We start from the raw sequence: 106,213 nt of genomic DNA, 5'->3' as shown, positions 1-106,213 counted from the left end.
CTCCCTCTGCCCTTCCTCCCTGCTTGTGCTCTCTCTCTCTCACAAATAAATAAATAAAAATTTTTTAAAAAATTCATACAGGGGCACCTGGGTGGCTAAGTCATTGAGCATCTGCCTTTGGCTCAGGTCATGATCCTAGGGTCCTGGAATTGAACCCCACATTGGGCTCCTTGCCCAGTAGGAAGCCTGCTTCTCCCTCTCCCTTTCCCCCTGCTTGTGTTCCTGCTCTTATTGTCTCCCTCTCTCTCTCTGTCAAGTAAAAAAATTAAAATCTTTTTAAAAGGGGCACCTGGGTGGCTCAGTGGGTTAAAGCCTCTGTGTTTGGCTCAGGTCGTAATTCCAGGGTAACTGGGATCAAGCCCCACATCGGGCTTTCTGCTCAGCAGGGAGCCTGCTTCCCTTCCTCTCTGCCTGCCTCTCTGTCTACTTGTAATCTCTGTCAAATAAATAAATAAATAAAATCTTTAAAAAAATAAAATAAAAATTCATACAAACCAATAAAAAAGATACTAGGATTCCAACAGATAAGTAGAAATGGACATGAATGGATAATACTCAGAAAAGAATATACAAAATATTTAATACCTAAGAGAATCATCAACATCAGTGAAAGTAAAAAAAAAATCAGTGAATATTTTTACAACATATATCACAGACAAAATATTATTATCCAGCACAAGCAGGGAGGAAGGGCAGAGGGAGAGAGAGAAGACTTCCTACTGAAGCCTGATGGGGTCTGGATTCTAGGAACCCAAGATCATGATCACTTCTAAAAATTGATAATTAGTCAATGGTTAAATATCTGGTAAAAGATACTTACTAGAAACTCACAGAAAAGGAAGTCCCAGTGGATATAAACAAAGGAAGTCAAGTTCAATCTCATTAATCATCTGGAAATGCAAATAATACACCACATTTTCATACATTGTTAAAGAAAAACCCATTCTGAGACCTGTTAAAACAGGAAGGAAGACCATTCAGGAAGCCTATTGTAACAGGGGTATGTCATTAGGGTGAGAGATCGGGCTGAACCCTGAATACAACAAAGACAGCTGGGGATTTATAGCTAAAGAGCAACTGAGGTGGTCAGCAGATGTAAGATTACTAACACTAGACATCAGAGAAGGGGGATTCTTGCTAAACTGTCCTAACGGGGTTATCAGAGCTGCGGGCTGAAGAACTTGACTAGATTCCAAAGGTGGGGGGGTGCTCCCTGAACTGATTTAATAGATTTATTTTTGTTGTTGTTGTTGTTAAAGATTTTATTTATTTATTTGACCAAGACAGTCACAGTGAGAGAGGGAACGAACAAGCAGAAAGAGAAGCAGGCTCCCTACAGAGTAGAGAGCCCAGGATCATGACCTGAGCTGAAGGCAGATGCTTAACGACTGAGACGCCAAAGCACCCCTAGAAATCTTTGTTAAGACTGAACTAGACAGTGGGGCGCCTGGGTGGCTCAGTGGGTTAAGCCACTGCCTTCGGCTCAGGTCATGATCTCAGAGTCCTGGGATCGAGTCCCACATCGGGCTCTCTGCTCAGCGGGGAGCCTGCTTCCTCCTCTCTCTCTCTGCCTGCCTCTCTGCCTACTTGTGATCTCTCTCTGTCAAATAAAAGAAAAAAAAAAGAAAGAAAAAAAAAAGACTGAACTAGACAGTGAGGCGCTGTACACACAGCCCTGATGAGAAGACAAATCGGAACAGCTAATTTGGGGCATACAGTGTTTTCAAAATTTATCTGCAAATTCTTTGACTCTCCTCCCTTTAGAAGGTAAAGAAAGGCCAATCCTCCTCCCCTTGAATGTGGAATGGGCTTAGTGACTGGGCCTTCTAAGGAATAGAATGTGGCAGAAGAAAAAGCCTGTGCTTTTGAAGGCCAGGTCATAAACGGTGTTGCAGCTTCTGTCTTGCTCAGTCTGTAGGAAGTGAGCCACCATGTCACAGAAGCAGCCCTAAGGAGAGACCTCCATGGAACTGAGACCAGGCCAGAACCGACTTGCCAGCCAGGCATGAGCTGCATGGGAGGCAGATCCTTCAGTCTTAGCTAGGCCATAGTCTTCTGAAGTCCCAATCTGCCTGGAACCTCGAGAGACATTGAGCCAAGATCTGGCTAAACCTCTGCTGAATTCCTGACCCATAAAAAACAGTGAAAGATAACAAATGTTGATTAGTGTCTTTTTAAGCTGCTTGGCTGTGGAGTCATTTGCTATGCAACATCATTAGATAACTAATACCCTAAAACAACTGGCAGTAGCTATTAACACTTATTTATTTTCTACATAAGATAGAAAATAAAGCCCCAATGATTTTATTTTATTTTTTCCCCCAATGATTTTATTTATTTATTTATTTAAAGCCCAATCTCCTGCAGAGCAGGAAGACCAATGTGGGGCTCCATCCCAGGACCCTGCTATCAGGACATGAGCTGAAAGCACATGCTTAACAGCCGAGCCAGCCAGGTGCCCCTACAATTTTCTTAATAACATTTTCTTTTCCCTAGCCTACTTTGTTATAAAAATAATGTATATAATAAGTATAACATGCAAAATATGTTTATTGACTGATTGCGTTATTGGTAAGAGCCCCAGTCCACCCTAGGCTGTCAGTAGTTACTCAAAAATTATATGTGGATTTTCAATAGTGTAGGAGTTGGCACCTCTGCCCCCTGAGTTGTTCAAGGGTGCACTGAATAAACATCCTGCCTTTGACCTCCTCAATTCCATTCTCATACACACATAATCAACAATAATTTCTTAATATCACCAAGTAGTCAAGTGATCATGTTTCCCAATTATCCTACACATGTCCTTCTTTGTTGCTTCTTTGGGTGTTTGTTTTTTAATTTCTAATATATTTTTTTAAGTAGGTTCCACATCCAGCATCTAGCCCAACATGGGGCTTTAACTCACAACCCTGAGATCAAGACCTGAGCTGAGATCAAGAGTTGGATGCTTAAATGCCCACAATAGCCAAACTATGGAAAGAACCTAGATGTCCATCAACGGATGGATAAAGAAGACGTGGTATATATGTACAATGGAATACTATGCAGCCATCATAAGAAATGAAATCTTGCCATTTGTAATGATGTGGATGGAACTTAGAGGGTATTATGCTGAGCGAAATAAGTCAATCAGTGAAAGACAATTATCATATGATCTCCTGATACGAGGAATTTGAGAGGCAATGTGGGGGGTTTAGGGGGTAGGGAAGGAAAAAATGAAACAAGATGGGATCAGGAGGGAGACAAACTATAAAGGACCCTTAATCTTACGAAACAAACTGAGGGATGCCGTGGGGAGAGGGCTAGGGAGAGGGTGGTTGGGTTATGGACTTTGGGGAGGGTATGTGCTATGGTGAGTGCTGTGCAGTGTGTAAGCCTGACGATTCACAGACCTGTACCCTGGGCTAATAATACATTATATGTTAATTAAAAAAAAAGAGTCGGATGCTTAACCAACTGAGCCACCCAGGTACCCCTTAGCTTTTGTTCTAGTTTTTGTTTTGTTGTTGTTGCTTTAAAGTTTATTTGAATCAAGATCCAAACAAGGACCTCACACTGCATACAGTTGGGATACCTTGAAAGTCTCTTTCAATCGCTGGGTTCCCTTCCATCTCGTATTTTCCTTCTTGTTGAAGAAACCAATTCCTTTGATCTGTAGATTCATCCAGACTGAGTTATGTAGTCTATAATGTGATTATCGCTGGTGGGTATGTAAGGTACTCCCTTCTTAGAAAAAAGGTAAAAAATTGTAAAAAATGATGAGATGGGCCCTTAAGGAAAATTTCATACTTCAAGGGGGTACTATGCATTGATTAGAATACACTCTTCTCATCTATCAGATTCCAGTCTTTCCTTGCCCTCGCTGATTTACAACTGTACAATGTAGATAATAGCAATGCAAAATAATTCTTGTCTGTAGACATGCAAATCATGCTGGAGGGAGATTGGACTGATTTCCCTCCCCCACTGTAGGAGAGGCCAGTTTTGTCTCATTTACATATTCATTATAATATTCCCCAATACTAAAAGCTGGTAAGATATTACCAGCTTGCTTGCTTGCTTTTAAGCTTTATTTATTTATTTGAGTGGGAGAGAGAGAGCATGAGCAGGAAAAGCAAAGGGAGAGGGAGAGAGAATCTCAAGCAGACTCTGCAGAGCATGGAGCCCGAAATGGGATTTGATCTCATGACCCTGAGGTTAGAGCCCTGAGATCACAACCTGAGCCAAAACCAAGAGTCAGACACTTAACAAATTGCACTACCCAGGCACCCTGTTTCCAGCTTTCTAACCAGTGAGTTAGTATCTGCATGAAAGCTATGATTATACCTATTTTTATTTTATTTTCTAAAGATTTTATTTATTTATTTGACAGAGAGAGAGAGAGAGAGAGCGCGCGTGCGCACAGGCAGGGGGAGTGGCAGGCAGAGGGAGAAGCTGGCTCCCCACTGAGCAAGTAGCTGGATGTGGGGCTCGATCCCAGGACCTAGGATCATGACCCGAGCCGAAGGCAGAGGCTTTAACCCACTGAGCCACCCAAGCACCCCATACTCTTTTTTTTTTCAAAAAAGATTTTATTTATCCATTTGACACACAGAGAGAGAACTCAGAAGTAGGCAGGGAGACAGGCCGAAAGAAGGCGGAAGCAGGCTCTCCACTGAGCAGAGAGCCTGATGCGGGGCTCTATCCCCGGACACCAGGATCATGACCTGAGCCAAAGGCGGAGGCCCAACCCACTGAGCCACCCAGGCACTCCTGATTATACCCATTTAAAAAAATATTTTACTTATTTATTTGAGATAAAGAGAGAGAGCACGTGTGTGTGTGCTTGGGAGTTGAGAGGAGCAGCATAGGGAGAGGGACAAGCCGACTACACTGAGCACTGAGCTAGTTGTTGGGCTCGATCTCACAACCCTGAGATCATGACCTGAGGTGAAACCAAGAATCAGCTGCCTAACTGGTGGTTAGGTGATCCAATTCTACCTATTAAGGAAAAACCCTTTAATCTGTATAATGGGTGGAATTCTATCAAATGTCTGAGCTTTCAAAAGTATGTCCCTGGGACCCAGGACCCAGGACCCATGGCTAATGCCTAGGCTGAAGAAATCTTCTGCAACACTAGCAGAAATCTGTGCACAAACATGTTTGTTACACCTTATCTGTAACAAGAAATCAAACATTCAGAATATAAATGTCTAAGAACAAGGGAATGCATAAGATAAGACAGATTTCATAGATCAGTATATAATACTTTATTAAAAGTGTATTTTAGGGGCCCCTGGGTAGCTCAGTTGCTTAAGTGTCTGACCCTCGATTTTTGGCTCAGGTTATGATCTCAGGGTCTTGAAATCAAGTCAGACTCTGCACCCAGCATAGAGTCTACTTAAGATTCTTTCTCTCTCCTTCTGCCTCTGCCTCCATACCCTGCTTGGGCTCTCTCCATCTCTCTTAATAAATAATTTTTTTAAAAAATTGTATTTTACACAGGTTGCAATTGGTCCTATATAGATTTGTCCATGGTTTTATAATCTAAATTATAATTAAAATTCCCATTGCTAAAGGGTTCTCAGTACTTGGGGATATGCTTATGCTATGATGTTAGGTTTACAGTACAGGATCAAATGGCATCTACACCATAACTTGTATTTTTTAAACTAAGGGGAGTAAGGAGAAAAGGATAATTTATTAAAATATAAACAATGGATGCCTCTGAATGATGGGATTTATAATGTTTGTCCTTTCTCAAGTTTCCATGTATTACTTTTATTTTTTTTTTTTTTTTTTTTTTTTATTTTTTTTTTTTTTTAAAGATTTTATTTATTTATTTGACAGAGAGAAATCACAAGTAGATGGAGAGGCAGGCAGAGAGAGAGAGAGGGGCTCCCTGCTGAGCAGAGAGCCCGATGCGGGACTCGATCCCAGGACCCTGAGATCATGACCTGAGCTGAAGGCAGCGGCTTAACCCACTGAGCCACCCAGGCGCCCTTACTTTTAAACTTTTTAAGGATTTTATTTATTTATTTGAGACAGAGAGATACAGAGAGAGAGAGAGAGCATGTGCACATGAGCAGGGGGAGAAGCAGAGGAAGAGGGAGAAGCAGACTCCCTGATGAGCCAGAAACCTGATGTGGGGCTCGATTCCAGGATGCTGGGTTCATGACCTGAGCCCAGGGCAGATGCTTAACAATCTGAGCCACCCAGTCGCCCCCATGTATTGCTTTTAGAAGAAATAATCACTGCTGCTGCCCATGCCTCCATCCACACTCAGAAACAATTGCACACTCTAGGCTAAACACAGTCGAAGGGTTACATTGGGCAGGTGCTAGGGTGGAAAGATGGGCAGGTAAGCACCATGCCTGGAGTGAGTACCAAAGCAAGGAGGGGAATTGGAGGGGACTTCAAGTACAACTGAAGGGAGACAGAGGCTTAAAGAGCATGTGCAAGGCTCCCTAGAGGGAAGGAAGTTTCATCTGCTTCAGAAGCTTCCAGTTCCCAGCTCCCAACTCCTGCAGAGCTCAGGATGGTATTCACAAAGTGTGACTAGTGACAGGATCCAGCAATGACAAGGTACTGTGCAGGAACCAGGAGGGCAGAAACTTAACCATCCTCAAGTGATATGGGATACGGGTCAAGCTTGGGCATAGCTTCAGCATCCTTCATCATTCTCCCTCAGAGTCTAAACCTACCCACTTTCACACTGGGGGTCCCAGGAGGGTCTGCAGGGTTTGAGAGAGTGCAGATCCATTTCAGGACCCACCCCGTTGGACTTCTTGTTTCCGGGAGGTTAGGAGGTCTGTGGCTATCTCTACATCCTCTCCTTCCCTCGTCACCCATCCAGATTCTAACTGAAGACCTTTGCCCTGGGAGTCACCACTTCTGGGCCAAAAACAAAGGGACAAGTAGAGATAGAGCTCTGGAAACAAATATAAAAGGGATATCCCTTAATTTTATCGCAATGACAAATTCTTGACAGTCAGTCTCCTGGCCTCTGTCTATCTATGAATCTGTGTGTTTATGGCTCTATCAGCTTTCCAAAACCAGAGTGCAGATGGGGAAGAGATGTCCTGGGGACTCTATTCACATGCTCAGTGGGTTGGACATGATACAAAGTCCACCTTTTTCTTCCAGAGCCTCAGGGAATCTCATTTGCCCGAGAGTGTGACAACGAGGACTGGTTTTGCCGATGAGGTTGTGGGACCAATATTTTCCTAAATTGATGAGCAGAATGTGTAGGGCCAAGGATCTAAATAATAAAATGCATCTGAAGCCGATATACAATATAGGATACACTATAGTCACAGCATTGGAAAGGTACTTAGAAAAGTATTTAGATGTCAACCTAAAAATAGGCAAGCTGGCTCAGTCGGTGGACCATGTGACTCTTGTTCTCATGGTCATGAGTTCAAGCTGTATGTTGGGTGTGCAGTCTGTAAAGTTTTTTCCGGCGAGATAAACACAACACCAGGCAAAGTGGGTGCAAGGCAAGATTTATTAAAAACGCTCTCCGGCGAAGTTTCAGGGCTCAGGAGAAGGGGAGCCAGGAAAGTTGCGCCGGGAGGAGGTGGGCACCCTCGGGCGAGGTTCCGCCACTCTGGAAAGCAGAGTGGCGGAAGTCGCACCCAAGGCAGGGAGGAGGGGGCTTTTAAGGGGTCTCGTAGGAAGCTCAGGGGTCTTTTGGAAGTTTCCCTTATTTGGATATCCCGCCTGCTCACGGGATCCCATTGGTCCACAGGAGCCCGGGGCGGGGGTCTCAGATTCCTGCTTGGGCCTTTGTTCTCCTGTCCGAGCTCAGGTCTTGTGGCGGGAACTTTCGCCATCTTTGGTAGCCCCCTTCCTGCCAGCCCAACATTCCGACCTTTTGCTTAATATAATGGTGTCAGGGGCGTCGACTCGGTTCTGGCTACTTCCTGCTGACAGGGGGCGTCGTTGTAGGGGTAGTTGGAAGTGGGCAGGCGAGAGTAGGGCTGGAGGAGGAGTTGATTGACAGATACTCAGGCAAGTTCTTGTAGGCGACCCTGCAAGTACCGGAAAAGACAGGGAGCAACTGAGATTAGGAGGAGGATTATGCTTACAGGTCCCGCCAGAGGGAGCAGCCAGGTTACCCAGTTGTAGGGGTCCAGGCCCCAGGAGGATGTGTCTCACCACTGTGCTTGGATCCGATCCCTGAGTTCTTTGATCCTGGAGGTAACTATATGATTGGTTAACAAAGTAACAACATTCTTCATTTAATAATAGGCAGGTCCCCCCTTTTTCGGTGGTCAGAAGGTCTAAGGCCCGTCGGTTCTGTAGAGCTAAGGCTGCCAGGCTGGTGACTTGCATCTGTAGGGCTGTGAGGGAGTCAGCAACCCGTTCCGTGTCATCATTCAGGGCTTGGGAGAGTTTGTAAGAAAAAGTCTATGGAGGTTCCTATCCCCGCTGTTCCAGTTGCCACCCCTGTGGCTATTCCTGCCCCTGTTATGAATGGGAGGTGGGCAGCCCTTCCTCCATGGTGTTGGGGAAATAGGATGGACAGCAGCTGGGATTCAGAGTAGATGGTGGTAGGAGATAGTAGAATGAATATACAGCCCAGGGAGTCATTAGTGGTCAGGCAGCGATAGATTCCCTGAGGGCACAAGAGAAATATTCCCGAGGGAGTACAGTACAGGAGGGAGGAATTAGTGATATGGCAGCTGCGGTGGTAAGGGAGGACACATTAATAATAGGTATGTTTCCCCCGATGGGGCCCATATGGACCGTATTATTTGTGGCCCTGAAGTTGGGGAGTGGCCAGTCAATAGGGTGGGGTATCCCTACGACAAGGAGTGAGGTAAGGTAGATAGGATAAAAGAGGTGGGGAAATGGCTGGAGGGCTGTGATTTCTAAGAAAGGGGGCCGGACGTATAGTAATTCAAATGGGCTTAAGCCTGAAGACCCGCGGGGCGTAGCCAGGAGTCTGGTGAGAGCCATAGGCAGAAGTGTAGGCCAGGAAAGACGGGTTTCTAGAGTAGGTTTGGGGAGTTGGGCTTTGAGCAGCCCATTGGCCTTTTCTACCTTACCAATGACTGTGGGTGGTATGGGATGTGAAGTTTCCAGGTTATGTTGAGGCTCTCAGCTACCTGTTGGGTTACACTGGAGATGAAGGCAGGTCCGTTGTCCGACTGGAGGGTCTGGGGCAATCCGAACCTCGGGATGATGCGCTCAATGAGTATTGTAGCCACTACGTCTGCTGTTTCCTGGGCGATGAGGTATGCTTCGATCCAGCCTGTGAATGAATTTTATGGCAAGGCATGGGAGTGAAGTCCAGGTGTCAGTCTTCCCCCGGCTGATGACCTCGGAGCTGTTGGTTAGGCCCTGGTCTGCAGATTCCTCCTTGTGAATTCACGGCAGAACAGGTTTTGCAAGCCCTGTGGACAACTTCGATTACCTTAGATAAGGAAGGATGATAGAACAATGGCTGAAGAAATTAGTGGAGAGCCTATGGGCCACGATGGAGGGATTGGTGGATGTCAGTAATCAAGGTGTGCACCAGATTGCCTGGCAGGGCAATCCTGTCCTGGATCCACCCCTTATCTGGCAAGGGTTTAGGCAGTAAAGTTGCAGGGTTTAAGCGGGGGGAGGTAGAGAGAGAGAGATGCGGGTTCTCTAGGAATAGCAGATGGAATAGCTGGAGACGGGAGTCAGATGGGCCAGGGATCCGTGGCTAAGGAGCTCTGTGAGTCAGCAGGAGAGTAGACTATGATGGGCTGCCCTAAGGTCATGTTGAGGGCCTTAGAGGGGGGTACTTGATATCCCTTGGCCCCCAGAAAGCTAAGTAGGGTGGAGGTGTCGTCTTGGGAGACCGAGAGGGAGGGGCTACAGAGGAGGAGGTCATCCACATATGTAGTAGAGTCCTGGCCTTAAGGACGCACTGCTGTTAAGTCTGTAGGCCTGGCCGAAAATGTGAGGGCTGTCCCTGAACCCCTGGGGTAGAACAGTCCAAGTTAATTGTCCAGAAGCATGCATGTCAGGATCCTCCCAGGTGAAGGCAAAAAGAAAAGAGGAATCAGGGTGCAAGGGGACAGTGAAAAAAGCGTCCTTTAGTTCCAGTACAGTAAAGTCATAGGTGTTTGGGGGAACGCGAGACAGTAGGGTTAGGAACGACTGGGTGGAGGGGGACCACGACCTCGTTGATAAGCCTAAGGTCTTGTACCAGTCGATAAGCCCCTGAGGGCTTGCGTACTGGGAGGATGGGGTGTTACAGAGGGAAATGATGGGGATCAGGAGTCCCTGATGTTAAAGCCGTTCTATGATAGTTTTCAGGCCCTGGCGGTGGGCTAAGGAAATAGGCAACTGAGCTTGAGGGAAACTTAGAGTTATCCTTAAGCTGTACTTGAACCGGGGTAAGGTGGGAAGCAATGATGGGTTCTGAGGTGTCCCACACCTGAGGGTCTATAGTAGGTAGGTCATCTGGAGCGGGGGTCGAGGGAGTGGAGAGGTGTAGGATGAGACGGGTTGAGGTGGATAGAGGGGAGGAAGGGGAGAGGCAGATAGTTGCCCTTAGTTTCTGGAGAATGTCCCTACCCAGTAGAGGGACCAGGCAGGAAGGAATCATAGGAACGAGTGGGGGAAGGGAAACCCATCCAGGCTACAGGTAAGGGGAAGGGTCACCCTAGGATTGGAGGAGGTCCCATCGATCCCCATAACAGTAATTGGTGAGGTTCGAGTAAGTCCCGAGTAGGAAGGCAGAACAGAGTAGGTAGCCCCCGTGTCCAGCAAAAAAGAGATGGACTTACCCACTACCTGGAGCATAACCCTGGGCTTGGCCTGGGTGAGAGGGGTGGCTGAGTCTGGGCTTCGTCAGTCGTCCTCCAATCCAAGCAGTTGAAAGGCCAGACTTACTATCTCGGGGGGTCCCCCACGTTGAGGCGTCGAAGATACCCCGAGGTTAGGGCAGTCGGATTTCCAGTGGCCCATCAAATGGCATTGAGGGCAAGGCCGAGTTGGCGGCTTTGGATTGGGGCACTGGCGAGCCCAATGTCCCTCGGCCCTGCATTTGAAACAGGCCCCCCGACGGGGTGCGATTGGTTTCCCCTCTCTGCTGGCTCCCAGAGCCGGCCGGCCGCAGGGCTGCTACCAAGGCTTGGGTCTGCAACTGAACCTTTTGCTGGAGTCTGGCTTGTCGTTTAAGCTCAGCCGCCTCCTCACGGGAATTAAAGACCTTAAATGCCATTTTCACCAAGTCAGAAATGGGGGTCTGAGGGTCCTCCTCAGCCTTCTTTAACTTTCTCTGTATATCCAGTGCCGATTGAGAGATAAAATGAGTAGCCAGTACCGTGGCCCCCGCAGGAGAGGCAGGGTCCAAGCGAGTGTACTGGGTTAAAAGTTAGGTCAACTGGTTAAGAAACATGGTGGGGGTGTCGTAGGGGCCTGGACAATATCCCTAATCTTGTCGTAATTAACGGCCTTATTAGAGGCTGCCCTCATGCCGGCTATGAGACACTGGACCATGCGGTCGCGGTGCCAGTGGCCATCTTGGCCATCCTGATAATCCCAACCTGGTTCTATAGCTGGGACCGCCCCGGGCTCCAGCATCAGTGAGCTGGACCTGATCCGCGTGCTCCTGGGCAGCAGCCTGGATGCGTTCCCTCTCCTCTATGGTGAGGGTGGTGGTCTGGACCACATGTAAATCATGCCAGGTGAGGTCATAGGCTTGGGCCAGATACTGGAATTCTTTAATGTAGTTATCAGAACTGGCCGAAAAGGAGACCAAACGTTTCTCAATTTGGGAAAGGTCCTGTAGAGAGAAGGGCGCATGAACTCAAACTTCCTCAGCTCCAGCAACCTCCCTTGGGGGTCAGACTAACTCAGCGGGGGGCTTTCGAGCCCTAGTGCGGCTGGAGCCACACAGACACATTCACGCAGTCAGGCACTCTTCAGATTCAAACAGATTGGACACCCTCCCCTTTGGGTATCCCTGGCTAATGGGAGGTGATCAGTCTCCCCTTCCATTCTTTACGAAAGCATCTAGCTCAAACAGTAGCCCTGCGGCTGTTACAACAGAATTCAATTAAGCACAAAAGGTGTTTACCAACAGATTTCAAAAGCATAAACCTAGTTCTTTATCCCATTCTGTTAAAGGTTACCAAAGACTTTCAATGCTACCTTAAGAAGGACCCATTAAAACTCTGAGACACAAGTAACCAGCAGTTCTAGTCATCTCTTTGCTAGCAGATTTTAACAAATAACAAGAGCCTATTTGACCTTCAGTAAGCTTTGATTGGAGTTTCCCGTTTACTGCGGATAAATTTGTCAGGAGTTCGGATAGGAGTGGGAGGGGGAGAAGGAGGGGTAGACGAGAGCGCTGGTTCAGAAATCCTGAATTTAAGGGACCTTGGGGTGAAGGATCGCGGTAAAGAGGAGGAGGAGGAGGAACCAGAGGCCCTCTTGTCAGTGGATGGGTGAAGCTCTCCGGGGGTTCAGAGAGAGGAGACGGGGAGGAGAGGTCCGAGTCTTTGGGAGCAGTGGGTGGCAGGGTAGGGGGAGGGGAGCGGGCCAAGAGGACCTGTGAGGTGGAGCAGTGAGAGCAGAGGAAGGGGCGAGAGTGCAGAGTCCAGAAAAAGCTGGACATAAGGGACCTTGGCCCATCTGCCTTGGTGCCTGCCGAGGTTATTTAGGTCCATGAAAGTCTGATAGTTAAACGTGCCTTCCGGAGGCCATTGGGACTGATTGTCTAATCGGTATTGTGGCCAAGCGACAGTACAGTAACGTCGTTTTCGCAGGTCCTGGTCCAGTTCCAGGGTTTTAAGATTGGCCAGCAGGCCTAAAACACCCCCGGGATGTTTTAGGGTCGAATTTGGATTGGGAGGTCCCCACGATTCGTTGCCGGGCAACCCGAGGGCTGGAGGAAGGCGTCCCCTCGTCCACCACTGGGTTGCGGAAAAACTGTGTCGACTGCCGTAGAGGTTAGGACGTCTCCCAGCCTCTCGGAGTCACGGAGGTCACCTGGTGACCGGCGGGGTCCACCCTGACGCGGCCGCGATTAGGGCAGGGCTTTCCGGAAGGAGGCGCGGAATCGGGGAAACTCACCACAGCTTCGGAAGTGGCGTTCGGAAAGGCAGATCCGGTTCAGCCAGGGAAAGGAGAGAGCCTCCCCACTGTGTGGGGGCTCAATCTCCTTCCCGGGTCTCGGCACCAAATGTAAAGTTTTTTCCGGCGAGATAAACACAACACCAGGCAAAGTGGGTGCAAGGCAAGATTTATTAAAAACGCTCTCCGGCGAAGTTTCAGGGCTCAGGAGAAGGGGAGCCAGGAAAGTTGCGCCGGGAGGAGGTGGGCACCCTCGGGCGAGGTTCCGCCACTCTGGAAAGCAGAGTGGCGGAAGTCGCACCCAAGGCAGGGAGGAGGGGGCTTTTAAGGGGTCTCGGAGGAAGCTCAGGGGTCTTTTGGAAGTTTCCCTTATTTGGATATCCCGCCTGCTCACGGGATCCCATTGGTCCACAGGAGCCCGGGGCGGGGGTCTCAGATTCCTGCTTGGGCCTTTGTTCTCCTGTCCGAGCTCAGGTCTTGTGGCGGGAACTTTCGCCATCTTTGGTAGCCCCCTTCCTGCCAGCCCAACACAGTCCACTTAAAAAAAAAGTTAAAAATGTGCAAGAGAGTGGTTATGGTTGTACAATCTTATGAATATATTAATAATACTAAGTAACAAACAGTAAATTGTTTACTGTAAAAAGGTGAATTATATCTCAGGTTTGTTTTTTTTTTTTTAACATGCAAGAGGGATATAGATAGGGTGATCAATCATGTCAGTTGGCCTGGGATTCCAGGGGATTGCAGGGATGCAGGACTTCCAGAGCTAAAACCCAGAGAGTCCCATGGAAACCAGAACAAGTGGATCATCCAAAATACAGAGTTTTAAAAAATTATTTTTAGGAGCTTGAACAGAAAAGTTTGAAGATGTGAAAAGCTCTTCTAGCAACACAAGACCTGAAACGCTGTGGGCAAGAGGGGCCCCTCTGGGAAACCTGCTCACATTCTCTCTCCCTGTACTCCAACCCGCCCCACCCCAAGCTCCTGTCTGGGATACTGAGCCACTGGGTGTTCACAGCCTACCCTGGGCTTGGCACTTACAGGCATCAGTAGATGCCAGTTCACACTGAGCCCATGTTGGCGATTGCCTACATAGCACTTATGTACCATTGGTGCTTAGGATTTTTGCCACCTACCCCTCACCCCAAACCAGACAAGGCCACATAGATTCCATCCAGCAGAACTCTTATCCTCCTAAAATTATCCTCAGGCCCCCCCTACCCCTTTGCATCCCACCTCCAGTTCACTTGCCTCCACCCAACAAGTTTGTGTGCCGTCTGGCCTCCATTGAGGACCTGGACTTTGTTCAAACAGGACATGGCTTTTGGGCCAAGCAAGACTGCCTGGAATTTAATAAATGTGGCTTAGGCTTCTTATATCACCACACCCTACAAAATACAGTGGGATATGAGATTCCAAAAGTCTAGTGGAGAGAAGCAGTGAAAAAAGTCTATCTGGTCACGTTTTGGATGTGACGCTGTAAGGTAGTGGCGGGAAAGTGGAGCCTGGATCATGTTGGCACAGTACTTGGCCCACAGTAGGTGCTGAGAAATAGTTAATATATAAACAATCTCTCCATGGCATCCGCTGAAGATTGCTAGCAGCTTGGCCGAAGGGTGCAGATCTCGTGGAGTTGGTAAGGCTAGCACACAATAGGGTCACACGAAATTCGGGTGGCCAGCGTGGGCCTGCTATAGGCAGTATCAGGAATACTACGAAGCCATGGCTCTCCCACACCCGTTCTGGTCAGCCCCGAGTCCCCATCCCCCGCGGCATGAGCGCTGGGAGAAGGGCCAGGGCTCGGGATACTCCCTAGGGGGCCACCGAAAAGTCTCCTCGTGGGGCCCGGAAACTCCATATCCCACGGGCCAGTGCGCAGGACGCCATTTCCCACAATTCCTGCTCGGCTTCCGGCGCGGCGGCGGAGCCTCCGACGGCTTCCGGGTTTGGGCCTGGCGCTGCGGTAGAGGCGGCGGCGGCGGCAGAACGGGACGCGGGCGGAGCGGAGCGACCGGCATGGACGTTTCGGGCCAGGAGACCGACTGGCGGAGCGCCGCCTTCCGGCAGAAGTTGGTCAGTCAAATGTAAGTAGGGGCCGGGCTAGAGGGCAAAATCTCTGGACCTTCCCCCCTCAACCCTTCCGCGCGCGGAGGGCGAGGCCGGGGTCGGACCCGCGGGAGACCTAGGGCGATCGGACCCACTAGGGCCTGGGGGCGCCGAGAGGCCGAAGGCTCCCGGGACTCTTGTGAGTCCCAGGGCGCCGCTGAGCCCTTGGCTGTCCCTTCCGTTCCTGGCTGATACAGACTGTTCGTTAGCTTTCCCGGGGCCGAACTCTGCAAACCAGCGAACCCTGGCTTATGAGTCATCGTCCTGAGCGTTCTCATTCGTCATTTGTGTGCTTTGGTTGCAGACTTTCCCCTGCTTTGAATCACACTGAATTCGAAAAAGGAAAGGGGCAGCCCGTGGCGGCTTTAGCAGATGTGGATGTTTTGTGATTCGTCTTTGGGAAAAGCGCATCAGCGTGAGAAAAAGAGATTGCAGGGGGATGGATGGAAGATGAGGTTGGTAGGCTAGGTACTTGGGACTGTGGGCGGTGGGGGATGGAGAATCAACGGGTATCCTGCCTCCCCCGCCCCCCAGTCCAGCCCCAGAGTGGATTTTGCGAAGGGTGGCAGGAAGAGGCTGTCAGGAAGCGACCGTCCGTTGGGAGGAGGGAGTGAAAAGCTGGTGTTAATACCTCTTCCCCGCAGTTTAAGCTGCTGAACCCCTCAATGCAGGGGGTGCCGGTGCGCTCTAAGCTTCACCTCGTTGAACTCCAGCTCCTCGCCACCCACTGCTTGTTTCATTTAGCAGTCTTTTACTGAGCGCTAGCCACCAATTTTGAGAGAGTCTCTGCCCTCAGGAACCGCACTACCATAAAGAAGCAGTTACAGTATAGTCTTTCTCCAAGAAAAAACTGACAGTTTTCTTGAGCAGGGCAGAAGGAGCCTTCTGGAGTAGTAGGTGGCTAATAGGTTGAGCCTTAAAAAGACAAGTAGGAGTGTGAGAGGCCATCATTCCAAGCTGAGTAGTAGGGAAGTTTGAGCTCTCATTGCACTGGAGGACATTGCTACAGGCTGAATTCTGGGGATTGAGGAAAAAGGAGGTTCAGGAGATGGTAATGGAATGAGGGTGAGCAGGTGCTGACTTGTTAGTGGTGGGAGTGCTGTGCTGAGGATTTGGCATGTTGCCTGCCTTGAGGTAGTGAAATGCCAGAGTTGGGAAGATTCCCGGAGTCCTTGGAGATGGATCAAGAACAGGAGAGAGGCCAGTTAGGCCATTGTGAATTTTGAACTCTTGGGGTTTCATTTTTCATCCCTGTGTTCCTACTGCTAGTTCACTGCCTGTTGCATTGGTCCATAAAATGGTTGTGGAATGACCTAGTCGGCAAGAGATTATAAAGGCCTGCACTAGACAGTGGTGGAAACTGAAAGAGGAAGACCACTCCAGAGAAAGGGGAGAGCAAGCATAGAGAGTCCTTGATGACTAAACTAGATGCCGGGGGTGGAGTGCAGCAGCGTGGAAGGAAGGAAGTGGGATGGAATGCTGGGAAGCTTCTTAGTACAGTGGAAGGCGTGGGGACTGTAGAGTTGGTGGCTCTGGGCACTGATGTGGAATAGTCTGGGGACAATTCTGCAGATATTGCAGAATCAGTGAACATTGCGTTTGGGTTTTTTCGGAGGGGGGTTTGATCCCCTGGAATTGTCTATAGATGAAATCTTTTTTTTTTTTTAAGGTTTTATTTATTTATTTGAGAGAGTAAGAGAGTGAGCACAAGCAGGTAAAGGGGCAGAAGGAGAGGGAGAAGCAGGATCCCAGCTGAGCAGCAAGCTTGACTCAGAGCTTGATCCCAGGACCCCGGGATCATGACCTGAGCCAAAGGCACATACCCAACCAGCTGATACACCCACCCATGTGCCTCCATAGATGAAATCTTGAGGTATAGCCCATTTCAGGGCTCCCCAAGAAAAGCCTTCAGGGCAAAGATTCTTCTTTGGGTTTGGGGAGACCAAAGAACCAGAAGAATAAGTTGCCATCAGAGGAAATTGGGGAGGGGGGAATTCAGAGGGCAGGAGGGCAATTGAAGAGTCTCTGGGTGTCAAGGACTGACTGGATACTTCATAATTCAGCTTCTCTCTGCTTTGGGGCAAGCTAGATTCTTTCCTTTATTTGCCAGATTGCTGCTTGTGTATTAGTTTTTCTCTTGCTGCCTTAACAAATGACCACAAATATAGTAGCTTAAAGCAACACAGGTTTCTGTAGATGCAGGGTCTAGGTAGACTCAGCTGAGTCTTCTACTTAGGGTCTTAGAGGACTGAAATCAAGATGTTGGTTAGGTGTACATTTCTTTCTAGAGGCTCTGTAGTAGAATTTGCTTTCAAGCCTGTGCAGGTTGTTGGCCAAATTCAGTCCATGCGGTTGTAGGACTGAAGTGTTTTTGTACCTTACTAACTCTTTGTCAACCAGTGCCCCGTCTTTGTTCCTAGAGACAGCCTGCATTTGGTCTCACACTTTCTATGTGGCCCCCTCCATCAGGATGGGTTCTTTGGCTATATCTTTCTGACATCAGCCAAGAAAATTCTCTAGTAAAGACTCAGGTTAGATTGGGTCCACTCAGATAATCCAGGATGATTTTCCTGTTTTAAAGTCTGTAACTTTTATTCTATCTGAAAAGTCCCTTCTGCCATATAATGTAGCATGTGCCTGGGTTCGTGGGATTAGGGCATGGACATCTTTGGGGAGACCTTCTGCTACCCCTGCTGGGATAAGCAGTTTCAGAGATTGTCTGCCTGACATGATGTGGTGTTCTCAGTTCTCAGATTTGTCTGTTTTCTCTCCAGGGTTCACTTTGAAAGTCTTGATTCTTGGTGCTTTGATTTGTTTTGTGCACAGGTTTAATTCTAACTTCCCTGATATTTATGTTGTTGTTTGAAGGTGGGGTCTTGGGAAATGTTTTGAACCCAAGTAATTTGTATAGATAAGGGAGTAAAGAAAGCATAGTGAAGCACTGGAGAGTTTCAACAAAAGGAGAAGCATCTGATAGCTGGTTCACTGTCTCCACCTGGCTCTTGAGTATCTATCAAGAGAGAACAGTGCTTGGGATTGCAGGCCCAATCCTCTAGCCTCTTGGCTACCATGAGAAAAAGCAGTTTTTTATTTGGAGCTGGTTAGGAGAGACCTCGAGGGGACTCTGTATAGCCTCCTTCTTAGCCCTCCTCTACCTGCCCCTCATCTGGACCCATCCTGGACTGCTGCCTCCCCCTCGCTCACTGCTGCCCTGCTGAAAGCCTGCTGGTGGCTTCTCTTAGCATTAGAACAAGACTCCAGATGGCCTACCTTCCCAGTCCCTCACCGTGGCCTGGCCTAGCCACCTCTTCTCAAACCCCCAGTTTGCTCCTGGTCTTTCAGCTTCTTGAACGTTCCAAATTTGTTTGTTTGTTTGTTCTTTCTTCCCCCCTGCCTTTTCTTTACGCAAGTTATCGTCAAGTATTTAGGGTTCTCAACAATGGGTAGACTTCCCTCCACTACATTTATCACCAGTTTCTCTTCCTTTGCTTTAGATGTCTGCTTAAATAACAAATACTCCAGATCCTTCTCAGCCTACCTTAACTAAAGTGGGTCACCCCCTCTGATATGTTAGATCTCAGCCCCTTGTAGTTTCCCGTAGGACCCTAGTCCCAGGAAGTGTGTCACCATGCATATGAAACACTTGTCAAAGTGTGTAAGAGGAAGTCTTTTCCTGAGGGCTGTATGTGCCACCTCTTGTGCTACAGTGGTCTTCTTTATTTGTGCCAGCGTGCATTGTGAAGCTCTGGAAACCCCATTTTCTCCCCTTGTTAGCCAAGTGACCGTGGGCAGGACGCCTAACCTTTCTGGATCATCTTCGTCATCTGTGAAATGGCTGGAGTCCAGCTCACATGGGAAGGTGTCACAGGGAAGGGGTGTGTGTGTGTATGTGTGTGTGTGCGCACGCGTGCATGAGAGAGAGAGATGAAAAGATCTTCACCTGAGCCCTAGCAAATACCTCCTTCTTAAATTCTTGTAGGAGTAGGAGCCTTGGAAGGTGAAGGCGATATCCCCAAGCCTGGTTAGAGGACTTGATGACACTTGAAGGAGCCTGTGGGGAGGGTAGTTGTGACAGTGTTGGTGAGTTCAGACCATCTCTTCATTGACCATCCATTCTCCCCGCAGTACTGCAGGAGAAGCCCCCCGTTGGGCCTTCCTGGGGGGGATTGTTGGGTTAGTGTTGAACACGTGTCTGGTCTATAGGATCCTGGAGAGCAAGCGTGTATCTGTAGTAGCTGGCACTGCACCTGACATAGAGTGGGAAAGCAGTGAATGAATGAAAGGACTTCGTCAATCCATTCTTCCCATTCTTTTATATTTTTCTGCCATCTTATTCTTGAGACTTTTATGCCTCCCACCTCTCAGTACAGCAGATTGCACATATAGACTTGAAATAAATAAATGTCTGTTGGGCTGAACAGATTGCAAGGGGGAGGATATCCGGGGGATGGAGGGTGGAAGGGCAGTGTGGATCAAGACTCTACCAAGTTCCAGGAGATCAGGAAGCATGGAGCAGAGTCAGGGCAGGCAGGTTAGCCACCCCTTCTGGTGAAGCCCGCAAAGATGTGAGCTCCAGGTTGGGACCTAGGAGATGCCGAGCTCTCTGCCTGGACTATAAGGAGAAGATTGAGTGCCTTTATCTAGAAACATAATGAAACAAAGCAAAAAACAACAACAACAAAAACCCATAAGGAAAAAGAACAGGTAACTGAACAGCAACTTCCAAGGGCCAGGAGAGGCCTTAGGACAGAGGGGAGCCTGAAACTTGCATGTCTAGATTCTGCCTGTGGGTTATGTTCTTTTTTTTTTTTTTTAAGATTTTATTTATTTGAGAGAGAGACAGAGCACAAGCAGGGGGAGGAGCAGAGGGGGAGGGAGACTTGGACTCCCTTCTGAGCAGGGATCCTGACATGGGATCCATCTTGGGACCCAGGATCATGACCTGAGCCCAAAGCAGACACTTAACCGACTGAGCCACACAGGTACCCTGTGTGGGTTATGTTCTGTCCTCCAAGCAGATGTGAGGGAGTCTTGGCTGAGCCTTTTCTGTGGCTTATTCCACTCAGGCCTCCCAATGGCCCTGTGCCCTGCTAGTGTGATTCTGGCCCTTGTTTTCCAGTGCGGACTCCTGAGCCGCACTGCTTGCTTCATAGCCTGATTGGTAATTAAACAACTGGGCTGGCTTGCAGCCTTCTGTGTATAATCCACCCCTATACATCCATTCCCTGAGGCCAGGGGCCCATCTCTCTGACCACCTTCAAGCCTTAGTGCCCCTGATGGCAATCAGGAAGTGATTGTGGAGCCGTTGACTTTAGAGTCCTGAACCTCGGCCCTACTGCCTCTTGACCAGAAGTGACAGTGACCTGAGGGGATGTGGGCCCTCATCTGCTCAGGGGTCAGAACTTTCTCCACAGCAGCAACGACAGCAGCTGACATGAACCCCCGCCGCAGACGCTGACCTGTGTTATGTGTTAGCTCATTGACTTCCCATTTGCGCTGTCACTCAATGTATTTGTTACTCCCATTTTTAAGATGAAGAAACTGAGGTGTAGAGGAGAGGTCACTGTTACTATAGTCATACCCTGCTTGTTAGAAATGAATGCATGCTGAACCCCAGCAGGACAAGAGAGGCAAACTGCCTTTTAATTTTAGAAAGAGAGGTAGTACCTTTTAGAAGTAGAGGGAAATGGCAGCTGGACATTAACCCAGGCCAAATGCCAGTGGGCATCCTTCTGGCAATTTGAGCAACTCCGTGTGGGTGAGGGGGACCCACACAGTGGCAGAAGAGCCAGCCAGCAAGCCTCCGATGATCTTTGGCTTCCGCACAGCCGATAGAGAGCCTCCTGACCTCACCAGCTCCCTTTTGTAAGAGACCCCACCCACCTACCACACCTTCAGCCGTTATAGCATTCCTCACCGGAAGTCTTCCAACTCTTACTGCCGCTTGTAACAGGGTGGCTGTGGTTAGTCCAGGCTCTGTGTGGGGCATTCCCTGGTGGTCACATAATCATCTCCCTGTCATTGTCACTTTAAAGCATTCCTCAGGGCAATAATGTTGATTACATACCAGAGGGTACATTTTTTAAGGAATGTAATGCATTTTAAAAAAATTCAAAATGGAAAATTTGAATCCTAAAACCAAGTAGAGTAGTTGTTTTTTTTTTTTTTTTAAAGATTTTATTTATTTATTTGACAGACAGATCACAAGTAGGCAGAGAAGCTGGCAGAGAGAGAGGAGGAAGCAGGCTCCCCGCTGAGCAGAGAGCCAGATGCAGGGCTTGATCCCAGGAACCTGGGATCATGACCTGAGCTGAAGGCAGAGGCTTTAACCCACTGAGCCACCCAGGTGCCCCCCCAAGTAGAGTAGTTTAAAGACTCCATGCCCATGTATCCACATTCAGCTTCAAGCTATCAATTCTTGCTTCACGGACTCCACCTCCTGCCCCCAATTATGTTTTTGCTGGGAATGTTTGAGTGGCCGCCCACCGCCTGTGGGTTCCACTCTGAGCCTGATTCCTTCCTCCAGGGTCTGCAGCCCCTTGTACTAGCTGCGTGTGGATCCTCAGAAGAGCCCAGCTCTTCTTTGCCCTGGCTGTTCTGCATCCTGTTTGTTTCCTCGCCTGAGAGACCCATCCCTCCCATGGCTCAGCATTGCAGTCCCATCCCACTCACCTTTCCTGGACGCGAGGCCACCCGCCACCTCCCTCCTCTTCACACACATTCTGTGAAGAGTTACCATTTTGCACTTGAATTGTTTGAACACTCATTTTCCCCAGTCTGAATCCCTTGTGGGGAATCCCGCGTCGCAAGGAATGCTGTGGCAAGTGGATTCCCGAGCAGCTCCAGAGGCCTGTTCAGTCCCTGTGGTGATACTGGTTTAACCTAATGGGTGTTCACTTCAGAGTTGGAGAAAGTCTTTTTTTTTTTTTTTTTTTTTAAGAGTTTTTTTCCTGGGCACCTGGGTGGCTCAGTGGGTTAGGCCTCTGCCTTCGGCTCAGGTCATGATCTCAGGGTCCTGGGATTGAATCCCGCATTGGGCTCTCTGCTCAGCAGGGAGCCTGCTTCTTCCTCTTTCTCTCTCTGCCTGCCTGTCTGTTTGTGATCTCTCTCTCTGTGCCAAATAAATAAAATCGTTTTTTAAAAAAGGAATTTTTTTCCTTTTATTTTAATAAGGTTTTTTTTTTTTTTAAAGATTTTATTTATTTGACAGACAGCAATCACAAGTAGGCAGAGAGGTAGGCAGAGAGGGGCAGGGAAGCAGGCTCCTCGCTGAGCAGAGAGCCTGTTGCAAGTCTCCATCCCAGGATCCTGGGATCATGATCTGAGCCGAAGGCAGAGACTTTAACCCACTGAGCCACCCAGGTGCCCCTATTTTAATAAGTTTTATTAATTTAAGTCATCTCTACACCCAACGTGGGGCTCAAACTTATGACCCTGAGGTCAAGAGTCCCATGCTCTTTTGACTGAGCCAGCTAAGCACCCTAAGATTTTATTTATTTATTCATTCATTTTGTGGAGCCCAGTGTGGAGCTTGAATTCACGACTCTGAGATCAAGACCTGAGCTGAGAGCAAGAGTCGGATGGACACTCAACCAGCTCAGCACCCAGGTGCCCCTTAGTTTTAAGTAATCTCTACGCACAATGTGGGGCTCGAACTTACAACCCCAAGATCAAGAGTTGCATGCTTTTCTGCCTGATCCAGCCAGTTGGCCCCCCAAGTTGGAGAAAGTCTTAACACCATGGGAAGACACAGGCAAAATGACTCACAAGCTGCTGCAGGAGGCACGAAAATGAAGCCATTTTTCTGGAAGGCCATTTGGCAATACTGTTTATTCCAGTAAGCTTAAAATGTCTACTTCCTTAGGCATTTCCTCCAAGGCAACACTCAGAAGAGTGTTCAGAGCCTGTTGCAGTGAGGATGCTCATATTCACATCACGTCAGGAGTGGGACAGGGGGGCATAAGCCAGCAATGGAGCTCGATTAGATTTGTTGTGGGAGCTGGAGAGGGCAGGTTCAGTACTGCGGTTAAAAATGACATGGGAGGGGGCGCCTGGGTGGCTCAGTGGGTTAAGCCGCTGCCTTCGGCTCAGGTCATGATCTCAGGGTCCTGGGATCGAGTCCCACATCGGGCTCTCTGCTCAGCAGGGAGCTTGCTTCCTCCTCTCTCTCTCTCTGCCTGCCTCTCTGCCTACTTGTGATCTCTCTCTGTCAAATAGATAAAAAAAAAAATGACATGGGAGGGGCACCTGGGTGGCTCAGTGGGTTAAAGCCTCTGCCTTCAGCTCGGGTCATGATTCCAGGGTCCCAGGATCGAGCCCCACGTCTGGCTCTCTGCTCTGCGGGGGAGCCTGCTTCCTCCTCTCTTTCTGCCTGCCTCTCTGCCTACCTGTGATCTCTGTCTGTCCAATAAATAAATAAAATCTTTAAAAAAAAAAAATGACATGGGAGAGGGGTGCCTGGGTGGCTCAGTCAGTTAAGCTTCCGACTCTTGATTTTGGCCCAGGTCATTATCTCAGGGTCCTGAGATTGAGCACCGTGTCAGGCTCCCTGCTTGGTGGGGAGTCCGCTTGAGTTTCTCTCTCTCTGGCCCTCCCCCTGCCCTTGCTCACGCATGCACTCTCTCTCTCTCTAAAATAAATAAATTAGTGTCTTCCAAAAACCAAAAAATGACATGGGAGGGACACCTAGCTGGCTCAGTTGGTGGAGTGTGCGACTCTTGAACTCAGGGTTGTAAATTTGAGCCCCACTTTGGGTGTAGTGATTACTTAAAAATAAAATCTTAAAAAAAAAATGACATGGGAGATGTTCTATAACCCGTCAGTGTTGAGAAGAGCAGGTTAGCAAGCAGAACACATGGTCCAGAGTGAGGTGTTTGTTTGTTTGTTTGTTTTTTAAGAGAGAGAGACTGTGAGAGAGAACATGAGAGGGAAGAAGGCCAGAGGGAGAAGCAGACTCCCCATGGAGCAGGGAGCCGGATGCGGGACTCGATCCTAGAACTCCGGGATCGTGACCTGAGCCAAAGGCAGTTGCTTAACCAACTGAGCCACCCAGGTGCCCTGAGTTTTTTCTTTAAATTAAAGATTGTATTTATTTGAGAGAGAGAGTGCACAGACAAGTGGGTGGAAGAGCAGGGGAAGAGGGAGAAACAGACCGCCTGCTGAGCAGGGAGCCCAACTTGGGGTTCGATCCCAGGATCCTGGCATTATGACCTCAGCCAAAAGTAGATGCTTGACCAACTGAGCCACCCAGGTGCCCCTGGAATGAATTTTGTTAAATAGACACTGTTAGCTGGTTATCTGAATAATTTTCATTTTTTGGTAACTTTCAGTACATGTGTATTTTTGTTAACAATAAACATACGTTCCTTTTGTAGTCAGAAGTCTTGAAGAAGAGGTGGGCCCTGTTTGCACATGAGGAGGAGGGAGCTGTGGCCACAGATAGCTACCATAAGGTGGAAAATCACATGTGCTTTGCCTTCAGGGTGGGTGTCCTCCCTCAACAGGACCCTGAGTGCCATCACAGCCTTCCTAAGATGATTCTTTTCTTTTTGCCCCTGCTTGGAAGCATTCTCCTTTCAGTCTGAAACTGTCCTTCCAGATGGCCTTCCTTGCATGCTGGTATGAGAGCCCCAGCCAGATGCTCCTTCCTCCATGTCAGGCCCTCTGGTTTCACTCTTTTCTGTTCTTTCTCTTCCCCGTTGGAGGTTTGGCCTTGGCCTCATCTTCTCCTGGACCCTGATGGCTCAGCTCGTGGCAGTTTTTTGCTGTTTTTACACTCTTATTTATTTATTTATTTGCCTTGCCAACAATATTATAAATTCCTTGAGTGTAGGACCTGATCTTACACTTCTGTATCTCGTTGAGCTCCTGGCATGGTGCCTTGGCTTGGATAAGAGATGCATCACAATCACAGGTAGGGTGGTGGAAAACAGTGCTGGCTTCTTTTCTGATGGCCTTCCAGGGCTTTCTCTCATCAGTGCTCCTCCACATTGAACCACTTCTCATTCAGAGCCTTTTTTTTTTTTTAATTGGAGACATTTATTTGAAGATTTGAAGACAGGGAGTCCACAGTGGTTATGAGGTGGTTCTCTTTAACAGGTAAATAAATGAATACCCAGTCCTGGAGAACAAAGAGGCTACACTAGAAGCCCAGGTGTAACTAATCTTGAACCCCGCCCTGAGAGGGAGATGATCCCTTCCACTTTAACAATGACTCTCTTGCTAACCTGGTGGGGGTTAATAAAGATCGCTGATCAAATGGATTAAGTATCTTTAGGGTTGAGTAGCTGTTACTTAGGTCAGTGAGTCCTTGGAGAAGACGTTTGACCTCTGGAAGTCCCCGTTATCCTTACTTTGAGCTTTTTATTTTGCGACTGTTCCAAACATGCAGAGTCATAAGGATGGTATAGAGTACTAAATCCCTCTTATTTACCCGTACTCTCATACACGTCTTGGTGCTCATACTTGGCGAATAGCAGCCGAGTTCTGTCTTGCTCCCTCCTCCGTCTGGACCCTGTTTCCTCTTAGCGCTTGGCTACACAGGCTTCTCTGCCTGGGACTCTGCTGGAGGTGTGGGGAACAGGAGTGACCCAGCTCCTGGTTAGCCTTTGACCTGAGCCACTTGCGTCCAGTCCAGGGAGGGAAGTCTGGAGGTGTGGAAGGGGTGCTTGTTGGTTAAGAGGTGGCTCTTGTGCCTCCTCACAGTCCTCCTTTCTGCTCCCCACCCCTTTCCAACTTTGCTTCAGTCCTGGGGCACCTGCTGGCTCGGTCAGTCGGCTGTCTGTCTTGGGCTCAGGTCATGATCTCGGGGTCCTGAGATCAGCCTCCGTAGGGCTCCCTGCTCAGCAGGGAGTCTGCTTCTCCCTCTCCCTTTGCCTCTCCCCCTGCTTGTGCACAGGCTCTCTCTCAAATAAATAAATTAAAAATCTTAAAAAAAAAAAAAGCCAGAAAAAACTTTGCTTCAGTCCTCATCAGAGGTGGTGTTTGAGGAGCCACTCTGTGTGGGACAGAGCTCCTGTTGTAAGGTAGAAAGAATGCCAGGTTTGCCTTGAGAAGCTGTCTATGATGGATAACCCTGGGCCCTTCAGAAGCTACAGGTCTGCTTTGATTCAGGCTGGGGAGGATTCACACCTATGAAAGTGCAGAGGAAATCACCTCCAGGTGCTTTTTACTCATAGTTCAGGCACAAGGCCATTCCAGCCCAAACCCAGGGATGGAGTGGGCTTAGGAGCTCTGGTTGTCTCACATGAGACTTTTTTAAAAAAAATTAATTATTTATTTAGTTTAGAGAGTGTTTCTGCGTGCACGTGCATGAGCTAGAGCACAAGCCAGGGAGGGGCGGAGGAAGAGAGGGAGAGGGAGAGAAGCAGATTCCACTCTGAGCCTGGAGCCTGATGTGAGGCCGGACCTTAAGACCCTGAGATCATGACCTGAGCTGAAATCAAGAGGTGAAGGCTTAATTGACTGAGCCACCCAGGAGCCTGGTGCTTCTTTATATTAAAGTAGTATAAGAAACCCACCTCAGTGAATGACACAGGACTCATCTTCAGCATGGTGCCACCAGATGAATGTTTACTCATGTAGATGCCCCATAGCAATAGCCCAGGCCTGTGTCTGGAACAGGCCTGGAACTGTGCAGGCTCCTCCTTGTGCTTCAGCCGGTACAGATTCTGCTCCACTCTCCTGGCTTCTGGGCCGTGGATACATGTGTTCTTAAATTTCCTGTCATTGGAGTCACAGCGTGTCTGGCTTCTTGCGTTCAGCATCATGTCTGTTCAGTGGTTCCTGTTTATGCCATGTGTTGTCTGGACATGACTCCACCGGGTTCCTTTCCTTTTCTATCCCTGATGGACATTGGGGTTAATGCTAGTTGTTGGTTATGGGAAGTCAGTGCCAGGGGTGTTTGGGGGTCATGTCTTCTGGTGGTATATGCACTTACTCCCTGGGCCGAACATTGAGGCTGGGTTGAGGGGTGTGGCCTGAATTCAGCATGGCTGTAGTCCGCCTAACAGTTTTCCCAAGTGGTAGGTACCCATTTACATTCCTACCAACTATGTGGGGGAGTTCCTCTTGTCAGCCATCCTGGCCAACATCTGGCATTGTCAAGGGACCTGCCTTTAATAACAAGCACCCTTGTTGGTTTTGAAAGCACCCTCCAGTTTGAGACCTACTGGGTGCCATGGCAGTGGGAACAGAGAGGGTGATTGAGGAGGGAGAGAGCCTGTACAGAAAGCAGCTTTGGAATTTGGTGACTGTGTGTGTGTGTGTGTGTGTGTGTACATGCAGGAGAAAGGGAGGAGAGAACCACAGGTATGCACCCTGAGGGAGATGGACTGTGATCCTTTGCTGCTACCAGGTGATGGTTTGTGGAGTGTGTAGGGGTGTCAGCCCTTCCAAGGAGAGAGGCCAGCAGCCGGGGATGGTGCAAGGAGCAAACCTGCAAGGGCAGTCAGCTGCAGGAGTGACGTGGGTGTGGGTGGCAGAGGAGGCTGAGCTGAAGGCCCTGGTGGCGGCTGTGGTGGGCACAGCAGATGTGTGGAGAGACTGGGGTAAGACAGTGTGGGCACAGGAAGCCAGTCCCAGCAGCTTGGGCCTGCCTCTGTCGTCGGTTCCAGTCCCTGTGTTCAGGACTAATGGATGCAGCATTTAATTGCTTTTCAGATGACATTGTAGAGGATTTCAAAACAGGAAGATATTTTCGGTGGTAGTTGTGCCAGAGATAGCCATTGGTTACAATTTGATTTTTGCCTTCCAGTCCTGTTTCAGTGGATAGGTACCTTGATATGTATGTATTTTAAATATGTAAGTGCATGCATATACCAGTATTTTTGAAGTGGAGTTAGATTCGAGTTCAGTTTGAGTTTTGGCTTTTTCACAGCACAGATTGCATTTGTCTCCTGGGGTGTGACTGGCTGGGACCTGTGTGCTTATGTCCCTGGTTCGTGCACAGCATGGTCACAGCTGGGCTTCTGGCCAATGGGACTCTACCCATAGTTGGGCTCTATCTCGGTAGTGAGGGACTGGACTGGCCTCTGCTGCGAGAGCAGATTTCTTGACTTTTATTGGGTTGCTGCCCTCCAGAGAACCAAGTTTCTTCAGGCTGGGGAGAACTCTGCAGACGGGGGGACTCAGGGGTGCATGGTCACTCCCTGTGTGACAGCCACGACGGCCTCACAGTGGGGCACTCTTAGGGGTAAGCCCCCTTCAGGCTACTCTGAACAGTCATCCCGCATACTTGAGAGGAGCATTTTATTTACTATCTTGTTAATAACAAGTTCCATTATGGCCTTTTCCAAACATTCACAGAGGTGGAAATATAAGAATGATCTCTCAGGTACTTGGGAGAGTTAGCAGCATATGTCCAGTTTCAGCCATCCTTCTCCTCCCCCTCCTGGACTATTTTCAATCATATTCCAGACACCATATGATTTCAGCTGCCAGTCCTTGAGTGCAGATCTGTAGAAGATAGGGCTTTTCTCTCCACCAGATACCACAAAATCATGTGAGATAAGCATTTTAATAAATTCTTGGGCTGGCAGAGAGTGTCCTCACTGCATGGTTGCCTGGTAGTGAGTGAGATGTGCTGGGGGCTGGAACTGGGGTTGCCAGTGTGGTCTCAGCCCTGGAGCCCAGAGGCCAGCACCTAAACAGGGATCTTAGGGCCTCTCGGCTCCTGGTCCTGTGGAGGGCAAACCAGCAGATTGGAGTAAATGACAAAGCTTGTGTCATCTTCTGAACCAGCTCAAATAACATGCCCTTCTAAGGGCAATGGTATTCTCTTTAGTAGTTCTTGCATTGATCTGGTTCTTTGGGGATTGAGAAATCTTAAGAGAAGAATTTGGAGAGCTTGATCAAACCAAGAGGAATGCGAAAAGAAAGTGCTCTCAGTCTCTTGTGTTTGTATGATTAAGAAATTTCTTTCTGCAGGACTAAAATACTCTTTCCTACATGTAGGTGGCTGGTTCAATTCTGAAATACATATTTTTATCTGGTTAGAAAACACTTTATGTTTCTTCAAAAAGTCAGAGAACCAGAATGCAGAAGGGTGCTGACAAAGACGAAAAAGCAGTCGCAGTCTGGGATACGGTTTGGCAGACATGCTCACGGCTGCCTGTGAGGTCAACAAGGCCCACTCCCTTTGAGGCCAGGTGTTTACATTGGTTGCTCTTGGGGATTGAACAATTGGTGTCTGTTCATTTCCTGCCTCTGAGATGAAAGCACGTGGGGTGCTGGGGCAGTAAACCGCTGCTGGGGAACCGAGAGAAGGGGACACCAATGGAGACTCGGAGGCTGCTCTGGAGCTTTCTAAGGACTCTATGAAGGGAAGACCCACCGAAGAGTCCTTTGGCCAAGGGCCCACTGGGACAGTGGTGGAATGTGTGGTAGACTTTTCAGGATGCTCCAGCGGTCAGAATTGCCAATGAGGTATGAGCATTCTGTCTCCAGGTTGCCTAAGTCTGGAAGGTTTAGAAAGGTGAAGGAGGGGCACTCGGGTGGCCCAGTGGGTTAAAGCCTCTGCCTTCAGCTCAGGTCATGATCCCAGGGTCCTGGGATTGAGCCCCCACATCGGGCTCTCTGCTCAGCAGGGAGCCTGCTTCCCCCTTTCTCTCTGCATGCCTCTCTGCCTACTTGTGGTCTTAAAAAAAAAAAAAAAAAAAAAAAGAAAAGCGAGAAAGGTGAAGGAGACCTTTTTTTTAAAGCAGTCTCTAGGCTCCAGATGGGGCTTGGGCTCCTGACCCTGAGATCAAGTGTGGATGGTCCTCTGCCCACTGAGCCAGCCCTGCACCTCTAGGAGGCCTTTGTTAACATACAGCACTCACTGAGTATTTCTCTATGGCACACTTTTTATATGCATTTTGTCATTTAACTTTTAATTCTTATTTTATCAAAGTAATATATAGACACATAAAAGTCAAGTAGTGGTTTAAAAAAAAAAAAAGCCTGGGTACCTGGGTGGCTCAGTTGGTTAGGCCTCCAGCTCTTGATTTTGGCTTAGGTCATGATCTCAGGGTCTTGAAATCGGCCTTATGTTGGGCTCTGTACCCAGTGGAGAGTCTACTTGAGATTCTCTCCCTCTGGCCCTCCCCTAGTTCGTGTGCTTGCTCTCTCTCTTCTCTCTTTCTAAAATAAATAAAATCTTCAAAAGCAAAGAAGAAAAAAAACCCCAAGAAACTGTGGTGGGTCTCCACTCGCCCAGTCCTCCCCTATGACTCTGCTCTTTCTTCTGGCCTATGCCTGTGATTCTGAGTAATGTGCACATGCTGCTGTCTTGGGTCATCACATTGGTGAGTTTCATGAATTATGTATTGACCTTTTCTGTAGCTCCCTCTACATAGCCATTATCTCTGCTGCTTCCTGTTCTACCGGTATTTTACCTCCTGGGTAAATCTGTAAGGAATACTTATGTTTTATGCCTACCCAAATGTTACTCTACAGACGACCTTTGTAGCATGCTAGTAGTGACAAGGTTTTTGTTTGTTGGTTGGTTTCTTTTCTCGAGAATAAAATGGCCTTCTTAAAAATGTGCCCAGTTTTCTGTCCTTGTGGCTGACTTTTCCTGTACCTTCCAGGCTTGTATTAGCTATTCTCTGTGCTGAGTGCTGCCAGGCTGCCTGTCAGCTCTGGTTCTTTCCCTGGGCCTCCCTGCTGGAGCTCTCAGGGCACAGGCCAGTGGCTGCCTTAGTCTCTCAAGATGCACGGCTCTGGGGCTAGGTTTCTTGTTTTCTGTATTTCATGGTATCTTAATTTTGGTTCTCTCCTTCATGCCACTAGCTTCTTCTTCTTTTTTTTTTTTTTTTAAAGATTTTTTAATTTATCTATTTGACAGAGAGAGATCACAAGCAGGCAGAGAGGCAGGCAGAGAGAGAGGAGGATGCAGGCTCCCTGCTGAGCAAAGAGCCCGATGTGGGGCTCGATCTGAGGACCCTGAGATCATGACCCGAGCCGAAGGCAATGGCTTAACCCACTGAGCCACCCAGGCGCCCCATGCCACTAGCTTCTTACTCAGTTTCTGGAGACCATGTCCATTTGGGTGCATGGGAGCTTTTGGGTCGGAAATACTTCATCAAGGATTGAGGAGTGTGTCCCGCTGCTTTTTTGGTTCTGGTGCTGCCGCTGAGCAGGCCCAGCGCTTTTCCCAGTGAGCTGCGGCATCGCTTGCCTCACTCCCAGAGCTCCTGTCCAGTGCTGCAGGGAAAGTTCCTGCGAATCAGGTCACAGGGAGCCGTGTTTCCTCTGCTCCCTGTGTTTCCTCTGCCCACTGTGTCTGAATGTTGACCCCTCAGTCTTCTTCTAATTTATCTTTATCTCCTGTATCCATCTCTGTTTTGTTTTTTTTTTTACTGGACTCTCTGGGAGATTTCTTTAGTGCTATCTCTGGCCTTTTGCCGCTGACATGCTTTTACTTCTAAGAACTCTTTCTTTGCTTTCTTTTTTTTTTTTCCTTTCTCTCTTTTTATTTTTGTAATCTGACTTTCTGTTTTATAGAATCCTGTTAAATGGATGCAGTGTCTTATCTCTTTGGAAAATAAAGATTGTTTTTGGCATTTTTTCATGTGGGGTCTTCATCTGCCATGAGAGGGTGTCTGGGAGCCCTTGGTTGGCAGCTCACTCTAAGAGAGGGGCATGGGGAAGACAGGTGGACACTCTGAACACGAGGGGCTTGTCCACCGCCAGCTTCCCCAGAGGCTCACATAGCTTCAGTTTCTGAGTCTTTCCTCCAGAACATGGTCTTCCAGACACTGGGCTGTAGGGTGAAGGCTTGGGTGCCACACTGGAAGAGGCCACAGGTGGACAGAAGGGCAGGAGGGTGGCCCTCAGGAGTTAGTGTGGGTCTAGACACTCAGTGGCCACATAGTCTGCTTCTTTCGTTAGCCTCCTGTGCCTTCTCAGCTGGGTGGGTTGAGCCCCTCTAAGTCGAATGATTCTCCATTTTATGCTTTTCCAGAGAATAAATCTCTGGTGTCTGCTGGTGTGGAAATAGTTACCCAGCAGTGTGAAGTGGAGGAGGGGATGCCGGGGGAAGGCTTTCACCCAGGAATCTTTCTGTTTACCCTTGGTCCCTGAGTGCCTGGCACGCTCGAGCCTTGCGATGATCTAGGGCTATCACTAGATTGGCTCTCAGCCCTCCTTACTGTCACTTACTTAGGACTGTGCTTTCTTGGTTGGCTTGCCCTATCACCACTGGACCATCAGCATTCCAGATTCTGAAATGCTGTTGTTGGAGCCATCACTCCAAGTCCTTCCTGGCTTTGTGAGTTTGTGTTAAAGAAAAACCCAAAATCCTCCCTTTTCTGTAGTTTTAGTGAGGTTTTGAGTTGCATCAAAATAAGACGTGCAGGTTCAGTTCCTTATGCCAAACTGGAGGTTCCTATCTCATTTAAATTTATTTTTAAATGAAATTATTGTAGGGAACATATTTATTTAGACTGTGGCTTAGGCTAATTTAAGTCAAAGCTGTGTTTCCTGCTCCGGGCCAGTGTAGTGATTTGCTTTCCTTCTGGTCTGTCTTCACTTCCTGGCCCTTCTCCTGGTGGCAGGCTCACGGGCTTCCTTGGCACTGGGGGAAAGCAGAAGCTTCGGGCTAGGCCTCAACCATGGCAATGCTTGGACCTAGCTGGTGTTTAGAGAGGGCAGAACGGTTCTCTTTTGTGCTGGCCTGAGCTCTGCTTTACCAGATATGGCGTGTTCCTAGGCTGTGCCACAAGTGCTGAGAGCTTACTCAGAAACATACAGGGCCATTGCACAGGCATGGGGTGCGGGGGTGAGTGGTGGGTGCTGCCATGAGCACCTGATTGGGAAGCAAGGACCTTGTCTCTCAGGACATCAGGGGTGGGCTTGAGTTGCGGAGGGCCTGGGGTATCAGGGCACGTTCTCCTTATCTCTTTGGTAGATGTTTGGTTAAAAATGTGGCAGGAATCTTTTTGAACTTGGCAAGGTCTTTTTTCCTCTCTAGTATCTACTTTTGATAGTGTGCTCAGGAAAGCCTTCCTCAGCCTGGTATTATATAACTCTTTTCCTGTTTTTGTCTGGTACTTTTATGATTGGGGCTTTTATACACCCTGGGCGAAGTGTCACCTAGGCTCCGAGGTCCTGTCCCAGGTGGGTGAACAGACTCTTTGCACACCCAGGTGCCACTTCATCTGGAAGTTTCTCTTGTAGGGTGGGGTGAGGCAGAGCTGGCAAAACTCCTGCCCCATGAGAGGTCAGCTGGTAGATGAATGTGTGATTCTCAAAAGAGGAGAGGCTCCCTCAGGGCAAAACAAAAACCTCACACAGATGAGTGGTCATCCTATCCACCTAAGGCAGGAGGGTGAGTCTGTGACGCAGAGAGGAAAGAACCTTCCTGGTTTAGACTGCAGCAGGAGACCAACCAGATGGCCTTGCTCTCCTGTGAATGCAAGCACATGTTCAGCAATGGAAAAGGAGGTTGAACCTGGAGAAGGGGCGGTGTTGAGAAGAGTGCAGTCGGGAGAGGTGGGAAGGCCCCTGGGTGTGAACCCCGGCCCTTTGGAGTGGAGCACAAAGGGAGGTGGAGCGCAAAGGGAGGGTAGGGCAGCTGGAGGGCAGGGAAGGCCGCTGGATACTTCCCATCAGCATACTTGTGCACAGGCCCTTTCTGAGAAGTGTTTTGGCGGCTGGGCACCTTGAAGGCATGCTTCCACGTGGCTCAGCTTCAGGGGGACAGCAGCTCTGCCTGAGGGAGCCGCCTGCACTTGCTGCTGTCATCTGCTAGGAAGGGGGCGACACCAGCGTCATTGAATGTTGGAGGTATTTTGGGATGCAGTCTTACTGCGCAGTTAGGCAGACTGTGCTCTGATTTCTGTAACGCACCCTACTGCTTCCTGTGTGCCAAGTGCCTGACGTCGTTAACTACTATAATCCTCAGACCAACCCTACTTATCAGAGTCACCAGCTTGGGGGTGGAGTGGTGAGGGGCAGGCTGGAGCATTAGTGGACTTGGAGCTTACACCCATGCATGCCTTCCTGGAACACACAGTTTGCTAGTTCTTTGGCTTTATGCTGCCCAGATTCAGATTACAAAGACTGGGAACCAACTCCAGGTGTTGAATTGAGGTTCCCAATCAGGGGATAGGGTAGAGGTGAGGCAGGAGAGCAGGCCAGATACTGGACAGGAGTGCTGCAGCCTGGACCCAGGCTAGGCTTGGCCTCACACCCTGGCCTCTCCTGTGCATCTCCCTTCATCCTGGCCACAGCCCTTCCAGAGAGCTCCTTTATGAGGAACATGTGTGGGGGGGGGTGGAGCGCCTCTCCCAAGACCCAGAGCTGGCGAGTGGCCAGGTTGGAATTTGAGCCTTGGTCTGTGTGAGGTCTGTGTGATTCTGGAGCCCAGGCCCTTCTTCCTCTGTCTGCTTCCTGCAGATCCAGTGCCCAGCACTTGGCCCACCCCAGCACATACCTTTCCCATCACCCTGGCCTCTGCTGCCTGGACGGACTCATTTGAGTCCCGGTTTCCCCTCTACCTGTCACGCTGATTCTTGGTTCTGCACATCAAAATGCATGGCATTACCACCCCTTGTGTTAAATATAACCAGTTATTTGTCGGGTGCTGATTACTGCTGTTGCATACCAGTCCCTGCTCTCAAGATGTTCGTGGGATGGCAGGGCCGACCGACACTGAGCCAGCAATTCCTGCAGGAGGTGCCGCAGGTGTGGCCAGGGTGACCACAAGGTTACTGTGAGGCAGAAAGTTGGGTTCCTGGGTAGGAGCACGATTAGAGGGCCTAACAGGCTGGTGCAGTGATTGGGCATCAGCATGCTTAGCAGCAGGACCCTGGAAGGGGGAGGGAGTGGGCTTCATGACTGTCTGCATTGCTAGTAAGGAGCAAGGCCCTTTAGGCAGGCAGGGACATAGCCTGGGCCACTTCCCACTCTCACTGTCCTGTGGCTTAGGGCACTGGCGGAGGTGGTGGAGGTGGAGACAGAGGCCCATGAGGAAGGACCACCACAGGTACAGTGAGAGATGGGGTGAGGGTTTAAACTTCAAGGAACAGAAGTCAGAATTGGGAAGTGAAGAGGGGCTTCCCAGGTTTCCAGTGTGGGCAGTTTGTGGACCTCCTCCGACAGGGCCTGTGGGATGGGTCAGGTCCTCCCTCCGAGACTCAGGTCTAAACCAGATACCAGTTGAACCCCGACCAGGCAGACCGGTGTAGCCGTGGTGACCAGGAAGAAGCTGGAGCTGGGGAGTTGGGGAGCCCGGCTTGAAGCAAGGGGCCACGTACTTTGAGCCAGTGTCAGTCCTTCATCCATCTTAGCAGAGGGTCGGGCACGTCCAGGCAGAGGCCAGCAGACAGGCCCTCTGTTATGGTGCTGGCGCCTTCCTGGCAGCCTCAGGTTTGGGGACAATGGACTTGGTATTGGTAGGATGTGTCAGGATAGCCCCAGTTAGGGTCCACCCTTGTGAGCTGACCCTGGTTTTGCTCCCTGATCTCCCCTGACTTGGCAGGCCCTTGTATTCCTGGCACTGATCTCAGGCTTGCTTGTGTGGGCAGAGCTCACTAGGACTTGCTGGTTCTTCTAAGCTGTTTCTCTGAGGCTGTGACCACCACTCTGTCTTTAGGGCTGTCTTTTCGTGTGCTAGTTTGCATTTGTTTAGTGTCGGTTGCTGGAAGGGGTTTGTTTTTTGAGGCTGAGGAATGGCCATCAAGATCCAGCTCTTCCTGTAGGCATCCTGGGGACAAAGCAGAGCAGGGAGAGCGGCTGGTCCTGCATCCGTCTGGGGCCTGCCCTAAATGTGGGGCTGGGACCCACGACAGGCTCATGCAGTAGGCATGTTGGTCCTTGGTGTGGAAGGAGGGAGGGACACCACCCCTAAGCACTGATGCAGGAAGCTCTTCTGTGTGCATTTAGAACCACATAATGAATGGGAGCCTCTGACAAGATGCTGAGTTAGCTGAAAAGGAAAAGGACAGGGCCTCCTTGGGGGAAGATGTGGGAATGGTCACAGGGAGCAGAGCTGTCTGGTTTCATTTTTGCCTCATCTTCTGTTTCGTGGAGCATTACCTGTAGACTAGAAACAGGAGCAAAAACATTCTGTAAAATATGGTTTGCAGAACTAAAAACTGTACTCAGAGTGCCTGTTCATTCTTCAGCAAACAAACATGCAGGGCCTCTTTGGTCAGGTATTGTGTGCAGCAGTAGAAGGGACACGTGTGGGAAATGAGCACAGTGCTGTCTCGCAAAGTCCTGGTGCCTGGCCTAAGAGCAGCCTTCCTCCTTGGCCCCATAGCTGTGTAGCCCCTTCGAAGACATTTAACCCAGGTCTGTTTCCACTTGCTCAAGTGTGTATTCTGCCTCGTCAGGATCGGCCCTCTTCTGGCCTCCTGTCCTGACAATGTTCCTCAGGCTCTTTCAGTCATGTAATAACCAGTGCCCCTGCTCTCTGTGGACCTGGATGGGAAAGGGCTCCTTCTCCAGCACACCCCCTGGCATCTGTGCCTTAGGGCCTCAAAGCTCTTAAGCTGGTGTTTGTTTCTTGTCTTTGGGGACTGTGCCAGGTGTCTTTACTGCAGTCAGGGTTCACAGAGTTTGTGTGGGGCTTGTGAGTCTAAGGACTCCATAAAAGTGCCCAGCCGGGAGCCTGCCTAAGCCATGGGGGATTGCTCGTCTTGGGCACAGAGCCCGTCTGCATAACTGAGTACTGTCTCAGAGCCCTCAGCCCCGTTCTCTCCCTTTTTGTGTTCACACCTGGGTCCTGGCTCCACCTTCTACCCATGGCCTCTCCACTTGTCCTCAGCCAGCCTTCAGCATGTCCTACGGGCTAGCAGGTGCCCTCTTGGCTGTGTCTGCTGCTTTCTCCTCCATTGGTCTGTAGCTCTGTGGCCCTCAGCCCTGGCAAGCCTCTGGGGCAGGGTTTGCCTCCCACTGCTCTGGGAAGGTGGGGAAGGGAACAGGTATGGCCCTGGGAGACACAGGTGAGGCGCCATTCTGAAAGCGGGTTTGCTCTATCACTTCTCTTGTTGGAGATGCTCCGTGACTTAGAGCCTGACCAAGTGATGACTCTCGATCTCTGTATGTGGACGCTTGCCTTAACGCTGGCTAGGTCCTCTGAGCCTGGCTGCCTCGCATCCCCACGGGTTGGATTCCACATTGTCCTCCTGCATTGTTCCTTTTGCTCTGCTCTTGTGGCCCTGATCACATTGCCCCTCGTGTGTGTGTCTGCTGCATCTTGGCTGCCTCGCCAACAGGAACTTGCTGCTGCTTTGCCTCTCTGCAGCTTGAGGAAGCAGACGGGGTAGAGACTATGCACTCATGTGTTTAATGAGTTATCCAGCAGTGTGGTGGGGCAGGGTCTTTTTATGTTTCTTTACATATTAATACAGATTTGTCCAAGTGATCCTTTCTTTAAGGATCACAAACAACCATGCAAGCATCCCCATGTGCACACTGATGAGTATCCTGGGTTTGGTGGGTTGGTTGGTTTGCTTGTTGGTTTGTTAGAATAGTCCGAAGGCTGTCTAGCGCCAGCTGGACTGGGCTTGTCTGATCCTCTTGGGGTGAGGCAACAGAGCCCTGACATGCTCGTTGGTTCATTCGTTCGTCAGCATGCCCAGCTCTACAAAGAAGGGAGGCTGCAGATGGGCCAGGCCCTGAGACCCAAGCCTGACATGCCCCTTCCTTTCTAACAGATGCACACATGTTCTTATCTTTGTGTGTGTTCGGCAGGGTGTGTGCTGCCATTCCCAGGGAGCTCAAGCTCAGCTGCTGTGCGTGGCTGCATCCTAGCAGAGCATCAGCTACAGACAGCGTGATAGCCTTCTGTCTCTGACTGGACAGGTTTTGGCAAATGTGTGTTTTTTAGGTTTTTAAGATTTTATTTATTTATTTATTTATTTAGAACATGAGTGGGAGAGGAGCGGAGGGAGAGGGAGAGCATCTCAAGCATACTCTGCACAGAGGGTGGAGCCGGACCTCAAAACCCTGAGGCCATGACCCAAGCCAAAATCAAGGGTCAGGCTGTAACTGACTGAGTCACCCACGTGCCTGTTGGCGATGTGTTTTTAAGTCCTTTCCAGATTTGTGAGGTTTATCTCCTTGGTCCCACTTGGAGAACCTGCACGTCCCACATACGGACCTTTACTATGGGGCGCCTGGGGGACTCAGTTGGTTAAGCATCTGTGTTTGGCTCAGGACATGATCCTGGGATCCAGTCCTGAAATGGGTCTCCCTGCTTAGCAGGGAGCCTGCTTCTCCCTCTGCCTTCCACTCCCCCTGCTTGTGTGCACATTCTCTCTCCCCCACCTCGTGACAAATAAATAAGTAAAATCTTTGGGGGAAAAAAAAGGACCTTTGGCTTGGGAGGGGACTATGAGTTGACATTGCATGGCCCCTACTTTTACAGAGGAGGAGACTGGAGCTGGTGTCCCACTGTTCTTAATGCCAGCCTTGGGTGGTAGTGGGGACACCCAAGCCACTCAGAGGGTAGGAAATAGAAGGTGCTGGCTGCTCAGCTATCTGTGTACACCTGATTTTGTTCTGGTTATGAGCAACTCCTAGGGCCTAGCTCCTCTCATCCTTCCTGCCGGGGTAACTGCTTTGCTTTGTGGTGTCTGCCTTTCTTGTTTCTTCCTTCTCATAGCTCTTCCCCCTTACCTTGCTCAGCCCACCTTTTATTGCTCTGCTGAGCAATAAATGCTCCATTATATGCCTCTCCTGGACCTTAGCAAGGCTGCTATGCTGGGGGACAGCGTCTCTTCCCCCCAGGGGCAGCTGCTGAGCAGGGCCTGTTGGCCAGGAACCCTATAGGAGCAGACTAACAGGTATGTGTGAACATCTCTTTTTATTCTGTATTACAGTGAGGATGCCATGAGAAAAGCTGGTGTGGCCCACAGTAAATCCAGCAAGGATATGGAGAGCCATGTGTTCCTGAAGGCCAAGACCCGGGTAAGGCCCTGGTGGGTGGAGCCCCGGGTAGAAAGCTCAGGGGCTCAGGAAGGGGAGGGTGCAAGGCAGGCTCTGGAAGCTCTCTCCCTACAGAGTGAGGGAGGGATGGCCACTCACTGACTGACCTTGGCACTGTGGGCTTTATTGCAGCATGCTGTGGGTTTTCCCATGGGTCCATGGTGTAGTTATAGGGAGGGTACTCTGGGGGACATGCAGGATGCAGGCCCAGCCTTGACCACAACACTGTTGCCAACACCCTCCATTCATGGTCAGCTCCCAGGAATCTTGTAGGATGCTCATGGAGGTCCCAGCTGCTCCTCTGAATAAGAGTGCTCCCCGCGGGATCCTCACTAAAGGCCCACAGGGCCCTGACACGTGCGCCCAAAGGTGTTCCTGTCGTGTTTTGTTAAGTGCTAAAGGCGATGCTTGTGGGTGTTGAGGCCTTGAGCCTAGGAGTGTCACAGGTGGAGTAATGGGGAAGGATTTCCGCCTTGTGAGCTCTCATCCTGAGCCGGGTGCCATGGGCTTCACATGAGCACCTCCTTTCATTGGAGTGTTCTCCCCAGGGCAGAGCTGTTTTAGTAGAAGTGGAGCAGAATGGGCACAAGGAAGCCAGCGGCTTGTGTAGAGTAACCCAGCCTGTGCAAGGGGGTGTGTGGCTGATGCCCGGGACTTTTCCTCTTCACGGCACCCGTCCTGCCTCCCTCACACATCCTGACAGTGCAGGCTCTGGCTGCACTGGGTCTGCCCTAAGCCACGGCACCCGTCCTGCCTCCCTCACACATCCTGACAGTGCAGGCTCTGGCTGCACTGGGTCTTCCCTAAGCACTATGTGCCTGAGTGTGGTGTTGGGAGTTCTAGGACATCCTTGCGTGTCAGGAATTCAAAGCAGATCCTATTTATGGCCCTTGAGGGGATACTGGTTTGGATAAACCAACTGTCAAGACATAGAGGTCAATACAGGAAATTAGGGCATGGTCTGAGTGTTTAGAGGAGGTGGACATTTTTCAAAATGGAAATAACAGAGTCACCAAATTGCTGGAGAAAGCAGTTTCCAGAAGAGAAACCGCCTGCATGATCTGGTCTTAGAGGTTAGAGCACACAAGTGTGTGTTTGTGACCACATGGAAGTATAAGAAAGAGCTCTGAGCACTGAGGCGTGGGGGGGTCTGCACTCTGGGTATATATGATAAACATCTTCCTTTGTTTTAATAACTTTATTGAGACCTATTTCATATACTGCACAAACCGCCCACTCCCCATTTTCCCGTCCGTAGGCCACCGCTTCCTGATTTCTGTTGCTATGGATTTGCCTTTTCTGAACTTTTCATATAAATGCAGCCATACAGAAAATGTTGTGACTGGCTTCTTTCACTTGGGATAGTATTTTCAAGTTTCATCCATGGACCGTTTTGTTGCATATAGTTTATTCCATTTTATTGTTGAATAATATTCTGTTGTACGGATAGACTGTCTTACTTATCTGTTCATCAGTTGATGGTCATTTGGGTTGCTTCCGCTTTTTGGCTGTTATCAGTAATGCTGCTGTGAGGGTGCCTGGGTGGCTCTGGGTTAAATGTTTGCCTTCAGCTCAGGTCATGATCCCAGGGTCCTTGGATGGGATCTAGTCCCATGTTGGGCTCCCTGCTCAGCAAGGAGTCTGGTTCTCCTTCTCCCTCTGCCCCTCCCCCTGCTCATACACACACACACTCTCTCTCTCAAATAAGTAAGTAAATAAATAAATAAAAACAATGCTGCTGTGAACATTTGTGTGCAAGGGGCACCTGGCTGGCTCAATCATAGCAGCATGTGACTCTTGATCTCAGGGTTGTGAGTTTGAGCGCCACGCTGGGCATAGAGATTACGTAAAATTTTTTTTTTTTAAAAAAGCAAAACAAAACCAACAACATGTGTAGAAGCTTTCCTCTGGCCCTAACATTTTCATTTCTCTTGGGTAGATACCTAGGAGTGGAGTTGTTGAATCCTATGGTAACAGAACACTGCCATACTGTTTTGAAAGCAGCTGTATCATTTTACGTTCCCGCAAACAGGATATGAGATTCCAGTTTCTCCATGTCCTTACCAATATTTGTATTGTTTGTCTTTTTTATTTTAGCCATCAAAGTGAGTGTGAAGTAGTATTTCACAAAAATTATGGTTTTGCTTTGCATTTCCCTGGCGACTAATGATATTGAGTGTCTCCATGTACTTGCTGGTCACTTATATATTTTCTTTGGAGAAATGTTTATTCAGATCCTTTGCCCATTTTAAAATTGAGCCTTTTTTTTTTTTTTTTTAATTGACCAGAAGGGTTTTTAACGCGTTTTGGATATAAGTCTCCTATTAGGTAATGAATTTGCAAATATGTGTGTGTGGGGGGGGGGGATGGGATGCTATGACTGGTTTTGTTTGTATTTGCTTAGAATTAAAAGGACTTTGATGAGGGCTTATTTCAACTTTTGAAATGCAAAACTTGTTGGTTCTGCATGTTATCTATTGTTTGACAAGGAACTACCCTAAAACTTAATGACATGAAGCAATAAATTATTTCTCCTGATTCTGTGGGTCAGCAGCTGGGGCAATGGGAGTCACCTGGCTGACCCTTCTGCTGGTCTCGGTGCGAGCTCCCATGCAGCTATATTCAGCAGGCGGCCTGGCTGACCTGGAAGGTCCGTAAAGGCTTCCCTCCTGTATCTGCACATCAGTTTTCCCGGCGGTGGCCTCCATGTGGTGTCTCCAGCAGTAAAGTGTGCACTTCCTTATTACTATCTGGCAGCTGGCTTCTGAAGAGGAGGGAGCAGAAAGCTACCAGTCCTCAGAAGTCCTAGACCATAACTCTGATACAGCAGGTCCTAAGGGCAGTGGGAATTGCCACCTTTTTTTTTTTTTTTTTTTTTAAGGTTTTATTTTTAAGGGGGCGCCTGGGTGGCTCAGTGGGTTAAGCCTCTGCCTTCGGCTCAGGTCATGATCCCAGGGGCCTGGGATTGAGTCCCGCATAGGGCTCTCTGCTCAGCAGGGAGCCTGCTTCTCCTCATCTCTCTCTCTGTCTGTCTCTCTGCCTATTTGTGATCTCTCTTTCTGTCAAATAAATAAATAAAATCTTTAAAAAAAAAAAAGATTTTATTTTTAAGCAATCTCTACATCCAGTGCGGGACTGGATGTAGAGATCCTGCCGTACTGCCCTGAGATCAAGAGTCACACATGCCCCCAACTAAGCCAGGTGCCCTTCACCTCTTTCTTTTGATGTGAGCTGTGGGGTGTTTATACAGAGAGGCCAGTGATTATTGGTGGCCCTCTTGAAGATTGGCTATCATAGACCCTGTCCTATCATCTGGGGTGCCTTCCATCCCAAAGAGAACATCGAGCAGCACAACAGCTCCCTAACCATCTCAGCCTTTGCCTTGCTGTAGCCCACACTCTGAACCTTAATGATGGCAGTCCCATTTCCTTTGATCAAGCTGGTTCTAAATCCCTAACTCCAAAGAGAGGCCCCAACTATTTGGAAGAGAAGTATTTTTAACAGGTGTTGGAAATTTCCTGTCTTTTTTTTTTTTTAAACAGAGACAGACCTACTGCTTGGGCACTAGCACTGTCTGATTGTCTGCTGCCTAGCTTTTTACCGCTGCTTAGGCTCCTCATAGAGCTGGGTGCCAGTCAGTGCAGTGAGGCCCTTCTGTGAGGACTGGTCGGACGGCAGCCCAGGCACTCTTGTTGGCCTGCCCTTCCCATCTGAGACTCATCAGAACAACTGTGAAAGAATTGAAGAGGTGGGACCGTTGAGCAGGGAGAAGGACAGGGAAGAGTAATTTCTCTGTTTCTGGATTCTGGGAGGGGCTGGGAAGTGTAAGAGGCCGCAGGGAAGGGGCTGACCTTCCTGGGGAATCCTGGCAAGCTGGCAGGTCCAGAGGTGTCCACCCTGAAGGAAACTGGGGTGCTAATGGATACCTCAGGCTGCCTAGTGTATACCCCAAGGCCCTGTTCGGTATGCTTCATGTGTGAGCTCATGTGATCCCACATCAGCTCTGTGAAGCAAATATGGTACCACTGTCCCCAATTTCAGAGAAGGAGGCTCTGGCGTACAGAGACTAGTTAACTTAACCAGGAGGTCACAGATCTGGGTGGAGCTAGAGCCGGGAATGGAACCCAGATGGTCTGGTGTCACCACACTCAACCACTTCTTTTACTCCCTCTCATCTCTCAAAGCAAAAGATACCCAAACAGCCACTTTAATTCCTTAACACCTTTAATTCCTACAGATTGGACTACTCCCTGCCTAAGGGAGGCTGATGGAAGCAAAAATAATTGTGCCTGGGAATGGTGGGTTGTTGTGAGAGTGACAGCTCCACAAAAACTTGAACCAGCCTCTGAAGGTTCGGGAAGATGTGGCATCCCCTAGATGAGAGCACAGTCAGAGGTCCCGGAAGCTCTGTGGCGGTGCCCACAATGGTAGTGTGTAGTGATGCTTACTAAAGCTGGGTGCATTTCTGAACATTTGCTCATTACTTGATTGTTTTTACCTTAAGCCTGTAAGTTAAACACTCATCTGCTCTTTTGCATTTAATATAGTGTTATGCCAGAGTAAACCATTACTGGTTTGCAGTGTGGAAAGGACCGGTATAGAACTAAACCGCGCGACTTGGGAAACCAGAGTGAAACATGGGAACCAGGGAGGTGAGCATCGGATGTAGGAAGCCACCTTAGGATCTATCAAATTGGAGGGCCTGAGCTGAATATCAGCCCCTGGAATAAATAAGGACAAGCACAGGGTGGGAAATAGGATCAGGCACAGCCGTGCGTCCGGCAAGGGAAGAAGAGGATGTATATCTGATGAAAGGAGGTGTTTTCCTTCCTTCATCCTTTTTAAGGGACCTCACAAGTCTGGAGTCTGGCTTTGACTGAATTTGAACATACCTTCTAGTATCCCTGTTTAATCAAGAGCAGCTATTGGACCACCCAAGAATTCAGGCATTAGAAGCCCTGCATCTTAGAGCTGAGAAAAGCACAACTGTGTGCACTAAAAAATGTGAACACATGAAAAGACTGGCATTTTCTTTCCTTTTTTCTTTTAAAGTACGCCTGAGCTTACGACCCTGAGGTCAAGAGTCACTCCACCAACTGAGGTAGCCAGTGCCTCAGGACTACCATTTTCTTAACAGTTGCTAAGATCTGCTAGGAAAGCCTGGCTTGGTGTAGCTGGTTCATGAGGAAGGTCCAGTAGGCATTGCTCCTTCCCTCCGTTCTGTCTAAATGTGTGACAGTCAGGACTCCTGCATCATCCTTAGTAAACATACTCTTTCTGCAGTTCACTGTCTGTTGACAGTCTGTTGCTTGGTTTTCACCAGCTGTGTTTGCTGAAGCATGTATTGAGGCTGAGAGAAGTACACACTTTGACTAGCCCTTGTGACATTTTCTCCTGTTTACTGGTGAAGAAACAGACGTAGGGCATGTCACTGGTAGCATGGGGAGCTAGCTAGCTTGTTTACTTGCTTTTTTTTCCCTGTTATTTTTATTTTTATTTATTTTTTGTTTTGGGTTTTTGTTGTTCCTTTTTTTTTTCTCTTTTCAATTTTAAGTAGCCTGCATGCCCAGTGTGTGGCTTGAACTCATGATCCTGAGATCAGGAGTCACATGTTCTACCGACAGCCAGACAGTTGCCCCTCTGTCTTATTTTTATAAATGTAAGCTGGGTAAGGAGACCACAGGCATTTGTTTTATTACTCATTTTTTGTATGTCTAAAATACTTCAGAATATATAAGAATAAAATGTTAAAATATATGACTTCCAATCCAATACTTAATGAAGGCCTTTGGTTGCCAAAAACACCGGCTTTGGAGTACCTGCTCTAGGATTTGATACATTTTTCAACATGTGAGGAAAACTTTCAAACAGACTTTGTAGAAACTAACAAACTGATCCTAAGGAAATTCAAGGGATCCAGAATACTCAAAACAATCTTAGAAAAGAAAATAGTCTGAAGACTCCTACTTGTGAATTTTTAAATGTCCTGCAAAGCTACAGTAATCAAAACCATGTCAAACTAGCATAAGGATGTACATACAAATCAGTGGAGTAGAATTGAGAATCTACAAATAAATCTTTGTGTCTATGGTTAATAGATTTTTTTAACATGAGTGCTGAAAGAGTTCAGTGGGGAAAAACAGTCTTTACAACAAATGGTGCTGGGAAAACTGGATTACCATATATAAAATACTGAGGTTGGATCCCATCTTCACACCATATACAAAAATTAACTCAGAATGGATGGAAGGCCTAAGCTGAAGAGGTAAAACTATAAAGCTCTTAGAAAAAGTTGTAGGCATAAATCTTTGGTGACCTTGGATTGGGCAACAGTTTCTGACATACGACACCAAAAGAACAAACAGCAAAAGAAAACCTAGGTTAGTTTGACCCATCAAAATTAAAAACTTAAAAAAAATTAAAGACTATTGTGCATCAAAGGACATCATCAAGAGAGTGAAAAGACAAATCATGGAATGGGAAAAAATATTTGCAGATCATTTATCTGTTAAGGAACTGGTATCAGCATATATAAAGAAGTTCTCCAACTCAACAATAACAACAAAAAGTGTAATTCAAAAAATAGCATGAAGGACTCTATCAGATATATCTTCAAAGAAGACATACAAATGGCCAAGAAGTACATGAAAAGCTGCTCAGCATCACCAGTCATTAGGGAAATGCCAATCAAAACCACAGTGAGACACCACTTCATACTCATGATGCCTGAAGACCTTGGAACCTCCTATGTTGCTGCAAGGAATGTAAAATGGTATAGACGCTGTGGAAAACTGTGATGATTCCTCAAAAAATTGAACAGCTACCAGAAGTCCACATAAACTGGCCCACAGATACTTATAGCATCATTCATAATAGTCAAAAAGTGGAAATAACCCAAATGTTTATGAGCTGATGAATGGATAAACAGAAGGAGGTATATCCAGACGATGGAATGTATGGCCATATAATGAGTAAAATGATTTGGCCATATAAAGGAGTAAAATACTAATACATGCTATAACATGGATGAATCTTGAAAACATCATACTGAGTGTAATAAAATAGTCATAATGGTCCATATTATGCAACATGATTGCATTTGTGTCAAATGCCCAGAATAGGCAAATCTTTAGGGACAGTGTATTAGTTTCCTATAGCTGCTATAACTAATTACCAGACTTTGGAGACTCTAGTGTCTGGACTCATGGCTTTGGCCTCTGGGCCTGAAGCTCTGCCCTTGTAGTCATCTTTCCTTTTCTTGAGGAGTAATGCATGTTTGCAGAGTCATTTTATCAGCCTTTTTCCTGCCTATAGCATTTTGGGAATCTGACACTGACACCCTTCTTTGATTTTAACCAGTCTCTCTCCTTTTCAGGCCAATCTGTCAGTGTTTCTGCTGGTGTAATACTCACAAGCCTTTGTGGGTCTCCCATGCATGTGATGGGATCCATGCCATTAGACAAGGGGTTTCTCCACCGATCTTTTCTGTGTGATTTCATCCCTGCCTTTGGCTTCTGTGAGATGATTCCCAATTGAGGGGTTTGTGAATTCTGTGTCTACTCTTTTTGGCACTAATAAAATTTATGTCCGGCCACACCTTGGCCTTTTCTCCAGGAGCACATCTTTTTTTTTTTTTTTTTTTTTTTTTAAAGATTTTATTTATTTATTTGACAGAGAGAGATCACAAATAGGCAGAGAGGCAGGCAGAGAGAGAGGAGGAAGCAGGCTCCCTGCTGAGCAGAGAGCCTGATGCGGGACTTGATCCCAGGACCCTGAGATCATGACCTGAGCCGAAGGCAGCGGCTTAACCCACTGAGCCACTCAGGCGCCCCAGGAGCACATCTTCATAACAGTGAATCTCCTCAGTTTAGCTTGATTTTTTGCCCCCCCAATTAAGATAGCCTAGGAGTTTTCCAAACCCATCAAGTCCAGGTTCCTTTTTGCTTACTAGTTCTTCTCTCAGTCTCTCTGTCTGGTCTCACATTTTACTCTGAGCATCAAGAAGCTAGGCCATACCTACAACATTTTTCGTGCAAGTCTACTCCCCCAGCTCTCCAGATTCATTGCTTTCAAGGTCAGTTTTTGCCTTCCACACAACTAGGATACAATTCAGCCAAACTTCTGCCACTAGATAATGAAGCTTCTCTGTGCTTCAGTTTCCAATGACATGTTCCTCATTTCCTCTGAGCCCTCCCCAGAAACACCTGTAACATCTTTCCACCAGCGTTCTGGTTTTGATGATACACATGTGTTCTCAAAGATGATGTGGGGCTTTCTCTGCCAGGTTCCTCAGTTCCCTGTGAATCCCAGGTAGCAGAGTCTTTGGCATGCATGTTTCTACCAACAGTGCCCCCTGTTGCCTGACTTCCTCTTTTCTACCCCTTAATTCTTGAGAACTAGGTGTTAGATGGGAAGAGCCCAGGGTTGCCGTGGTGTCATGAACAAGAATATGTCTGAGGTGGGGCTCTGTGTTCATAGTTTGCCGCAACACCACAGTTTGCCGGGAGTTCAGAGTGACAGCCTGACTCTTCTCCTAAAAAGTTCCCCCATACACTTGTCATCTGATGGTACCACCATTTAATTGGGTGTCGCAAAGTGGTCATTTTTCTGAGTAATTTTCTGGGTTTCCTTACACTTTTATTAGAAGGAATTTTTCTGCAAAGAAGGGTTTTCTTTCATCAACCAAGACTCCTTGGTTGCTTGAAACAGCCTCTTCTGGATGACCAGGAATGCTTTCCCTGTCCATTGTCCCTTTGGTGCCCAAGGACTTGCTACCCTTGGTTACCCCCAGGGGTGATCAGAAGAGCTTGGGTTCTGTTCTGTGAGTATTATGAGCCTGGGGGCTTTCCATCATGTGTGTTTCAGTCCATTGCATTGGTTCATTTCGATGCTTCTATGGTCCTTTCCTCACCCAGGGGCAGCCCCCAAGCACCCCCTGTCCCCCTTAGGGCCCCTTATCATGACTCCTTTCGTCTTTTGCAGCTTACTTGCGTCTTGGTCCCGGAATGGGCCGTTCTCTATGGAGCCCTGGTTCCTTTATGAGGGTGAAATGGTATTTTGAGCATGCGGTGTGGGCACTGGTGCTAATGGCTTCTGCACCTAATTGTGAACAGAGCTAAGAAGTAATACGTTTTGGTGGCAACAAGCAACAACTTCAAAAACCCCATAATTTCACACTGATATTTCCTGTTCCAATTTAACTTTATAGGGTTTTACTTTCGTTTTAAATGTGTATCTTTTCTCTTAATGTGAATATCTTTGCTTCTAATATCATTAGCATAATTACTTGCTCTACTCTAAAATACTTTTGGGGAACGCCTGGCTGACCTCAGTCAGAGGAGCATGCAGCTCTTGATCTCGGGGTTGTGAGTTCGAGCCCCACAATGGTTGTAGAGATTACTAAAAACAGTAGATAAACTTAAAAACATAAAATACTTTTGAAATGAACGGACTAATATTACCACTAATACTGGTAACAAATAATAACAAAATGTGGAATGAAGGATTTCTTTGCAGCTCTGTTAGTCAGTAAAGTGTATCCCTTCCACTAAGAACATCCAGTTTGTTTTGTTTGCTTTTCTATTTTTTAAAATGGTCACTGACAAGGGTTCTTTTCCCTCTGTGATTCTGATACCAACTTGATAGTTAGCTCATACATTTCAGTTTATTTTGAATTTTTAGGAATTTTTTTTCTTTTGATTTAGTTCTGTGTTGTTTGATTAAAAAAATGTACATGCTTCCAATGTGAAAACCATATAACAAAGTGTGAAATCTCATTTTCAGCCCCATCCCTGATACCTCTGGGGGTAACTTTATCTCCGATTTTCCCTTCCAACTTTGTTTTGCAGATACAAGCGCATATATATATTCAGATTCCCCATGTCTTAGACAAAAGGTAGTGTACAGCGTGTAGTGTGTGGTGCCTAGAATTTTCTATGGATCCTGTGTGTGTGTGCCTGCTCCTGCTCCTCTCCACATCCATGTGGAGAGGCATCCTTCACTCTTGTTGTTGGGCCTTCATGCTAGTCTTGCACAGGTTAGGCAAGAGTTTAAACTATAAAGCTTTTCCCCACATGTTTCTGTCTTCTCATTTGCATCTGCCTCAGTAGGTGGTTGGAAGAATTGAATGCATTGATACATGTAAAGGTTTAGAGCTGTGCCCAGCACCGTGTCAAGTGCCAGAGTGTTGACTGTTACTACCTTGATCTGGTGACACCCATCCTCGTGTTGTAGCTGTGACACAGATTTTTGATGTTGAGTGGGGGAGATGGTCAAGACTGACTGAAGGTAAGGGATGGGGCAGTCCCAGAGAGGTGGGTTGCCTTGGAGCAAAAGAGGGTAGCAGACCCTGGGAATTCTCACGTGGGGGCAACTCAATCAGGACTTCTCAGTTAGGGGCCAGGGAAGTCAAGCAGCCCACTCTGGGGGACATGAGAGGGGCAGTCTCGAACTCTGGGGCCTTCCGAGGAGGAACACTGGTGCAGATATGCAGCACTCAGCTCCCAATGGTTCTTGGGTGGCCTGGCCTCTGCAGGAATCTTGGAGATTCATCTAACCTGTAAGAAAACCTCTTGGAGGCCTTGGGACTAACTGCTTCCTGTGCCCATGTCTCCTGTTGCTGGTCACGTCCCTCCCTCCACCCCCCACCCCCAGACCTCATCATGCTGGCTTGTTCTGGTCCCTAGAGCTTCCACTCTCTCCATCTGGCAGCGGTTGGCCCCAGCTAGGAACAGACCATGCTGACCCTCCAGGTCTGGGCTCAGGACTAGAGTGGGGCTCTGAGCACCCCATCCTGGTTCTGTAGTAAAGGCCTTGGGGACATGTTCCAAAGCTCCATTTTTACTGTATCTTGTGTCTGCATGAAAGTATCTGGTTGCTTTTCAACCTGTTTCCTCATTTTATCTTTTGTGGAGGTATAGAAAACTCTACAAATTATTTTAAGGTATACCCAGTGTAACTGATGGCCTATGGCCTTAACAAGACAGCAGAAATTGACCTGCCAGTCACCCAATCGTCACTCCCTCGTACTTGGCCACCTCATTTCCTCAATTTCCTTCAGGCCTTCCACCTTTCTTGCTCCTTGCTCATCACACCGCTGTCCTTTAAGGACCAGCCTCAGCAGGTGACTCACAAGCTGGAACCCCAACTCCAGGGAGCTTCCTTCACCCCTAGCCCATTGTCTTTCCTATTAGAAATTGGGGGTGGGCAGTTGGATGTTGGGAGTGTTGACATACCTGCTAAGTGTCCCTTTACTCCAGCAGAGGCTCACTGTCCCTCTTCCTATACCTACCCCCTTTGCATGTGCTTAGCATCCCGGCTTTGCCTTCCCCTCCCCTCATGTTTGGGTCTGCTGATTCCCCTGGCCAAAATAGAGTGGTCGGGTGAAGTTTGGAGGTAGATGAGGAGTAATGAAGATTTACAAGGTGTGCTTATATTTTTGTATTCACCTGAGACCACTTTTCCTGAAGGAAAAGTAAACCCAGTAGGTTTACTGTCTGTGCTGGCCTGTGTCCCCGGGGTAGTAACACTGCAGGTGGCACGGTTTGGTCCTGGGTTGTGGGCGGTGTCGTCCCTCAGTCTGCTGCCGAGTAGACTCTCTCTCGGTGTTGCAGTGACTTAGGAAGGAGGGTTGTGGGAGCAGGGCAGAGAGCAAAGGCTTTGCCCGTGCAGGGATGCCTTGCTGGAAGGATGGGCTTTTCAAGCGGGGGGAAGGATGGTGCAGCTTCTCTGAAATAAGATTTTAACTCACACATGCCTTACTTCGTTGGCCACAGGACAGACTCACAGTGGTGATCTCCCCAAAACCCCTGGGAGCGGGTGTCCTTGGTTACAGAGAGGACAAGCGGTAGAAGGCAGGTCCTGTGGTGCAGTTCCAGAAACCCAGCAGCTGGAAGAAGAGGGCCCTCGCCAGTGGCTTTCACCTGCCACCCTTGGATGGCCCTGTGTCCTCTTCCTTGCCTGTGCAGTAAATTCAGATTCACGCATATCTCGGAAAAGCTCAGCCAGGGGCGCACATCCAGATTTGCATGCAGGCACGTCAGCAGTGAGAGAGCAACAGGCCAGCCGGGTATTAAAAGCGAAAGTACTTGGATACAAATAGTGCAAAGACAAAAGCGGCCCGCCCATGCCTACTGCTGATGTGCCTTGTGACCTCAGGCTGGCCCCTCATCTCCTCTGTGAAAGGAGGGCTGCCTGAGCTGGCTGGAGACCCTCTTGGTTGAACGTTTTCCCCAGGCTGGAAGGAGCAGCAATTTGATGCCTCTCGGTATCCGATACCCTTGGCTTTTTGTTGCTTTGTGCTTTTTGTTGGCCTGCTGTAGCTGAGCACTGACGGCTCTTCTCTGAGAGATGGATTCCAGAGGAGGCCGAGCCAGGCTGGCCGGCAGCCTTTCAGGAAGAACCCTGTGCTTGGGGACACTGCCGTGCATAGGAGGATGGGAAGGGGCATCGCAGGGCTTCACTTCTTCATCTGGGATTAAATTGCTTCCTGTTTTTACTTTTAGGATGAATACCTTTCTCTCGTGGCCAGGCTCATTATCCATTTTCGTGACATTCGTAAGTAAAAATTTACATTTCTGGGTCGTTTTGATGGCCAGGAGGGGCTGGCCCTTTCTTGGGACAGTGGGGGCTTTCTTGGCCACAGTGCCTGTGGCAGAATATCTGTTTAAAAAGCTCCTCCTTTCTGGGAAGTTCGACATTGCTTTGCATTTGATTCTATTTCCCATCCACTCAGAGCCTCAACCTCAAAAATGCTGATTTTGGCAAAATTGAAATGCTACCCTCCAAGTGGTCTGGACTGCTATTTTTGCTTGTCCATGAACATCTCCTTTTTTAAAATACTGTTGCTTTTGTCTCTAGGCAGTTCTTAAATAAGCCAGGTTTACCCTGGAAAAGAAACTTCCTTCCCTAGGAGTTGGTTTTATTGACCCGTGGGGGTCTGACCTGTCAGGCTGAAACTTCCTGAGTCTTGCCTCTGGCGCCTGCTGCATTCCACCCCCTCTGATTCACAGGGTCCTACTGGCATCGCTGGGGTGCTGTGAGCCCAGCCTGGCAGCAGCAGTGGCTCTTGAGAAGTACATGTCCTTGCAGACTAGGCTCAGGGGTCATGGTGGTCTTTTGTGTGTTAAAACGTAAGCATGGAGATCTCGGAGTATTCCTGGATGGGTGGTCACAGTCTCTAAGGGAAACCAGGTTGACAGGGCCCATTGAGGTTTCAGCCAACAGCGCCTCCTGCCTGCCTGCCTGCAGTTCTCTGACTGCAGGCGGTGGGTGGGGGGTGCTGTGGACACCGCCGATCTGTGGAATACGCACTTGGCATGTCCAGTGGTTTCTACCCATGCTTGTAGAGGTGGCAACAGCTTAAGTCAATAATTTCAGACAAGAGGTGACGTTGCAAACCCCAGAGTCCCTGTGTGACCCATAGGTTTTGCTTCTTCCCATACTGGTTTTTTATGAGAGTGGCCAGCCAGGTGAACTTTGCTTGATTCTACCTTCTTGGCATGTTTGGTAAGGTCCTATGGTGTTTAGAACAAATTATTAGAACTAGAAGCCTGGGAAATGAGCAGCCTGGATGAGATGCTTTGGCTGGTCCTGCCAAGGGGCTCTACTTGTTGGGGCTGGGCTGTCCTGGTCTGTTTGGGAGGCGGCTCTGGCATAGTAGCGCACAGCCCTGGGGGCCAGGAATGACCCCTGCCCACTCACCAGCTACAGCTCATCGCCAGTCTGGGGAGGAAGGCCCTGTTGCAGTGCTTGCCCCCCAGGTGTCTAGGGGCAGCTGTAGCTCCGGCTTCTGGCCAGCCTTGGACGGACTCACTTTCCTCATGGAGAAAGTAGGGATGCTGCCTCATCAGGGCAGGCTCAGAAAGGTGTTGTGGAAGTCTCGACACCATTCTGAACCCATCATGGATCCCTGTAGCTCTCGTGTTTGTTGCTCAGGGCCCCACTGAGAGCCTGCACCCAGGAAGGAGAGCCAGAGTAGGCTCACAGCAGGCTTCTGCCTGGGGGGGGGGCAGTTTTCCAGGGCTCTGGGTTGACCTTGGGTGGTTCTGTACCCTCTTCCCTCATACCCCTTTGAGTGTCAGCTCTGCCAGGAGTGGACACGCATGCGTGCACGCATACACACTCAAGATATCTTTTACCTTGTGTTTAGTTTTGGCAAATGACCTCTAGGCAAATGCCTACAAAGCTGACTTACCCAGGAAATATGTGGTTATGTAAAACTTTGTTTACTCTGTGTTTTGTTTTTGTTTTCTTAAATACAGATAACAAAAAATCTCAAGCTTCAGTCAGTGGTAAGAGTTTTTCCTGTTTGAATTAAAGTTGTATCCCAACCTTGGGCTTGGGGTGGCAAGAATGTGATTATGGATGCTGCATGTGCCTGGGTTAAGCCGTTTTTAGAGGATAAAGTGCACACAAAGAAGAGCTCTGGCTGGCGGTGAGAACTGTGAGCCACGCCCAACCCTCCAAACTTCCTCTTCCTGGCCTGCTGCAGTCAGAGAAGACCTCCCCATCCCATGTCACTCAAATACTGTTTTTGTCTGGCAAAAAGATGATTTAAAAAATTACAGTCATGGAGACGTTATCCAAAATTTTGAGCTCCCTGGAGGAGAATTATCATGGTCTGTTCACTATAATAATCTGTAGTAGTATTTTTTTAGAGAGTAGCTGTGAGATCACTTCCTCAAGTTACAAAGTTTATTTTTAAGTTAAGAATTACTTTTTTTTTTTTTTTTTTTTTTTAACTTCAAGACTATCACACGGGAACTGTGTTGATTCAGCCCTGGTCTTGCTGATTAGGCTGCCAGCAAAGGGGTTTTTTGAATCCACAATGGCCAGCTGAGCTCTGATCTGTCAGGAAGAGAGCCAGTCTGGCACACTGTTTCTCTTACCACAGGCAGCCCAGCTATAAATGCCGGGTGTCCAGGCTGGCCTCAGCCGAGCTGGCAGCCCTTGTGTGTGGACCCCCATGTCTCTGCTGGGCTCTCCCGGGCATGTGCAGGGATTGTCAGCCAGGCAGGGCTGGGTGGGATAAAGAGCACACGACCAGGAAACTGTCTGTGTTCTTGGCCTTGAAGTGTAGGTTCCTTTGGCACCTGGTTGTGCACAGGGCACTCTACACTGGCTGGGCCATACCTTTTTGTAGGAAGCATTTACCATGACTTGACATTGTTTTGTCAAGAGTCTTGGGCTCCTTGTTCCAGGTCATAGCATCGCTTGGTGAGTGGAGTCCACTGCTTCCTGGCAAGCATCACTGTGCCTCATCTCGTGGCACTCTGTGGACCCTTCCCCCATCCCTCCTGCACACCTTAGCTTGTTTCAGTGTGGTGTCCTGAGAACTCCTTAGTGGGGTCCTGCACAGACTTACCAGATGCGGGCGGCTGGAGTGCAATGAGGCTTGTAACTTCCCTGAAAGAACATCTGTCTGTGCCACTTCAGTTCTCTGGCCTACAGGGTTTTTCTTACCATGAAGAGGGACCTGCTGTCCTTTGTTGTCCCTGGGGTTACCAGCTGTGTCTTCCCCAGCAGGAGGTGTGTACAGTCAGGATGGGTGGGGGCTGTTACATGCCTTCACGGGCTTATTTGTCCCTCAGCATTAGGACCTGGCACAGGCCAGGCTACGGTTTGAGATGTGTTCCCTGCCCAGGAAGGCTCACGATCCAGGAGCAAAGACATTCATGTTGGCATTTGGGCTCCTGGGGTGTGATGGGCAACTGTGGGCCCAGAGGCTCCTGGGACAATGGCCTTTTACCGCTCGGGGCTTTGAGGGAGTCGTGCCTGGAGATGGGGGGAAATGTGTGCTCTGTGAGGCCTGATAGTCTTCGGAGCATCACGGTTCAGCAGGCACTGAACTGAGATGCTGAGTATGGCTGAGATGCTGTGCCCTTGTGTTCCCACAGACCCTATGAATGCGCTGCAGAGCCTGACTGGTGGGCCCGCTGCAGGAGCAGCTGGAATCGGCATGCCTTCGCGGGGCCCAGGACAGTCACTGGGCGGGATGGGTGGCCTTGGCACCATGGGGCAGCCAATGCCCCTCTCAGGGCAGCCACCCCCCGGCCCCTCAGGGATGGCCCCCCACGGCATGGCTGTTGTATCTACAGCAGCGCCACAGAGTGAGTACCGTGCTTTGCACAGAGCCTGCCAGTTTGTTTGCAGGTGATGTGCATTTTATTCCTTTGCTTAGGATGGTATTGAGACAAGCTTGAAGAAACTCCCAGGTAGCTCTTTTTATCTTTGCTGTGTATGGAGAGAAAAAGTTCCAAACCTTCTTCAGGCTGTCAGAGGGTTAAGTAACATTGAGGCCCTCCTCCTACCCCTGAGCAGGAGTGGAGGCCTCAGAGGAGGTTGGAGTAGTCTGGGATTCCATCCAAGGGGCTGTGTTTTGCAGCTGAAATAGTCACAGTCATGTCTCAGGCTGTTGTCACCCACAAAGCAGTGCTGTCAGCACCCCACAGTGCCCAGAAGGCCCCCATCTCAGGAGCCATTCCTCCAGTGCTGCCCTTGCCCGTTGGCCAGGCTTCCCTTCCCTGAAGGCAGTGCCATGCCCTCCTTGTGCTGCTTTGCAGGACCCAGTGCCTTGGCCCCTCCATCCAGCTACCCCAGCTGGGAGTGAGTTATGTGGCGCAGGTCTCCCTTCCCTCTTCATTCCTGGGCCTGTCTTATTGGCTCTTTGATTTTCATAAACGGCCATTCAGTGCTCGGATTGTACTTCAGTACTGCGAAGTGCTTTGGTACTTTTCTCCCCTTTGTATTTATTTTTATGTATGTATTTTTTGAAATAGTTTAAGAGTCACAGGAAGTTGCAGAACGGCATAGAGAGTGCCCATGTGCCCCTTTGCTCAACTTCCCCAACACTAACCTCTTAGTAACACATTGTCACAACTGAGAAATGAACGTTGCGATGATGCTGCCAACTCAGGTGGCCTTTTTTCAGATGTTGCTGGTTTTTACATGCTTTCTTGCGTGCGAGCTGACGTGCAAGGTCACGTGTGGCATCACCACCACAGTCAGCATGCAGAACTGTTCCATCCCTGGTAGCAAGCTGTTGTGTTCTCTCTTAATAATCCCACCCTCGGGCACCTGGGTGGCTCAGTGGGTTAAGCCACTGCCTTTGGCTCAGGTCATGATCTCAGGATCCTGGGATCGAGTCCCGCATTGGGCTCTCTGCTCAGCAGGGAGCCTGCTTCCTCCTCTCTCTCTGCCTGCCTCTCTGCCTACTTGTGATCTCTCTCTGTCAAATAAATAAATAAAATCTTAAAAAAAAATAAAATAAAATAATCCCACCCTCCCTCCAATTTCGAGCCCTGGCAACTGCTGATCTATTCCCCATCGCTCTATGTGACTTCACAAATGTTATATCAATGGAATCACACAATGTTTGCCATTTGGAGACTGACTTTTTTTCGCTCAGTGTAATGCCTTTGAGGTTCTCCAAGTTGCATCAGTAAATCATTCCCTGTTCATTGTTGAAATGTATTCCATGGTCGGGGGTATACCACAGTTTCCTTATCCATTCACCCTTGAAGGATGTTGGGTTGTTTCCAGGTTTGAGCTGTTACAAATAAAGCTGCTGTGACCATGATTCACATACAGGTTGTGACGTTTTGATGTATTTTTCTGACGCATCGGTCATAGTAACCCTCTGAAGAGGGCAGTGTCTCTGTGTCTGCTTTGCCTGCTAGAGCTTGTAGGGGAGCCCAGGCTGCCTGACCTGAACACCCCCGTTCTTTGTTGGCATTCCCGGTGGGAGTGTCACTTTGCTCTTCACAGAGGTCATGTGCAACCTCATTCCCATCCACTCCTACACTGGAAGCCTCCCTTCTCGGATCATCATTCTCTTCTCCTTACTGACGTCTTGCCATCTGACGCTCATCTCTTTGGTTGAGTGTTCATCTCCAGCTCTCATGTCCCCTCTTCTCTAGTAGCGTACCCAACACACAGGCGGGGGTGGCTCATGGAAGGGTGCCCAGGAGAAGTACCGGTTTTGGCTCTTCTTTTATGTTATGCTCTGGTTGAACTGTCTTTTTTTTATCACAGACTTAGATTTTATAATGAAAAATAGTTTTAAAGTGTATGAGTTTAGAATGCTACTGTTATTTGCCTTGTGGTCTCCCTCCAAAGACTGCGTCAGTGCCATGGCAGAGCTTGGGCATCCTGCCCACACCCTCCCCAATCTAATCTTGGCCCACATCCTGTTTTCAGCTTCTGAGGGACCTGGTCTTCTGTGTAGGTGGATGTGGGTTCTCTACTTCCATGTCCCACTGCTGCCTTTCAGAGTCGCTTCCTCTCTGCCTTGGACCTCTTGCCTGCCCGAAATAGGTGTCATGTCCCTATGGGCATTTGTTACTCCCTTCCGACAGTTTCTCCATATGCCACTGTGTGATTGAGAAAGCGTCAGGGGAGGGCTTGGGTCAGAGGTTTTGCTGAGATTCTAAAAGGATAGTCCAGGGCACGCTGTGATAGTCTCCAGGTGACCTGGATCAGTCATGGAAACCACTGCTATAGGTGAGGCTGGGGGCTTGGCTACAGCATTAGAAGGGAGACTTATTTGTCACTCTACATTTCTGTTCCTCAGTGACTTTTATATCATGTGCCTGTAAAACCAACTTTGAAAATAAGGCCTATTTCTGGCTGTTTGACAGACTGGATGCTGAGCAACCATCCTCCTTCTAGACAATTAGATCCTAACTGCATTTTGGATTGTTGGGCCAGCGGAAGGTAGGGGGGTTTGCCTGCTATGCATTGGCCCGCTGCAAGATTGGGAAAAAGTAAGTCTGGCATTTTTCATTCCTCTCTCTAGTGGGATTGGTGCTGGGGCCTTTGGCATCGCTAGCTCCCCCAGAAGCAAGGGCACATTGGAGGACAGTGCCCCCAGTTTAGGCCTGTGGGCATTGCAGATTAAGATCAAGCAGTGAGCACACAATCAAAGACCAGGAGGCCTGAAAGAAAGCAGAGACATCATGAGGAGGAATGGAAACAATAAACAGATGTGGAGAAGCCCAGAGACCATACACATAACCATTGTTAGGTATGGGTTTAGCCTGATTAAATAAATAAAGGATGGACTTCCAAATGAACAGGCACTGTGATGCCTGGTGGAGTGACCAAGGAGCTTTGAGAAGGAACCAGATAGAGCCTTGTAGAAAGGAGAAATAAAAATTATTGAAACTAGAAAGTAGAGATGAATGAACAACAGATGAGATACAACTGAAGTAAGAATTTATGAACTGGAGGTAACATTGGAAGAAATTATCTGAAATGGAGCCCAGAGAAGGGGACATGGAAAAATAGGAGGGTAGGAGATGCAGAGGATAAGGTGCATCTGGCTGGCTCAGGTCATGATCTCAGGGTCAAAAAATCGAGCCCCATTCTCAGCAACCCCCCCCCCCCAAAAGAAATGCAGAGGATAAAATCAGGAAATCAGGTTCTAGCAACTAATAGAAGGACCAAATGGAGAAGACAGAAGCACACCAGCATGTGAGGAGATGGTGGCTGGAAAAGCACCATGGGCCTGTGTAGGATAAATAAGGCATGCATGCCTTAACCTGTTTTGGGGAAACCACAGAACACCAAAGGCCAGAGGAATAGCTTAGAAATAGCCAGTTGCTAGAAAGGAGCAAGAAGTAGACTCAGTGGACTTGGTAATGGTGTCAAGAAGAGAGCAGGAGGTTGTTAGAGCCCTGGGGATAGAGCTGCCAACCACAGTTGTGTGCCAGCAAAACTCAAAAGGACTAGGGAAGCAGACATTTTTGATGAACAAAGCCCGAGAGACCTTCACTCATAAGGTTTTTTATTTGCTCACCATTTCCTCTTCCCTCTCAGAAAGTCCTTCCTGTGATGCCAGGTGTAAAAATGGGAGAAGAAATGGTTTTTGTGTAAGGTAGCAAGCGTGTATGAATCTAAACCAGCGATTCTCGCCTGTTTTGTACGCTGGGAGATATTTGTCGATGTTCGGAGACATTTTGGATGTCACAGCTGTGGGGGTGCTCCTGGCATCTAAACTAGAGGTCAGAGATGCTCCTGAACCTCTTAAGTGCACAGGATGGCCTCCCACAACACAGAATTGTCTAGCCCAAATTGTTGGTTGGCACAGGGTTGAGACTCCTTCGTGGTTTCTAAACAAAAATTACCTCTATGAGATAATAGTGCTCCCAGCTAACTACACGGATGTGCTGCATCCCAGGCGCTATTTTGAGTGCTTTATCTGTAACAGGTTTCTAATTCTTAGTGTGTGTAGGTACGTAAATTATCAACTCTTTTTCCACAGCTGAGGAGACTGAGGCGCAGATCAGTGACAGAGCTGGGATTTGAATGCAGGTGGTCTGGGTCAGAGGCTGTACCCCAGCCATTATTTTGTGCTGCTGCACAAAAATTTTTTAAATTATTTATTTATTTTTATTATTTTAAATTTTTTCTTATTTATTAAAGGATTTTATTTATTTATTTGACAGAGAGAGAGAGCACAAGCAGGGGGAGAGGCAGAGGGAGAGGCAGGCTTCTAGAGCAGGGAGCCCAATGTGGGACTTGATTCCCCAGACCCTGGGATTGTGACCTGAGCGGAAGGCAGACAGCCAACTGACTGAGCCATGCAGTCACCCCAATTTATTTTTTTTATTTTTTAAAGATTTTATTTATTTATTTGACACAGAGAGAGGTCACAAGTAGGCAGAGAGGCAGGCAGAGAGAGATAGGGAAGCAGGCTTCCTGCTGAGCAGAGAGCCTGATGTGGGGCTTGATTCCAGGACCCTGGGATCAGGACCTGAGCAGAAGGCAGAGGATTAACCCACTGAGCCACCCAGGCGCCTCTCAATTTATTTTTTTAAATATTTTATTTATTTATTTGAGGAGGAAGAGCATGAGTGGGGGCAGAGACGGGGAGGAAGAAGCAGGCTCCCCGCTAAGAGCAGGGAGCCCAATGCAGAGCTCGATCCCAGGACCTTGAGTTCATGCATGACCTGAGCTGAGGGCAGACACTTAACAGACTGGGCCACCCAGATGCCCCACTTTTCTGCCTCTTAATGTATGTGTGCTTGGGGGTGTTAGAAGATAAACAGGGTCCAAACTAAGTGGAAGTCAGGAAGTGTATCCAAGGTTGGACACCAGGTCTGTCATGTGCATGTGGAACCTACTTTAAAAAACAGTGTTCTGAGGTTCTTGTATTTGCGAAAGATGTTAAAATATGGGTATATTTTATACTTTGGTAAGTTAAATATGCATGATGGAATTGAAAAAATAATTGTTTTAAAAATAGGAAAAAGTAACTGCCAAAGCAATAGAAATAGTTTATAAATCCTAAACAGATAGGAAAAAATGGAGTAAGAAAAAATAAAAAATCCAAATGACATGCAGAATTCAGCTCAACCATCCAACAAAAATATAATCCAGAGGGCACCCGGCTGGTTGTTGGTGGAGTGTATAACTCTTAATCTCAAGGTTATGGGTTTGAGCTCTGTGTGGCAGTACAGATTACTTAAAAATAAAATCTCTCTCTCTCTCTCTCTCTCTCTCTCTATATATATATATATATATATATGGTCAGAAAAGGAGGAAAAAATTTGTCAGTTATACCTCAGTAAAGCTGGAAAACAAAAAAATGGAGGGAAAGAAGCTTAGAAAAGGGAAGACATACAAGCTAAATTGAGAAATACCAACAATCGCAGTATATGTGAGTGGACAGAATCTTCCTGATACAGGATAGGAAGTGTGAGATTGGGTATAAATGAAAGACAACAGCACCGCTGTATTATCTTTAGAAGAAACCCACCTAGAATTTAAGATACGAAAGATTTTAAGATGGAAGGTGTATTGGGCAGCTCCTCCTCTCAGTTATAGATAGTTAAGCAGACAGCATGCATTTAGCAAAAATTGCAACAGCATCGTCATCTAGGCATGTGGATGGAACAGATATACTTGCAAAAGTAAACCACAAAGCAAGTCTCAATGCTCTGAGTAGCTCTGCGATACACACAGCATATCCTCTCTGTCAAAAAGAAGTCTGGGGGGGGCGCCTGGGTGACTCAGTGGTGAGGCGTCGTGATTTGGCTCGGGTCGTGATTCCAAGGTCCTGGGTTCAAGCTCTGCATCAGGCTGCCTGCTCGGTGGGAGTCCTGCTTCTCCCTCTCTCACTCCCCCTGGATGTGTTCCCTCTCTCACTGTATCTCTTTGTCAAATAAATAAAATCTTTTTTTAAAAAAAGTCTGTAAGGAAGAGATAAATTTAAAAATTCATACACCAGCAGAATGGCCAAAATAACACTCCCAAATGCTGGCAAGCATGAGAAGAAACTGGATCACTCATACATTGCTGGTTGGAATGTAAATGGTTCAACTTCTTTAAAAATTAAACATACACCTCTGCAGTCGTGCTCTTGGGCGTCTATCCCAGAGGCGTGAAAACTTACATTCCCACAAAAACCTGTACATGAATGTTCGTGGCAGCCTTATGATAGCCTGAATCTGCGATCACTTCCAAATGTCCTTTATGGCATGAATGATTGAACAGAGATACCCGTACCATGGAATACAACTTGGCAGTGAAAAGGAAAGAAGAGCTACTGATACTCATTAATTCCTGGATGATCTTCAGGGAATCATGCTAAATGAAAAAGCTGGTCATCTTCTAGAGCTGCCACTCACATATTTTTGAAGTGACAAAATGTTAGAGGACAACTTAGTGGTTGCCTGGGGTGACCAAGGGGGTAACACTGGGTGATGCTGGGGGAATCCCTGTGGTGTTGGAACTGTTCACTATCTTGACTCCTATATGGCTGAATCTGCCCAGGTGAGGAAACTATAGAGCTTCATATACACACCCACACAAATGAGCATACATTCTGATTGTGTGGTGATGTTACAATTTTTTAAAATGGTACTTTCAGGGAAACTGGATGAAATGTACAAAGGATCTCTCTGGAGTAGTTATTTTATTTTTTATTTAAAGATTTTTATTTATTTATTTGACAGACAGCGATCACAAGTAGGCAGAGAGAGAGGCAGGCAGAGAGAGGAAGGGAAGCAGTCTCCCTGCTGAGCAGAGAGGCTGATGCAGGGCTCCATCCCAGGACCCAGAGATCATGACCTGAGCCGAAGGCAGAGGCTTTAACCCACTGAGCCACCCAGGCACCCCTTTTTCTTTATTTTAAATAACAAGTTTATTGAACTGTAATTCACATTCTTGTGGCTCACGCATTTAAAGTGCAACATTCAGTGATTTTTTTTTTTTTAAGATTTTATTTATTTGAGAGAGAGCAAGTATGCAAGCACACAAGCTGGGGGAGTGGCAGGCAGAGGGAGAAGGAGAAGCAGGCTCCCCGCGGAGAAGGAGAAGCAGGCTCCCCGCGGAGCAGGGAATCCCACGTGGGGCTCAATCCCAGTACCCTGGGATCATGGTCTGAACCAGAGGCAGATGCTTAACTGACAGCCACCCAGGCGCCCCAAGTTGTGATTTTTAAGCATATTCACAGAGTTGTGCAAGATTTAAACACCACAGTCAATTTTAGAACATTTTCATCACCCCAAAAGAAACTGCACCACAGAAAATCTTGTAAATGTTTTTTCATATCAGTATGATGCATAACCACCAAATGGTGGAAACAGTCCAGATACCCATCAACTGATGGGTGGATAAACGAAATGTATCCATATTGTGGAATACTATTAGGCAATAAAGAGAAATGAAACTCCTGTGCAACCCTGGTGGACCTTGTAAATATTTTGTGCAACCCTGGTGAACTTTGTAAATATTACTCTCAACAAAGGAAGCAAGTCACAAAGACCGCACACATACTGTGAGATTCCATTGATAAGAAATGTCCAGAGCAGGCAACTCCATAGAGACAGAAAGTAGCTCAGTGGTTGCCAGACACTGGGCCTCTTGGCCGTTTGAAAGGCTTCGTTGGCCCTTTTCTCCTGTCAGTCGGAGTGAAATTCAGAATAATAAGGCCCATAATCAACGCAGACGCCGCCCCCCGCGCCTTGGGCGGTCTCTCCCGAGCGGATCATTGGGCTCGGGCGCCTGTGGGCCCCCCCCACCCCCGGGGGCCGTGTGCCCGCCCTCCCCGGGCGCGCGCTCCGCCTGACTCGCCGCTCTGCCTCCAGCCCAGCTGCAGCTCCAGCAGGTGGCGCTGCAGCAGCAGCAGCAGCAGTTCCAGCAGCAGCAGGTGGCGCTGCAGCAGCAGCAGCAACAGCAGCAGCAGCAGCAACAGCAGCAGTTCCAGGCCCAGCAGAATGCCATGCAGCAGCAGTTCCAGGCCGTGGTGCAGCAGCAGCAGCAGCAGCTCCAGCAGCAGCAGCAGCAGCAGCAACACCTGATTAAATTGCATCATCAAAACCAGCAGCAGGTACTAGGTGCCCCGGCTCCCGTGCTCAGCCTCCCTCCCCCTCCACCCCCCACCTTGTGGTCCTAGAGCCCTGGACACGCACCAGCCACAGCGCTGGGTGCAGGGGCCTGGAGGCGACCACAGCTCCTCCTGATGCCCGGCACCCGGGCTTCCTCTGCTGGGGGTTTCCCGCGGAGCCAGGGGTGAGGAAGAGAGAGAGGCCTTAACTTGTCAGGAGGGCGCTGGGATGGCACAAGGAGGGCCTCTCTGTCAGGCCTGGTGTCTGGCCGCGGGCCTACTGTGTGCCGGGGTGGGGGGCACTGGATCCTTGGAGGCTTCTGGGTGCCAGTGGTTCCTGTAGGAGTTAACCGAAGCAAGAAGTGAGAAGAGCACCCCAAGGTGCAGAAATGCCTGAGCCGTCCTGTGAGCATGTTGTCGTTGAGTACTCGCATGCCTCCTGTTTTGTCTCTGAGTGTTTTGGTGTCTGGACACAGCTCGAACCAGACCTCATCTCTCCCGCGTGTCACTTAGAAGCTCTGCTTATTAGAAACTGTTTTCTTCCTCCCAAGGTTGGCAGGCAGCATCTAGATGTATTAAAGCATCCATTGTCAGGTCTGCTCTTGGTTGAGGGAGGGAAGACCTGAGGGGAGCTCTCCCCTTGCCCACCGTCTCCTGGCCTTGGCATACTGCCTCTGTTTCCCAGTGGCCACCCTCCTGGGTCTCAGAGGCCCCCTCCCCCAGAGCTGATTGTGGTCCTCAGTCCCACTGTTCTCATCATCCTGGAAAGCAGACGTTGGCTATCTTCCCAAGGCTCATACTGTTGCCCACTCTAGTGACCAGACAGGCATCCCTGGGGAGGCCTCAGAGGTCTGCAGCCACCCAAGCGTTTACCCCCAGCTTCCATGGGTTACTTCTAAAATCCTCTGGATCCTTCCCTCGCACCTCCATTCTCGGACTCCGGTGCGGCCAGTGTCCGGTGGCGAGGACGTGGGCACACTTTAGCGTGTTTCCGGAGTCCAGCGAGGGCATCCCAGGCAGGCTCCCCTGGCCGAGGCTGACACGGAGCCCAGAGGCTGGTGGGGTGACCGAGTCTGGCTCCTTCTGCCCATAGATACAGCAGCAGCAGCAGCTACAGCGGATGGCACAGCTGCAGCTGCAGCAGCAGCAGCAGCAGCAACAGCAAGCTTTGCAGGCCCAGCCACCGCTCCAGCAGCCGCCGATGCAGCAGCCCCAGCCTCCCCCCTCCCAGGCCCTGCCCCAGCAGCTGCAGCCCATGCACCACCCGCAGCACCACCAGCCGCCGCCGCAGCCCCAGCAGCCACCTGTTGCTCAGAACCAGCCATCGCAGCTCCCACCGCAGTCACAGACCCAGCCTCTGGTGTCCCAGGCTCCGGCCCTCCCTGGACAGATGCTGTATGCCCAGCCACAGCTGAAACTCGTGAGTACCGTGGCTTGTGGTGGGCCGCAGCCCTTCTCCTGGTGCAGCGTGTGGCTGGCAGCTCTTTCTGGGGCTCCATGGCTAGAGCCTTCATGACCTCTTCAAGCACTGGGCCATAGGAGGCTCTTCCCCATGCCAGCCTCAGCAACCAGCTTGGCAAGGGAATGTGCATTCCAGGAGCTACTGGACCCTGCACGGAGGCACCCCTGCTGCTGGGCAGCCGTGTTCTTCCAAGCAGTCTGTCTAGTGTTGGCAGTAGCCAGGCATGGCATTTTAAGACTTGGTGATCAGGTGGACAGCAGTACACATGTTCTTGCTGTGAGGGAGGGTATGCAGCCTCGGTGAGCATCACAGTGGTTTGCTAAATAAGAATTACGTTATGAGCAAAGATCCCTGTCATTAGCGCATTTTTGAGGAAACGTGTTAAGAAAATAGTGTTATTGTCAGTCTTGTTACGTATCTCTGTACAAAAGCAAATGCAGTCAGTGACATTTATACAGAGGACACAATATTGGCATCAAGTTGGGGAACTATTTTTTCAGCTCATTTCCTTGGTTTTCGTAGACTTTGCTGGTTTTGACTTATTGAGTGGAGTGAGAATGGGCCATGCTTTGAACTGAGTGGTGGGCAGATGGGAGACCCAGAGGGCCAGGCTGGAAGGCTGGGAAGGGTCGTGAGGAGCAAGGTATAGTCACACGTGTTACCTGGGGACCAGCCCTGGTTTCATTTGAGGATTAGGGGCTTTAAGTGGGGCTCTCACAGACCGTCCACATGGTTGGCCCAGAGGTCGAGTAGGCTGGGCTTTGCACTTGGCCTTGAGAGCCATCGCTTTGCTTGCAGCAGTAGATGGTAGTGGTGGTGGCTGTATGGTGACACCCCAGTGGGAGGGTCACGCTGCTCATCATAGTCAGGGGAGGTGGGGCCCGGCTCAGAGCCAGGCTGGATTGGCACATTTCTAATGAGATAGGGGTAAGGCCAGCAGGGTGACATCAGAGCCAGCGTAATCAGGATGACCCTGTCCCTTCTCAGAAGCTTCGAGATTCAGAGCTCCCGCAGAGGTAGTGTCCAGATCGTATTCTCCCTTCCTCCTTCAGGTGCGAACTCCTATGGTGGTGCAGCAGCCGCAGGTGCAGCCCCAGGTGCAGCAGGTGCAGCCCCAGGTGCAGCAGCAGACAGCAGTACCGACAGCGCAGGCCTCCCAGATCGTGGGCTCTGGAGTGCAGGTGAGGGCCTTTGCAGCCAAGGGCTTACGTAGTTGCTGGCAGGTGCCTGTCCATCTATGTGTGGAGCTGGATGTTGGGCACCCTCCCATGAGGGGGGCCTGGTTGCATCAGGGGCGGTCTGGGAGCCAGTGTCCTCGAGGTGGCCAGCCCGGTCCTATCCGAGCCCCACCACCTCTCTTCAGACACCATCCAGCTTCCCCCTTCCCTCCTTCTCTGAGAACATGTGTTGGAGAGGATAGCTCTGTGGTCTCAGCTTCGCCTCAGCTCGGCACACAGGGCCAGCAGTCGGTGTACAGTGGTGCTCTGGAAACGGAAGAGTACCCCCAAGATGGTACCCGGTGCCAGTGGATGGCACAGGCTTGTGCAGCAGCTCCTCGCCCAGCTGGCTGCCAGAGCTGGCCCCCTGTGCTGAGAGGCATAGCTGAGGCCCTCCGTGCCCACCCTCTGTGTATTGGATGTCAAGGGGGCAGAGTAGGCCTTGCCTGGCCTTTCCTAGCAGAGGCCAGATCCTTGTTGGTGTTTGGGCTTGCAGATTGGGCCTCGTGATTTTTCCACAGACCCCGCCCCCCACAACCTCCGCCTACTGGTGCCAAGGAGGGGAGATGCCTAGTCTGGGATCTTGGTTCTTTCTGTCTCCACCTGGCAGTGGGAACACTGGCTCAAGAGAGAGTGTTGGCTTTAGACAGAACAGACCTGATAGGTGCCGTGCCACATGTCCAGGTTCTGCCCCAAGCTAGGCTGTCCCCAGCACACTGCTCTGCCCCTGCCCTGCGCACTACCTGTGGGTCAGCCCAGCTCCGTGGCCGGTAACAGCGCATGTTGAGCGCTTCTGGGATACTGTGTGTTCTGTTAGTGTCTGATGACATCTTATGATGGAGGTGGCTCAAAATTGGTCCTGTCTGGTCCTGGCCACATCGATCCAGTCCATGGGAAGCTGCCTGAAGGGACGTGGGCCAGCAGAGGGATTTGACGTGTTTGCATATAGCTAAGCCCTAAAGCAGATGTGGTCTGTGACCTAAGGACCCCACACTGAGCCCGTGTTTAGGGCTGTTCTTCCTGGCGGTTACCCTGCTCTCCTTCTGTTGGAGGACCCAGCCCAGTCAGCATGAGAGCTTGACTGCGGGCTCAGTCACCTCTAGAGTAACCTTGATGTGTAACCTTCCCCACTCAGTGGAGTTCTGTTAAGGCAGAACTAAGGTGGGCCCCGGATTCTTTTTTTTCGGTGGGGACACTGGGAAGATGGTGGGACTCTGATAGCTGGGGAGGATGAGGGGGTCATTACTTGAATGTTTGTGGGAGGGTTTGCTTTTATGAGGCATGCGCCTTGAGGTTTTTCAGGAGTGATGTCTGCCTCTCAGGTGTCACAGATCAGCCTTAGGGAGCAGGCGAGAGGCTCTTCCCTGTGCTTTGTGGCTGTATGGTGGGATTCCCAGGTGCTCGTGGCAGAGGGAGCATTCTTGAAGCCCAGCCATGCACAGTGTGCCCTTCTGCTGCTCCTCTCAGCCCAGTGGCCGCACCCTGAGGGCCTCTGTGGCTGGTCTGTCTCAGGGTTCGGGCCTGCCTTGCTGTGTTATTCTAATAACAGCAGGGTTCCTGGGGTGTGACAGACCTTCCCTGGAGGCATCTTTGAATTCACAGCCTTCCTTTGCAGTCTGGGTTGGCACAGTGGACAAGACAAGGCTGCAGATACTCTGATGCAAATACTTGATTTTATTTATTTATTTTTTTTTTAAGTAGGCTGCACATCAAATGTGAGGCTTGAACTCACAACCCGGAGATCAAGAGTTGTACACTCTACTGACTGAGCCAGGCACCCTGACCCAAAAAACCTTTTTTTTTTTTTTTTTTAAGATTTTATTTGTTTATTTAGAGAGAGAGCATGCACACACTAGCATGGGGGAGGAGCCAGACGGAGAGGGAGAAAGAACATCCCAAGCAGGCTTCACACCCTGTGTAGAGCCTGATGTGGAGCTTGATCTCACAACCCTGAGATCATGACCTGAGTCAAAACCACGAGTCAGACTCCTAACCAACTGAGCCATCCAGGTGCCCCCTGACCCAAAAACTTAAAAAATAGTGACTGTAGAAGATAGAAAGCTGAGGGACATACAGAGAAACATTGTAGCACAGGACAGTTTGGTTTTTTTCCTTTCTAGTTCTCTTACATCATTGAGGTCATAATGGGCTGTACATAGGATTTTATAATGGCTTCTTTCCTGTTCTCATTACTGCAGAAGTAAACAATTCTGTAAACTTTTTTTTTTTTTTTTTTTTTTTTTAAGTAGGCTCCATGCCCAACATGGGGCTTGAACTCACAACCCGGAGACAAGAGTCATGTGCTCTGCTGACTGAGTCAGCCTGGAGCCCCTCTCCTCCTATAATTAAATACCCTCAGTCAGTGTTACTTTACACTGATCGCCTATGAATGTATTTTTTTGTCCTTGCTTAGAGTCTTGTTCTTGGACCCTGAAATGATTTCCAGTTTTTTGCTGTTTAACTGATAATGTCCTGATGCATAGCCAGGTTCTGGTGGTTCTGTGAGAGAAGTGCTGGGGCCAGGGCCCTGAGCACGCAGCCCTCCGTGCCTGGTCTTTCCAGGCAGAGCAGAAGAGAGGCGCCCCTTCACACTCGCCAGTGCCGAGTCTGACAGGTAACTAGGGCTCTCAGCCTGGGATGAAAGTTAGTATTCTGGTGTCCCAGGAAAATTGGTGAGCCCTGAGCCCAGGCTCTGTTTTATCTGACATTACTTGTGTAAATGAAAGATGATGTCATCATCACCCAGAGTGGGATGTACTAGAATATGACAAGAAATGCACTAACTTCCTTTTCTCCCCTAAACTTTATCTGTGACTGTAGATAAATCCAGAACACAATGTGTCTCCGTTTCTAAAAACACTGAGGCTTTTGTCTCTTAACCTTCTATTCTGTTAGTATATGGAAATTTAGCTACAATTCTCAAGTTACAAAGAATTGTCCTCAAAGCACACTTCCCTGACGTGTGCAGGTAACCTGGCTGCTGCACGGTGATCTCGCACCATGCCTTGGTGCACTACTTGGACCTCGCTCTCCTCTTCCTGGGCCCTGTTGCCCCGTGTCCTGCAGGGGAGCAGGCCTGAAGCCTGCATGGTGGAGTGTGAATTCCTTTCTGAGTAGAGGTGTGTTGGGAGTAGTGAACATTGATGCTTGTGAGAATGCAAGGAGTTGCTGGTTGTTGGCTGTGGGGCTCATGTGATCCGGTAAACACTACCGATGTCTTTTCCATTAGGATTTGTGGTTTAAAAAAAAAAAACAACGAACTTTCCCTCTCAGGAGTTCTCAAGTTACGAGAAAAGCAGTCAGTGGCAAATTAGATTTAAGCTTTTCATTCCTTATTACTTCAATTTTTTCCTGGAAAAAGTTTCCACCTCTCTCATCCCACCTGACTGATTTCTCAAGGCCTTTCTTCCTCTGGAGGGGGCGCTGCTGAGTTGCCGGTAGGCTCCTGTGAGTGCAGTACTGGTAAACGGACAGTGTTCCCTGCTGCCCCAGCTGACCACTAGAGAGCCAGTCCCAAGGCCCCTTGCTTTCGGCCCCACTCTCAGCAGGCCGTAGGCCCTCCAGGGGAAGATATGCCTGTTTCCCTGAGTACCCTGTGAGTGCTTGCACACCCCGCCAGTGTCCCACTTTGTGTCTCACAGGCTGGTGGGCTCCATGGGACTGGGCCCGAGTTTTGGCAGACACCGGGACAGTGGTTTCCTGGCTTCCCACTCTGGCAGGTTCTTTGTGGTGTGGCTGGAGGGGCATCCACTCCCCAGCCCAGCAGGTTGGCATCTGCTGCTGCTTGTGTCACCCCCAGTGGCTGCTTCGTTGTGACCCGTGGGTGTGAGTGTGGAACATGCATGTGATGCCAGAGGCTTCTTGGAGGAGCAGGCCTTTGTCCTGAGTCAGAGCGCTGTCCCTGGCATACCTGCCATAGGGACTGAGTGGCCATCCAGGCCGCCGTGGTCTCAGGGACCAGCTTACAAACCTCCCGTGACAGAGGTTTTGGTTGGGGTTTTTCTTAGATCTGCTTCCTTTCTGCACCCAGCCCTGCTGTTTTAGTTGGTTTCATCCTAACGCTTGTGAGTGCATGTAGACCCTGCTCTCTAGGGCCCAGGTGCAGGCTCCATTCTCCAACTCTGAGCCCAGAACTAGGGTGCCAAGGCCATGGGCGACCACCGGGTTCCCATTAGCACAAGCCAGGCCCAGACTCACAGCTGTACTCAGCCTGACTCGGTACCCATATGCTTCTAGAAGTATATGTGGATGAGGAGAGCGTTTCCAGAGCACGCTGGAGTTCTGGAGTCTGCAGTCATCTTGTATGCTTAGGACAGACCTGACTTGCCGCATCCTTTGAGAGGTGCACCTGGGAGGTACAGAGTGCCAGGCTTCCCTTGCCAACCCCGCTGTGACTGTCCTCACAGAAGGAAACCAGTTCTCTGAAAGCTGCCCAGAGGCCTGAGGAAAGGAGGGTGGTTTGAGTTCAGGCCCTCAAAGGCATTTTGATCAGCCATTTTTTTTTTTTTTTTTTAAAGATTTTATTTATTTATTTGACAGAGAGAAATCACAAGTAGACGGAGAGGCAGGCAGAGAGAGAGAGAGAGAGGGAAGCAGGCTCCCTGCTGAGCAGAGAGCCCGATGCGGGACTCGATCCCAGGACCCCGAGATCACGACCTGAGCCAAAGGCAGCGGCTTAATCCACTGAGCCACCCAGGCGCCCCTTGATCAGCCATTTTGACTCCTGAAAAGGAGAGGTGCTGCGAGCTGGCTTCTGTGGACTCTTCTGTTTTAATGGTGGTCGACTTCTCATAGTGACTTTAGTGGAGGGCTCTCTTTCTGAGTCTGGCGCCAGAGCCTAGTCTCCCAGAACCACCACCATGGTCCATGAGATTGGGCCCTGAGGGTTCTGTGGGCTCGTCAGCAGATCAGAGAGGTTTTTTTGTTGTTTGTTTTTTTTTTCTTTTAAGATTTTACCCATTTATTTGACAGTCAGAAATCACAAGTAGGCAGAGAGGCAGGCAGAAAGAGAGGGGGAAGCAGGCTCCCCCCAACCCCCGAGCAGGGAACCCGATGCGGGGCTTGATCCCAGGACCCTGGGACCATGACCCGAGCTGAAGGCAGAGGCTTTAACCCACTGAGCCACCCAGGCACCCCGATCAGAGGTTTGTTGAGTGTAAACCAACAGCACAGAGAGCAGCATTCTTGGAGGCTCCGGTGGGCTCTGGATGTGTGCATAGGCCTCAGTGTTGTGAGCGGGGACATCTAGGCCAAGCTGCTCTGAGCCCCAGAGACCCCTCACCCTTGGGCGCTCCTTGTCTCAGAGGCTGCACACCCCTCTCCACTTGCCCACACATTGTTTTTCTTGGTGGGATCACTGTTTTCCCTCTGACCTCAAGACGATCTCCACAGCTTTGGCCTGAGGTGGGATGCATGTAAGAGCCCATTTCCTGCCCACCAGCCCCCTCCTACCATGCAGTCAAGCTCCACCCCTTTGGGCAGATAGCCCTCAGCACAGGTGTTTCTGGGGCAGCACCGAGGCCCCCCAGGAAGCTCAGGGTCTTCTGAGCACCTTCGTGAGGCCTGTCGTGATTACAGCTGACTTCCTTCACCGTGATTTTCAGAGTGACTTACCAACCTCAGGTGAGCTGGGTTTGGCTTATGTGGTGCAGGAGTGAATACCTGGGTTTATTTTCATTTCAGTGTTTTGGATAGTTTTGGTATTTTCACTTGCTGGAGAACATGGGAGCTAACTTTCTTTTGAAGAAATTTAATGTTTTAGGGTTGCCTGGCTGGCTCAGTTGGAGAATTTGACTCTTGATCTCAAGATCATGAGTTCAAGTCCTACATGGGGGGTAGAGTTTACTTTAAAAAAAAGTTTTTAAAGTTTAGTGTTTTAGATAGTTATGGTGGGGTCTTTTTCGTGGTAAATAAAACCTAAGGTGAGCAGAGAGGCTGACTTTCTTTCTTTTTTTTTTTTTTTTAAGATTTTATTTATTTGACAGAGATCACAAGTAGACAGAGAGAGAGGAAGGGAAGCAAGCTCCCTGCTGAGCAGAGAGCCCAATGCAAGACTCAATCCCAGGACCCTGATATCATGACCTGAGCCAAAGGCAGCGGCTTAACCCATTGAGCCACCCAGGCACCCGAGAAGCTGGCTTTCTTGAGCTGTGCTGTTGATACTGTATAATCATCAGCCATACATAGGTATTCACTTTTAAATTAGTTAAGATTTAAAAAAACTAAAAATTCAGTTTCTTAAGTTGAAATTCAAGGGTACCTGGGTGGCTCAGTGGGTTAAGCCTCTGCCTTCGGCTCAGATCATGGGATCAAGCCCTGCATCGGGCTCTCTGCTCAGCAGGGAGCCTGCTTCCTCCCCCTCCGCCCCCCCCCCCCGCCGGCCTGCCTCTCTGCCTACTTGTGATCTCTCTGTCAAATAAATAAAAATCTTAAAAAAAAAAAAAGAAAGAAAGAAAGAAATTCAGTTACATGTCAAGGGTCCAGGGTGCCATGAGGAAACCAGTGGTTCCTGTAGTGGACAGCACAGATTATAGAACAAGTCCGTCTGTTGTGGTGGAAAGTTCTCGGGCACTATGCTGTTCTACAGTTTACTGGGTGGAGTGTAGAATTTACTACATGCGCTCCTTTCTGGGTATCCAGAGTCTTCTGTGTGCATCACACTTTTTCAGAGAGCTGAATTCCTGGCTCTCCCATTACCGTACGGCATCTGGAATTCTTCCGTGGCATAGTCATTTAACAGATTGTTGTCATGTGCATTCCGTGGACCAGGCCCTTTTCTAGGACTTGGATAATAAAGTGGTAAGAAGGTTCCCTAGTCTGATGGGCTTCCCATTCTAGTGGGTTTGCTGTGCACACCCCAGAGTTGCCACTACTGTAAGGTGCGGTTCCTCCTGTCAGGCAGCCGCACCTGTAACCCTAGCAGATGGGCCTGCCCTTCCCTGATGGCCCGTGTGCAGGCACCACTGTTGCCACCCAGGAGCTGGGCTGTCCGGGCAGGGTGATTATGGGCTGCCGGCCTCAGGCCCTGTGCCACGCCACCACCGCCACTGAGACAGGGGCAGGGACCTTCCTGATGCCAAGGCATTGCCATTCGGCAGCGTGGTCTCTTGTAACCCTTCCTGCCTCCTGACCCTAAAGAGTTGCCCCAGATGTGCCAATAGCAGTTTCTCACTGACTGGAAGCACTGGCCTCCCTTTTGGTAGTCACTGCATGATGGGAGGCAGAAGTGGCTGGAACGTGCTGGTCAAAAGGCCTTCTGACAGAGCTCACTGGAGGAGCGAGTTTGTGTGGCAGGACGGTGGGTCTGTTAACTGAGGTGGCACGGAGGGCTGGGCGGCGCGGAGCCCGGGCGCAATTCCTCATGACCTACGGCTGCCTGGGGTCCTCCACACGACCCCTTGCTCGGGGCTCCATCCCTTGCTGCCTCAGGCACCGCCGCCCCGTTACCTGCGCACCTGTCACTAGTGAGTGTTCCTGTCCTGGTCCCTTTGATTCTCAGCTCTGTGACCTTGAGCTGCTTGTTTTCCTCTCCTGCAGCCTCTGGCTCGGTATCCATTGGGTATACTGAGGTTGGGTTGTTGGGTGTGGGGGGAGTGATCTTGGCGTCAACACGCGGCGCTGATTTCCATAAGAATATGTCCCTAGCATGGTGAGTATGTGGTACATGCCAGGCCTTGAATTACTTCTGTCTGTGGACTTGTTCGTCCTCACTGCAGTGGGTCACAGGTCACGCATTTAGGAGAACTCCCTGTTGTCACCCGCCTCAGTGGAGGTAAATGTCCGCCACTGGGCCCCCGGCAGTGCTTCAGGCCAGAGAAGCCACCACTCCCTGTAAAAGGGGCCCAGACGCTCCATTAAATCCTTGGCCCAGGCTCCACAACTTCCTTTTTCCCACCCTGGCCTCTTGGTGGGGTCCTGGCTTCAAGGGTCAAACGTGCCCCCCACACCCTGCCTCCCTCCCCAGCACAGGCACACTGTGGTCATTTGGCTGGCCACAGACCTGGGTCCAGAATCGGCATGCAGCTGCTCTCGTGTCTGTGTCTTGCTGATCGCGTCCCTTCTGCGAAGAGCATGCTTATTCTGAAGATGCTTCCTTACAGGTCAGGGCTGCCGCTGCCGTCCTATGAGTACCCCAGCAGAGCCTTCGGCAGCCGGCTGCTCCAGGCCCTGGAGTGAGGTGCTTCAGTGCCTGCAGCACCTGTCTGCCTGATTCCTTCCTTGTGACAACAAACCGGGGTCAGGAGATCAGGCGAACTAGAAGGCCTGTTCTGTCAGCCCTTCAGGAGAGGGGGCTCTCAGACACTCTCTGCCCCCGGCCCTGCAGCATGTCCCATGGCTGTGTCTTCAGACTGGGGGAACACTTCATGACCCCGACGCCCATGACAGAGCAGGATTCTGTGCTGGATGCAGTGCCCTGCGTGAGGGTCCAGAGGTGCAGGGGTGATGTGGGGTCCCTGGCAGTGTGAGCAGGTGGTGCCACGGTGGGGTCCATATTCCTCTTTGCTCTGGGGATGCATCACGTACAGAGTCCAAGAGGTCGGGAATGCTCCAGGGATGTCTGGTGGGCATGGGTTGTCCCAAGATGGCTACAGGGTATGGTGCCACCAGCGTCCCCTGAGGTATCTTCATTGCACTTGCTCCCCAGATGAGGCCTGCTGCCCTGCTGCCCAGCATCCTGGCCCCTCCACTCCCCTGTGCTTCGGCTGTGTCCCCTCTGCTTGAAACTTGCCTTCCCCCACTCCTGCCTTCAGGCAGTTGTGCAGGGTCTCTTCCCAGACACTTGTCCTTGCTCCTTGGGAGAGTAGATGGTGCTGAGATGCCTGAACTCTGCTAGCCGTGTGACCTTGAGCATGTCCCTTCTCTCTTAATTCCCATTTCCCCTGTATGATATGTAGGTGACAGTGAGTGGGTACATTAGTGTCACATGGCATGTGCTAGCCGTTGTGACCGCCAAGCCTGTGCCTCTGGCAGAACATGTGTGGGGAGGGAAGATTCAGAGCTAGGGCAGTGGTGCCCCCTCTGGGGGGCTTCATACATCGCTGGAGGGGCCCAGCTGTCTCGCTCCTCTCTCCCCCAGCATCAGCCAAACGGAACATAAATCTGAAGCCTGGGGGGTCTCTGTCTCCTTAGCCACTTTGGTTGGCCATTTTTTTCGTGACAGAGGCCTTCAGGTTGTGATTCCTCCTCCTGTGTGTGTCTGTGGCATCTCAGGATCTGGGAAGCCTATGAGCCCTGTGCTGACTGGTGAGGGGATCCTGAAGGCCTGGGAAGGGGAATGTGTGTGCTGCCAATAGAATCAGGCGTTTTTCCAGAGGCACTGTCAGATGTAAAGAGATCTGGATTGGATGTCGAAAGCCTAGGGGTTTCCTGTGGTGGCCTGGAGAGTGGCCTGGGGTAGCCTATGGCTAGATGTAAGATACAGGCTCGTAGGAGGAAGCAAAAGCGTTGAGCTTGTGCCCAGGTCCGGGGAAGGCTGCTCTTGCCTGTTTCTTGCAGACTCTAATGCCCAGGGGAGCCATGTGTGCTCCATGGAACCCAGCAGAGGGTGTGGGGAAAGTGCCCTGTTTCCTGTGGTCACAGTGCTGAGGGTGCCTTTTAAGATACAGCTTTAGACATTTAGGTGGGAAGTGAACTGTGCAGTGGCCTTCCCCTTGAGTGGCTTTGTACTGGTCATGGTGCCCTCACATGCCTCATTTCCCTTGAGAGAAGTACCAGCTTTACACTACAGACAGGAGCTGAACACCTTCTAGAAGGGACATCTGCTGGAACAGAAGCTAATAAGGCTGGGGCTCTTCCCTGAGGCAGATGCAGGTAGGTGAGGCAGGAAGAGGGCACATCAAGAGGCAGTTTCAGGGGCACAAGGTGGTGTGTGGCAGCAGGTTGGGGAGAGGGAAAGGGGAGGTGACAGCGGGGCCTTTGTAGGAAACCACTCCAGGGGAGTTCCCAGGCCTCGCAGGCTGAGCCCAGGGTGTGGAGGCCCCAGGCCTGTAGTTCTCCCTCCTTGGCACCATCTGCTTCTTGGCATGGGCTCTTCTGAGATGGCCTGTTCACCTTCCTAGTCCTGGGAGTTTGTTGGTCCTTGGGTGGATTCTGGAGCCTCTTGTCCAGTGCCGGGGGCATGCTGCCTGCCCTGGGACTCCGCGTAGCCCTGCACTGAAGGCAAGCCCTGCCTAGGAGAAGCCTGCTGCACTCAGTTCAATTTAGCTGCCCCAGGCCCTGTTTCTGCCCTCGCTGGCATCACTGTGAATCACCTGGGACCTGTTGCTTCACTTGGTAGAACAACCGGGCCTAGCAGCCGGAGGCCTGGGCTTGCATGTTCCTGCCCCCGCCCCCATGGCAGATGAGTGTGTGGGAGGGAGGCGCAAACCCCCGGCCCCAGATGGCACGAGGGTCTAGAGTGCCCTGAGACAAGCACTGGGCTTGGTCTGCAGAACTGGACAGTCCAAGAGTTGGGGGGGGTTATGGATTAGGCTCCAGGAAGCAGGCTCTGAGGGGGGCTCAGCATGTAGGAGCTTGACTAGGGTGTGGGAGGAGCCCCCTCCGCTGACCCTGGGAAGCCCTGAAACTAGCAGGGAACTTTGGGCTGGTTCTTGCTGGGCCCTTAACGCCACCGTCATCATGTCCTGGGCGAGGCAGGTCCGCTCGCTCTGCCAGTCAAGGCAGGCTGCTCAGCCACCAGACCGAGGGTCCTCAGGCCACACGTGCTGGCAGGGGCTGACACAGGGGCCACTTTGCTCCCATTAAACATGAGAGAGGCTTCCACTGTGCCCTGAGAGCAGGGGGGAGCTCACGGAAGCATGTGGGAAGCTGGTCCCATCTGTCGCAGGGCGGGGTCCTCACTGGCACCTAGAGGAGAGCAACACAGGCCGGGAAGGCCAGACAGCACCATCCAAGGCCATAGGCCTTCTCTGGCTCCCCCACCTGTCAAACAGAAATATGGGGATGTCCTGTTCCAGCGCAGAAGCCTGTGGACCTCATGGTCTCCCTGCCAAGGAGCAGGAGCTGCCCAGCCGGGCCTTTGTGCCAGCCGCTCATCATCATGGACTTGTGTGTGTGGATCCTCGAGGTGGGGCCCTGTGCCCGTGTTGGTATTCATGGCGCAGGGTGTCTGGAAGAAGGGGTATTTGGGTGAGGCTGAGAGGGTGAGGAGGCTTCTGTGTGCAGATGGGGTCTGTGACACGGGGATGGGCGTGGGAGTGAGGGCGCAGCAGGAGTGAGAACGTGTGGCAGGCGAGCAGGCTGAGCCCCCTCCACTTCCAGGTCAGCCAGAACAGCCTCACCATGCTGTCCTCGCCGTCACCGGGCCAGCAGGTGCAGACCCCACAGTCGATGCCCCCTCCTCCCCAGCCATCCCCACAGCCTGGCCAGCCCAGCTCGCAGCCCAACTCCAACGTCAGGTAGGCCTGGCAGGGGGTGGCCCTCCCCACCTGGCTCCCAGGGCGGGCCCCACCTTGTGCCCCAGCTCACAGGTGCATCTGCTTTTGTTTTGCTGCAGCTCTGGCCCTGCCCCTTCCCCTAGTAGCTTCCTGCCGAGCCCCTCACCACAGCCCTCCCAGAGTCCAGTGACGGCCCGCACCCCGCAGAACTTCAGCGTCCCCTCCCCGGGACCTTTAAACACCCCCGGTAAGTCGGGTCAGGGGTGGGTGTGATCCGAGGCCCAGAACCCATTGTGTAACCCACACACAGACCTGCAGATCAAGGGGCCGAGATTCGCCCCTCACCATCTGGAGGCCTCTGCTTATAACAGGGTGGGTGAGCTCTAGATCCCCACCTGGAGGGTTTGCAGAGCCCGGGCTTGTAGGTGGGAGCTACGCTTACCACATCATATCCTCCAGTGAATCCCAGCTCAGTCATGAGCCCAGCTGGCTCTAGCCAGGCTGAGGAGCAGCAGTACCTCGACAAGCTGAAGCAGCTGTCCAAGTACATCGAGCCCCTGCGCCGCATGATCAACAAGATTGACAAGAATGAAGGTGCGGCCGGCGCTGGGGCACAGCATGTTTGGGGATGGCGGGGGGATACTCCAGGCACGTGTCTTAGTGGCCCCTCTCTGTCCCAGACAGAAAAAAGGACCTGAGTAAGATGAAGAGCCTTCTGGACATCCTGACAGACCCCTCTAAGCGGTGAGCTTTGCCTCCAGGCTCCTGGAGGAAGGATGGCGCTCTGCCCACGTCTGGCTGCATGGTTGGCCCAGCCTTGAATGAGCATTTAGTGGTGATGTGGAGTTTATAGAGAAGGGGCCTTAGGGCTCCACTTACGTGTGTCTGCTGGGGCTCCAAGCCCCTGGCCCCCTACCTTTGCGGTGCCCCTGACTTACCAGTGGCCTTTGGCAAGTGACTTCATATCAGTTAGCCCATCTGCAAAAAGAGGCAGCTGTGGCTCACTCAGCTTGGCTGGGAAAAGGAAACAAGGCGACCCCTTGAGAAGCACTTGTAAGGCAGTGGGGCACTAGCTTCTCAGCACACACGACCATGCTGGTCAGTGCCAGGGCTGCTGTGAGCACCAGAGCTTGGTCTGCAGTACAGGACTGTGCATGTAGACTGGCCTTTGGATTTGTCCCTCTCCCTGCCTCAGCTTAGTCTGTGCTCCCTTCTAGAAGGGCTTCTCTTTTCCATTTACTAGACAAAATGCTGGAAACAGCAGAACTAGGCCACTTGGATCTGGACCACCCTCCAAGCCCTCTTGGATTGATCCTCATTGGAATTCTACGGCTGGGGGGCAGGGGACCAGCCTCTGTCCCTCCCCACTGACCCATTACATTTATGCCCTGTTCTGCCAACCAGGATGGGGCCACTCCTGGGGACAAGACAATCTGTCCTTATCCTTTGCGTCTAGGAACAGCTGGTCAATGGCTGGGGCTCCTGTGGAGGCTTGTGCTGGCCAAAGCTGGCTCTGTTCACACCAGAAGAAGCCAGGCGGGCGGGCGGTGGCTAGAATCAGCACCCGCCACCATCGTCAAGCATGGAGGGTCAGCCACATCCCTTCTCCCCACAGGTGCCCCCTGAAAACACTGCAGAAGTGTGAGATTGCCCTGGAGAAGCTCAAGAATGACATGGCAGTGGTGAGTGGGATACCATGGCCTGGTGGTGTTCAGAGGGCCACAGGCATCTCTGAGGAGACTGGGACTCACCCCACAAGTGGGGAGAAGTGTTCAAAGTTAGGAGTGGGTAGAGGGGCATGCCACTCAGCCTGGGGACCTCGCCCAGAAGTCTTCTTCCAGGTCAGGTCGGCCTTGGGTAAGGAGAGCATGTGTGCGAACATGGGAGAGGTCACCCTCCGGCTGTGGTCCTGTGGGTGTTCCCTCCATCCGCCAGGTTCACAGACTTTTGTGTACGCTCATCTCCACTGTCTCATTTCCACTTGTCCCTGCCCAGCATGAGGCCAAGCCCTGGGGGGAGGGGCCTCAGGGGAAAGTCAAAGCCACAGAAGGCAGGCGAGTGCATCTAAGATAACTATTTATCTCTTGGGGGCAGAGGTGATGGGGAAGCTATAAAAGTCTGGCTGTGAGGTTGAGGACCTCAGGGTCTAGAAAGCTTCCCAAGAGTGGGCTGCTGACCCCACTGTCCTGTCCCAGCCCACACCCCCGCCGCCTCCGGTGCCGCCAACCAAACAGCAATACCTGTGCCAGCCGCTCCTTGATGCCGTCCTGGCCAATATCCGCTCACCCGTCTTCAACCATTCCCTGTACCGCACCTTCGTGCCGGCGATGACAGCCATCCACGGCCCACCCATCACGTACGTGTAGCACAGGGCTCAGGCTCGCGCTAGGCAGTGGGCCATGGGCTGTGGGTCGTGGGCCACAGCCTAGCCCCGTGTGGTGACCATAGCTGCCTCTTCCAGAGCCCCGGTTGTGTGCACCCGGAAGCGTAGGTTTGAAGATGATGAGCGGCAGAGCATCCCCAACGTGCTCCAGGGGGAAGTGGCCAGATTAGATCCTAAGTTCTTGGTGAATTTGGATCCTTCTCACTGCAGTAACAATGGCACCGTCCACCTGATATGCAAGTTGGGTGCGTACTGGGGAGGCGGGGCTGGTGCTGTGGGAGACTGAGTCCTAAACTCCAGCCCCAGGGTTCTGCCCCTGCCCCTGGCTCCAGAGTAGGCCCAGCCCAGGCCCACCTGCCCCTGCCCACCTGCCCTGGCCCACCTGCCCCATCGGGACTCGCACTGTGCCTCCTACAGATAGGCACACACACACCGTGCCCCGAGGCCCACCAGCCCTACATCCTTCTGGATCCTCCCACATACCTGGCCTAGGATGTGCCCTGAGGGCTGAGCCTGGAGCCCCCACACTCTCACCTCTTACCCCTGCTGGGAAGGCCCCCTCCCTGCCTTCCAGGTACCAAGCCTGAGGCCCTAGGGAAATGTGAAAGCCTGGGGGTCAGAGTGACCTCCAGACTTTGCAGCAAGCCTTTTGGGATTCGAAGAGCCCTTTTCGGAGCAGGGCTATGAGGCAGGGCAGGTTGAGGCCTTGGGCCGGGTCACAGGCACAGCTGCATGTGTTGCAGATGACAAGGATCTCCCGAGTGTGCCACCACTGGAGCTCAGTGTCCCTGCTGACTACCCTGCCCAGAGCCCACTGTGGATCGACCGGCAGTGGCAGTACGGTGGGTGAGCTGCGAGGACAGCCGTGGTGAGGCCTTGTGGCTGCTCTCTCGGGGCCCTGGTGGGATGGGGTTGGCTCCAGGCAACTGGGTTTCCTCCGGGCTCCCACAGTGGAACCCACTCCTCCCCTTTCTCTGCCCCTTTGTGGACAGGAGTGGGTTGCCCAGAAATCACTTTGAGAGAAAGGGGTCTCTGTCTCTATGGTGTTCCGTCTGCCTGCAGGGCAGCCATGTGTAGTGGTGAGGAGTGAGCAGGCCCATCCACCCCTGGGGGCCTCTGCAAGGCCGATAGGGGAGCACAGAAGGAGCTAGGGTTTGTGGGGACCCATCTGAGTGACATGGCTTCAGACCAAAGGCCCAGAGAGAGCTCTGTTGATGGGGACCAGTACCCCTGCAGCTCAGAGCTAGTGTGGGGGGCTGGGATCCCAAGACTGCCCCTGAGTGGGGGCCCTGGGCTCCAGACCTGTCTACACTGTAGTTCTCCACTGATGCGTGGGCCTGGGAGGGGAGCCCATCAGCTACCCCACTGTGTGAGGGAGATGGCACCCCTGCTCACGTTGGCTTGGTGGAATGCCCCAGACGACAACCTGTGTCTATGGGGTAGCCCATTCACAGAGAGTTGCTGCGTGGCCCAGCATCAGGCCTGGCACCGCTCATGGCCCACTGCTCTTTTGCAGATGCCAACCCCTTCCTGCAGTCGGTGCACCGGTGTATGACCTCGAGGCTGCTGCAGCTCCCCGACAAGCACTCAGTCACGGCCCTGCTCAACACCTGGGCACAGAGCATCCACCAGGCCTGCCTCTCAGCTGCCTAGCCACCCAGCCGCTGGGGACCGCAGGGAGAGTCAGCGGCCTCGTCAGGGCCACAGAGGGCATGCACCTCATGTCGGACATTTCTAGGTGTTGGCTCCCTTAGAGAGCCTGGGCTTAGATTAGCTTTCCTGCTTTTATCTTCTGCCTTGGGGACTTCCCAGACATCCTCCCACACTTGTACATGATGAGGGCAGGTGGCTGTGGGGCTGGCTGCATCAGTGATGGGGTTGGGACGTCCCCCAGGGAGTCAGACATGCCACCAGCCCTGTGTGCTCATCCCTGGGCTGCTGTCCCCTCGGCCTCTCCAAGGCCTGTGTCCTTCCTCAGCACGGGGGAGAACTCAGGGTCTTGTTAGAGCCTCTTGTGTGTGTGCACCAGAAACACATCCTGTTCCTGTAAGGGAACATGGGGAGCATAGGAAACCCTGAAAATGCACACAGAAGTCTCTGGTCACAGTTTTAGGTTCAGACCCTGCCACCGTGAGCATGTGGGGCAAGCCACAGGGAAGCTCCTGGATCCCAGGGTGCTGGCCAAGTCTCAGAGGGAAGGTTGGCCTGCAGGCGGTTGCAGATCCCCTGCGGTCGCCTGGGCCTCATACCTCATGGCATTCTTCCTTCAAGCCATGGGGGTCTGCTCAGCACTGTGGGAGAGCCTGGGGAGCAGGGGCACCTGGGTGGATCCTGTCCCTGGCACCGTGCCCACTCTGGGGTCAGGGCTCAGAGCCATTCCTGAGAGTGAGGAAGGCTCCCTGACAGGGCATCAGCCCGCCAGCCCTCTGGTGTTGAGAGGGTCCCCCTTTTCTATGTGCACTACCATGTCATCTGTGGTTCTTATAATAAATTTATTATTCCTGTGTTTGTCATGAATTTGTCACTGTGTCCCCTCCCCTCTGAAAGTCTGGGTACTACTGTCCAGCGAGGAACATTGTCAGGGCTGAGCCCAGTTCCTTACCTTGGGGATGGCCATGGAGATCCAGATCTTAGTTCCCCCTTTTTTGAGTGTCAGGGCCATAACCTCACCTAGGTTTCTGGCTGAGTTCCTGCTGCCAGAAGCAAGACGAGGTAGAGATGAGTGCTGAGGAAATGGGCCTGGAGCACAACCCTGCCAGGGGCAGGTGGACACAACGCTGACTGCACCCATGAGCCATAGGAAGCTGTGGTTGTGGGGGCCCTTGGGGCCGGAGTATCACCGGGTGAGGCCCCAGAGCCCCAGAGAGGGCCACTCCCGAGGTGCCGTGGCCCTCCGTGTTGGAGGGCAGGCCCGGCAGGATGGCGCATCAGCAGTGTTTGTCAGCCTGGAAGCTGGCCGGGACCATTGGGGAAGAAGGCGTCTCACCCTGTGCGCAGGGCCAGGAACCCGTTCCCTGCACACTTGCCCACCCTGGATGAGCCCAGAGTCCCAGGCACCCCCGGCAGGCCCCTCCTACTGCAGGGAGCAGAGCTAGGGGCACAGAGCAGGGCAGTGATGCCCAAACAGCAGTGAGGGATGAGACGCACAAGTGGAAAAACGAGCTTTATTTCCAGTCTTCGGCGGGGTAGGGTAATACTTCTTTCATAACATGTTTTCGTGTAAACGCAGAATAGCAAAATACTGAGCAAGAAAATAAAGTGTCCCAGTTCTGAGACCAAGTACTTTATCTGCCACGAGTTTCGTTTATCTGGAATTTCAGTTGGCCTAAACGTATGAGAATTGTCTGGAAGTGCTATCTAGAGAGGGTGAGGGTCTCCAGCCGGGGGGGTTGGTCACAGGCCTGGCCGAGAGGTGCTGCGCAGGCGCAGATGGGCGCCGCTGGCCTCAGAGCACCGAGCGGTGCAGCCGCCGGCTCTGCACCACCTGCAGCCTCTTCTGCCGCTCGGCGAAGTTGCTCTTCAGGGTCTGCTTCAGTGCCGGCAGGATGGAGCGCTCCGCCATGGGCATCGGGCTCAGAATCAGGCTGTTCGGGCAGAGGGCGGGCACTGCAGAGCCCCTGGGAGCAGAAGCCCAGCCCAATGCGGCCCCAGGAAAAACACGGAGCCATCTGGGTCCCAATCTCTTCTGCACCCCATACGGGGTTTGGAGGCCACCTCAACCTCCCCCTGCCAGTGCAACTCACCATTTCTTGGGGACGCCCTTGGTGGGGACCTTGGGGAGCTGCATGGCTCCCGGGTGAAGGGCCTCCTGGTCCCTGGTGAGGGAGGAGTCAGCAGTGAGCCCCAGAGGAGAAGACCTTGCTGGGGTAGGGTGGGGCGGGGTGAGGGCTGTGAGGCTCTTACTCACTTGGGAGAGCTGGGCCCAGGCTCCTCAGGGGCAGCCTTGGGTCTCTGATTCTCTTCCAGGAGGGCCTTGAGGTGTTGCAACTGGAAGGCAGGGAGAAGAGGGGCAGTGGGCAGGCTCTGCAGAGGTGGCGGGGGGCAGATCGGGGTCCCGAGCCTCACCTCTTGGGCCTGCAGGAGGTTGGCGTTCCACAGCTGGCGGATGATAACCTCACATTGCTGAATCGTGGTGGGCTTGCGCAGGTATGGAGGCAGGCTCATCGCGGGGGGCTGCTTGCCCTTGTGCTGGTTGCCTGCCGTGGAGCTCGCCACTGCACTGGAGGTCTCCCCTTCTTCCTCTCTGGAACAGTCACTGCAGCAGCCTGGAGCTAGCCTGCCAGGCTTGGTCTAACCACCCCCCACCTCTCTTCTGGGCAGCTCCTGCTCCAGCCTGAGAATGGTGTGGGGAGGAGGGGTGTCCACACAGCCTCCTCAGGGACTGGGTCCCTTCTGCTGACTAGGGTGCTCCCGGCACCAGGTGGGGGGCTCCGGTGCCAGCTGGGACCTGGGTCCATCCCTTTCTCCTCTCTCAAGGTGCCCTGACGTTTCAAGGTGGTTCAAGCTGCGGGGCCACCCTCAGTCCTGACCCCCACACCTGTGAGCCTGGTTGAGAGAATCTAAGGACTGTGCTGAGAAGCGGAAGCCTGCTGGTTGCCCTACCCAGGGGACAATGGGGTCTCTGTTTTTGGATGCCAAGTCCAGGTTCCTGGGGCGCCTGGGTGGCTCAGTGGGTTAAAGCCTCTGCCTTCGGCTCAGGTCATGATCCCCGGGTCCTGAAATCGAGCCCCGCATCAGGCTCTCTGCTCATCGGGGAGCCTGCTTCCTCCTCTCTTCTGTCTGTCTGCCTCTCTGCCTACTTGTGATCTGTCAAATAAATAAAGTCTTTAAAAAAAAAAAAAGGTCCAGGTTCCTTGCTGCTTTCCAGGGCAGGCCCAGAAACTCAAGTGTCAGCCTGGTCTTGCTCTGGCCTGCCAGCTCTGTGCCTCACAGAGCTGAGCACACTTCCCGGGGTGAGCCCAGGAACCTGACTTACTTATTCCCCGACTTGGTGAATAGCAGGGTAATTTAAAGGCCAAATCACTTTGTTCCATTTCTGTGAGAAAACGGTTTTGGAGGCTGCTGTTGGCATCCTTGTGTGGGCTTGAGTCAGCATAGAGACCCTGCAGACCCCCTGGGGAAAGGGGGAAGGCAGTGCCCACTGGATGGGCAAGCCTGGAGCAAGTCTGCGCTCACCGGCAGACTGGCCCATTTGGAGGGGCTGAGCAGCTGGCTGGTGGCAGAGTGTGAGCTTGGTAAATGGAGCGCTGGGCCCACGGGGTCTGGGCGAGCCCTTACTTGGCCGGCCCCTGCATCCCTGGGGCTTTGTCCAGCTTGCTGTTGTGGAACAGGGCAGCAACTGGGGTCTCTTCTTCCAGGTCCATCTTCTGGGGAACATCAGCTTTCGAGTCTTGCCTCTTGGAGAAGCTGAGCTGGGTCCGGGCCTTGCCTTGAGAGTTGACAGCAGCCAAGGCGGTCACTGTGGGCATCGAGAACCGCGCCTGAGTCGCCCAGGATCAGCTGTGTATGCCCATGGAGTTTGCCTCAGTTTCCACCAAGAGATGGTAACAGAGCCCCCATTGGGGGGCTGCTGGGAGATCCAAACCCAAGGGTCTGAGGTTCTGTGAAAAGCTGGCTCCATGTAGTCAGGGAAGGCCAGGGCTGGGGGTGGCCCCACAGCTGTTCCCCGACTCTGAGGCAATGCCCCATTCTGGGCAAAATAACACTGAGTGGGAGGTCTGGGACCCAGCCTGCGCCAGTGTCCTTTCCAAGGACAATGCCTACTGCCTGCCTGGGGCCCGCAGAGGAGGGGCAAGGGCTGCTCCTTTGCAAGGACGCCTGGCCTGAGGAAGGCAGAGTGGGAAGAAGAAGCTATCAGCCCCTAACTCTGCAAATGACACCACAAGCCCAGAACTCCAGGCGCAGCCGCCTCTCCCCACCCCCCGCCTCTGCTTCCTGCCTGCTTGGTGGGGGGTCCTAATGAGCAGGGCTTCTGCCAGGCCACCTGTGTGCCACCCCTCCCTGGGAGACCACTTAGTGAGGCACAGAGGCTCCTCTTTCCGTATGTCAGGGGGCATCTGCCGTAGGGCCTTGTGCCCCATGTTGGTGTTCACTCCCTTTGTAGCCAAGCCCATGGGGCTTTCAATGCCCCACATTGGCCATTGGGCCCAGGGTCCCCATGAGGCATGTGTCCCTCCCCGACCCTGAGCTCACAGAGGGTGCTGGCGTGCTCACCTGACGTCGAATTTGAGACGGACTTGATGGAATGAAAGCTGGAACTGGAAATGCTGCCTGTGGGAGAAGGCACAGGGTCAGTTGGAGATGGCAGGAATGCCACTTCCATCCTAGTGTCCCCAGATGCTTCCGTCCCCGCTCCTCTCCATGGGTGAGGGGCCTGCGGCCTGTGCCCGCCTGTGTGCTCACACAGGGCCCTCCCCAACTCTGGTGAGGCAGAGCCAAGGCCGGGGGAAAGGCGATTTCTTGAAGGGCCATCCAGAAAGCAGTGGGCTTAGGCCCAAAGAAGCCCTGAAGGAGGATGACCTCTTCTGAGGTCCCACTGGGTACCCCTGGCATCTCCACACTGGGACCACCAACAGGCCCTGCCACTTGCTGAGGACAGCTCACTGGAGCTGCTCCTCCCTGTCGGGGAAGGGCCCACCACCACACCATTCTCTGTGTCCCCTAGAAAAGGAGCCCTGGACACCTCCCAAGACTGGGGCTCCAGGCTAGCACCACCCAGACCAGGCCCCAAAGGTAAGTGGGGAGAGCAGGCTGGGCTGGGGAACACGCAAAGTGAATGGGCTACTATCAGGATGAGGAAGGGCATTGGGTAAGTGGCTGTGGGTCTCTCCATCTCCACTGCCTTCACCCAGCCCTCTTGGTCACTGTGGAGATGGGCAGGGAGGCTCTCTGAAAGGACTGTGCCTTCCTAGTACAGAGCCTTCTGTGCTAGGAAGTGACGAGCCAGAGGCCCAGGGCTGGGGCTGCCCAGTGCTTGCCAGCCTTGCAGAGGGAGCCTGGGGCCTACCATAGCCAGAATCCAAGTCAGAATCCATCAGAGCAGCAACGCTAGGGAGGGCAGCTGCTCTGCCTGTTTCCCTGCTGCCCAGACCTTAGGCCTTGGGATCCCCGAGAGCCCCACCTCTGTGCTTCAGTGCACAGTCGCCCAAACCATGGCTGGGGGCAGTGGTGTCTCTCCAGGTCCCCCAGAACCCCTCCTCACTGGGATAGGCCAGTGCAGCTAGCTGGGTGAACACAAGCAACCCAGGGGCTGTTCCAGACATCAGTAACTTCCCATCAGCCACCCGAGGGCCTCATTCTTACCTTTCTTTGGCTTCTGACTCATTATTAGCTTGTAATGGAGATCTGAAAGCAAACACATGCTTCCGTCATTTCTGAAGCTGCTGCCAGTTTGAGAGAAGAGGTCTGCCTTGTCCCGGGTGCTCCCCTCCTGCTGAACCCCTGAGAGACTTCACACATGACCTTGACTCAAAACTCCTCATGTCAAGGGGAGGTGGAGTCCTGACATAATGGGGACCCCTTGATCTCATACTTAGCACTTCAAGTGGACAGCAGGAGAAGGGTGGGGAGAAACTGAGGTAGGACTAGGTGCTTGGGGGGAAGAGCTCCAGCTAAAACATAAGGGAGAAGAGAGAGGGAAGCAGAGTAAAAGACAGGTTCCGCTTCAGGCCTGGCCCATGGGGGTGAGGAGCCACAAGCAGGGCCAAGTTAGGAAGGCCTTGCCCTGAGGACACTCCGGTAGGCGGGAGAGCTGGATGGTGCTGGGCATATAGGCCCTTGATTTGGGCGCATTTAGGTTGTTAAAATCATTGAGCTGTATGCTCGCACTTTTTACTTCCACAAAAAGTTTTAAACAGTTGGGCCTGATTCCTAGAGACGAGACTGCCACCGGGCTTACTGTGGGAAATGCCACGGACAGGCTGCCCTGCCAGATGGCTAGATGGCCCCGACGCACCCCGACCCCCAAGACCACCCTGGTTTGGGGCCGATGGCGGGGGAAGGGAGTCCAAGCCCCGCATGGCAGGACCCGGGGTTTGACTTGCTGCCCTGTGTCTGTCCTCCTTAAAACCCTACGTGTTCTAGAGTCCACGCGTGTTTCCGTGCTGGAGGCACCCGCGGGCAGCAGGTCTGAGTCCCCCTCGGGCCCCAGCGGCGGTGGGCGCCCCAGCCGCGGCCCCGCCGCACGGACTCACCCTTGTTCTCCCGCTTGAGGTACTCGATCTCCTCGTGGAGCTTGACCAGCGTCTCAGAGTGCTGCTGCTGCAGGAACTGCAGGCTCTTCTCCAGGTCCAGGACCCGCTTCTGCGCCTCGCTGTGCCCAGCCTGCGCGCCGTGCTGTCCGGAGTGCTGGACGACCGCGGGCTGGCGGGGGCGCGGGCGCGACGCGCCCCGAGAGCCCGGGATCCCCGGGCTGGGGGGCCGCTGCCCGGCCGCCGCCACCCCCGCGCTCATGTAGCCGCTGCTGCACGCCCACTCGGTTGCTGGGCTGCCACAGCTTGGCGCCGCGTCGCCATGGAAACGGGCGTGAGCGAGGGGCGGGGCGTGCGAGGGGCGGAGCTGTTTGTGGGGGCGGGGCTCACGTCAACTTCCGCCTCAGCCCTAATAATCTGACTTAAAAGGTATCCGCCTTGAGGGTAGGTCTTAATTTTGTAGCTTGTTTTAGTAGTTCACTTTCTGAATGGATGCTACGGATTACAGATTGAGTTTCTACTTCCAGTAATTACAAAACGCTCTGCTTTATGAAATGTGGACAAAATATATGAAACCACTGCCTGAAAGCACTGGAGAAGAACAACAAGCAGACAGAAACTAGACGGAGGCAGCAGCTCTTGAAAGAAAAGCTGCTTTGGGGGCGCCTGGGTGGCTCAGTCATTAGGCGTCTGCCTTCGGCTTGGGTCATGGCCCGGGTGTCCAGGACGCGCTTCTGCGCCTCGCTGTGCCCAGCCTGCGCGCCCAGCCTGATCCCGGGATCAGCCCTGCATCCGGCTCCCTGCTCAACGGGAAACCTGCTTCTCCCTCTCCTACTCCCTTTGCTTGTGTTATCTCTCTCGCTTGTCTCTCTCTGTCAAATAAATGAATAAAATCTTGAAGAAGAAGAAGAGCTGCTTTTCCCTGAGGGTTCTCTCTCCCAGACCTCAAACAGGAAGCCACAGGTCCAGTGGCTGAAGAGGCAGAAGATGGGGACACCACCGCTGCTGGAAACCCAGGGGGCAACGCTGGGAAGTTTGGAGCCTCTGTGGGTGAGGAGCTGGAAGCTGTAAACTTCAGATATGTGGCTGGCCTCAACTGCCCACCTGTGGGCAACAATTCCAGGGACTCCAGGGAAAGACAAAGAGCTGGAAGGCCAAAAGCTGAGGAGAGATTCACTTGCTATCAGTTCCATGGACGAGTTTGAAGTCTGACAGAGGAGCTTGGTAAAGGCCTCAGTTTTCCTTCTAAACCCCCAAAGGGCCACACCTTGGGAATGAAAACTACGCTCCAAAGATGAGATCTGCCCTAGAACTAAGGGCAAAATCAAAATAGATCTGCCCTCGTGAAACTTAAAGCCCAGCCTCCACAAGTTTGGGGTGATGTTCCGTAATTCAACCACCTGAAGAACAAAACTCAACATTCTTCAGAGAATTACAACAGAACCCAGAATCTCTGCGCCATATCATCCATAATGCCTGTATAAATAATAAATACTGAACATGCCAAGAAACAGACAAATGTGACTGAGTCAAGAGAAAAAATTCAAAAAAATTCAGATGCAGTCAACAGAAATAGATCTGCACATAATTCTAGATAATAAATTTATAAGAAAGTACTTTATACTAAATATTATTAAAATCTACAGAAAAAAAAGATGGCTGTAGTGATTGATCATGGAAAGATTTTAAACAATTGATACAGTAAGTATGGGGGGAAGGGTGCCTGGGTGTCTGAGTTGGTTAAGCCACTGCCTTCAGCTCAAGTCATGATCCCAGAGTCCCAGGCTCCAGTCCCACATTGGGCTCCTGGCTCTGCAGGAAGTCTGCTTCTCCCTCTGACCTTCTGCCCTCTCATGCTCTCTCTCACTGTCTCTCTCTCAGATAAATAAATCTTTTTAAAAATAAAAATAAAAAGTAAGTATTGTGGGGGTGTGGGGGGGGCAGTCCGGATACAAATGTATCTGGACTTCTAGTTTCCTGGCCTGGCACTGGAAATCAGCCAGCTGAAAAACAACAAGTCTTCTTAGATACTTCAGAGAACTAAGATCATAGGACAAGTTTTGCCCCAAAATTGGAGAGGCAGGCAGGCAGAAACAGAATTTCAGCTTTCTGGAGCAGAACCCTCCATAGGAACCACTACTAGAGAAGGAAGATCCAAACTGTAATTGATGTATTGCTGGTGTGGCTCGGTGTGGAGAAGTTTGAAAATTTAAAAAAATACAAGGTGGGGGGTCCAATCTTAAGGGATGCTCCCACCTTTGTGAGTTTAACCTTCACAAGAATGCCCTCAAAAGAAAGTAGGATGGCCCTTAATGCCAAACCGGACCTGGAGAGAATGAGATACCTCTCTAGCCCCCATCTAGCCTTCCCTTTCTCCACACCTTTCCACCACATCAGTGAAGCTCCTGGATAAGAATGGGATACGAGTGAAAGAATTGCCCACCTCAGACCTAATTTAAAAAGAAGTTTCTAGGAAAACCCAAAGATACCAAGACAGATTGGAGGCACCTGAGGAATATTTTGCCTCTGACACTTATGGCTATGGCAAACAATGAATATGGACTAAACCCTAGCAAGGTAAATACGAAATTTCACACTAAAGGTCTCTTTACCTCAGTTTCCTCCACATGATGCATCATGCCCAACTTTCAACCAAAAAATTACAAGGCATTAATTAAAGACAAAAAACACAGTTTGAAGAGACAACAAGCATCAGAGCTAGACTTGGCTCTGGCAGAGATGTTGGAATTCTCAGATTGGGAATTTTAAAAGCTATAATGAATGTGCTAATGGCTTTGATGGACAAAGTGGCCAACATGTAAGAACAGATAGGTGACATAAGCAGAGAGATGGAAACTCTCAGAAGGGAACGGAAATGTGAGAAATCAAAAACACTATGACAGAAGTGAAGAATACCTTTGATGGGCTCAGCAGTAGACCTGGATGTGGCAGAGGAAAGAATCAATTAACTTGAAGACTTGTCAAGAGAAACTTCTAAAACTGAAGTGTAAATAGAAGGATGAATGAAGAGAAGAGAACAGAACATCACAAATTTTGTGACTATTATGAAAGGTGTTGCATAGGCATACTGGGAATACCAAAAGGTGAAGAGAGAAAGGTACAAAAGAAATACTTAAAACTATAATGACTGATAATTTTAAAAAATTAATGAAAGAAAATCACAGATCTGGTGGTTTCGGGGAACACTAGGCAGAATAAACACATAAAACATCTAAACTCCTAGGCATATCATATTCCAACTAAAGAAAGATGGAGAAAATCTTGAAAGAAACTGGAGGAGAAATCAAACACCCAAACAAACAAACCCTTACCTATAAAGAAGCAAAGACAGAATTACATTGGACTTCTCCTCAGAAACCATGCAAACAGTGAGAGAGCAAAAGAAGATAGTTCATGTGGAAAGAAAAATGCCACAAACCTAGAGTACTGTATCTAGCTACACGTACCTTCAAAAGTGAAGGAGAAATAGTAAAGACTTTCTCAGACAAACAAAAATTGAGGAACTTCATTGCCAGTAGCTTTGCTTTGCAAGAAATGTTAGAAGAAATTCTTCACAAAGGAGAAAAATGACATAGGTCAGAAACTCTGATCTAAATAAAGAAAAGAAGAGCTTTAAAGAAGGAATAAGTAAGGTAAAAAAATTTTTTGTTTTCATATTCTTTTTTTTTAAGATTTTATTTATTTCTCAGAGAGAGAGCGAGCGAGCGCACAGGCAGACAGAGTGGCAGAGGGAGAAGCAGGCTCCCTGCTGAGAAAGGAGGCGGATGTGGGGCTCCATCCCAGGACCCTGGGATCACGACCTGAGCCAAAGGCAGCCACTCAACCAACTGAGCCACCCAGGTGCCCCTAGTTTTTACTTTACTAAGTTGGCTCCACACCTGAGGTGGGGCTCAAAGTCACAACCCCAAGTTCAAGAGTCACATGTTCCACCAACTGAGCCAGCCAGGTGCCCCTTCTTTTTCATATTCTTAATTAATCTAACAGATAACCCAGGTTGTTTAATCATAGCAGCCATGCATTTGGTAATTATAGCTTATTAATAAGTGAAATGAATGACAGCAATGTTATCAGAGATGAGAGAGTGAAATTGGAAATGTTCTAAAGTTTTGCACTACCATGAAGTGGTAGGTGTTATTCTAAAGAGAACTTGGATTCACTGTAAATGTATAATCAAGGGCAACCACTTAAAATAGTTTTAAATAAAAGGTGTAATTGATATGTGAAGGGAAGAGAGAAATGGAATAATAAAAGGCTCAGTTAAGGGGCACCTGGGTGGCTCAGAGGATTAAGCCTCTGCCTTTGGCTCAGGTCATGATCTCAGGGTCCTCTCCCTCTGCCTGCCTCTCTGCCTACTTGTGATCTCTGTCTGTCTGTCAAATAAATGAATAAAATCTTAAAAAAAAAAAAAAAAAAGGCTCAGTTAAAGGAACACCGGGCTGGCTCAATTGGTAGAGCTTGCAACTCTTGATCTTGGGGTTGTAAGTTTGAGTTCCATATTGGGTGTAGAGAGAGTACTTAAAAATAATCTTAGGGGTGCCTGGGTGGCTCCAGTGGGTTAAGGCTCTGCCTTCGGCTCAGGTCATGATCTCAGGGTCCTGGGATCGAGTCCCACATCGGGCTCTCTACTCAGCAGGGAACCCGCTTCCCTCTCTCTCTCTGCCTGCCTCTCCATCTACTTGTGATTTCTCTCTGTCAAATAAATAAATAAAATCTTTAATAAATAAATAAATAAATAAATATTAAAAAAAAAAAAAAGGCCCAGTTAAAACCAGACAAGATGGGAAAAGAGTGGAAGAGGAAAAGAGAAACAAAGAACAATGAACAGAAAACAGTAACAAATATGGTAGATAGTATTACAACTATTTAACAATCATATTAAATATCAATGCCATAACTACAACAATTGAAAGACACAGACCATCAGAGTAGATGATAAAAATGAGGCTTAGGGGGGTGCCTGGGTGGCTCAGTGGGTTAAAGCCTCTGCCTTTGGCTCAGGTCATGATCCCAGAGTCCTGGGATCAAGCCCCACATCGGGCTCTCTGCTCAGCAGGGAGCCTGCTTCCTCCTCTCTCTCTCTGCCTGCCTCTCTGCCCACTTGTAATCTCTATCTGTCAAATAAATAAATAAAATCTTTTAAAAAAATGAGAATTAGGGGTGCCTGGGTGGCTCAGTTGCTAAGCATCTGCCTTTGGCTCAGGTCATGATACCAGGACCCTGCGATAAAGCCCCGCTTCAGGCCCCCCGCTCAGTGGGAAGCCTGCTTCTCCCTCTCCCACTCCCCCTGCTTGTGTTCCCTCTCTCGCTGTGTCTCTTTCTGTCAAATAAATAAATAAAATCTTAAAAAAATATTTTGAACTAAATGAAAATGAAAATACAACTTAATGAAATGTGGGAGATACAGTTACAGTGGTTTCCAGAGGGAAAGGGATACAGAATGGATAAAATATTTTAAAAATTGTTTTTAACCTTGAGTTAGGGAAGATCTTAAATAAGATAGGAAGCATAACAAAGAAGACTAATAATTCTGACTTTATAAAAATTTCCTGTGCCCAAAATTAAAAAAACAAATAAATAACAGAAAAAATATTTGCAACATACATAAAAGAGAAAAAGTTAATATCTAGAATGCATCACCGATTCCTATATATTAAGAGACAAACAATATAATAACATAAAACTTAACCCCATAAAGTGATTAAGGAACAAGTGAATGAAATCATGTTCAAGAGAAGCTAGAAAAGAAATGGGGGGGGTGCCTGGATGGTTCAGTGGGGAGTCTGCTTCTCCCTTTCCATCTCCTTCTCCCCCTCCCCCCACTCCTGCTCTCTTCATCTCAAATAAATAAACTAAATTAAAAAAAAAAAAGATGGTATCAGGCACCTGAGAAAGGTTACTTCTTGTTGTTTTTTTTTTAAGATTTTATTTATTTATTTATTTATTTATTTGTCAGAGAGAGAGAGAGAGAACACAAGCAGGTAGAGCAGCAGACAGAAGCAGGCTCCCTGCTGAGCAAGGAGCCCAATGTGGGACTCCACCCCAGGACTCTGGGATCATGACCTGAGCCGAAGGCAGCAGCTTAACCAACTGAGCCACCCAGGCATCCCACATTTACTTCTTATTAAAGCAACACAAACATTTGACTGTTTTAACATTATAGTTTTTTAAGAAGGCAAAAGGAAGTCATTGTGGAACAGAGTTTTTCTTATCTGGCAAAGAAAATACGCACATTCTTCAGAAACAAATTTCTTTGGGACCAAATTGGAGGGATTTTGCATTTTGGTGGTTTGGATACAAAACATTGATTTATTGAGTAAAATGGATGATGTCATCAAGCATGTTTTCCTAAAAGACAGGCAAGCCAGATGGATGTTCATTTTCTCTTTTTTTCCTTTAAAATTTACATATTGCTTTAATAAAATTAAGAAATAATGAAGCTCTTTTATTTATTTTTTTAATGATTTTATTTATTTATTTGACAGACAGAGAGCACAAGCAGGAAGAGAGGCAGGCAGAGAGAGAAGAGGAAGCAGGCTCCCACTGGGCTACCCAGGTGCCCCAATGAGGATCTTTTAAAATCTATTATTATAGTGGGACACCTGGGTGGCTAAACATCTGATTAAACTTCTGATTCTTGATTTTGGCTCAGGTGCTGATCTCAAGGTTGTGCATTCAAGCCCTGCACTGGGCTCCATATTGGGCATGGGGTCTACTTAAAAAAAAAATAATAAATAAAATAATCAGAGCGCCTGGGAGGCTCAGCCAGTTAAACATCCACCTTCGGCTCAGGTCATGATCCCAGAGTCCTAAGACTGAGCCTCGTATCATCTACCTGCTCAGAGGGGACACTGCTTCTCCCTCTGTCTGCCGCTTCCCCTGCTTATGCTCTCTCTCTGTCAAATAAATAATAATCTTAAAAAAAAAATCGGTTACAGAAAGGCTTCAGTCTTCCCTGCCACTATTCACAACTCCCCAAACATAAACCCTACATATCCGGACACTCTTTCTTCTCCATAGCTTTCAATGATGTGCTTGGCTATCATTTCTTGATTTATCAAAATGAGCCACATTCACTGGCTCCCTGTTCTTATAGATGAGGATTTAACTCACTTGTATCACCCAAACCACATTCCAATACAGTCATATTATTATTCTTAGCTCCTCTCTTATTTATATTTGCAATCTTACACCTTCATTTTTGGTTTTACCTTATTTGGCAGCAAATGAAGTGTAGCCATGGACTCATGAAAGTGTGATGTTGTCAATGCGTCTGTTTGGAAGTCACTGGTCTTACTGTGTTTCCCATCGCTCTCAAGCTTGCCCTGATAGGATGGTGGAACGGATTTGGATGAGCTCGTTATGGTGCCCGCCGGGTGCAGTCACTGTGTGGAGCTGACATAATGTCCCGTGAGATGCAAGACGTGCTCTAACCAGGGACTAATGTAGAGTGAAATTTCCCCATAGCAAAGATACCCCAAGATTTCAGGAATCAAGGGGTAGAAACCGGGGTGGCTCCTTCCACTGTTTCTAATCTAACGACCTACAGTAGAGTATTGGCCTCCCATCCCCAAGACTTTGGGTTCTGCTGGTTGTGAGATCTTGGTTCCCAGGGATGGGAAGGGACACACTGGTCCTACCGAACAGGAGGCTGAGACTGCCACCTGGTGACTCTGTCAAGCAAATAAGAGGGTTGCTCTAGTGGTTGGGGTGACTGGTCTTGATGATCAAGGGTAGATGGGTTTGCTACACAGTGGGGGCAAGGAAGAACACCTGGCACCCAGGAGACTCTCTTGGTAATCTTACTTAGTACTCCCACAGTCTGTGGTAAAAGTTACGGAAAACTGTAGCAACCTAAAACAGGCACAGCACCTAAAACAGGAAGGCACAGAAACATCAAGAATAAAGATCTAGGTCACCCCACCATATTACCCCATCACCATCCCCCAAAATATGACCGGCTAGGGACAGGCAGAACAGGTGGTAGAAGAAGAGCAGTCACATCCTGTGGCCAATCTCAGAAGCAAGCGTGCCAGTAGTTAAAGATGTCCTGTGTCTTTTGTACCTGCTCCTTCTCTTTTTCTCCTCCCGCATTCTCTTGTTACCTGATAGTATTAATGTGTAAGTCATAATTTTTTCCATATCTCAATAGCAGGTTATAAGGGGGCTCCTGGGTGGCTCAGTTGTTTGAGCATCTGCCTTTGGCTCAGGTCATGATCCCGGAGTCCTGAGATGGAGCCCCACCTCGGGCTCCCTGCTCATCGGGGAGCCTGCTTCTCTCTCTCCTACTCCCCCTGCTTGTGTTGCTTCTCGCTCTCTCTCAAATAAATAAATAAGATCTTTAAAAAATTAGTAGGTCATAGGATAGCAGAATCAGGGGCACCTGGGTGGCACAGTCAGCTAAGTACCTGGCTCTTGGTTTCAGCTCAGGTCCTAGTCTCAGGCTGGTAGAATCAAGCCCTGCCCTGGGCTCCATGCTCAGTGCAGAGTCTGCTTGAGTTGCTCTCTCCCTTAGCCCCGCCCCTCCCTCTCTAAAATAAATAAATCTTTTTAAAAATAAAGGATAGCAGGATCAGAAAAGAAAGCAACATCCGCTCAGGGATGGATAAAGAGGACCCTGGGGTTCCTGTTTGGGTTTGACTGTAGGAAGGAGAGCTGAATCACACAGTGTGATTTCTGAGTACCTTTACTCAGAGGTGAGATGTGGAAAAGGAGTCATTTGGACACCAAGCTGACAAAAGGATAGACTGTGCTGGGTTCATTGTTAGCACAACCACCATTCATTTTTAAGGCTGAGAACTATATTTTCCAGAATCTCCTTTCCTATACTGTTTTTTTTTAAGGTCTTATTTATTTATGAGAGAGGAGTTAAGGAGGGACAAGCAGACTCCGAGCTGAGTATGGAGCCCAACACGGGGCTCAATCTCAGGACACTGAGAACACAACCTGAGCTGAAACCAAGAGTCAGATGCTTAGCCGACTGAGCCACCCAGGTGCCTCTCCTCTATGATTTTGGGATAGAGTAGGCCAGAGAGGAAGTCATTTGTGATTTGGAAGATGAAGTTGAATCAGTTACAGGCAAGTGTGTGGGTAAAAGAGACTCACAGAGGCTTCCTGGAGCGCTACCCTCTTCATCACTGAATTCTGAGATGAGTGGTAGAAGCTTCTCCAAAATTGTGAAGAACCTTGATGCTTCAGGCTGAGATCCCTAGCACAGCTCCTTTGAATTTGAAGACTCATAGCTCCCATGACCTCTGCTCCTTAGACTCTTCTAATGCTCACGGGAGTTCCTAATTCTATACTAAATTCCTGTCACATGGGGTGCCTGGTTGGCTTAGTGGGTTAGGGCTCTGCCTTTGGCTCAGGTCATGATCCCAGGGTCTTGGGATCGAGCCCCACATTGGGCTCCTTGCTCAGCGGGAAGACTGCTTCTCCCTCTCCCACTCCCCCTGCTTGTGTTCCCTCTCTCGCTGTGTCTCTCTCTGTCAAATAAATAAATAAAATCTTTAAAAAATTTTTATTTATTTATTTGACAGACAGAGATCACAAGTAGGCAGAGAGGCAGGCAGAGAGAGAGAGAGAGAAGGAAGCAGGCTCTCCGGGGAGCAGACAGCCCGATGCGGGGCTCGATCCCAGGACCCTGGGATCATGACCTGAGCCGAAGGCAGAGGCTTTAACCCACTGAGCCACCCAGGTGCCCCTAAATAAAATATTTTAAAAAGAAAAAGAAGGGAATATAACTATCACACTACATAGCTCATCAGTGAACAGTATTTACATCATCCTAATAATATCAATACTAGTTATTAATTTCACCAGAAATTATGACACACTGTGGAGGAGGGGGTCATGGGTGAGTGGGGAGAGATGGGGAGATGAGTGGGTATTTTTGTAAGGGGGATGATGATGATGTCTTATGTTCCCTCAGACGTCAGTAAAGGATATTTAAAATAAGGAAGAAGTAAGAAATGAAAAAACATTATTTCGAAATACAGAGATAGGGACTCTTGGCTGAGTCATTTGGCTGAGAATGCAACTCTTGATCTCAGGGTCACAAGTTTGAGCCCCAGGATAGGGGTAGAGATTACTTAAAAAAATAAAATAAAAAAGAAAGCTGGAGATAGATGTCAGAAGAAACAGTTTAAAGAGTTGAAAGGATTGCTTGTATGAGGCTGGGCTGCTATTTTTTTTCCTATAATCTCAGAGCACTATTTGACTTTTTTTTAATTAAAATTTTTTTTTAATTAAAATTCCAATATAATTAAGAAACAGTGTTCTATTAGTTTCAGGCATACAACATAGTGATTCAACAGTTCTATACACTATTCAGTGCTCCTCACCAGAAGTGTACTATTAATCCCCTTCACCTAGTTCACCACAGCCCCACCCGCCTCCCCCTCTCTGGTGACCACCAGTTTGTTCTTTGTATTTAAGAGTCTGGTTTTTGTGGGTTTTTTTTGTCTCTTTTTTGTTCTTTGTTCGCTTGTTTTTTGTTTTTTTTTTTCCCCTAAGGCTGTTCGCTTGTTTTGTTTGTTTCTTTTTTTTCTTTGTCTTTTTTTTTGCGAGAGAGAGAGCGAGAGAGAGAGAGAGAGAGAGAGAGAGAGAGAGAGCATGTGAAAGCAGGGGGGAGGGGCAGAGGGTGAGCAGGGAGCCTGATGTGGGGGTTGATCCCAGGACTCTGGGATCATGACCTGTGTCAAAGGCAGACATTTACTGACTGAACCACCCAGGTGCCGCTGAGATTTTTTTTAACTTACTTCTCTGCACCTTGTTTTGTCAGTAAATTGGAAATGTAATAACACTTGTCTGGCAGAATTTATTTCAAGGATGCAGGGAAATGATGCATGAGAACTCTAAACACTTTTTACATGAATGCAAAGGAACGAAAGGTAAGAAAGCTACCTCCAGGGTGCCTGGCTGGCTCAGTGAGTTAAGCTTCTGCCTTCAGCTCAGGTCATGATCTCAGGGTCTTGGGATCGAGGCCCGCATCAGGCTCTCTGCTCAGCGGGGAGTCTGCTTCTCTCTCTCTCTCTCTCTCTCTCTGCCTGCCTCTCTGCCTGCCTCTCTGCCTACTTGTGATCTCTCTTTGTCAAATAAATAAATAAAAATCTTTTAAAAAAATAAATAAAAATCTTTTTTAAAAAAGATTTTTAAAAATTTATTTGACACAGATCACAAGAAGGCAGAGGGTCAGGCAGAGAGAGAAATTGGAGGAAGCAGGCTCCCTGTTGAGCAGAGAGCCGGATGTGGGGCTCTATCCCAGAACCCTGGGATCATGACCTGAGCCAAAGGCAGAGGCTTTAACCCACTGAGCCACCGAGGCGCCCCAATAAATAAAAATCTTAAAAAAAGAAAGAAAGCTACCTCCGTTGCAACCCCAAGATGTGGCTGGAAAGAGAGTGGCAATTTTCCCATTTGACATTCTTTTATATAAATAAACAGATAACTCCTATTATAAAAACATTCCCCCATGAGAGGCAACAGGCCTCCGACTGGCAGGACATTCTCCTGTTTCCTGACTCAGCTCCGCACAGAGATGTCCGGTCCGATCTCCATTCATTTGTGGGCTGATGCAGGTAGAAAAACAGTTGGAGAAAGAATATGTAAGATGCGTGCCAGATTCTCTCATCAGAGACTGGAATGGCCCTGGGCCTTGTTCAGAGCGACTGAACACCGTGGTTTGTCCGGTTACCCTGGTCATAGTCCCTTAGATTGCAGGCATTCATTTAGGCTTAAAATACAGGACAAAATGTTTAGGTACCACACGGGAAGAGGACAAACTTGTTACGCTGCGTGCATTTTAAGAGATTGGGTTACAGGGACTCCTGGGTGGCTCAGTCATTATCTGCCTTTGGCTCACTTAGGTCATGATCCCAGGGTCCAGGGATGGAGCCCTGCATCAGGCTCCTTGTTCAGTGGGGGGAGCCTGCTTCTCCCTCTCCCTCTGCCCATCCCTGACTCCCGCTTGTGCTTTCTCGCTCCCTCTGACAAATAAATAAAGTATTTTTAAAAACGAGAGAGAGAGAGAGATTGGGCTATATTCTTGATGAAACAAAAGACGCACGCGCGCTCGTGTGTGTGTGTGCCTAAAGCAGATAAATGAGATTTTCTCCCCTTTTCTCTCAAAAAGATCATCAAATTTGGCCAAACGGCTGCCCAAACTCTTCATTGTGAGCCTATATTCTCAGGGTATTGACATAGAAGAAACAGTTTTAGACTGGAAAATATTAAAGTGAAATGTTGCAAAGAAACCTCGTCTAGAAAAGCACACCAGGCTAGTTCCTGGGGGACGTGTTAATTTTGGCAAAACATTTTTTTTCTGGTACCATTCGATCAACCGCTGTGTCCCCCTCCCCCCAGTTTTTGGTAGATGTATGTATTTGAGAGAGGTGGAGCACAGTGAGGAGGGGCTGGAGAGATGGAGAGAGAGAGTTTGAAGCAAACTCCACACTGAGCCCCATGTAGGGCTCAAACTCATGACCCTGAGATCACAACCTGAGCTGAAACCCAGAGTCAGACGGTGCCACCCAGGCGCTTCCAAGTGATGGTCAACATGGGGAGCCAAAAGATTCACAACAGTTCAGACTTTTTTCTATATCGTGAAGGGAAATTTAAATGTTGTTTATTACGGTATTACCTCCACCGGTCGATCAAAATATCTTGGAATCACTGAAGAAAAAACAAAGGTGGACCTTTGAGCAACACAGGGTTCGGGAGGCTGCGTGCCAACACCATGAGCAGTCAAAATCCACATATAACCCCCAAAACTTAGCTACAAATATCCTATTTTTTCTCTCTCTCTCTCCCTCTCTCTTTTTTTTTTTTCCTAGAGAAAAAGTTGTGAAGGAACAGAGGGAGAGGGAGAGAGAGAATCTTTTTTGGGGGGGGGGTACAAAAAAGGTGATTTTATTAAAGCATGGGGACAGAACCCATGGGCAGGAAAAGGTGTTGCCGAGAGAGAGAATTTTTTTTTTTTTTTAAGATTTTTACTTTATTTCGGGCGCCTGGGTGGCTCAGTGGTTAAGCCACTGCCTTCGGCTCAGGTCATGATCTCAGGGTCCTGGGATCGAGTCCCGCATCGGGCTCTCTGCTCAGCAGGGAGCCTGCTTCCTCCTCTCTCTCTCTGCCTGCCTCTCTGCCTACTTGTGATTTCTCTCTGTCAAATAAATAAATAAAATCTTTAAAAAAAAAAGATTTTTACTTTATTTGACAGAGATCACAAGTAGACAGAGAGGCAGGCAGAGAGAGGGGGGAAGCAGGCTCCCCGCGGAGCAGAGAGCCTAATACGGGGCTCGATCTCAGGACCCTGAGATCATGACCTGAGCCGAAGGCAGAGGCTTTAACCCACTGAGCCACCCAGGCGCCCCGAGAGAAAGAGATAATTTGTTTTTAAGACTTTATTCATTGGGGCGCCTGGGTGGCTCAGTGGGTTAAGCCACTGCCTTCGGCTCAGGTCATGATCTCAGGGTCCTGGGATCGAGTCCCGCATCGGGTTCTCTGCTCCGCAGGGAGCCTGCTTCCTCCTCTCTCTCTCTCTGCCTGCTTCTATGCCTACCTGTGATCTTTCTCTGTCAAATAAATAAATAAAATCTTTAAAAAAAAAGACTTTATTTATTAATTGTCAGGGAGAAAGAGAGAGAGCAACAGAGGGAGAAGCGCACTCCCTACCGAGCAGGGAGCCTGACTCGGGACTTGATTCCAGGACCCTGGGATCGTGACCTGAACTGAGGGCAGACACTTAACCAACTGAGCCACCCACAAGTCTTGAAAGGAGGGACCTTAAGCAGGCTCCACACCCAGCACAGAGCCAGAAACAGGGCTCCAACTCACAACCCTGAGATCACCACCTGAGCAGAGATCAAGAGCTGGATGATTACCTATCTGAGCAACCCCCGCAGGAATCCCCAAAATATTTTATTTTTAAAAGATTTTATTTATTTATTTGACAGAAATCAGAAGTAGGCAGAGAGAGAGAGGGAGGCAAGTTCCCCGCCGAGCAAAGAGCCCCATTTGGGGCTCGATCCCAGAACCCTGAGATTATGACCTGAGCTGAAGGCAAAGGCTTTAACCCACTGAGCCACCCAGGTGCTCTAGATTTTATTTTTAAGTAATCTCTACAGCAAAGATGGGGCTCAAACTGACAACCCCAAGATCAAGAGTTGTATGCTCTACCATGCAACTCGATTGCAGTGTTGTGAGTTCAAGCCCCATGTTGGATGTAGAGCTAACTTAAAAATAAACTCTTACAAAAAAAAAACAAGAATCACGGGGCACCTGGGTGGCTCAGTGGGGTAAAGCCTCTGCTTTCGGCTCAGGTCATTGGTCCCAGGGTCCTGGGATCGAGCCCCACATCAGGCTCTCTGCTCAGTGGGGAGCCTGCTTCCTCCTCTCTCTCTGCCTGCCTCTCTGCCTGCTTGTGATCTCTGCCTGTCAAATAAATAAATAAAATCATTTAAAAAAAAAACAAAAATCACAAGGAAGAGAAAATACATTTACTGTACTGTATTTATATAAAAAAAAAAATCCACGGGGCTCCTGAGTGACTCAGGTGGTTAAGCGTGTGCTTTCAGCTCAGGTCATGATCCCAGGATCCTAGGATCAAGCCCCGTCTTGGGCTCTCCTCTCATCGGGGACTCTGCTTCTCCCTCTTCTCCTCCACCCACCTGTGCTCTCTCTCTCTCTCTCCCTCAAATAAATAAATAACATCTTTTTCAAAAATCCGCATGTAAATAGACCTACACAGTTCAAACCGGTGTTGCTCAAGGATTAACAGTACTTCACTAAGCCATCAATGCGGGAAGTGGGAAAGTGTTGTCAGCACACTAGAAACAGAGAAATTCACAAAAGAGGGAAAGCGGGCCGAGTCACATTTATGGAGTAACGAGGCTAGAGGGAACCTTACCCAAAATAGGTGCAAGAGAGAACTTCTGCACAAGTGGAGGATGTACCCCAAGGGGAATGAAGGTTGCCAGGAGAGGCTCCAGGGAGAATCATCCACTGATTCGTTAGGGCGTTGCTCTCAGAGCAGCTTGGCCAGGTTCACACTGGGCTGAGCAACAGACAGCGGTGACATTTACTGTCAGGATGAAACAGACACTGTGGGCTCGGGATGGAGAGGTCAGTGAATAATGTTGCTATTGTGTAGTTTTCAATTCTCTCAAGTTATATACCTAGGAGCAAAATTGCTGGGCCACATGTTTCCTTTTGGAGGAATTGCCAAAAAATGTTGCACCATTTTACAATCTCACCAGCAACGTGTGAGTGTTCCAACTTCTCCATGTGTCACCAACTCTTACTATTGCTTGTCTTTTTGATTATAGCCATCCTAGTGACTGTGAAGTAGTATCTTATTGTGGTTTTGGTTTGCATTTTCCTGATGCTGAGTATGTTCTTTTCTTGTGCTTTTTGGCCATCCGTCTATCTTCCCATTTTAAATTTGGTTTGTTTACCTTTTTATTATTGAATTCTAAGAACTTTTTGCATATACTTTTTTAAATTAAAAAAAAAAAGATTTTATGTATTTGACAGAAAGAGATCTCAAGTATACAGAGAGGCAGGCAGAGAGAGAGGAGGAAGCAGGTTCCCTGCTGAGCAGAGAACCTGATGCAGGACTCGATCCCAGGGCCCTGAGATCATGACCTGAGCCTGAGGCAGAGGCCCAACCCACTGAGCCACCCAGGTGCCCCAGAACATTTTGCATATTCTAGATACAAGCACTTTATCAGATATATGACTTGGAAATATTTTCTCCCATTCTGTAGGTTGTCTTTTCACTTTGAAAGTGTCATTTTGTCTGTATAAAATTTTTAAATTTTGATAAAATCCATTTACATATTTTTTTCTTTTGGCATTTATACTTTTGGTGCCATAACTAAAATACTATTGACTAATACAAAGATGTGAAGATTTACTTCTCTGTTTTCTCCTAACAGCTTTATAATTTTAGGTCTTCTATCTGGGTCTATGATCTGAATGATTGGTCAGGTCTCTTTCAGTGCAGTGATCATGTTTTTCCCCAGTGATTAGCCTTGGACTAAAGAGCCCCTTCCCTCTCAACTTTTCTACTCATGTAGAAATGAATTCATCCAAGTCATTTACATTGTGATTCCTGAGGAGTTAGGGGCTGGATGTGTATATAATAGATATAATATTTGCTGGGGGCCCCTGGATGGCTCATTTGGTGAAACATCCAACTCCTGATTTTGGCCCACGTCATGATCTGAGATTTGAGAGACTGAGCTCCATGCTTGGCATGGAACCTGCTTAAGAGTCTCTCTCTTCCTCTGCCTCTACCCCTCCCCCTCCCTCTCAAAAAAACAGGTATATTATTTGTATATTTATTGGGCAGCTGCTGTGTATGCACGTGGTGCTGGAGCCAGAAAGATGATTAAAATATACTCGTCTGCAAGGAGCAAACATGCTAGCCAGAGATTCATTCAGAAGTATTTATTCAGCACTCCGAAGTGTCCGGCACCAAGCAAGTGGTAACTAAATCCCTCTTCACTTTCATTTGCCCAAGTACCAAGGAGGGCACTACATCCAGCCCAGGAGGAGGGGAGGTGGAGGCAAGTCAAGGTTTCCTAGAGGAAGCGATGACTGATGGCCTTCCGGGAAGGGAGGGAGTCAGCTGGCTGAGGATGTGGACCAAGCAGACCCTCAGAGACCTGGCCTGAGGAGCAGACTGTCCATGTCAGCCGGGGGCACCACGGTGTGTGGGGTGAACACAGCAGTAATCCTACCCGGAAAGGTAGGGTGCAGAAAGTGAGTGCCCGGCTGTCTGGAGCCATCCCAGGCAGAAGGCTCTCTTCACCCACTTTACTGCATAAAGTCTATGTGGCCTGGCACACAGACCCCTAAACGAAGAGATGTCATATGCACCAAGTCAGGGCCTCCCAGGTCATGTTCTGTCGAATACAAGATGCCCATGTCCGCTGTGGGAAGTCCACAGCACTCTGGAAGGTTCGGGCAGCTTTTCACCTGTGCTTTGAGTGCACACCGGGAAATGCCATGTTGTCACTCGGGGGGCATGGGTGCCAAGTGGCAGGTCTCCTAGGTCCGATTCTCCCTAAAGAGGCTTGCTCTCTGAGAGGTGAACACAGCTGGCTGAAGGAAGGCGGCTGCAGATGTGTAATGGTGAGATGACCCAAAAGAGAAACTGAAAGCAGTTGTCCAGTTGACTGACCTTCACCTTCCCCCACTGCCCATTTGTTCTGAGTGCGGGAAGCCCTTAGCTCTCCCAAGTGCCAGCCTTTTACAATGGCTGGAAGGCATTTGCTCCTTTCTCTGGCTTCTTTGCCTCCTTCTGACCTCTAAGGCAGTAGTGACTCACGGGGGTACCAGGGTGGCTCAGTAGGTTAAGTGTCTGACTCTTGGCTTTGGCTCAGGCCATGATCTCACAGTTGTGAGACAGAGCCCCACGTCAGGCTCCACACTCAGCGCGGAGTCTGCTTGAGACTCTCTCCCTCTCCCTGCCCCTATTCCCGCTCTAAAATAAATCTTAAAAAAAAAAAAAAAAAAAGAGGCAGGGTTGCCTAGGTGCCTGAGTCAGGTCATGATCTCAGGGTCCTGGGATTGAGCCCCATGTGGGGCTCCCTGCCCAGCAGGGAGTCTGCTTTTCCCTCTGCCCTCCCCCCGCTTGTGTACATATGTGCTTTCTCTCTCAATAAATCAAATCTTTTTAAAAAAGCAGTTGCAGCTCACGTGGATATTAAAGTTACTGGCTGTTCTCATAGCTGGAATATCAGTTGGGACAAAGTCAGAATTCTTAAGAGGGAGAGGTTGGGAAATCATTTGATCTATTTTGGTCATTAGATGTTTGAGAAAATTATGCTAGGAATTCTGGTTTTCAGAGGCAGACAAAGCTAGCTCAATTTTTAAAGTGAAAGCTACACGAGTCCCCTCATTTTTATTGATATCGCCGTATTATCACCGAAGCCTGGTCATCCAGAGGGTCTGACCTACTCTTGGACATCAAAGGGAGCAAGTACTGGATTCCTCCCAGATCCAGAGCTTCTGTCCTTGGGTCACTCACACTGAGCAATGAGAGTCAGCCACCTAGGGCACCTGGGGCCAGGGGTGGGGCTGGCTGAAGCCTTAGGCTCTGATGGATTTGGTGTCAAAAGGCAGTGGGGTCAGCATGGGCTCCTGGGAACCATGTCCAGAGGGGCTGGTT

At 49.8% G+C, this 106,213-nt stretch overlaps 2 protein-coding genes and 1 long non-coding RNA gene across 14 annotated transcripts; 1 reads left to right on the top strand and 2 right to left on the bottom strand.

The window, feature by feature from the left end:
* Positions 1-9,187: 9,187 nt before the first annotated feature.
* Positions 9,188-13,208, bottom strand: LOC123387604. Of its 2 annotated transcripts, none has more exons than XR_006602036.1 (2): positions 13,042-13,208; positions 9,188-9,400 (listed from the first exon to the last, which is right to left on the bottom strand). It is a non-coding gene; the product is annotated as an uncharacterized LOC123387604 (long non-coding RNA). The 2 variants fall into 2 exon arrangements; XR_006602037.1 differs by having other exon boundaries at positions 9,188-9,380.
* Positions 13,209-14,955: 1,747 nt separating this feature from the next.
* MED15 (mediator complex subunit 15) lies at positions 14,956-82,347 on the top strand. 9 transcript variants are annotated; one of them, XM_045065288.1, is made up of 17 exons: positions 14,956-15,125; positions 38,961-39,048; positions 51,570-51,621; positions 53,328-53,357; positions 54,963-55,175; positions 63,159-63,400; positions 64,491-64,817; positions 65,912-66,040; positions 77,336-77,472; positions 77,571-77,698; positions 77,911-78,045; positions 78,132-78,195; positions 79,067-79,133; positions 79,647-79,807; positions 79,913-80,079; positions 80,578-80,702; positions 81,351-81,477. In XM_045065288.1, exons 1-16 carry the CDS (start codon positions 15,058-15,060, stop codon positions 80,682-80,684), a joined length of 2,115 nt encoding a protein of 704 aa, XP_044921223.1. In that variant the 5' UTR covers positions 14,956-15,057; the 3' UTR covers positions 80,685-80,702; positions 81,351-81,477. The 9 variants fall into 9 exon arrangements, with proteins under 9 accessions (XP_044921223.1, XP_044921220.1, XP_004742632.2 ...); XM_004742575.3 differs by having other exon boundaries at positions 14,957-15,125; positions 80,578-80,676; positions 81,351-82,347; XM_013051325.2 differs by lacking the exon at positions 14,956-15,125 and adding an exon at positions 29,350-29,571 and having other exon boundaries at positions 80,578-80,676; positions 81,351-82,347.
* Positions 82,348-82,984: 637 nt separating this feature from the next.
* CCDC74B (coiled-coil domain containing 74B) lies at positions 82,985-88,336 on the bottom strand. Of its 3 annotated transcripts, none has more exons than XM_013051328.2 (8): positions 88,027-88,336; positions 87,137-87,178; positions 86,048-86,104; positions 85,112-85,292; positions 83,900-84,089; positions 83,742-83,821; positions 83,578-83,649; positions 82,985-83,451 (listed from the first exon to the last, which is right to left on the bottom strand). In XM_013051328.2, the coding sequence occupies exons 1-8, from the start codon at positions 88,283-88,285 to the stop codon at positions 83,280-83,282; spliced, it is 1,053 nt and encodes a 350-aa protein (XP_012906782.1). In that variant the 5' UTR covers positions 88,286-88,336; the 3' UTR covers positions 82,985-83,279. The 3 variants fall into 3 exon arrangements, with proteins under 3 accessions (XP_012906782.1, XP_012906784.1, XP_012906783.1); XM_013051330.2 differs by having other exon boundaries at positions 82,985-83,418; positions 88,027-88,332; XM_013051329.2 differs by having other exon boundaries at positions 83,900-84,077; positions 88,027-88,332.
* Between the last annotated feature and the right edge of the window lie 17,877 nt (positions 88,337-106,213).

The sequence above is a fragment of the Mustela putorius genome, unplaced genomic scaffold (assembly GCF_011764305.1).
Source record: "Mustela putorius furo isolate JIRA1106 unplaced genomic scaffold, ASM1176430v1.1 tig00003858_pilon_pilon_pilon, whole genome shotgun sequence".
NCBI classification, from domain to species: Eukaryota; Metazoa; Chordata; class Mammalia; order Carnivora; family Mustelidae; genus Mustela; species Mustela putorius.
The sequence above is the reverse complement of the archived record's forward strand: the minus strand, read 5'-3'. Positions and strand labels throughout refer to the sequence as shown.

What these genes read in the sequence shown, in the direction of transcription:
- MED15 (XM_004742575.3), top strand. Translation starts at nt 15,058, where the DNA reads ATGGACGTTTCGGGCCAGGAGACCGACTGGCGGAGCGCCGCCTTCCGG. An exon ending in CCCAGCCACAGCTGAAACTC is followed by an intron (nt 64,818 to 65,911) that starts GTGAGTACCGTG and finishes TTCCTCCTTCAG; the next exon opens with GTGCGAACTCCTATGGTGGT. An exon ending in CAAGATTGACAAGAATGAAG is followed by an intron (nt 78,046 to 78,131) that starts GTGCGGCCGGCG and finishes TCTCTGTCCCAG; the next exon opens with ACAGAAAAAAGGACCTGAGT.
- CCDC74B (XM_013051328.2), bottom strand. Translation starts at nt 88,285, where the DNA reads ATGAGCGCGGGGGTGGCGGCGGCCGGGCAGCGGCCCCCCAGCCCGGGG. An exon ending in GGGATGCAGGGGCCGGCCAA is followed by an intron (nt 84,090 to 85,111) that starts GTAAGGGCTCGC and finishes AGGCTGCTGCAG; the next exon opens with TGACTGTTCCAGAGAGGAAG. An exon ending in ACCTCCTGCAGGCCCAAGAG is followed by an intron (nt 83,822 to 83,899) that starts GTGAGGCTCGGG and finishes CCTGCCTTCCAG; the next exon opens with TTGCAACACCTCAAGGCCCT.